At 54.6% G+C, this 129,657-nt stretch overlaps 4 protein-coding genes and 1 pseudogene across 11 annotated transcripts; 2 read left to right on the top strand and 3 right to left on the bottom strand.

Annotated features, from left to right (window-relative positions):
• Window positions 1–8,319: 8,319 nt before the first annotated feature.
• Window positions 8,320–12,699, bottom strand: TRMT61A (tRNA methyltransferase 61A). The gene is made up of 3 exons (XM_084239971.1): window positions 12,368–12,699; window positions 10,649–10,915; window positions 8,320–9,182 (listed from the first exon to the last, which is right to left on the bottom strand). Exons 1-3 carry the CDS (start codon window positions 12,696–12,698, stop codon window positions 8,923–8,925), a joined length of 858 nt encoding a protein of 285 aa, XP_084096097.1. The 5' UTR covers window position 12,699; the 3' UTR covers window positions 8,320–8,922.
• Window positions 12,700–18,025: 5,326 nt separating this feature from the next.
• On the top strand, window positions 18,026–20,697 carry CKB (creatine kinase B). Its single transcript, XM_084239873.1, has 8 exons — window positions 18,026–18,113; window positions 18,340–18,546; window positions 18,633–18,787; window positions 18,858–18,990; window positions 19,145–19,316; window positions 19,881–20,004; window positions 20,119–20,308; window positions 20,392–20,697. The coding sequence occupies exons 2-8, from the start codon at window positions 18,354–18,356 to the stop codon at window positions 20,568–20,570; spliced, it is 1,146 nt and encodes a 381-aa protein (XP_084095999.1). The 5' UTR covers window positions 18,026–18,113; window positions 18,340–18,353; the 3' UTR covers window positions 20,571–20,697.
• A 7,840-nt stretch (window positions 20,698–28,537) lies between these two features.
• Window positions 28,538–100,984, bottom strand: MARK3 (microtubule affinity regulating kinase 3; the record flags this gene model as incomplete). Of its 7 annotated transcripts, XM_084240556.1 has the most annotated exons (18): window positions 28,538–28,883; window positions 31,109–31,153; window positions 32,048–32,074; window positions 35,607–35,864; window positions 46,085–46,188; window positions 47,499–47,713; window positions 49,854–50,007; window positions 51,118–51,230; window positions 51,531–51,630; window positions 52,154–52,273; window positions 52,473–52,709; window positions 55,414–55,470; window positions 56,081–56,151; window positions 59,480–59,545; window positions 62,113–62,161; window positions 72,550–72,603; window positions 83,783–83,974; window positions 100,934–100,984. In XM_084240556.1, 18 exons carry the CDS (start codon window positions 100,982–100,984, stop codon window positions 28,538–28,540), a joined length of 2,259 nt encoding a protein of 752 aa, XP_084096682.1. The 7 variants fall into 7 exon arrangements, with proteins under 7 accessions (XP_084096682.1, XP_084096683.1, XP_084096685.1 ...); XM_084240557.1 differs by lacking the exon at window positions 32,048–32,074; XM_084240559.1 differs by lacking the exons at window positions 31,109–31,153; window positions 32,048–32,074.
• On the top strand, window positions 85,800–86,253 carry LOC311176114 (NADH dehydrogenase [ubiquinone] 1 alpha subcomplex subunit 13-like; annotated as a pseudogene). Its single transcript has one exon. The product of its transcript is annotated as an NADH dehydrogenase [ubiquinone] 1 alpha subcomplex subunit 13-like (transcript).
• A 22,535-nt stretch (window positions 100,985–123,519) lies between the features above and the next one.
• On the bottom strand, window positions 123,520–128,000 carry EIF5 (eukaryotic translation initiation factor 5; the record flags this gene model as incomplete). The annotated part of the gene is made up of 10 exons (XM_084241342.1): window positions 123,520–123,622; window positions 124,046–124,180; window positions 124,476–124,640; window positions 124,962–125,123; window positions 125,401–125,559; window positions 125,743–125,885; window positions 126,926–127,037; window positions 127,314–127,486; window positions 127,739–127,820; window positions 127,929–128,000. The coding sequence occupies 10 exons, from the start codon at window positions 127,998–128,000 to the stop codon at window positions 123,533–123,535; spliced, it is 1,293 nt and encodes a 430-aa protein (XP_084097468.1). The 3' UTR covers window positions 123,520–123,532.
• Window positions 128,001–129,657: the final 1,657 nt, after the last annotated feature.

The following is a 129,657-nucleotide window of genomic DNA, read 5'->3' as shown; positions in this document are numbered from 1 at the left end:
GTCCTGGGAGCGGAGCCCAGAGGAAGCCTGCGCGCTCTGGAGCGGTGCCATGGCAACACGGCACAAAGCACTGGCCTACTTACTCCGCCCCCACCCCGTGCCATCGGCTCTGGGAGGGTGTGGGGCCGGGACTCCTGGGGGCCTTGCACCCGGCCTTTGTGGGCACCGTGCCCTGGAAGCCTCCCTGCAGCCCCTCCCCCGGCACGGACACCTGGCCAGGCCATGGTCCTCATCCATGGCCTCACCCGAGCCTCTCCATCACTGGGGGTCCTTGGTGGGGGTGCAGGCCTGGCTAGCACCCAGCAGGGGCTTAAGTCCCCCCTGTTCCACTGACCTCTGGGCTCAATGGCTTCGAAAGGGCTTGGGAAATTTCCACCCCCGGAAATCTCGGGGACACTCTGTGCTGCCGGGTGACCGTGGGCCCGAGAGGTCTTGGTGACCCTGACCAAAGGCCTCAGACCAAGGACCCCAGGCTAGGACAGAGTCTGGCAGGGTGGGGGTGGCAGGAGCCCCGAGACCACGCCCCAAGCTGCTGGCCTCCCCCCCACACCCTGTATGGCCCAGGCCCACGGCCGGGGGGTGCCCTTGACACTCTCAGACACCAACTCTGTCCTCCACACTCAGCACAGCCAGGATCACCCCCAGACCCACAGCCGGTTGTCTCCCGTCTTAAGGACACCTTGGTTCCCGCAGCTCTGGGGACAGCACCAGCCCACTCGCCCACCTCCCGGACCCAGCCTCACCTGGCCCACTGCTGCCTCCTCCTGCGGGAAGCCCCCGGGCCTGGGGTCCTGGAACACTCGGGAGTGGGGACCGGTGCCCGGGGCCCTAAGCAAGCCACCAGCGGAGATCGGGGCACTTAGGGGGTGTCCAGAGGGCCTCTGGCTGACCTGGACTGGCGGGACGCAGACTGAGATGTCACACGCCCGGCCACCACGGGTTACCCCGACGCAACACACAGGGCTGGTGTCTGGTGCAGAGGCAGCCTGGGGAGGGAGGGCCGCGGGGGCCAGCACGGCTGTGAGGCGCCTTGTGCACCCCGGCCCCGGGGACAGGAAGGCCTCCCCCCACAGGGCTGGATGTCACCCAACACCACACGCGAAAGCCTAGTGTTTTCCTGACCTGACTCGGGAGGTGGCTGACCCAGGCCCGCTGTGTGGGCTCAGTTTCCCCAGACCAACCCTGCTCCCCTCTGGGCAGATGGGCAGTGTGTCCAGCAGGGCAGCTCTGGGGGCTGTGACCCCCCAACTCTGGAGATTGGGAGCCCACCACCAGCCTCAACCCCAGGCTTGCTGCTGCCCCAGGCCGGCCCCAGGCCCTTCTGTGCGTGGAGCAGGCGGGTCGGAGGACGGAGTGAGGCCTTGAGGGAGCAGCCCAGGGCCCAGAGTGGGCAATGTCCATGTCCTCGCCCGCCTCTGAGAATGCCTGTGCCCTCACAGCTTCAGCTGCCGTCCCCTCCCCCACTCCAGCCCCCCTTAATTTATGCCACGAGGGGCCCAACCTCTTGCTGGTCCCCCCCCCCCCCCCAGACGGCTTTGTCCCCAGGCAATTCCCAACGGTTGCCTTTGGGAAGAAAGGGCCCTTCTCCGGCCTTTGGTGAGGTCACCAGGAGGGGCGCAGAGCACAAAGGCCGCTGGGGGGGCCCCCTCCGCCCCGCTGGCAGCTGCTGCTTTGTCCGGCTCCCAGCCTAGAAGAGACCCCAGGGGCCGCTCAGCTCGGTGAGGCCTGGACTTCCTCCTGGGAATGCGGCGTGGGGGAGGGGAGGGGAGCCTTGCTCCCACAGCTCGGCACCCCCAGAGGCAGGCTCCACCCCCGGGGAGCAGGCGTGGGCTGGCGACCCTGGCGGATAGTCAGCTGACGGTCTGGGTCCCCAGGGTGCCGGGCAAGTGTTGGGGGTGTTGCCAGCAGCAAGGGAGCCCCCCCAGCCCCATGCCCCTGGCTCCTGTGAGCTGGGCGGGTGCTGAGTGAGGGGCTGGAACCCCGGGCACTGCCCAAGAATCCCCTACAGCCCAGTTGGGCATCCTTGGCACCCCACTCCTCAGCGGGGGGGAACGAGGCGCAGGAGGACGCATCCTTTGTCCAAAAGTCCGCTCTCAGGCCCGGCCCCAACTGCCCTGGGGGGCCGGTCCCCACCCTGCTCATGGCCCTGGCTGCTCCTGGAGCTGCACGAGCCCAGGCCCGGCCGGTGGGGGGGGCATTTGCCCGGCACAGGCGCCCGGGGTGGGGGGTAGGGGTCGGCGCGGGCATGGGGCTGAGGGGTGGGCTCGGGACGCCCGGGTGGCGGGCCCTGGAGCCGACAGCGACAGCGACAGCGACAGCGACAGTGGAGGCGGCAGATGAGCTGCCTGTTCCCGGCGAGAGGCTTACTCCGCGGAGGGGCTGAGGCTGAAGGTCACCTTGGAAATGCATCTGTCAACTTCCCAGGAAGCGCCTCGGCGCCCCGTGGGGAAGGCAGCCGCCTCTGGCCCGCTCCCCAGCCCGTCAGGCTGTGGGTGGGGCCCCAGGACACAGGGTGTGCCTGCCCCTGCCGCTGCTCCCCGTCCTCTGGCGGTTTCCTCCCATCCGCCCCCTGCTGACCCCGGTCATCCGCCGGCCTAGAGGCCCCCAGAGAGTGGGGGCTGATTTCCTTTTCGTCCCAAAGGGACAGGCCCGGGAGTGGGGGCAGCACTCGGGGGCCCCGCGCCTCCCCAGCAGCGCGACAGTGACCGGCGGTGGGCACTCGTCTCCGCGCCGCCCGCCTGCTCCCCCGCCTGCCCCCCCCCCCCCCCCCCCCCGCCACCCGCTTAGCAGTCTCCCCGCGGAGGGGGAAGTGGGCGCTGCAGCGCAGAAAACAAAGCAGAGGCCAGGCCGGACGTGGCTGCTGCCCGGGGAGAGCGGCCTCACCAGGCCGGGATGGGCTGGAGTTGGGGGGAGCTGAGCCCAGAGCTAGGGATAGAGTTGGGGTGTGGCTGAGGACCGGGGTGCCCCCAAACCTCTCAACTGTACTGAGAGTTTTGCACATGGCCCTAGAGGCCGGGCTGGCAAGCTCCCGAGGCAGGGCCGGGAGTGGGGGGCGGGAGGAGGCTGGGGGCCAGGCCCTGTGCCCAGCCCTGGGGGCGCCTGGCCAGCGAGGGCGGGCCGAGGTGGGGGGCAGCCAGGCCATCTGCATGCCGCGGGGCTGGGGCGACCTGGGCCCCAGTGCATCCTCCTGCTGAGAACCGTCTCCTCCTTCCTGCTGCCTGGCGCCTGGAATGTCCATTGTGCCTGTCACTTAGCAACCAGCCTCTGACACCCCCACTGTCCCCGCCCTGGGGCTCCCGCATTCCTCAGCCCTCTGAGCCTCTGGCTGCGTCCAGTGGCCGAGCCGCAGCCCACATGTGCCCGGCAGTGACCGGCTCCCGGCAGGGCGCACCCTGGTCCCCCGAGCGCGCCACACGCTGGCCCTGCCCTGTGGCTGCCCGCAGGCGCCCGCAGTCTCCCTCGGCCCCCCCACCCCGCTTAGTCACCTTTCGAGCGCGCCGGTCACAGGAGGCGCCGCCTGGGCGGGGCGGGGCGGGCCCCACTGCGGCCACCCGCTCACCTGCCACAGCCCGGAGCTGGAGGAGTCCCACCCGGGGGAGCCCGGTGGCCTGGGGAGGCGGTGGGTACGAGCAGCCAGGCCCCGCGAGGGCGTCCAGGCCGGCGTCTCCACGGGCCGAGGCGGCTCCCGGCTTTTTCCTTTTTTTTTTTAAACGAGCTTTTTCCGGGAACAGGCCGAAGAGCGGCAAGAGCAGAGACGCGCGGCCAAGCCTCTTCCCACCGCCCAGGCCGGCTCCCGGCCCCCCGCGCCCCCGCCCCGGCTCCAGGCTTCAGGCGCCCCGGTCGTCTTGTTTCTGTAAAATAAAACGTTTGTCTCCTTGGAACAAGGACCCGGCGCGGCGGCCCCACCCCCACCCGGGCCCCTGCAGGACCCAGAGGAGGAGCGGCCCCCAGCTGTGCGGCCTGCAGGCTCCCCACAAGTGCCTGAGCTGCTGGGGAGCCCACAGCCCGAGGCCGGCACCACGGTGTGTTTGTGGGATTTAAGCAAGAAGAGGAAAGAGCTGTTTGGAGAGAGACTGGGCTCCTCTGGCGGACCGTGCAGCCCCTCACCAGCTCCGACTCAGCGGGTCTGGAGTAGGCCTGGGACTTGCCTTTCCCTTGAGGTCCCCCGGGCTCTGGATGGCTTGTCACCCACTGCAGCTTCAAGAAACACCCCTGTCGCCTAAGCTCAGGGGTCCTCTGTCCCCTGGGACAACTGCCTCTTGGGGGTGCAGGGGTTAAAGAAGGGAAGCACAGCAGCAGAAATGCGGGGACATGCGGCTGGGTATTGGCGAGGATGGGTCTCCCCTCCACCTGGTGACAGCGTACCCAGGTCACAGCGTGGACGTGGGCCGCCCACCTCGATTCTCTCAAGATCACTCTGGGGGAAGGTGGGTGAGATATCAGGAAGAGATGGGTGGGAGGTGAGCTGGAGCGCCAGGCCCGCCTCCCAGCTCTGCCTCCGAGCTCCTAGAGACTGAGGCAAAGGGAACAAAGATGAGCCAAACAGTGCTCCTCAGACTTTAACATTCAGATCCCCTGGGGAATGCTTCCAAGGCACAGCTCCCCAGCAGGAGGTCTGGGTGGGGTGAGACTCCCCTCTCCTGGAGATGCAGGGGCTGGTGGCAGCAGGCCCTGTCAGGTGGTGGCAGAGCAGGCCCTGGGGGTCTTCCCTCCCAGGCTCCCTCCCAGGGAGCCCCTCCAGCCCAGGGTCCTGGCAGGAGATGGAGGGCCAATGCCCGGGCTGGGGGAAGGGCACAGGGAGCAGTGGGGCGGGGGCACTGGGGCGAATCCAGTTTCTCTGGTGACATTGCAACAGAGACAGGGAGTGGGAGGGCTGAACTTCGACTCAGGTGAAAGGTTCCCCAAGATTTCTTCCTTCCTCCAAGTGTGCATTAGTGGGGGACCCCAGGCCCACACGTGTCCCCAGACACGTGACTGGTCTCTGCACCCCTGGGGCGCCGGACCTGCAGCCCACCACCCCAGCTACTGAAGGTGAGCTGGGAGGGGCCAGGGCTCAGGGAGCCCCCAGGGCCCAGACTTAGGGTGCTCCCGCCAAGTGCTGGACCTGGCACACATGAAGTTTTTACTCCACCCCCAGAGGCACCTGGGTGCCCACTGTGTCTCCCACACCTGGCTCCAGGTTGGGGCGGCTGGGGGTTGGGGGAGCAGCGGCGTGGGCAGGAGGGATGGAGGCGGAGAGGTCAGGGTCAGCAGAGGGGAAGCGGGCGGAGGCCCCCCGAGGCCCCACACGCAGGAGGGGGGATGCCCCCGCGAGCAGGCTCCCCTCCCGACCCACCTCCACCTCCTCTGCTTCTTCTCAATCCGCGCCCGCCCCTCTCGGGAGGGACAGGTGTCGGGAAGAGCTGATTCCGGCTAAAGGCTGAGGCTGTGACCGGAGCGCTCGGCGCCTGTGACCCAGTTCTGAGCTATTCTGGGCCGGGTGGGAGCCGCTATTCCCTCCTGCCGCACCGCGGCTTCCGAGGCAGCCTGACTTTGAAACGCCCTCAGCCTGCGTGCGTGGGGAGGCAGCTGCGGGCCCAGGTGCTCGGTCCGGGGGTGGGGAGGGCTGGGGGGGACGGGCAGAGGCCCCCCCTTCCTGCAGCGCAGGCTCCTCCCCCACCCGGACATGACTGTGAACCCCGGTCCGCTTGTGCCCACAGGTCCCCTTGTGCCCACAGGCTGGGACCCACCAGCTGACAGTGCCCGGGGCCACACGCAGCCAGGGGTGCAGAAGCAGAAGCAGGGGCTCGGCCCCCACGGCGCCAGCCTGGCCAAGGGTGGCCGAGAGCAGCCACAGGCCCCAGGGAGGGACCCACTGCTGTCAGGAAGTTCTGGGTTTGGGGGTGCTTGTTATGCAGCCACACAGCAGCGAGAGCTGGCAGAGGCACCTGCCTAAAGCTGTGGGCCTGACCAGCCACCCCCCACGCCTGCCTGTGCCTGGCCAGGCGACATCCTTCAGCGTCATTACACAACTAACCGCACGCGCGGCGACCGTCCCATTGTCCTGACAAACTACTCAAGTGCCCCAGAAGATGCAAAAAACACTTCAAGTATTGCAAAGCGCCAAGAACATGTCTCAGGTGGACCCAGACCTGGCTCCAGAATTCTGGCCCTGGATCTTAAACAGGGAAGGGGGCCTTCCTGGAGGCGGTGGCAGCCCCTGCTCCTGATCACAATCGCAGAGATGATCCGTGAGCGCTGAGGTGCAGGTGTAGGGACGCTCACGGTCTCACACAGCTCCCAGCCCCTCGCGCTGGCAGGCTAGAGAGCAGCCCTGCAGGCGGGGCCGGCAGGGCCTGCTCTGGGCCGAGGGGCCGCCATGCGCACCTCTACCCTGGCTTCCACTGCGTTCTCAGGCTCGTGAGGAGTCCCGCGTGGGGCCCAGCTGACGGCCGCAGGGCTCTCTACTGCTCCTTCAATCTCCACAGTCCCTCCGGACACAGCACAACGCCACTGCCTCTGAGGAGCCCTCCATGATTCTTCCTCCCAATAGGACTTCCTCTTGCTTTGGCAAGTGGGGGGGGGGGGCAGGGTCTGATAGGTGGCGTGGCTCTGGCGGAGACAGGCAGCGGCCCGGATGCTGGACAGTCCTGTCCACCTGCTCATGGGCTAGTGGGGGGAGGACGGCGTTTCCCTGGGCACCTCCTACCACCCACCTGTGGGCCCTCAGGCCTGGAGGGTAGGCGGGCGCAGAAAGGAGTTGCAAGTCAGTGAGCGCTGAAGGGGCAGTGGGAGACCCAGACAGCGGGGCGAGGGGAAGGCCGCCACCTGCCCTGCCCTCCCGGGGCAGACGACCCTCCTCACCCCTCTGCGAGACAAGGTGCAGTCCCCAGGGGTCTGGTGTCTCCAGTTCCACTCACCACCCCCAAACCTTTCGGGGTGGGGTTCGCGTTGGCACAGGGCTGGGCCCTGCTCCCAGCTGGAGGACCTCCAGGTGGCGAGGCCCAAGTGGATAACACTGGGGTGTCTGGGAGACACGGCAGAGGGGCGCTGGCCTGGGGCCCCAGAAGCAGGTGTGGCTCCTCGCCCCAGGGTCCGCACAGGCTGCCGGGCACTGTAAGGGGGGGGGGGGGGCGGGGCACGTGCAAGAAATTTCCAAGGAAAAACTGAGGGCTGCGGTGAGTGTGGGGCCGGGCAGGGAGGGAACTTCCAGTGACTCCCTGTCCTGTGACCAGCCCCCGTGCTGGAGGCGGCAGCGGGCACTGACCTGCTAAGGGGCTCATGCACTGTGGGCCAGCAGGCCCAGCAGGAGAACTGGGTGTAGTTGCTCCCACTCTTCTGCCCACAGCACCACTGGGCTGGGGCCGGGATGGGTACCTCAGCCCTGCCTGGGACACGCAGGGGCAGAGGATGCTGAGCAGGGTGCTCCTGCCAGCAGGGGATGGGGCTGAGAGTGGACTTTTCGAGCAGGGCTTTGAAGGATGCACAGGAGTTTGCTGCTGGCTCCAGGCTGAGGCCAAGCTGGTGATCTGGAATGGATGGATGCCGGAGGCCTAGGGGAGCCCCAGGGGCTCACGAGCAGACCCAGGCCTCCTGCCCCTGATGACCCCGCCCCAGATGCCCCTCCGGGGCTGGGCCTTCCAGCTGCCCCTCCAGTTCATACCAACCCAAGCACAGGCCCAGTAAGTCACGCAAAACTGCAGTTCAAGGCCTGCAAACCCTGCAGAGCTGTGCCACGTGACAACCCCAGGCCTGTCCCTATGGCTAATCCTCCCTGAGGTGAGGACCTTGGCCAGAGGCCATGACAGGTTCTGGAAGGGGAGAGGCAAGAGACTCTGGGGACCCTGGGTAGACACAGGCCTCAGGGGACAGCAGAGGGAGGAGCATGGACAGGAGGGAGCCCTCAGTCCTGTGAGGGAGACTGGCTGGAGGCAGTCTGGAGGCCCCCTAACACACCAGGCACACCCGGCAGTGGTCGCGGGACGACGGGCTGGGGCCGTGGGAGCGTGCAGCAGCCCAGGAGCCCACCGCGAACGCTAGGCTGAGGGCCAGGCGGACACAGCAAGGGCTGGGCTCCGGGACAGGACACAGACTCTCTCCCCTCCCTCCTCGCCCTCCCCAGGGACAAACGGCCCTTTCTGTGGCCAGTGGGGGTGGCCACACACTCGCTCCTTTGTCCACTGTGTCCCGGCTGTTGTCCTGGTGTCCGGACCCCGCGGCGCCTGCGCTGGGACAGGAAGAGGCAGGAGCGGGGCCAGGAGGCTGTGTGTGGAGCTGTCAGCTCGGACACTGCGCAGCAGTGGGCCTCCAGGGCACGGGGACCAGTTAGTGCGTGGGGGCAACAGCATTTATTTCTGTCCAGATGGCGGGAGCTCAGCCTGGCACCCCGGGGACACCCCTCAAGAGGCGAAAGCAAAGGCAGTGTCCCTGGGGACCTCTAGGGCGCAAGCCACCCACAGGCCCAGGGTTCCCTGGAGGGGGATCCCGAGGCTGGAACGGGTCTGGCAGGGCCCCAAGAGCTCCCCTCAGTAAGGATGTGTGTGCTGCCCAGGGGCAGAAGGGGGGCAGGGGGCTGAAGCTGCGGTCCCTCCAGGAGGCGGGCGCGCGGGGACACCCCCATGTGGCATAGGCAGTGCCCCGGCTGTGTCTTTGCTCCGGGCTCCCGGGAGGGGGCAACCTGGACGCACCCCTGGCCAGGGTGAAGAGCCTGCGCGGTGGCGACGCCTCAGGCTGCAGTAGCAGCGCCGGGCACGGCGGTCACGGGTGGGCAGGCCTCGCTGCCCAGAGGGCCGGCCTGCAGAGGACGCGCTCCACGGCCTCTCCTTGTGCCCGGGAGGCCCCAGCCCAGCCCTCCTATCCGCAGCCGGCCCCCGGGCAGGCGTTGGCGGCGTCCAAGGCGCGTCCAGCGGCGGAGCCTCCAGGCCCAGTGCTCCGGCGGTGCGGCTAGTCCGGGGTCTTGGTGGCAAAGGTCAGGTAGCCGGTGTGGCCCACAGCCTCCTTCATGGGGGTGCCGCTGCGGAAGGGGCCGGCGTCGGGGCGGGGGCCGGCGCCCAGGTCGGGCGGGGGCAGGCTGACGGTGCGCACGTGGTAGAGCTGGGGCAGCACCTCCAGCGTGCTGAGCTCCGAGAAGCCGCGCGCCGCCAGCGCCTGGCACGTGCGCTGCACCTGCTCGATGCAGGGCGAGAAGGAGCAGAGGCGCCCACCTGAGGGTGGCAGGGGGGGCCCGGGGTCAGGGCAGCGTGGGCCAGGGCTGGGCCTCCCCCGGCCGGCCGCGCCCTCGGGCAGAGAGCGGGGGTCTGGGAGGAGCCAACTCCCCCCCACCTTTCTCAGGCCGGCCCGAGCCCACTCCCCGGGCCTCCCGGGCCCCACGCTTCTGCGCCCCGTGGCAGGAGGCAGCCGAGGGTCCGCAGCCAGGAGGGGCCAGGCAGAGCGGCCGGCAGCTGCCCGACTCCAGCTCAGAACAGCCCGAGCGCGCAACTCGGGGGCGGGAAGGGCCCACAGGCGGCGGGGGCGCTGCCGTCACAGGAAATTAGAGGCTGTCGCTGCTCCCGGGAACAGGGGCGCCCACTCTGAGGAGCGCGGAGCTGACGGGCGGGGGTGGGAGCGACAGTCCCTTCCGGGCCCTCCCAGAAGGGCGGGCAGCCTGGCCCCTGGGCCCTGGCTAGGAGGGGCAGGGAAGCAGGGTGGGGTGGCCAGGCCTGGGCCTCCCTGGACCTGGGAAGGAGACACCCCTGCCGCAGCCCAGAGGGTAATGCCGGCGGGCAGGGGCGCCGGTGGCCGCCGCGGCGGAGCGCAGGGTCTGTTGAACCGGGGGCCACCGGCTCACGCGCTGCCAGGCCAGAGCGAAAGCGGGCTGGCCAAAGAGTGGGGAGCCTGCGGACCCGGAGCAGCAGGCCAGGCCAGAGGCGCGGGGGAGGGGCGGGAGGCCAGGCTCTCCTGGGCCAGCCTCGAGGCACCAGGAGGGAGGTCACGAGGCTGCTCTGCCTCCGTGGGACTAGGGGCTGGGCCTGCTGGTGTCCCCCGATCAGGGAGGGCCCGCAAGTGTCCAGGGGCAAAGCAGGAGGGGCTAGAAGTGGGGGGAAGCCAGCCTCCCCTCCACCTGGTCACAGGCCAGCTGGGCAGAGACCAAGGCTCGAAGGAGCCCAAGCCAGAGAGCTGGGCAGGAGCCCTCTGGGCCCCCCGGTCGCTGCCCTGCTGCTGGAGCGGGCCGGCATCTGTCCCCGGGCAGCCCTTCCCCGGGCACCTTCCAGCGGGGGAGGGGGTGGGGGGGGTGGGGGGGTGCTGCTTGCACTGAGCCCGCTCCTTCTCCAGAAAAGGGAAAAACCCAGTGCCTCCCTGGCTGGGAGCCAACCTCCCGCCTCCACACCGCGTCTTCCCTAAAAGGGGCTGGTGGGGCTGCCACATTCTCCAGGGGCCTGAGCCATCTCCCCCTCTGGGGTGGGGGCGGGGAGCCGGCGGGGCGGGCCAAGGAGCAGGGGCTCTGGCCGCTCCAGGCCTGACTCCTCTCCCAGCTTTCCTGGCCCCCAAACCAGGCGCCCCCTCTGTGCCCCCCGCTCCTGCTCCCGCCGCCTGAGCCGCCCCTCCTCAGGCTGCCGGCCCTGGCCAGGCCATTGCCGGCAGCTGCCCTTCCTGCCCTCGCTGGGCTTCAGACCCCCCAAGCCCCACACACCTTCCACCTTGAGGGCGTCCCAGGCGTGGCCCACGGCCTCCCACGGCGACGGGATGTCCAGGAAGACGGCGTCCGCCACATGGGTCACACCAAAGCCACTGCGACACACGTCCTGGTTCCGCACGGTCACCCAGCGGCCCAGGCGGTGCTCCTGGAACTCCTCCCTGGCCCTCTCAGCCCGCTGCTGGTGGAACTCCACCGTGTGCAGGTGGCCGGTCGGTGCAATGGTACGGATGATGGCGTGGGACACAGAGCCGCTGCCCGTGCCTGTGGGGGCAGGACCGCTGTCAGGTGGGACCGCGCCCCAGAGGGACCCGCAGAGGGGACAGGAGCAAAGCCGGGCTGCACAGGCCACAGACCTGGGGAGCTGCCACCCTCCTTCCGCGTGCCAGGCCCAAGCTCCTGCACCCCGGCGTTGCACTCCCTGCACCCCAGGCTGCGCCCACCACATACCCACACAGGGCGCGGCCCTGCTCTTGCTGTGCTTCGCCTCCTGTGACCTGACACAGGGACCAACTTGCCACAACTCGCTCCTCCTGCGCCCCACGTCGTCTCTGGATCCTTTCAGCTGCGTGCAGCCCACCCCTCCTCGGTCCCCACCGGGCTGCCCTCCCGCAGGGCCCGGCCTGGAATGGACGTCGCCCCATCCAACCTACCACTAGGGCCAGGTTCGCCCCCCCACCCCCCCCCAGTCTTCCCGACCTCGTTCCCCGCTTCCGCTCCCTCTCTGGCACGAGCTTGGCCTCGGGACCTTTGTACAGCTCTCCCTTGGTAGAATGCTCTCCCGGGCTCCTTCTGATCATTTACAACTCAGTGTCCCCTCCTAGGAAAGGTCCCCTGGCTGTGCCCACTGGAGAAGGCACCTTTGAGTCCCCTTCACACCAGGCCCTGGTTCAGGTGCCTCCCAGCAACCAGAGGCCCTGGGCTAGTGACGCTGACCAGCTGTGCCCCACAAAGCAGGAACCAGGCCTGGTTTAGGGCTGACCCACGGCTCCGACAGGGGAATTTGGCATCAGTGGGGTTCAGGGTGTGCCCACTGGTCATGTTCCTTTCACTGGGCGGAGCAAGGCCCTAGGGGGCTGAGGCACAGGTTACAGGTGCAGGGGAACAGGAGGCTGGAGCTGGTTCCAAGGCCCACTACCAGCCCCATAGGGGCTGTGCTCTGCCCAGTCCCGCTGCTCTCTGACCTGCAGTCCCTGTAGTGGGCACATGAGTGTGCAAGGGCTGAGCTGGCTGGCCTCCAGCTCCATGACCCAAGCCCAGTCCCCAGCCTGAACGGCCAGGTGCTCACGGTCATCGACCGTGGCTGAGGACCCGGTGGGGCTGAGCACCTCACAGCCTCTGTCCAGGGCAGGGCTGAGCCTTGGCCTAGGACTCCCGCGGGTCACAGTCAGCAGCTGCTGGGGCAGGCAGCCTCCACCCTTTCTCTGCAACAGGGCTAGGAATTGGCGGTCAGCACCTTGGTCAGCGCCAGGCTGGGGGAGACCCTCAGTGGCTCACTACCTAGGGGTGGTGATGGTCCAGCACCATCACTCTTGCTGGGGGACAGCTTCCTAGCTTCTGCCCTGTTCCCTGTGGTCAGCCCCCCTCAAAAACTCTGCTAAATCAAGGAGAGTGGCGGAGTCTGTCTCCAGGAAGGGGCCGCAGGCTGTCCGGGCCTTGGGTCTGGCCTCCACCTTCATGCCAATTTCTCGGAACTCAGGGCGACAGAGGACTCACCAGACTCACAGACCACAGAGCCGGGCCGGAGCTCCAGCATCATGGTGAGCAGGGCAATGTCGGTGGAGTAGAGGATCTGGGTGCGGTGCGGCAGGTTCAGCGTCCAGAGCTCCGGCGTGGGGTGCAGAACATACACCCAGCCGCCCCGGCCACAGGTCACCTTGGAACCAAAGGGGCGGCCGATGAGGTCCACCGAGTGCCGCAGGACGCCGTGCCGCGTCTGGGTCTGCGCCCCGCGCTGCACGCGCACGGCCACCATTGCGCCGTGGCCCAGGGACAGGATGGCCGTGTCACCCTCTTTGATCAGCTCCTCGTAGCCCACGAAGCTCATGGTGCTGCGCTGGCGGGCGCCGGGACCTGGGAGGAAGTGCGGGGCAAGAACACGTAAGGCCAGGGAGGCGGGCAGGGCCCCTGGGTCCCGGTGGGCCCGACACGCAGCCGGCAGCGCTGCACCGGGCCCGCCCTTTGGAGCCCGCAGCCCACATCACCGACGCAGGGCCTGCGGCCTGGCGGGGGCGGCCGTCCGAGGAGGGCAGGCCCTGGCCCCTCACACCCTTCTCCGGCCGGACGCCCCGCTCCAGCTGCCTGAGGGGAGCAGGCGCGGTCGCGAGGCCGCCCCAGGCCGGGCCTCTCGCCCCGCGCGGGCTGACCGGGCGGGGGCGGCGGGCGTGGGGGCTGGGAGGCCTGAGCGCGCGGCCGGGGCGCCCTCCCCCCACGGAGCCTCACCGCGCCCCGCGCCCCCGGCTCGGCGCTCCCGCACGTGGCTGACGCGGCGCTCGCGCTTCCGGCTCGGGCGCCCGCCGATGACGTCACGGCCCGCGCCGCCCGCCGCCGCCCCCGCCCGCGAGCGCCCGCGGCCCCGCGACGGCCCTGCCTGGGCCCGGGCCGGGGGGCCGGGGGGCCGGGGGACCGGGGGGGGGGTGCCCGGGCCGGCCGGCCGCAGGCGCCGGGGGCGCGTCGGGAAGGCTCTGCGGGCGCGGCCTCGGCGGGGCCCCGCCTCCCCGCGTCCAGGGGTTCGGCCCCGGCCCCCCCCCCCCCGCGCCCGGCGCGGTGTGGGCGGGAGCGCGGCCGTGGGGTCCCGGCCCCCCCCGGAGCGCGGGGCAGCGCCCGCTGCCGCCCGCCGGCCCCGTGATCCCTGCGCCCGGGCCCACCGCCCCCGCCCGGCCCCGCAGCAGGCCGAGGCCGCCCCCAGGCCCGGGGTTGCTCAGGCTCGGCCGCCAGGCAGTGGCCAGGCCAGGCACGGCCCTCCCGGCCCTCCCGCCGCTCGACATCCCGCAGCCCGGCCGGCCGCCGGCAGGGACTCCCCGCCCGTGCTGCACCGGCCCGCGCAGCCCCTAAGTGCCCCTGTTATAGGACAGGAAGAGGGGTAGCCCAAGCCCCGCAAACCTGCCTATTCTACATGGGTTCTGCCATCCGCCGCATCAACACAAAACATAGGAGACTTTAATGGGAAGGAACTTTAATAAAACTAGGAAACAATACAGGAAAGGCAAAGAGTCTAGTTTCTAAGTGAAGCACCCAAAGTTACCCGTCCCCTCGTGGGTAAAAGTCCATCCAAATGGGATTGGCCCAGAGCAAGGCCCCAAAGCCTGCCACAAGTCTAAAGCATCTTCCAGTGGGGACCCACAGAAAAGGGTCACAAACAACCGGACAAGCCCGGAAGGAAAAGAGCAAAATCAACATCAAGATAAAAGCTGCCATTGTCACCTCCCCACGGGTCTCACCCACATCTGTGTCACCCAGTCCACGACCAAAAGACAAGCGCAGTTTCTTCACATGTCTCTAGGCTCCATGCGCCTCCTCCAGGTCTCCTGGCTCCATCCTGCTTCCTTCCTCAATCTCTTCTTTAGCTTCTCCTCTTCCTGCTCAGCTCCACCCTCCCTTGGGTGGGGCAGGGAACCTCCCCCTTTCCTGGGGACCACCCTGTTACACCCCGACCCCCTCTGCCCCCTCCCCCAGGCTCAGCGGGGTGTGGAGCGGTGTGGAGCAAGGCTGGCCCCGTCCAGGGCCTAAATTCGGACTTGGTGACTCCGCGGTGGTTTCCTGCGGTCCCGACTTCCCTCTTGCGCCGTCTGGGCCCGACTGGCTCCTCCAGTGTCCCCCCCCTTCAGGCAGCCTTCCCAGAGCTGCCCCTCTGCGCCCTCTGAGCTGGCCCCAGCCCTCAGCTGGAGCCTCACGCCCCCACCCGCCTCCCCCAGCCCCAGTGATTGCCCTGGCCCAAGGCAGAGTGTGATGGTGGAGCCCCCCTAACCAGAGCCATGGCAGTAAGGCCCCGCGGGCCGTGAGGGAGGGACCACTTTCCAGGCGGGGAAACAGACTCAGGTTAAGTCATTTGTCTAAGGTCATGCAGCCAGCGTGGCCAGAGTGGGGCTGGGATTTAAACCAGAGAACCTGGCTCCAGAGAACCCACGCGGGGTTAAGGTAAAGGGAACACGGCCTCCCTGGTGGCACAGGGGTTAAAGACAGCGCTATCATGCTATCTCCGGGCCTCCCTTTTGGCGCAAGGGGTTGGGCACCGCACTGTGAGGTAATCCACAGCCTCTGCAGCACGAGTTTGATCCGGGCCGGCCAGGGAGAGTCCCACATGGCGCAGCAGCCCTCTCCTGTCTCGCCCGCTGGTCCCCTCAGCAGTGTCTTCAGTCCGTCTGCCTGTTCTGTTCCCTGCTCTGTCTCGGGTGAATCCTCTCACTCCCTGCAGCCTGTACCCCAGCTCTTGTATGCCTAAATAAATAAATCTTAAAAAAAAAAATAAAGGGAACACGTAGGAAGGAGAAATGATCAGGTGACGAGGTCCCCTCCTGACCAGCCCAGCCACCTGCCCCACTGTGTTCAGCGAACCAAGGGCAGCCCCTGCCCCTCTTCTGACCCAATCAGCTTCCCCTTCGGGTCATGCAGAGCTCGGGACCAGGGCACCAGGAGGAGGCCATGCCTGCCCGCCCTGGTGGCACCCTTATGGGCTCTGAGGACAGGTCTGGTTCCCTGCCTAGAGCCTGGCCCTGACCCCCACCTGGCCCCCTCTGCCTGCTCAGCCTGGAGTCTGCCAGCGCTGCGCGGGGCCCACCTGGCTAAGCAGGCCCAGGTCTGTAATGAAAGGCCAGGATGGGACTGTAGGCGCCCCACCCTCCTCCAGGGCCAGGTGCTCCTGTGGGGCTGGGTGCTCCCCACCCTCCTTCGAGGCTGGTGGTTAATGTGTAGCCAGGTATGATTTCTGAGGAACTTGGACCACAGGCTGACTGGGTGATGTCACCGCCTTTCACCTGACGCCGCCAAACCGGCTCCTGTGGGCCTTGGGGAACATGGAGCACCCACGGAGAGGGCTGGTCTGCGGGGGGCGCTGTGCTTTTGAAGAGGCTGGCACCCTTCAGGCCCCTCCTGATTTCCCCTGCTCTGGGACCACCCAGCCCCCCCAACAGCACAGGCCTGCGCCCGTCACTGCTCTGACCACCTGGGGCTGTTTGAGGCCAGGCCGGGCTCCACCTGGGGGCTCCCAGGACAGGCCCGCAGTCATGTGAGCACAGGGCCCCGCGCTCCTGGGTTGTGGGGTTGCCCTGCCTCTCAACTGGCACTGGCACCTCTGTTGCCCACCTTCTGCTCTTCCCTCTGCTTTTGTGCAAGGGAGGGACAAAAGACCCATCTTGGGAGGCTGAGCCTTCCTGGCCAGACCCTGAGCAGGACAGCCCTGCTTCCTGATGCCCCCTCCGGTCGGGACCGGGCTGTGAAGGGACAGGGACACCTGTCCTTCCCTCCTTGCACCCCTGAGCTGGTCAGGCCCTGGGTGGCTAGAGGGCGGGGGAGGGGAGGCCGCGGGAGCAGCTCTGTAGGCTGAAGACAAAGAGGAAGCTCTGGGTGCAACCCCCACCCCGCCGGGTCTGAGAGCCCTGCGAGGCCAGCAGTTTCCAGAAACAGAAACTTGAGCCGGTGGGGGGAGGCGGGGAGGGCAGCTGCAGATACTTCTAAAATCCGGGGAAGGGGCTTTGGGGGCGGGGGTGCAGGAACGCTGGGCTTAAGGGACACCTGCTGTCTGGCAGCCCAGGCCACTTGCCTTTTCACATATTTGCCTCATACTTGGGCTCGTTTTATTGGTCTAAAAAACCCCAACAGGTCAAAGCACGCCCAGGCGGGCAAGGGAAGAGGCAGGAGCCCCTCTTCGGTGCCCGCGGGGTAGCCAGGCCAGCCCGCCCGCCCCCCCGCCCCCCCCCCCCCCCCCCCCCCCCCGTGCTCACAAGGCTGCTGTCTTTCTCTCCTCTGCTCTTGTTCCAGGGCCCTCTCCTAAGGGACGCCGGCCCGGGAGCGCCCACCTCCCCATCTCCTGGCCCCATCCCCCCCTTGGCAGCAGTGCTGGCTCCTCTCGCTGCGAGCTCCCCGCGCAGTCACGGGAGGGGTTGTGTTGCACGCGCACTTCCCGGTCCATGCATGAAAACACGCAGGGCGGACAGGCACGCAGGGCAGACAGGCACGAGGGGCCGGAGCGTTCACAGCTGCATACTATGCCGCCTGGGGCCGGCCTGCAGGGCCTCCCCGCTCCGCCCCAGCACAGGCTGGTGTTGGGGAGTTGGACAGCCAGGCGTGCCCTCAGGTCTTGGGCAGAGAGAGACCAACGGCCTGTGCTGCCTGAGGCTCCTGGAGGTGGGGCTGCGGGTCGCCGAGCATCCCCGAGCATCCCCGTTTTTAATAAACGCTGCGGGGCTGCTCTCCAGAGACGATGTAGCAACCCATGGTTGCCGGCAGCGTGTGAACGCCTGTCTCCCCACATTCCAGCCCACAGCCGGCGCTGGCCCGAGTCGGTCTTTCATGTTTTGCCAACCGGGGTGTGCTGGGGGTGGGGGATGAGACAGTTGCTGTCCTTTCGCTTGCGGAACCCCGTTTTTAGTGAGTTTCTTTTTTTTTTACTTTCACATATGCTTTTTGTTTGTTATGTTTCCTCCCATGGTTCCTGGGAGTCTCTGGGGCTTGCCTTTGGGGGCGGGGTGGGGAGACAAACCTGTCCCCCAAGAGAGGGTCAGGGCCGGCGCCCTGGGCTGTGCTCTCGCACCTACCAGGAGGGGCTGGACCCAGGGTCTCCCGCTCAGACAGACCAGAGCCCCGGGGGCTGGCCAAGGTCAGGTCAGGGCACCCCGTTGCCGGAGGGAGGGCGGCAGCCAGACTGCGCCTCGCGCTCGCTCTGCACCAAGATCGCCGGGAGATGCCTGCGGGCACCTTGAGGAAGGTCGGCGGCTGCGGGCCAGCGCCGACCCGGCGGGCTTGGGGGGGCAGAGTCTGCTGCGGAAGCGCTGGGGCCTCTCGCCAGGCCCCGGGCCGCGGCTACCGCGGGGGCTGGCGGGACAAGGGAAGGAAAGGATGGGGCGCAGGCGAGCCCCAGCGTCCTCAAGGCGGGGCGTCTCACGGGCCTCAGTTTCCCGCCGGAGGCTGAGTGTGTGTGTGCGCGTGTGCGCGCGCGCGCGCAAACCCCAGGGGGTCCAAGGGCCCGAGGGTCCAGCTTCGGTGTCCAGGTGGGCTGCTCGGGGTCCCGGCCGGGGCACAGCGGGGATGGGAGGCCCGGGGGGGCCTCGGGGGCTGCGGGCGGAGGACAAAGCGGCGGCACCGCCCCGCGGCGCGGGCCAATGGAATGAATGGGCTATAAATAGCGGCCAATGGGCGACCCGCGTGGCGTCCCTTAAGAGCCGCGGCCGAGCCGAGCGGCTGCTGTTCTCCTGCGCGGCTCCCGCACTTGCCCAGGACCGAGCGCCCCCGCCCCGCCGGACGCCCGGTGAGTGGGCCCGAGGGCCTGGGCGGGGGGCGCGCGGCGGCGGGGGGCGCGCGGGGCCGGACGCCCGGGGCGCGCGCCGGCGGGCGGGGGTCCCGGCCGGGCCGGCGCGTCCCGGCGCGCGCCGCGGGGCCCGCTGACCTTGGCCCGTCCCGGAGCCGCCCGGGCCGAGGACCCCGGGAGGTGGCGGCCCCGGCCCGGGCCGCCCGCTGACCCCGCGCCCCCGCAGCCGCGGCCGCCGCCATGCCCTTCTCCAGCAGCCACAACGCGGCGAAGCTGCGCTTCCCGGCCGAGGACGAGTTCCCCGACCTGCGCGGCCACAACAACCACATGGCCAAGGTGCTGACCCCCGAGCTGTACGCGGAGCTGCGCGCCCGGAGCACGCCGAGCGGCTTCACGCTGGACGACGTCATCCAGACCGGCGTGGACAACCCGGGTACGCGCGCCCGGCCCGCCCGCCCGCCCGCCCCGCCCGGCCCGCGCGCGCCCGGCCCGCGCTGACGTCACCCGCGCCCCCCGCAGGCCACCCCTACATCATGACCGTGGGCTGCGTGGCGGGCGACGAGGAGTCGTACGACGTGTTCAAGGAGCTCTTCGACCCCATCATCGAGGACCGGCACGGCGGCTACAAGCCGGGCGACGAGCACAAGACCGACCTGAACCCCGACAACCTGCAGGTGCGGGCGGGGCGCGGCGCGGGGCGGGCGGGGCGGGCGGGGGCTCCGGCGCTCACCCCTCGGCTCCCAGGGCGGCGACGACCTGGACCCCAGCTACGTGCTGAGCTCGCGGGTGCGCACGGGCCGCAGCATCCGCGGCTTCTGCCTCCCCCCGCACTGCAGCCGCGGGGAGCGCCGCGCCGTCGAGAAGCTCGCGGTGGAAGGTAGGGTCCGCGCCCCGCCGTCCCCCGGCCCCCCGGCCGCGGCGCCGGCCTCGCGCACGCGGGTCGGGTTCCCGGGGGGCCGCGCGGGCCCAGCCGGCGGCGGGGCGGGGGGCGGGGGGCCCGGGCGCGGCGCCCCCTGACGCGCCCTCCGCAGCCCTGTCCAGCCTGGACGGCGACCTGGCGGGCAGGTACTACGCGCTCAAGAGCATGACCGAGGCGGAGCAGCAGCAGCTCATCGACGACCACTTCCTCTTCGACAAGCCCGTGTCGCCGCTGCTCCTGGCCTCGGGCATGGCCCGCGACTGGCCCGACGCCCGCGGCATCTGGTGCGTGTCCCCGCGGGCCCCCCCCGCACCCCGCCCGCGCACCCCGCCCGCTGCGGGGAGAGGCGGGGGCAGGGCTGGCGCCGCCCGGGCCTCCGGGTGACCTTGACCGCCAGGTGCGGCCGGCGGCCCCTGCCTGTCGGGGTCCCGGGGTGGGGACAGGTCGCGCTGGCGCCCCGCGCGCACCCCTCTGGGGAGCTGGCGCTTGTTTTCCCTCCTTTCTCGCCTCCGCCCCCGCCCGAGGGACGCTGCCAGGTGCGGTGACGCAGGCGCTTCCTGGGGGGGCGGGGGTGCTCGCGGGCTCCTGCCCCAGGGGGGGCAGATGCGGCTGGAGCGCCCAGAGTCTGCGCTTCCCGGGGAGGGCCCGGCCCGCCCTGCTCGGCGCACGGGGCTGCCCGGCCGGGGGCGCGCGGGCCTGTCCCTTTGGACCTTCCTGCGGTTTCTGGGTCTCCTGCCAGCCCCCGAGGGCGCCCGGGGCCGGGGCGGGGTGGCTCTGGGCAGGGCCCCTGCACCTGCACCGGCTGTGCCTGCGCAGCGCAGGGGGGAGCCCTGACCTTGCGCCCCCAGGCACAATGACCTGAAGACCTTCCTGGTGTGGATCAACGAGGAGGACCACCTGCGCGTCATCTCCATGCAGAAGGGGGGCAACATGAAGGAGGTGTTCACCCGCTTCTGCAACGGCCTCACCCAGGTCAGGCGGGGCGCGGGCCGCCCGGGGGTCCCGGGCTCGCGACCCCAGGGCCCCTCCCAGGGCTCCAGCCCCCCTTCTCCCGCGGCCCGCCCCTCACGCCTTATCCGCCCCCAGATTGAAACGCTCTTCAAGTCCAAGAACTACGAGTTCATGTGGAGCCCCCACCTGGGCTACATCCTCACCTGCCCGTCCAACCTGGGCACCGGGCTGCGCGCGGGCGTGCACATCAAGCTGCCGCACCTGGGCCAGCACGAGAAGTTCCCCGAGGTGCTCAAGCGGCTGCGGCTGCAGAAGCGCGGCACAGGTGCGCGGCCCCGCGGCGCCCCGGCCCCCCGCCCCGCCCCCCGGCCCCCGCCCCGCCCCCCGCGCTGACCCCGCTCTCCGCAGGGGGCGTGGACACGGCGGCCGTGGGCGGGGTCTTCGACGTCTCCAACGCCGACCGCCTGGGCTTCTCGGAGGTGGAGCTGGTGCAGCTGGTGGTGGACGGCGTGAAGCTGCTCATCGAGATGGAGCAGCGGCTGGAGCAGGGCCAGGCCATCGACGACCTGGTGCCGGCCCAGAAGTGAGGCCGCCGCCCGCCCCGCCGCCCGCCCCCGCGCTCCTAACTTATTGCCGCGGGAGCCCGCCGCGCCCCCGGAGCGCGCCCTCGCCCTCGCCCTCGCCGCGCCCGCCGCCCTGTAGAGTTTATTTTTGTGATGGCGCCGATGTCGCCGATGCGGAAATAAAGCGGGGTTTCGGCCTGCCGGTGTGAGCGCCCCTCCGCGCGCCCCCTGCCCTTCGGGGTCGCGCCCCTCGGGCTGGGAGGCCCCGGGGTGGCCCGCGCGGCCCGGGGCGGGGGGCGGGCGGCGAGGGGCAGGCTGGCCGGGGCGCGGGGGGCGGGCGGCGAGGGGCAGGCTGGCCGGGGCGGGGGGCGGGCGGCGAGGGGCAGGCTGGCCGGGGCGCGGGCGCCCCCTGCGGAGCGAGGTGTGCGCGGACAGGCAGGTCCCCAGGCGCCCAGAGCCCCCCCTTTCCCGCTCGGCTGCCCCGCAGTCCCGCCCCCGGCCCCGCCCGCGCGGGCCCCGCCGGCTTCGGCTGCCGGCCTTTCTCCAGCCGCCACCACCCCACTACACCCCACTACACCCCACACTTCCCTGGGGGGTCCCCTGGAGGGCCAGGGCAGGGAGGGGTGCGGCGAGCCTGCGGGCGGGGCCTCCGCGCGCAGTCCTCTGCGCTGCCCCCTGCTGGCCGGGTCCTCCCGGGGTGGCCCCCGCAGGGCCGGTGTCCCACATCCCGGGCGTGCGGGCCCACCCGGTAAAGACTAGAGGGCGCGACCCCCAGACAAGCAAGTCGGGGTCCTGCCGCGGGGCAGGAGCTGGCAGAAGGCCGACCTGGCGCCGCCCCTTCAGGGGCACGTAGAGCAGGTGGGGAGCCCGGGGCGGGGGGGGAGGGGGGAGGCTTCCAGGGGTAAGGCGGTGCCCTGAGGCAGGGCCTGGTGAAGGGCCCAGCAAGGGCCCAGGCTCCTGGTGCAGGGCTGGTGGGGTGGGGTCTGCGCCCATCCTTTGAGTCCCGGGCTGGCACTCAAGCCCCCACCCTGACTGCCCCGTCTGGGGGCCGGCCAGGCCCGGGCTTACCCTTTGCTATAAAGGGCCGCCCTTCCCTCAGCTTTGGGGTCCACGCGCCGAAGGTGGGGCAGGGTGAGGCCTCGCCCAGCAGGCGCCCCCCAGTAGCCAGAGCCACCCAGGCTCCCTGTCTGCCAAGGGGGTCAGCCCTGTGGGCCCAGCAATGGGGATGAGGTGGGGGGCTCAGCCTGTCCCCCTGGTCCACATGCTGGCTCAGGCCCCTCACCACTGCTTGGGCAGGGTCTGAAGACAGTGGGGAAGGCCTAGGCCCCTGACCCAAGGCGCACAGGTACTTGGGGGCCTGGTCGGGCAGACACCCCCTCCCCGCAGAGGGAGAAGGGCCCTCCTGGAGGCTGTCAGCACACCCAGGAGGGTGCACAGCGGCCGGCGCCCCTGGGGAAGGGGTCATGCAAGTGCATTTCCCTGGCCGGCCAGTGGGAAGAAGCCCCTGCAGCAGGCAGCATTCGCTCCGGGACAAGGGAGGGTTTGCCATGCACCCCCTTCTGTGGACTCACCAGCCCCTCTCCCCTGGACTTGGGTCCTGTAAACGGGTCAATTTAATTTCCAATCCCATTCAAGCGTGGGCTGGCTAAGCACGCAGCCTCCAGCACCACCAGGTGGGGGTCCCCCAGCAGCCATGGACACGGCCCATGGAACCTGGCCACTGGCGGCAGGAAGCACCGCAGGGCCCAGGCTGTGGCATCACCGGCGTGGGGGGCGGCTCTGGCCGCAGGTGCCACCCGCCGAGCTGCAGCCCTGCCTCCAGCCTCCAGCAACGGCGGGGTGCCCCGTCCCCGCCCCCGTGACAATGAGGAATGACCTGGACGTGGTCAACTGTCCCCGTCCCCTTGGGAACCGCTGCCGCGGGAAAGAGACACTCGGGGACGAGGGGAGCGCTGGGCGGCGGGCCCCGGGCAGGGCTGCCTCCACACCGGACGCCTCCCCGGTGCAGCCCCAGAGGCCACCTGCGCGCGGGCACAGCGAGGCGACAGCCTTGAGGAGTCAGGTGCGAAGGCAGGTTCGGGAACAGCGCGAGCCAAGCCGGGGGTCTCTGCACGCTCCACCCTCAGGTCCTCTGCTGCGGGCTGACGTAAGTGGGCTGAGCTCTCCCGACAGCACCCAAAGGACGCCCCTGTCACCGTCATGGGAGGCCAGGCCGAGGGGAGAGGGCTGACCGGGCCCGATGCCAGGGTTCTGCTCCCTGCTCTTCGGCTTCCGGAACATTCTAGGCCTTCCCTGAGCGGGACCTGCTTCTCTGAGCAGGAGCAGAAAAGGCAGCCATGGCCTGAAAATTCCCTGATTCTGTGTTGCTACTTCCAGCCCCTGGGAGCCGACACTAAGCCTCCGACATCACCCGGGGCCGGCTGTGCTCCCCTGGACTCGGGGCATCTCCCACAGGTAACAGGAAACCATGCTGGGTGCCGGGCGGCAGCCCCCGACCCAGGTTTTCAGGGGTGAGGGGCGGAGGACAGGGGTCCTCACCAGCTGGCTGGCACATGCCCGGCGCCCCTGCCTGAAGGACAGAGATGCGAAGGTGCCCTGCTTTGTTCCAGAAGGCCACGCTTTGGCCCTCTTCTCAGAGTTGGGGGCTCAGCAGATTCTGAAGCTTCACTTAAATAACGAAGCTGGGTAGAGGCTCCTGCCAACCTCCCGAACTTCCGAGATCCCGGGCGCTGGGGCTGGTATGTGGAAGCCCCTCTCCTCCCGCTGGGCTGACCAGGCGGGCCGGGCCTGGCACAAGGCCACTGGCGTGAGGGCCACATCTGCAGGACAGCGGCGAGGACGCCCCAGGGAACCCTTTGACGTGAGGCCATGGGGCCCGCCCTAGCGGGGGACTCCCCAGCCGCCCAGGGTGCGCTGTTCTGCCGGGCGAGGTGCAGCCGGCGGCCCGAGGAGAGCCCGTGGGGAATTCAGCCAGGACAGAGGCCAATACGCGGAGACCAGGGCTGGCGGCTGTGGTGCCGCCAGCACCTGCAGGACCTCCAGTCTCAGGGTGTCGTGTGTTTCCACCCATGCCCAATCTCCAGGGGAGCCCTGACGCTGCGTCCTCTGGCCTCACCTTAGGCAGGGCTCAAGACCTTGCTTCCCCCCTTCTGTCCCTTTTGTCACATTCCCTGTCACACCCGTCACACAGCTGTTCCCCTGTGGCCATCTCCAGACGGAGGGTCAGGCCTGGGTGCTTCCACAGCTCAAAGTGGACGGCTCCCACTCGGGGTGCAGGTGCTCTGGATTAACACAAGCCAGGTACCCCAGAAACATGCACCACAGAAAAAAGCTCCCATTGAATCTTCACAAGCGTGGGGAGCTCTAGCTCTGTCCACTCCTGATCCAGCAAGCACCCTGCACATTAGAACAGCCCCTCAGTGCGCTGCGCCGTCCCAAACAGCTTCTGAGCCCCAGCTCAGAAGCACCCCAGCACCGGCCCAGACGGGCTGCGTGCTGCTCTCCCCTGCTGTCTGGGCTCCTTAAATGGATGAGGTGCTGGGAGATGCAAGCCCAGCAAGCCGGGCCTGCACATTCCCAGCTTGGGGAGGTCAGACCAGGTCGCTCTGGGAGGCGCCTCACCCACCAGCACAGGCTGCCCAGCCCCGAGGCTTGTCCAGAGTCGGGGGTGCAGACACAGCCCCGGGCCAGATGCAGGTCCCCGACCTGAGGTGCATCCAGAACAGGGCGGCACGCTCAGATCACCCTGCGCCGAAGGACTCCAGGTGCCCGGAGAGACACAGCTCCCCACTGCCTGCTGTGGAGAGCTCCATGCAAACAGGCCCACCCCACCCCACAGGCAGTGCCCTTCAGGGCAGCCAGCAGACCAGACTCCCCCACTTCCTCTTTGGTCCCCAGCAGCAGGGTCAGCAGCCTGCCAAGGTCACTCTCCAAGGAAGTGGTGACCGAGTCCTTCTGGAACAGAGGTGCATTGTGTGAGATACGCTTCGTTGAGCGCCAAGACAGCCAGTGGGGCGCCCCGCCCCAGGAGGACCGGCACCCTGCTTTGCATGTGCTGCTCCTTCAATGAGCACACCTGGCAAGCTCCAGGTGGACCTGGCCCCCACCCTGACCGGCCCACGGTCCCACAGACCCACAGACCACGCAGCACTGGCCGCCCCAGCTGCTCCAAGCCCCTTACATGCGCGCAGATGAACGAGCACGAGCACGACCACGATGAAGCCTTCAGGCCTCACCTTGAGACCAGAAAGGCTCTGGGGCAAGAAGCAAAGGAGGGGACATGCAGTCCATTTTCTAACACTGGTTAGAGCCCCTCAGAGCAGGAGACCCCATTCGGGTGGTGCAGCTGCTGATTTGCCTCAGGCGGTTACAGAGCCAGCCTGGGGAGACCCAGCTCCTGCGGCTTCTGCTCCGTCTGCTGGGAGTCAGAGACGGAGTCAGAGACGGTGAGGAGATGGGCTGGGCTCTGGCTAACACTTGTACCCCCTCGCCGGCAGGCGGACCCCCACTAGCTCAAAGGCTCTACAGAAGAGGAACCCAAGAGGCTCAACCCCAGGACCCGGGCTGCTGGGTTAAGAGCCTCCTCACCCACGCGCTTAGCTCTCTGTGCCATCTGGGTGGGAAGCCAAGACCTGCTCTGGGAGGAAGCCCACCCTGTGCGGCCCCACTTCCCGGCAGAACCCACCCTGCCGCCCCTCCTGTGCCCCAGAGCCACCCCAGCAGGCTGGCTTCCGCCCTCTGCCCCGTGACCACTGCTACCCATTGGTCCTTCTGACCCTGTGCACCCTTCCTGGACAGACCAGGACCCTGCTTGCCAGGGCCTGGCGGCCACGCCACAATGTAAACAGCCCACCCAAGACTGGCCCACCAGCCGCTGGCCCCTGCCCTCCCCCTCCCTGGGTGGCGGCCACTGTTGCTGGACAGCTGGACAACCGCAGTCGGGACCCTGCAGCGACACCCTTCATGCTTTTAAAGGTGGGATGCCCCCCATTTAAAAGGGGGCTATTGAGCTGTCTAAAGGGCCTAATGGCAAACTAACACCTCAAAACCACATCAAGGGGGCCTCCCTGGTGGCGCAGCGGTTGAGAGCTGGGCTGCGGAGCTGCCTGTGGCCTCTGCTGCACCCATTTGATCCCCGGCCGCTGGCGAGGGTCCCACATGGCGCGCAGACCTCTCCCGCCACGCCCGCTGCTCCCCTCAGCAGTGCCCTCCGTGTGTCTGCCTGTTCTGTTCCCCACTCTGGCGAATCCTCTCACCCTCCCGCGCTTCTGACTGTACCCGTACTTGTATAAATAAATCTTTAAAAAAAGAAAGAAAAAAAAAAACCCACATCAAGGGGCCTCCCTGGTGGCCCACAGGTCAGTCTCAGGTTATCACCGCCGTGGCCTGAGTGTGACCCCCGGGTAGGGAGCTGCCCCACACGGCACAGCAGACCTCTTCTGGCTCCCCGCTGCTCCCCACTGTGTTCTGGGGAATCTTCTCACCCCAGCTCTTTTGCGCAAATAAAATCTTCTTTAAAAAAAAAAAGTCAAAACACAACGAAAAGACTGAAAAAGTGAAGCTCTGAGCTCTCCGTTCTAGGCCCACACTTCTGAGGCCCTGGTCTGAGCCCACCGGGAGGGACAGCCTTTGGGGGCCTCGGGCGGGTCGCGCCCAACGGGAGCTGCGGGGAATCCAGGACGGTTCCCACAGCAGCAGGGACACACTCCCCACGCGCGGAGCCCGGGGAGGGAAGGCCAGCAAGGCCGGGAAGACAACACTCCTGCCCCTCCCCCCACCCCGAGAGCGTCCAGGGAGGGGCGAGGGCAAAGATGGCCCCACCCGTGTCCCTAGTGACTTCCCAGCACACCAGAGCAGTCCTTTTCAACATCCACGGTGGTTGGCACCGGCACGCCATACCTGACAGGGCGGTGGCCCACAGGGCTGGGGGTGGCCCCGGAGAAGGCTGCCATTTCATGCCCCGACCTCAAAGGTCGCTGTGCAGGGGGCCCCTCTGGGGAGCACCGCCCCAGTCACAGCTTCCAAAACTCAGCAGCAGAGGGGACGGACACTCATGTCCAGGAGGGGCACAGGAGGGTCTCCCAGAGGAGGGTCACCTCGAGCCTGGCTACCCCCAGGGCTGCAGCCACCCTGCTGGGCAGGCCTGGGAGCTGAGCAGCTGGAGAGCACAGGCGGGGGGACCACTCTGGAGAGCAGCTGGGGGCAGGGCGGGCTTCACCGTCCTGTAGTAAAGGGGCTCCAAGCCGTGGCAAGGAGGCGTGCCAGCGCTCAGCGAGGTCCGGGGCGCCGGCCCTACCCCTGCCTGGCCTCGGTCCCGGGCCTCCTGCCCTTCCGCCCAGCTTTCAAGAACCTCCTTGCAGAGGGCTCCTGGGGTACCTCCCAGTTTCCCACCTGGTGTCTAAAGGTCCCCCCCAAAGTTCACAGCAACCCAGGCAGCAAACAGCCGCCCTCCCGCGGCCAGAGCAAGGCCAGGCCAACTTCACGACTCTCCGGATGCAGCCCCGCCACGCCAGCAGCGTCGCCTTCCACTCTATCACCGCCGCCAAGCCGGCGCGCTGAGAACCCAGGCTGGCCAAGCTGTGGGAGCCCAGCCTGCCGACCCGCGCACGGCTCTGAGGCGCCGCACAGCTGGCCTGCATCCCATGTCCTCCTGGGGCCTGCAGGGAGGCCGCCCTCCCCGAGTCACTGCTCAAACTCCCGCCCCCGCCCCCCCAGCCCTTGGCCTGCGGGAGCTCTTACCTCGAGACGAGGACTTTCCAAGCACCTGCCCATGTCCACTACTGGAGCCCGCTTGCCACTGCCTGGCCTCTGGCACAGGCCAGCTTCCGGAGGCCGGGCCTGTGCTCACCACTGAGCCCCCAACACCCGGGACAGCGTCCTCCCTGGACGGACGTCACATGTGCAGCCGCGCAGGGGACGTCTGCCAGGACTTCTGTGCTGAGCAAGAACCCAGAAGCCCCGACAGCACACATGCGTGGCCGCCAGCCTGTGCCCGGGTGACAAACGGAGGAGCCCCCTCCCCCCACCCGCAGACAACCGTGGGTGTGGGAAGAAAGCTGCAGGTCCAATGCATGTCCTGAATCACAAGAAAACAAGAGGAAAATCACAGGCCCCGTGGAAAACAGGCCCTGACTGTCGAGCCCTGGTGCTTCTCCGCGCATGGCGGCGGGGGCTCCAGACCCACTGTCTCTCCTGCCCCTCAGGTCACCAGGAGGCCGTCTTCGCCCTTTGCTGCCTTTGGGGAAAAAGGTGCGGGTGATCACAGAACGAGGGGTCCGGCTGAGGACAGCCTGGCCCCAGGCCCGCGAGCAGTTTCTAGGAGCTTGGCGGAGGGAAGCACATCCTCTGGTCACTGCCTTTGCCTGGGTCTTAAATACAGCAGCAGGAGACGAGCAAGATTTTACTGAGAAAGAGTGAGTTTTTAATTAACTTGTGAATCTACTTAGAAAAACACACACAAGCAATGTTCACAACTGTAAATGTAAACCTTTTGCACTAAAAAAAAAAAAAAAAAACAAAAAAAAAAAACACGAAACAAACACAAAACCACAGGCATGAACTGTAAACCTGTATCATTACCAACTAGCTTCAGGTTAATTCTTAGTAGCAATTCAAAACTCTCCTCCTTGGCAACTTTGTTTAGCACCAATGACCCCCTCGGAGGGACTTGTGGCAACTCCAGCGGCCAGTGCCAGGAGCCGGGGGCATTGCTCACACGCAGCCCACTCGCACACCACGCACACGGAGGAGGGCGTGCCGCCGCACGCCCACGGTCAGGGCAATGGAGAGACGACAGCGGGGCACGGTCACACGCTTTAATGTAGTGCATTCGTGGAAAGAAGGCCAGCGCGCGCCCCCGGCGAGCTCCCGTCCTGTTTAATATCATGATTTAGAAGATGCAGACGCTATTGCCTAAGTATTACTCTATACACGTCCACCAGCGTTCAGGGAACACTTGAAACCGCTACGTGACTTACACCGGAAGTACTGGGCTACAGCTTGAGCTCATTGGCGATTTTGGAAGCGATATTTTTGAAAGCTATGGACGTCCCCGATATCCGCTTAAACCGGACCCCGTTCAGAGACAGTCTCGGCAGCTTGCACACCTCCATCTCCCACTGCACCAGGGTCTCGGCGCGCCCATCGCCATGCACGCAGAAGAGCAGGAAGCGCTCCCTCTGCTCGTAGTCGCAGTTGTTGGCGTCCAGCACCTTGCGGATTTCCCGCATCATGTCGCTGGGGTCCATGGAGCTCGTGGTTTTCATGCTCCAGGTGAAGCGCAGGGACCGGGGTTTCGCCTCTTTGTTGTCGTCCTTTTGCTCGGCGGAGACGCTGCGACTGAAAGGCACAGCGCGGGTCACCGTCAGTCCACAGGGAGCTGCCCCCCCACCCCCCAGCTCCTGCCCCTTACGAAGCAGCAGTGGCCTGCCCCGCGCCCCACCACGAGCCACCCCTGTGGGAGACCTACCGGGCTGAGGAATCCTCACCAGCCACCTATGCACTCGCTAAAGCTAACAAGACCGTGTGTGCCGCAGAATCGCTGAAGGCGAGACTGGAAGGCGGCGTGTTTTCCCGAGCCCGGTGCCCCGCTGCGGGCGGACTACAGGCTGGGCAGGCGTCCGCTCGGCTGCTGCTTCTGCGCGCACACCCTGATCCAAGCCGCCATAACCTCCAGTGCGATGTCACTCAGGTAACCACCAAGGAGTCCACAGACAGGGCCGAGAAACTCTCCCTGCAAATGGCCCCAGGTGCTGGGCACGCACGGACAGACAACGCACAAGCCATGCTCTGTCGCCGGCACCACCTCGGCGCCTTTCCTGTGCCCTATTCCTGTTATTTACACTTCCAGTCTCACAGTTACGTGCAAGAACTGCTGAGCCTCCCTGGCGGGGCAAGGGTCAGTCTCAGCGCCATCTCGCTATCGCAGCCTCTGCAGCACGAGTTCGGTCCTGGCCAGGGAGCTGCCCCACAGGCGCAGCAGACCTCTCCCGTCTCCCTCTGCTCCCCTCAGCAGTGGATCTCAATGGATCCACCTGTTCTGCTCCCCACTGTCTCTGGGGAGTCCTCTCACCCCCCTGCACCTCTGGCCTGCACCCCAGCTCTTTGTATAAGTAAATAAAAACAAATCTTTATAAGAAAAACTATTACGTGACATTGTCTTATCTGAAACAGAAACACAAACATCAAGGCATACCTGCTGCTAAGCACAGGAAAGGCCAGTTGGATGGCAAATGTGAGGCCTCGCTCAGTGCAAAGTGGGGTCCAACGCCCACCGGGTGGTGGAGAGTGGGGTGCAGCATGGTCCTCTCAGAACTCCAGGAACAGGTTCCTGGAGCTTACCGTTTTTTGACATTTAATCATTCTTGCCAAATATCGGTGTTTGTGTTCCTCCGCGTGTCTGGAGGCTCTAACGGAGATGCCAAACTTCCTCACACTCCCGCACCCTCAGAGCGTCAGCGCACGCACGGCAGAGGCGCCTGCTCCAGTGGCTGACCTATTAGCGCTGCGGCTGGATCGCAGGCTACTCCACACACAGCTCGCCCCGCGGCCATGCCCACAGGACATTCGATTCACATCCACCAAGACTGCCAGATGCTTCTAGGCACGGAGCTGCTGAAAACCAGCAGAGCGCTCAAACCAAGCTGGACTGGGAGGGCACAGCAGCACCACAGGAAAAGCATGGGGGGGCGTCCCCACAGAGGCCCATGAGAGTGGGGTCTGCGGATGGGGGTGACAGGACAGGGCAGGGGGATGAAGGAATGGCTTCCCGGAGGGCTGGCCTCTGATGGAGTGGGGGAGTTGAGAAGCGGGATTACTGGAAGCAAAGGAGCTATGTAGGCTGAGAATGTGCTCACACAGTTCAGCGCACGGATGGACTGGGCACCCGGGGCAGCCCCCGTGACAGCCATTGGCGTCTCTGTCACTTACCTGGCGTGCCTGTGCTCACACCAGGAGGCGGGCCCAATTGTTCCTTCCTGTGGCTAAGAGTCTGTTCAAGACTAGGTGGGAGGCCTGGGGGAGAGGCAGCGCTGCCTGGCCTCACCCCTATGCCCTACCTCAACCAGCTGTGTGGCGAGTGGAGAGGGAGAGGCAGGGGCAGCGGAAGCTACCCAAGGGCCCTCAGCAGGTCTTCACTGAGGAAGCCATTCGGTCGGAGCTGTGCTTTGGGAGAGAACAAGAGAGCCACACCTCATGCAGCCTGGCGGCAGCGACCAAACAAGACGTGAGGGGCTGAGCCACGGAGAGCCCCTGCGCTACCTGACAAGAGCCCTAAGCCCGCGCGGGTCCTAGACAACATTGAACGCCAACGCAGCTGACCACACATGCGCCTCTCTCCAGAGAAAACCCCCGCGGAACTTAAAGTAGCAACATTCCACTCAACGATCCCTCACCGCCGGGCCCAGCCCGGGCCGGGAGTCTGCCGGCGCCCGACCTCGCGCGGGTCCCCTGGCCGGGGCAGCTGCGGGCCCCCAAGCGCCTCCCGCCGGCGCCCGCCCCCGCCCCCAGCCCGCGCGGCCAACACCCCCCGCCCCCCACATCGTAAATAAAAGTCGTCCCCTCACCTGGAGCCCTCATATCTCCCGTTCCTCTCATATTCAGGTGGAAGCCTCCACGGACAGAAGGCGGGGCAGGGCGGGGGGAGAGAGAAAAGACGTCTTAGCGCGGAGCAAGCCAAGGCCCGTCTGGGGGGGCGGGGGCGGGGGCAGCGCGGCCCCCTCCTGCGCCCCGCGCCGGCCCCCACGCCCTGCGCGCCCCACTCCTGCGCGCGGCGGGCCGAGCGCGAGGAAAGGCATCCCGCCGGCTGACCCTCACACCCAGCGACAGCACGTCCTGCGCCAGGTGCCAGCTGCCAACAGGGCCGGTCAGTCAGGAAATGACCACGGAGAGGAAATGACCGGGGAGGGAGACCGGCCAGCGGGGGGGCCTGGCCCGAGCGCGCGTCCCGGAGCGCCCGGTCACAGCGCTCCCCGCAGCAAGAACGGCCCGGCCGGGCCCGGCCTCCCGGGCGCGGGCGGGGGCTCCGCTCTCCCGGCATCGCCGCCGCCTCCGTGTCCGAGGACGCGGCCTCGGGTCTGGAGTCCGCGGCAGCAGCAGAGCCGCGGCAGCAGCAGGTCCGCGGTGGCCCCGGCCCTGGCAGCGCCTGCGACCCATCCTCGGCGGAGGGGACACAGCGCCACTTACCTGGGCGCCGGCGGCCGGGCCGGGGCGCCGAGTCCCCCGCGCGGCAGGCCGAGGCTATTAGTAGGCACGGCCAGAGGAGAGCCCCGAGCATGCGCAGGCCTCGTGACAGGGCGCAGCCCCTTCAAAGCACCTGACAGGGTTAATCTTTTTCTTTTCCACAATTTCCTTTGAAAGAATTAAGTATTTAGTTCTCAGCAGAAAGTTTAGTTTTTAAGGGGAAAAAAACAAAAACGGGGCTACAAAGCCAAACCTGATGTTAATTGCAGGAGCCATTTGGGGGTGAGGATGGAAAAAAAAATGTGCATATATAATAGTCCTACCTTTTGATAAACCTGAATGACATGTTTCTAAAAGAAATTAAGCCAAAAAAAAAAAATTAACAAAAATGACTCGCACAAATCAAGTAGAAAATTAGTCAATTATAGAGGGCAAAAAACACTGCTCTTTTGTCCAAGGAACAATGAAAGTGATATAAAAATGAAAAAGTTATTACAGATAATTGGGTATTTGATCTTTTAAGTAGAAATTAGTATTTTAATTAGAAATATAAAGAATTGTAAAAAAGCAGAAAATATTGACTTAACTGAATTTAAAATAAAATTTAACATCTTGTATAAAGAAGTCACTTGCAATGTACTAGTAATAAAATACTACTTTTCAAATTTCCTGTAGAATACTTATGAACAAAAATGTCACCTTTTATAAACGTTAAACATTTCATTATACTTAGCCATTAAGAGAATCTTTCATTTCAGAAAGATGATTTAAAAATGAACAGGATGTGTTTCAGTTAATAATGTAATGTATGATATAATTTACATTTTAAGAAAAAAGTTATCAGGGTTAAAATGCAGTAGGCTTCTCAGAGTTTTAGATCTCACAATAAATGAAAATTAAATGCCAAGCTAACAGTGGGGGGTTTATTTTTGTGTTTTATGTAATGAATGGAAGCGTTCTACTGAAATGGAGGAGGTGCTCGGTCGGGCTGCAGGGAACAGAATCTGGGAGGACTGTCCAGCTGCGATGCAGTGGCCACATGGGTCACCACTCCTGGGCGCATGGGGACTGGGGCCAGCCGAGGCACTCGTGGGGTCTGCTGAGTGACTGGCTCCCTTGGGTTTTTTCTAATCTGGCACCACTTTGGCACTGCTTCAGATACGGGCCCATCCAGAACCTGCCAACCCCTTATCATCAGGTCAAAAGCAGAGCCACACACAACAGAGATCACACAAGTGGAAACCTTTTGAAAATAATTACATACTACACAGATCTCTGGCAGTATTAGTCCAAAGATTATTTTAGTTGAAAATTAATTAAAATGTCTTTAAAGTCTAGCTCCACCTCCCAGTGTCCACCCACGAAGAGCCAGGGTGGCCGGCCAACTACGGTACACTTGAATGTCCCCCGGAGCTCCGGGGCCTGGAGAGCAGGTCATTGCAGGGCTGAGGCCTTGTTGCCTTGCGCTCTGCCTGGAGCTGGTGGACAAACTGGAGGGGCGCAGAGCACCTGTACCTGTGGCTGGGCAGCTGTGCCTGTGATGGTCAGGCGGCTCGGAGCGCCCGAGAGTCAGGCCAGGCCTCAGGAGGGGAATGCCTCATCTCCCCTACCAGCAAAGGCCCCAAAAGGCACCTTCTCCAGAGCTAAGGGACATGTTGGTGAGGCAGCGAGGCACCCCTTCTCCCACCCATCTCAGCAAGGGCACCTGAGCCCTCCAGGCACTAGGTCTGTGACCCCAGCGACTGGTCAGGGGCGCACATGAAGCTAAGCTTGGGCAGAATAGTTGCTTTTCAGAAAATGGTTATGCTAAACATTCGTAGACTACAGAGCTCAGTTTGCAGATTTTATCCTTCTACAAATGTTTGGGGATAGAAATTACAAATAAGACGACCCTTCAAGACCTCCAATTTCAATTTCAATACATGAAAGGAAATAAACTTAACTTGAAAACTAGCGGGAAGGACTCCTGCCTATGAAGAGGCGGTTCCTGTGCTCCCTGCAATGCAGCGGCAGCCGGGTTCAGCGTGTTTTGCTGTAGTATCATTGCCAAGTTTCGCCTATAAAACTGGGATAGTGTCTACTCCATAGGGTAGAGATTAAATGAGTGTGGAGAGAATGTGTGTGTAAATCCACACGTTGCTATGATCTCGACACCCATCTCAGCAGAGAGTAGGTGCCTGATGAACGGCAGCTGAGCCAACAGTGTTAAATGACCAAGCAAAAATAACACAAAAGTAACAAATCATTCAAGGATTTAATGATGTGCAATTTTTTTTAATTAAAGAGCCTGGTACAGGATCACATGTGAGGAACCAGAGCTCACTGTCCTTAAACTACTAGCGCTGAGACAGCCTGGCTGTTCACATGTGCTTCTGTGTGGGGGCTCAGAGGGCAAACGCCTCTGCTGATCTGAAGCAGGGTCGTGAGAGCCACCAGGGCCAGGTGTATCTGGCTCCATTTCCTACCACTCAAATGCCAGAGGCAGGTCCCAGCCAGCTGAGCCTAGTTCTGGGTTGGAGGCCGGGAGGCCTGGCATGGGTCATGGGATGACCCTGCAAGGAAGGGAAAAATCCTTCTGACAGCCACCAGACATCCTTAGGCCTTCTCTCTCACTGGTCATGACTGGGGTGCCTCAAACCTAGCAAGGCACTTGAGACCATTCTGCTCTCGTGCCTGGTCTGGGATGGGGAACCCAGCACAGGGGCTAAGAGAATAAAAAGGTAGAGTGGAATTTTCTGACTCCTCTGGCCTCTGGTTGACGCCAATAGACAGTAGAAGACCTCCCGATCTGTGATTTGATGGTCTAACAACAAGCAGAGCAGATCGTCTGGTGAAAAGACAGTTTTCTGTGACTCTTCTGAGTGTTAGATGACTGCTCTCAAATAACACAATTACTGGGGGAAACTAAGGAGACGGAAGTGCTATTTCACTCACAGGTTAAAGAAGGAAATGGCAGGACAGAGCGGTTGGCTGATGGCCCAGGGAGTATAGAGAACCGAGGACACGACCACCACGCACCCCGAGATACAGGAGCCGTGGAGCAGGCGGGCTGCAGGACACCCACGGCAGGCTGGCCCACAGAGGCTTGGCTGCAGAGCAACCCCCTGGTGTCCTGGCACCATGGGGCTCTCTGGCGTCTCTGGGGTGGTCCTGGCTAAAGAGCTGTGTGCTACAATGCAAAGCAGTATCTTTTCTTTTTTCGCCTATAGCAGCCAAAGTTTCTAGGTTTTTGTACCCTCCTGAGTAGATTATAAAATATTTGAGGAGTCCTTTAGCATTTTCCCAAGGTCCAAAATGACATCTCACTGGACACATGAATGACTTTATACATGAGATAGTAACCCTCGCTGCAAAAAACCCAGGGATTTTATCGCCAAAACTACACACCTAAGAAAGTCACTTTTTCTTAGCATAATTTACTGAGTCCAAAACTGAGTTTCAAGATTTGGACTCTAAGAAAGGTAGTGCTCCTCAGAAAACGGAGAGGAATGAGGGAAAAGCAGTGCCTGTCTCCTGTGTCTAGGAATGGTGCCTCCAACACATGCTGTCTTCCCCAGCAACTGCCTGTGGAGCGCGCCCAGTGCTGCCCACGTTGGGACTGGGGGTTCCGCTGAGCTGCGGTGAACGTGCCGTGTGGGGAGATGTTGGCTCCACAGAGCAGGGTAACAGAACCACTGTTACCGGACTCCTGGCTCTGTGGAGACTCTGGACTCTCTAATTCCTATTCTTACAGGGTGAAGGCAGAAAGGCAGCTCTTTATATAAACCAGAAAAATAGGAGCTACGGACACAGCGAGTGGCGTCGCGCCGCAGTTTCACACGAAGGAGGGAAGGTCTCCTTTCGCCCGTATCAGCGCCAACCCCAGCGCCACCTGGCACTTACCTCCTTGTGAGTTTTGAAGTTAATTTACTAAAAAGGTTAGTGGAGCCTCGACTTCGCGCTTGGGACAGCGGCGTGGCCTCGTGGGACAGGCTGGGCGAGGCGGGTGGGCCGTTGTAAGTGGCGGTGCGCCGCTCCCGGGGCTGGCCGTGGAAGGTGCTGCGGCTGGCGGTGCCTCGAGGGAAGCGGATGCGGTCCGGGGTGGCGGCGCTGCTAATACTGTGCGTGGAAGCCACGGGGGTTCTCTGGTCAGGAGCAGTGCTGTGGAGCGGCAAAGAACAGGGTCTCGCAGCCTTGTTCACAAAAGCCTGATCTTGTGGCAAACACTGCACACAAAAATTTACGGCCACGATATACCTTTTATATACAGCAGGGAGAATCAGTTATAATAAATCCAGATCCAAGGGGTACTTTACAGGACTCAGGAGTGAAAGGAAAGTGGGGAAAGAATCCAAGGTGCGGCACGGGGTGGAAACCAAGGCTGGCGGAGCGGGGGGACCAGGACACACAGCGTTTCAAGGACACGACCAGTGCAGGGGATACCAGGACAAAGAGGGGCTCCCTTCAGCTTTTCCCTCTGCCCCCTCTCCAAGCGCGCACATGCGGAGGATCTGCCTGCACAGGGGAGGACACAGGCGATGCGGGCAAAACTGACGAAGAGGCAAGTCAGAAGGCGCCAGAGCACACACTGTGTTGTAAAATGCCACATGCCAAAGGCAACTGGGAGAGGACGGGGCTGGATTTCTTGCACCCACACAGTTTACAGACACGAAGACACACGAGTGGCCGAGGACACCACGTGACAGGACGGTGCTCGCCTAAGACCACACAGAGGAAGGATACTCTGGACAGCTGCAACCAAGCCTGGACCACGAGATCCACAGCACACAGGAGGCGGCAGTGGGCACACATGAGCGTCACAGGAATGTGTGTTTCTCTTACATAGCCTTGAAGTTATCTCCTTCACTGTCTAGTGGAGGTAACATCATCCTGGGGTGCCCAGAGGCTGACATGGACATCGACTTCTGATGTCTCAGCCGACAGGTGGAAGAGGCGGAACAAACTGAGGCAGGGCTAGCTGCGTAAGCGAACACTTCTGTCAGGCTGGGAGGGGTTTGGGTTCAGGCAGAGGCAGAAACAACAGTATGACGGGCCGGTGACTAAGAGAGCAACCTACCGTCCTCCCCAAACCATCTCAACTTCGTCAAGAGCAAAAACCTCAAACTTGTTTTGACGATTTTGAAGCAGCTGCTTTACCGCCCAATAGTAACTTTAGAAGTTTATTCCCTTAGAGAAAAACACCACCTTACATGTCTGAGTATTTGTTTATGTGGGAGGGATAATCCCTTCTGAGTCACATAAAATAAAACCTACCCTAGGAGAGCGACTGCCACCCAATCGGAGTGGCGATGTGGCCTACCTCAAGGGGTGCCCGACGCCCCCAGCACACACAGGCGTATCTTGCACGACTGGGGAGATAGCAATACAGTAACTAGTCATCTTAATGGTTTTAATAATGAGTTGTTCCAATATAGAAGAGTATCTTGTTACACAAGACACTCACTTTATTAAAGAATGGATGAGATTTCTAAGGGGCAGCAGAGTCCCCTTTGCAGACTGCAGATTCACCTGGGACGGGTGGGTGATTGACCTGAGACAGACTGCCCAAGAGAGTCTCTGCCCAAGCACACTATTTAAGTCATGCTCCGCTAAGGCGCCCTTGAGATTCCATAGGAGCAGACTCCTCCTTCAATACTGCAGGGCATTCCGAGTTCTGATGGAACTTTCCACATTTTTCTGCAGAAATGTTGTCAAAGTCGGAAACCAAGAAACCATCAGGTTCTTGCCCCCCCCCCCCCGGCCCCTGTCCAGAATGGCATGACAGCCTGGCCGTCTGCACTCTGTCCCCAGGGTCTCAGTGCAGCACCCCTCAGCACCTGCCCCCCAAACCCAAACACGCCCCCCCCCTCGTCTTCTGCCTTCATCTGCTCGCCTTTGACTACACACAGCTGTGCGGTTCCTAAGACAGAAACCTGACTGGCAGCTCATCTGCTTGTAACTTTTCAAAAGCAGAGTCTTCGGGATGAAGTTCAGACTCTGGACCTGCCAGTGGCATTACGGCCTTAGACCCACACCACCTCTCCCGGCTTCACTTCCCACTGCTCCCTTCCGGAAGCTGAGCTGCTGGCCGGCCTGACCACTGGCAATCAGCGCCCTGGTTAGTCAGCAAGTGAGAGGTCCTTTGCAGGAGCTCCTTCCTGTGCCCGGAAAGCTGGCGTGTTTCCATTTTCAAATTGAACCTGGAGGCCCTCCCCACCACCAAGGTCTCCCGGATGACCTTCGGTCTGCCCGCATTGTTTCCTGTGTGATCCACTCATGCCCCTGCACGCCACCGGCCATCACAGAGGCCCTCCCTGTGTGAGCACTTCGAAAGCAGCGCCTGAAAGCCCATCATGCGGCTCCCACAGCCAGCAGAACGCCTCAGCCAGGACAGGGCTCCAGCGCCGCTCTCCTGACGGCACACCACGGGAGCTCGGATCCTGGCGAAGGGAGGGAGACAGGTCGTTATGATGACCTGCTCAGGTGATCTGCTGTCCCTGCCTTTTTAAGAGTCCCGCCCTGGGCCTCCCCGGTGGCGCAGCGGTTGAGCGCTGGGTTGCAAGGCTGCCTGCGGCCTCTGTGGTGCCAGTTCGATCCCTGGCTGTTCCCCGGCCACCGGAGGAGGGTCCCGCATGGCGCGCGGACCTCTCCTGCCGCCCGCTGCTCCCCTCGGCAGTGTACTTCGGTCCTTCTGCCTGCTCTGCTCCCCACTCTGGCTCTGGTGAATTCTCTTACCCTCCCGCGCTTCTGACTGTACCCAGTGCATGTACAAACAAAACAAAACAAATAAATAAACATGCCTCTATATAAAAAAAATAAATAAATAAAGTGGTTCTGCCACATTTATTTATTAAAAAAAAAAAAAAAAAGAGTCCCGCCCTCTGACTTGGGAGAGTGTTTCCAAGTCAGCAAAAAATGACCCTCCTAAAACACTTTTCTAAAAAGCATTAAACTTTTTGACACACTCATCTTTTTTTTTTTTTTTTTTACAAAAATATTTTTATTTTTTTGTGTAGAAATGGAGTGAAGGCCCGAGGTCCGGGGCTGGAGGGGTAAGAGGATTCCCCAGAGAGAGAGTGGAGAGCAGAGCAGGGGGATCCACTGAAACCCACTGGTGAGTGGAGCAGTGGGAGATAGCAGGGGTCTCCTGTGCCCAGTGGGGCAGCTCCCTGGCTGGGGATCGCACTCAGGCTGTGGCGGTGACAGCCTGAGGCTTGACCCCCCTAGGTGACCAGGGAGGCCCTGATATACTAATCTTAAAGATAATTTAAATGGCTTGTTTCTTTAGAAATTTAATCACATCATATCATGAGTTCTACAAAGCATGCAACTTATTTATTTACACAAGCACTGGGTACAGTCAGAGCACAGGAGGGTGAGAGAATTCACTAGAGCCAGAGCGGGGAACAGAACAGGCAGACCGACCTAAATACACTGCTGAGGTGAGCAGCAGGCAAGACAGGGGAGGTCTGCTGCGCCATGTGGGTTGCTCCCTGGCTGGCCGGGAAGGGGAATGAACTTGTGCTGCAGAGACTGTGGAGTGCTTTACAGTGAGGTGCTTAACCCTGTGAGCCACCAGGGAGGCCCCTGAACATTTTGATAGGAAGTGTTCTGGTTGGTTCCTGACTTAAAAGTGTATTTAGGGCCTCCCTGGTGGCTCAAGGGGTTAAGATGCAACCAATGAAGCTATTCTCGGCCACTGCAGCACCAGTTTGATTCTGGCCAGTGAGCTACCCATATGGAGCAGTAGACCTCTCCTGACTCACCTGCTGCTCCCCTCGGCAGTGTTTGTCAATCCACCTGTTCTGCTCTCCACTCTGTCTCTGGTGAATCCTCTCACCTCCCACACCTCTGGCCTATACCCCAGTTCTTGTATGCATAAATAAATAAATCTTAAAAAAAAAAAAAAAGCATATTCAGCGATTGAGCAAAAGCAGCATAAAAAATATACTCCAATAGATGCCTTTGTTGGTGGTAATGAGGTCTTCCATGTTCAATCTGTGTACTGTGGTCCATGACGAGTAGATAAATGGACGGCACAGACGGAGCCACTTTACAACAATGTACCCGCGGTTATCAAACACCTGAGCCATCATTGGGAGACCCCACTGTTTCACAGTATAAAAACATCATGTCTGTTACAGGGGCCTCCCTGGTGGCGCAGGGGTTACTCAGCGCTATCACACTATGGCCAGGCCCTGCAGGGTGCAGCAGACCTCTCCTGTCTCCCCACTGCTCCTCTCAACACTGTATTTCAATAGATCTGCCTGTTCTGCTCCCCACTCTGTCTCACCACCAGCACCTCTGGCAACACCCCAGTTCTCGTATGCATAAATAAAATAAAATAAATCTTTCAAAAAACAAATTCTACATCTCGAGGGCCTCCCTAGTGGCGCAAGCAGTTGAGCGCAGCGCTGTGAAGCTGTCCACAGCCTCTGTAGTGCCAGTTTGATTCCCGCCGGCCTTGGAGCAACCCACATGGCGCACAGACCTCTCCTGTCTCGCCCGCTGCTCCCCTCAGCAGTGTATTTGGTCAGTCTACCTGTTCTGTTCCCCGCTCTGTCTCTGGTGAATCCTCTCACCCTCCCGCACATCTGGCCTGTACCCCAGCTCTTATATAAATAAAATAAACCTTAAAAAACAAAACAAAACAAAAAACAAATTCTACATCTTGAGGGTCCTCAAACTAATATTTTAACAGACTCCTTCAAATGTCAGAAAGCAGAGACAAGCAGGACAGAGCTTCCACATCATGTGGGCTGACTGGCAGGGGGTAGGCTGAGGCCAGGGGTAGTCTGTGTAAATGAGATATTCCCTCACACTCACGTCTGAACAGTTTACAAACAACAATGAAATCCAGTATTTGCTGAGTACTACATGACACTGTCTGTGCTAAGAGGTTTAAGACTCATTACAAGCCTATATGATTCCTACAGAAGCACACAGCTGAAGGTAGTATCACACCTTTTACGTCTGGTTTACAATAACTTCTGGTAGTGTTGGAATTGAGCCATTTTTGGAGACTGACATCAGAAAGAGAATTACATCAGGAGGACCACAGCAGAAAGCGGGCTGGATTTCATGTTTGTTAGGAAACCATTTTTCCTTAGAAAACTGTTCATCTGTCAGGCTAAAACAGCAATTTGCCAGAAGCTATGCCTTCCCCCGCTTTGCAACCAATGTTGAGCTTTATTTCTCATAGCAAAGCTGTAAAACAAAGGCTGCACTAGTAAGAATTAATAAATAAAAACTTTAAAAAGAGAGAACTATTAAAAATCTACCTTTTTCTTGAGAACACATCTGGTGAGGCTGTAAAGCACCATGCCTTGTTCAGAGCAGTTGGAGAAGAGTATGGGGTGTGGGGAGACTGGCTTAAATGTTCACACAGATCACATCAGCCATCACCATTTTCAAGTTGGAATTCTGTATAAACACTCACATATGTAAGCAAAAAGTCCAACATAGACAATGAAAATGAAAATCGGAATTCTTTTTTCAGAAGTCAGCACAAAAGATAAACACCTGGGATTACATCAAACTGACAAGCTTCTGCACAGCGAGAGACATTAGCCAAAAACAAAGACACCACACCGACTGGGAAAAAATCTTTGCCCTCCATACTACTGATAAGGGACTGATCACAAAGCTATACAAACTCACACGACTCAACAAAACAAAGTAAACAATCCGGTCAAAAAATGGGCAAAAGGGGCCTCCCTGGTGGCGCAAGGGGTTAAGACTCAACCTATGAAGCTATCTGCAGCCACTGCAACACGAGTTCAATCCCCCGGCCCACCAGGGAGCAACCCATATGGTGCAGCAGACCTCTTCTCTGACTCGTCCTCACCTGCTGCTCCTCTCAGAGGGAGGAGGGAGAAGCCCAGGATACTGGGGTGCACTGGGGAAGGACACTCTATGGAGACTACACTTGAGGGGGTGGGGGGAAGCAAATATTGTTTAAAAGTGAACAATGATGTAAAAAATTAAAAAAATATTAAAACAAAAAACTTCGTCCAATCTGCCTGCTCTGTTTCCCATTCTGTCTCTGGTGAATCCTCTCACCTCCCACACCTCTGGCCTGTACCCCAGCTCTTGTATGCATAAAAAAATAAAGAAAAGAAAAGAAATGGGCAGAAGCTGGGCCTCCTTGGTGGCGCAAGGGTGAAGATGCAACCTATAAAGCAATCCACAGCCACTGCAGCACGAGTTCAATTCCCCACCAGCCAGGAAGCTACCCATATGGTGCAGCAGATCTCTCCTGGCCCCCATTGCTCCCCTCAGCAGTATGTTTCAGTCAGTCTGCCTGTTCTATTCCCCACTCTGTCTCTGGTGGAATCCTTTCATCCCCCACACCTCTGAACTATACTCCAGCCCTTGTATGCATAAATAAATAAATCTTTAAAAAAAAAAAAAGAAGTGGGCAGAAGAACTCAAAAGACATTTCTCCAAAGAGGAAATGCAAATGGCCAACAGGCCTATGAAAAAATGTTCAACATCCCTTATAATGACGGAGATGCAAATCAAAACCACATTGAGATACCATCTTACACCAGTAAGAAAGGCACATATCAAAAAAACTAGCAACAACAAATGTTGGCGAGGATGTGGTGAAAAGGAGCTCTCCTGCATTGCTGGTGGGAGTGCAAACCGGTCCAACCACGATGGAAAGCTGTCTGGAGGTTCCTCAGTCTACTAAACATGGAGCTACCATATGAGCCGGCCATTCCACTCCTAGGGACCTATCCAAAGGACACAAAAACATTGATTCAAAAGAACACCTGCAATCAAAATCAAAATCAAAATCCAACTATGAACCAGAGACACTCTATGGGGGGTGGGGGGGTGGGGAAAGGAGGGATTGGGGTCAAAATAAGGGGGTTGCAATTGTAAGGGGGAATAGAAAAATAATAAAAAAAAAAAACCCGAAAAACAAAAAACAAAAGAACACCTGCACCCCTATGTTTATTGCAGCACTATTTACAATAGGTAAAACCTGGAACCAACCCAAATGCCCAAAAACAGATGACTGTATCAGGAAGATGTGGCATATATACACAAAGGAATATTATTTAGCAGCCAAAAAAGACAAACTCATCCATTCGCAGCAACATGGCTGGAACTAGAAGGAATGATGCTCAGTGAAATAAGCCAGAAGGAAAAAGAAAAATACCGGATGGTTTCACTTATAGCAGGAATACAGAGGAACCAAATAAGACATCAGTGTAAAAAAAATAATAACAGTACAAAACACAGCAAAGCAAAAATGGACAATTATAAATCAGAGACATCAGGCAGGGGAGGAGGCGGGAGAGGGAGCAGAGGGAGGAGGGAGAAGCCCAGGGGACTGGGGTGCACTGGGGAAGGACACTCTATGGAGACTACACTTGAGGGGGTGGGGGGAAGCAAATATTGTTTAAAAGTGAACAATGATGTAAAAAATTAAAAAAATATTAAAACAAAAAAAAAAGACAAACAACAACAACAACAGAAGTCAGCACAGATCCAGGCTCTTCTAGCTTCTTACTATTTCAGTCACGGAGTAAGACACATATATATGAGAGGAAGAAGCAACAATCTGCCTAGAAGTTACCTGTGCAGAGATAAGCCTTGGTGCATCTAAACACTCAAGCAACTATCTTACAGGTGAGAAATCTGTCACATTTAGTGCCTTCCCTGAAAGGAGAAAATATGACCCCTAGTTTGGCTCTCAAGCCTCCAATAATTTCCCACTGTTTCTCAATTCATTTGTAAGAGAGAAGCAAACCAGGTATCCAGGCTCGAGCTTTTGTGTCGGAAGCCATGGCCCTGCTGAAAGAACAAGATGCTTTCAGAAGCCAAGCCTCTAAACATGTAATGCTAACAGGAGCAACGAGGCCCAAGTCAGGGTAAGGAAGTCAGTCCCGAGGAGGAAGGCTCCTACAGGCAGCAAGGAACCCTTCAAAGGCTCTGGGCAGCAGGGGCTGTGGGGTGGGCTGGGGTGGCAGGTCTCTCTGACTAGCCCTTTAAAGAGTCTGGCCTGTGGAGAATCGTACATTCTAAAGTTCAAAAGGAATCTGATAGGAGAGTTCAACAAATTAGAAGAATTTGTAAATAGAAGATCCATAAAACATGTTTTTAGTTTCATAAACACAAATACTTATAAACACTAAGTCTTCTACTAATCTCTTCTATCAAATCACGTTGAGCTAGCAGAAACCCAACAGACGAGAATGTAACCGTGATTAAGTATACCAAGTATTATTTGTAAACAATCTGAGCCCAACTGCTATACACAAATTCTTAACACTTCTTTTTTTCTTTTTTAAAAGATTTATTTATTTTTATACAAGAGCTGGAGTACAGGCCACAGGCATGGGAGAGTGAGAGGATTCACCAGAGACAGAGTGGGGAGCAAAACAGGCAGATGACAGAAATACACTGCTGAGGGGAGCAGTGGGGGAGACAGGAGAGGTCTGTGACACCATGTGGGATTTTCTCGCCAGCTGGCCGGGATTGAACCCGCACTGCCGAGGCTGTGGACAGCTTCACAGCACGGCGCTCAACCCACTGCGCCACCAAGGGAGGCCCTTAACAGCTTTTAATCATAAGGAAAAAGACATAGGAGTCAGAAAAGAGAAGCCTGGAGTGTAAATATTTCTAAAAATTCACTCAATAATCAACATCATCCTACAAAACAAGTTTAAACTTTCGTATCAATTCCAACTTTAGTGATCTGTGGAAGAGGAAAATGAGAAATAACCTGGCTTTAAGGATGGAGGAATAAAAAAGTTTTGCTCTGGTTGTCATAGTGACCAGCGAGACCTAAGGGGACAGGAACCCTGGGACACGATTTCAGAAAGTGGCTGTCAGCAAAAAAGAAACTGTGAAGCTAGACCCAGGAACGTGGCACACGCCCAGAAGGGTCCCGTCAGGAAGCCTGGGAACCACGGCATGGGCCCACCCCACAGTGTCTACTCTGGGAGTTCCCATCGCTGGACTCTCTCCCCTCACTCTGAATTTAGTTCATGCATGACTCTTCCAAAAAGAAAGAAGGAAAAGCTATGCTAGCCTGGGAAATAGGTTCTATAGATGAGAATGTATTTTCAGGGGGCCTCCCTGATGGCGCAAGGGGTTGAACTCAGCACTATGAAGCAAGCTATCCAGCCTCTGCAGCACGAGTTCCATTGCTGGCCAGCCAGGCAGCTAACCACATGGTGAGGCAGACCTCTCCTACCTCCCCGCTGCTCCCCTCAGCAGTGCATTTTAGTCATTTTTTTTCTGTTCTGTGCCCAATTCTGTCTCTGGTGGATCATCTCATGCCCCCCCTGCCCCCGCATCTCTGGCCTGTACCCCAGCTCTTGTATGCACAAATAAATCTTTAAAAAAAAAAGGAGGGGGCCTCCCCGGTGGCACAGCGGTTGAGCGCTGGGTTGCGAAGCTGCCCGCAGCCTCTACAGCGCTGGTTTGATCCCCGGCTGCTCCCCGGCCACCGGAAGAGGGTCCCGCATGGCGTGCAGACCTCTTCTGCTGCCTGCTGCTCCCCTCAGCGGTGTACTTCGGTCCTTCTGCCTGCTCTGCTCCCTGCTCTGGCTCTGGTGAATTCTCTCACCCTCCCGCGCTTCTGACTGTACCCAGTGCTTGTATAAAAAAATCTTAAAAAAAAAAAAAGAATGTGTTTTCACTAGTCTACCAATGCAACTTTTTCCTTTTTTTCTCCCCTCCCAAAGTGACTCTACCTCTTGTGGTTTCTAAACCTACTTAATCCCACTTTTCTGATTCTACCTATTTCCCACATTCTAAGTCCAAGAAAGTTCCCCGCACTGTTGTGCTCTCCTTGACGACACGTTACTTTATTACTATTTCAAGTCCCGATTACCCCATGTACATCCTCTCTCCACCAGGTTAAAATCACTCAGAAACCTCCCCCCACCAGATTCTCCAGTGAGAACCTTTCAGAAGTGGAGCTTAAGTCACTCCTGGCCCCTCAGCCCCAGGCAGACTGCTGAGCCGCACCCCTGTCCTCCCCAGAGACCCAGGTCCTCCCTCAGGTCTCATCCGCCTTTTGGTCTTTGCTCGGGTCACTACCTTCACAAAGCAGCTTCCATTTCCCTCCCCACCATCCTAAGGTCAAGCTCAGCTGACGCCCTCCCCGAACAAACGTCCCTGGTTTGGCCCAACCCTTTCCATCACCACGCAGCTGAGTGGGAGGGGAAGCACTGCTCACCGTGAGGAACTTTCTCATGCTTGAATTCCAGCTCACTAAAAATTAGCATTCAGATGGAACTTACCGCAGAGACTACTTACCGCTGTTATTTGAACTGTTTATGAAAATTAAGTAAATAACCTGCTTCCATTTCTCTTGGGAAAAACAAATTTTCTTACCAGCAGGTAAAGCTTCCTACCTGTTCTCTTTGCCATTTTGAATCACTGAGTGCCTGTCAGCGGTGGTTCTTTCACTGCAAACGTAAGTGTTCCGTCGCGTCATTCCACCAGATGCACTGTTGGTCTATTAAAAAGCGGGATTTCTGTCAAACTATTAAGTATAGTATAATGAAAAAAATTTCATTTCAAAGATCCACAGTACTGAGCTCAGAAAAGGGGGCAGAGGCATCGATTTCTATCCTCTCTCCTGGCAGAAAGATGACAAATGGCCATGGCAGAGTCACCCTGGTACAGGGCCTCCCCGGTGACGCAGGTACAGGGCTTAAGCACAGCACTGTGAAGCTGTCTGCAGCCTCTGCAGCATTAGTTCAATCCCCAGCCGGCCAGGGAGCTACCACAGGGCACAGCAGACCGCTCCTGTCTCCCCGCTGCTCCCCTCAGCAGTGGGTTTCAGTGGATCTGCCTGTTCTGCTCCCCACTCTGTCTCTGCTGAATCCTCTCACCCCCACACCTCTGGCCTACACCCCAGTTCTTGTATGCATAAATAAATAAATCTTATTAAAAAAAAAAAACTGGATGGTACAATTCACAGAGTAGTAACTCGTGGGCCAGTAAAACAGTGAGGAGACTGAGATCCACAACTTTAAAAGTTAGTATTGTCAAAAAAAAAAAATTAAAAAGCAAGGATTGTAAATAAGTTAAATCTGCAAGGAAACTCGCAGACCGTGGGCAAGCAGAGCCCCCATGAGCGCCCCTCCCTGAGTGTGTCTCCGGGTGGCGGGGTCTGCCAGCTCTAGCTTTGCAGGAAGTATCTATTAATATTGTTCATTCTCTGCAAATTCTTTCTCCAATTACCTCGGAGTGTGGCAAGTCATGATTACTGTGCTCAGCCACAACACAGCCTGAAGCTGTACGGAGCTCAACTTAGCAGATGCTACCCACTTACTGGGCAGACCTGGTTGATGGAAAGGAGTAAGAGCTGGGCTCAGAATAATTTTAGGCAACTACCAACTTTTCTTCACCATAAAATCTGGCAAGTGCACAGAAAGTACCTGGCACACGCACCACACGCGCAGGCCCACAGGCAGCTGCACCCAGCTGGGCTGTGTACTGAGCCCGCTGTGCTGCCACCACTGGGCATCGTGTACTTCCTGTTGGACCTCGAGGCCTTTCCATCTCTGTGTCTGATGCGACCCAGAGCTCAGCAGGTGCTTGTGGAAACCTAGAAGCAGCCCTTGCCAAAGGACCTGATCATGCGGGCTGGGACCCCACAAGAAACCCCTTCAAGCAGGCAGGTCACCTCTCCTGAGATGGGGCTCGGTGGCCTAGTGGGGAGGGCACTCCTGGCTGGTGAGGCCCTAGGAGCAAAATGCCAAGACCCCTTCACCCCCCCTTGCCACCCCCCTCCCCGCCCTACCACCCAAACGCCCTTACGCCAGGGACAGCGGAGCTCTTCTTGCGCTCAGGAATGTCCGCCTTGTTGGGGTTGCCTGCGTTCCCGAGCAGGGGGCTGGCAGGGGCCGCACCCTTCGCCCCCGCAGCACTGCCGGGCTTCCGGGAGGGAGCGCCGTCTTCTCTGAGGTCGCCGTCTGCAGTGCTGGTCTGGCTCCGCTTCGGATACACCACTGCTGAAGGAAGAGCTGGTCCAGCTACAATAAAAGAGTTCACTTTCCAAAGTCTGAATATAACTTCACATTGTATTCTACGAAAATAAACGCATTTTATGAGATGACCTAGGACTGCGGTTCATCTAAAAGAAGTTACAGTAAAATCCTAGGATGCTTTCCACGTGTGCTGCCCTGAGCAATGCACTTCACCTTGACATCTCCCTTCTGCGTCTCTCAAGGTGACCTATGGTCAAGATGGTGCAGCTGTCCTCCGGAAGCCCTTTGGGGGATGCTGCTGTCCGGAGAACTAACCACTCCACGGCCAGTGCAGGCTCATGCAGCACCAACTGCTGCACCTGGCACATCTGAGAGACTTAGACCCTTGTCTGTACAGGAGACACCGGCGCCTTCCGGAGAGAACAGCACAGGCTTACGGCTGACTTCTTAAGTCTTAGCTTGGACTTAGCTACAGCGTGATCACCGACTGGGCCAGCAGGCACCTGAGCAGACAGGGAAAGGTAGCACCCCCGGGAAAACACGTTCCTCAGGCAAGGAGCAGACAGCATGTGGGAGGAGGCCCCTGACTGCACCCCCGCTCCCTGGGAGCAGTGCACCTGGGGCGCGCTGGTCAAACAATGGCCCGACAGTGAAAAGCTGCCTGGAGATGCGCAGCCGTGAGGGGCCAGCTGGGAACCAGCGCTCCGGGCACCATCCCGCGAGGCAAGGACGGCCCCAGGCTCGTTGCTCATTCTACAGCAGCGCAGACTTTGTATTTCAGGCCAGTTTAAAGGGAACAGCCATTTTGGGGGCAAAAATGTACACGGCAAACCCCTGAGGCGGGATGGGAAGAGGGCCTGCCTTTCCGCGGGAGAACGGCTAAGCGTCCCGCTCCGCTGTGCTGCGCAACACCCTCCAAGAGGCCTCGCCGGCGTCCATCTCCGCAGCGAGGCTGAGTAGCGGGGCTCTCGGGGCCACTGCTGCCCCCACGTACTGTTCCAGTTCTGCTCGGACCACTTACGGGTGAGGCGCGCTCGACCCACGCGAGCAGTCGCGTGACCACCCCACCCTTCCTCGGCTCCTCCCCCCCACCCTGCAGCTGGTCGAGAACGTGGTATGAAGGAGTCACACTTTCAGGGGACCCCACTCACGATTCCTTCAGGTCCAGCAAAATCTGCTTTTAGTTCTGAGGCGTGTTCCGCGGCCCATGGCCATGCAGCACAGCTTGTTTTTTATGGAGTCAAACCCCGGGCTCGTGGTGTTTGGGGTCTTAGTTAAGACAGACCACCTCTAGCCCAACTACAAAGTCAGTCATCTCATGTTTTAATATCTTTAGAACCTGGCCGAGATATCTGGTTCCTGAGCCCGAACACCAGAAATTAAAGGAAACATCTGCCATGTGGACATCAGTCGGCTCGGGCGAATAAACAGACACGCTGTAGTCTCTTGATGCCAACAGGGCGGGCTGTCTAAGGCAGAGCGATTGTCCAGCTTGGCAAGCACGCCCTCTAGGGCTCTACACGCCACAGAAGGGTCACTCTGATGGCAAGCCTTTGGGAGGGGCAGGCTATTGGGGAGGGGGACCCCAATAGCCAAGGTGCGGCCAACAACAACACAGGTCAGAACTTTACATCAATTGGGGGGGAGGGGTGCGTGCAGTACTGCACATTCCCCGGGGCTGCACTGCCCAGTGTGGTACCCACCAGCCACTCGTGGCTCTATGAATGTAACTTAATTAAAATTAGATAAAACTGCAAACCACGTCCTCCAGTGCACGACGGCACCCGAGCCTGGTGGCTCCTCCACCACACAGAGTCCAGCCTGGACGCTACTCACAGACCCCACACACTGGTGCCACGGCCCAAGACTCTAGCAGGCAGTGCTGCTCGAGAAAACAAATCCGATTTGGAGACAAGAACAGGTGTGAACGGGGCACCAGAACAGCAGCAGGGGCCCCAGTGGGTGAAGGGAAGGCTTTCTACCAGCTAGGCCTGCCCCTTACCCCACAAATGCCACAGACTGGACCAAGGAGGGCAGAGCCTGCAGGACAGCTGTGACAGCAATGTCAGGCTGCCATGCAGCTAGGGGCCAGCCCCAGGGTGCCCGAGCAAGACGGTGTCCCAAGGCAAGGGCCTCTGGGGAAGGGTAAATTCCAAGAGCTACACGGGTGCAGCCTCTGACTCACCATGGTCACTGTACCGCCTCTGCTTCTGGCTCGAAGAAACACTTCTCTGCACTTTGTGATGAGGAGACTGGCCAGTGCTGTTGTTGAGGTCACTGCTTGGCCTAACCTTAGCAAGTGAGAGATTGCTGCTAGAACTGGAATCACTAGCATCCAGCTAAGGGAAAATGAGAAAAACAGAGCAAACCACAAGACGAACCCAAATGGTTTATTAGGAAACTAAGCTTCTCACTACACACACACCTCTCTCAATGCTTCACTGAGAGAGCAGAATCTGTGCACAAAAATGATAAACTTGGGGGCCTCTGTAGGGGCGCAGGGGTTAAGTCTCAGGGCTATCAAGCACTGGCAACCACTGGGGCCTGAATGAGACCCCCGACCAGGGAGGTGACCCACATGGCGCAGCAGACCTCTCCTGACTCCCCGCTGCTCCCCTCAGCAGTGGGTTTCAGTGGATTCGCCTATTCTGCTCCCCACTCAGTCTCTAGGGAGTCCACTCACCACCCCCCACCTCTGGCCTACACCCCGGCTTCTGTATGTGTAAATAAACAAACCAACCTTTTAAGGAAAAAGATAAACTCAGGCCAAAGTATTTTTTTCTGACTTCTGGAAAAACTCACGAAAGGACAGGTACTTATGCTATTTTTAGGCCTTTCTTTCTCGAGCTGACGAACTTGTGAGCCTATAGGACATGATGTGAGTCTCAGGAATATTTACTCCCATCTGACGCGCTGTCACGTCTGAGCCATCACAGCCACGGGCGGCTAGTGAAAGTCTGCTCTGGACCAACACCCACCATGAAGGCAATTGCCTTAAGCAGTAGCTCATAATGGTCATGGAAGTCAGACATGCTGTTTGCAGGTACATTGAAAAAATAATACTGGGCGTCCCCGGAGGCGCAGCGGGTTGAGCGCAGCACTGTGAAGCTGTCCACAGCCTCTCTAGCATGGGTTCGATTCCCGGCTGGCCAGGGAGATACCCACATGGCGCAGCAGACTTCTCTTGACTCGCCCGCTGCTCCCCTCAGCAGTGTATTTCAGTCCGTCTGCCTGTTCTGTTCCCCACTCTGTCTCTGGTGAATCCTCTCACCCTCCCGCGCCTCTGGCCTTGTACCCCAGTGCTTGTATGAAAAAGTAAATCTTAAAAAAAAAAAAGAAAAAAATAATATAACTGAATATTGTAGATATTAATAAAGACTAGGAATGTGGTTTACATAAATTCTTTACATAAAGGATATTCTGGCGTTTTTCTCTCCAATTACTCTTACCTCTGATGATTTTCTCCCCAACAACAAGTACGTAGCTGTGATCTCATCATATTTCATTTTACTAAGAGATTCTTGAATTTCTTCTTGTGAATATCCCATTCCCACCATAATATCTAAAAGAAAAGCATAATATAATTTATGTATCTTTGCTCAGGTAAGAAACCACTGTGTTACAGGGTAAAACAATTTCCTTTATTTGACCCAAAAGATCACAGATTTTCTAACATGAACACCTGGTGTGACTGTCAGCTGCCGAGTACCATCACAGCAGGTAACCCGCAGGTCAGTCCTACACATCACAAAAAGCTGACTCACACAACCTACGAGCACAAGTCACACACACGCACGCACGTCCCCAGGAGTCAGAACAGACGCTCCCCACACCACATGGAGGCAGGCGGCAGAGTGATTACCTATTCTTTTCTGGTCTGAGATGTCTAGTTCTGGTTCAATGAACGGTTTAAGTTCATCTTCCTCATGCCCTGCGTTGATCCACCTGTCCTTCATGATTTGCTGAAAGGTAAGCTGTTATTAGCAGCATGAAATTAAACATTCTGATAATCGCAACAGCTGACAAATATATTTTCAACATTTCTTTGATTACAGCTCAGAGAGTAATTTTAAAAAGCGCCAGAACAGCAGTCAATATGGCACACAACCCATGCAAGTTCTAAGAACGCTTTAAAAACCCTCTAGGGCCTCCCCGGTGGCGCAGCAGTTGAGCGCTGGGTTGCGAAGCTGCCCGCAGCCTCTGCAGTGCCGGTTCAATCCCCGGCTGCTCCCCGGCCACTGGAGGAGGGTCCCACAAGGCGCGCAGACCTCTCCTGCCGCCTGCTGCTCCCCTCAGCAGTGTCCTTCGGTCCTTCTGCCTGCTCTGCTCCCCGCTCTGTCTCTGGTGAATTCTCTCACCCTCCCACGCTTCTGGCTGTACCCAGTGCTTGTATGTATGTATGTATGTATGTATGTATAAATAAATAAATAAATCTTTAAAAAAATAAAAACCCTCTAAAGTCACCACTCTCATTTAGGTGATTACCTCGAGTGTGCCTCGTTTTATTGGATTTAGCACCAGGAAACGTTTGAGAAGGTTTTCACAGTCTGTGGACATGTAGAAAGGGATCCTGTATTTCCCTCTTAACACTCTCTCTCTCAGTTCCTTTGGGCAGGTAGAGAGAAAGAAAAAAGTGAGTCAACTTTTAGGTTCAAGAACCCAAAAAGTCCCGCTGAAACCCCTCATGCTAAAATCCTAACCCTTCCAAAAAAAAAAAAAAAAAAAAAAAAAAACTTAACCCTTCCACCTTGTAAAATGCTTTGATCTTTCTGAAGAACATGGCACAAAGGCTTCTTATTTATACCTTTAAGTTCTGACCATCGAAGGGGAGAGAGCCGCTGACCAGGGTGTACAGAATGACCCCGAGGCTCCACACGTCCACTTCTGGCCCATCATACTTCTTGCCCTGGAAGAGCTCGGGGGCTGCATAGGGAGGACTGCCACAAAACGTGTCCAGTTTACTGCCAACAGTAAATTCATTGCTAAAACCAAAGTCAGCTATTTTAATGTTCATATCAGCATCTAACAATAGATTTTCAGCCTAGAGGGAAAACATCAAGACAAAAATGAAATATAACCAAAGTATAATTAGAACTGTGACAGAATCAGGCATTTTATAAGCTTTTATAATGATATGGTCAATTTATCCTAACGAATAAGAAATCATCCCTTCTTGAGACAAATCAGATAAACTGGAAGGTCTTTTATATTAACCAGTGCCAGACAAGGTTAATTCTAGCACTGACACAATCAAATGAAAAACCTTTTAACAGCTTTTTCAATTAAGAGTAACAAGGGCTGGGCCTTCCCGGAGGTGCAGGGGGGTGCGCACAGCGCTGTGAAGCTGTCTGCAGCCTCTGCAGTGCGGGTTTGATCCCAGCCGGCCAGGGAGCTACCCACATGGCACAGCAGACCTCTCTTGTCTCGCCCGCTGCTCCCCTCAGCAGTGTATTTCAGTTCGTCTGCCTGTTCCGTTCCCCGCTCTGTCTCTGGTGAATCCTCTCACCCCCTGCACCTCTGGCCTGTACCCCAGTACTTGCATAAATAAAATAAATCTTTAAAAAAAAAAAGAGTAACAAAAAACCTAAACCTAAACCAATCCCACCAGTGTGGGATATGGAACTGATCGCCCCTTGAGGAACGCGGGGAGGAGCCACACTGGGGAGTGTGACGCCACACTCACTCCTTGCAGGCCCACACAACTAAGTTTTATAGGTGAGATTTAAAGCTAACTTTGACGATGAAATGCTTGTTCTTTTTAAATAAACGGCTGGCTGCCTGGCTGGCTGCTTTAAGCAGCCTGCTCATTTCCTAGAGGCCAGTGCTAAACTGCTGCACAATGGCTCTCTCTGGGGAGGAATCTCATGCCTCTTCCAAGACACGGTCGCAGTCACCTCCGTGCATCCCCATGGGGCCGGCATGCAGCCGGCATCACCTAGTCTGTAGGCAGAGAATGAAGACCCCAACAGACAAGGTCTTGCCCTCAAGGGGCCCCCAGAGCAGGAGAGACAGCTTCCCTCTGCCGGGCGCTGTGACAGAGGAATGGGCCTGGGGTGGCCTCCCAGGGGTGAGACGGCCCCCGCTGGGAGGAGGCCCCAGCTGCAGTGGCAGTGGGGTGGTGCTGAGCTACTGTGAGCAGAGCCAACAGCCTGAAAACCCAGAAGATAAGAGAGAACACGTTTTGCTGAGGAACGTGAAAGCAAGGGGGCAGGAGTGCAAAGGCTGGGGAGTCCCATAGGCCCTGGGGAGAGCATCTAGGGTTTCGACCCAAGCGCGATGGGGCACCAGGGAGGGTGAGGGTGAGGAAACGACAGTCCTGTGTGCGCTGTTAAAAGGCCATCCCTGCTGCAATGTGGAGAACAGGCCTGCAGGGAGGGCAAAAGCCAGGCCAGAAGCTCAATCACCCACCCACCACCGAGTAAGAGGCGATGATGCCTGGGCCAGGGTGGCAGCGAGGGGGCTTGAGGAGGCAACCAGGCAGCTGAAGCCAAAGGACCTGGGGAGCAAGTGGATGAAGAGTGAGGAACGAGAGCAAATACTCGCGGTAAGGGGAGAGTCGGAGTTATGAACTCATGGAACATGGGATGCCTGAGGGAGACCTAGGTGAAGGCGTTGTGTTGTCCGGACAGTGGACCCCGGAGGAGAGCCCTGGCCACAGGAATGGATCTGGAGGTCAGCAGCACCCCGGTGGCCACTACAGCTACCCCAGTGGGCATGAGAGCAGCCAGGGGGCGGGCGCAAGCACGTTGCTGAGAACTGTGTGGGGAAGAAGGGAAGGAACACAGAGTTAAGAGAATCTAGGGACCAGAGGGGCAGGCAAAGATGAGACTGTGAGAAAATAGAAACCGCATTTCAAGAACGGTATTTCACAGGTGCGCCATGAGCGTGTGAGACATGCGTCTCAAAGAGCAAGCAGACCTCTGACTCTCGCACAGCTTCTTAGGGGGGAGTCAGGACCCTGACAGGACACGCGGGAGGGAAGCACCAGCCACAGCCACTTCTCAGCAACAAGTGCTGTGCCGGCGGGAAAGCAGACCACGGGGAGTATGTGTGCCACCACTAGGACAAGAATGAAAATGTCCTTTCATGTTTGGAGAAATATGGCTGTTAAGATGAAGAGAGAAAAAGGGTGTGTCGCGAAGAGCTGGTCTACAAACACTTGACATGTTTCTGTGAGAAAAGCTAGCAGACGGGATGCAGACAGAGGAGAACAGAGGCGGCCCCACGGCTCTTCGACAAGGGACGGTTCTGAGAGGCGAAGGGTGGGTGCAGGTGCAGCCAAGGTTGGGGCCTGCTGGAAACTGAGGGAGGACCTTCTGTCTGTTTCTATCTTCGTCATGAACCAGGAACCGTATCCTATGCCAAGCATGAGGCAGAGATGGAGGACCGAGGAGAAGGCCTCCAGCAGCCACTGCTGCTCACAGAGGCAGTGCCAACTAGGGAAACAGAACAGGGTGTCAGCAGCTCTGAGGGAGCACCAGTGTGAGGTCACTCCTAGAGGTCTCTGTCTGGTAGCGACTTTCCTCCAGGGTCAAAATACAGGCTGCCTGAACTGAAATGTGAAATGCTGTCAATCCCCCTTGTGTTATTTTAGTGAATGTGATTACTGTAACTTGATTAAAAAGACTCGATCATGCGATTTATTCTTTTTCTCATCGTTAACACAATCTACACCTCAGCCGTGTCGCGACCACCAAGAGAAGAGCGTGCGGGCAGGAGAGCGCGCTGGGATGGGCAGCACCCACCTTGAGGTCTCTGTGGACGATCCGCTTCTGATGGCAGTATTGAACCGCGGAGACTATCTGACAGGAGAGAGGCGAGGCTAGTGGTCATGAGCTCGTAATTAAGAGGAAGACACTCACTAGTGCTCATGCATGCAGGTGCTCAGAGAGCACTTGACTATGTGACCTCTAAAAATAATTTTCCTATGCTTTGAACTTTTCAATTTGGAGAAATCCAGGGATGAGGATAAGAATCAAGTCACTTTATGCTTAAAACTTCTCTAAGAAGGGGGTAAAATCAAAGAAAAAGGTAAAGTCATTAAGGGACAAATCATATTTGGCTTTTGCGTAAGACAAAACTAATATAACAAACATTGGATTGTGATGCTCCAGCTAAAAAGTGGCTTTAGTCAATACATCACAGGTGTTTTGAAAGACTAATTTTTTAAGGTTCAAAAACTCAAGTTAAGAATGAGACTAAGCCCCAGTTTCAAAGCTAGAAGAGAAGCGATAGCTGCCCGTAGCACAGAGCCTTGGGCATGAGAGGTGCTTAACAGGGACTCTGTTGAACTCAACGTTCAGCCCCTGCTCCAGCCAACGGAGAGCGTCTCTCTAGTGGCACTCACTGCTAGCTTCTGGGTTTAAGTGAGATAACGTCATTAAATTAATAAACAAAGGGTACATTATATACCTGTCTAAATTTAGCTCTTGCTTCTTTTTCCTTCATTCTTCCATGTGCAACCAAATAGTCAAACACTTCACCTAAAATTGAAAGAAAAAGAGTAATCAGAAGTCCTATGTCTAACATTAATTCTCCCATAAATTGGGGTTCACTTTTGGCAGTGTGTTAGTTTTTACTTGTAAACAGGCATACAGATAAGTAGAAATATGTGGAATTTGAACAAAGCTATCCTTAAGTTTAAACAACAGTCACTTAAGTTCATCAGTAGAATGTTGAAGCTAGAAAAAAGCCTTGAAGTTAAATTCTCATGTTTACATTACACAACTTTTATCTCAAGGCAATGTTTTCGATATGCTTTAATAAAAACTCAGCAATGAAAACAAAGTTAAAATGGACATTACTTGTGTCAAGTCATTCTTTCAATTCTTTACAGTAGGGTTATGACCCCGCCCCCCCCAAAAGCTAAATACATTCATATATTCAATAAACATGATCGCGCATCTCCAAAGCGCTGCAGGCTCTGGGCACCGCAGCAGCGGAAGACGCCAAGTCCCTCTTCACATGCCAGTAGCGGAGACAGACAGCAGACAATCACAGAGCAGGCCGGGTGGTGACAACTACTGAGGAGAGAAAACAGGGATCAGGAAATGTGTAAGGTGTGCAAACATTGTGCTCACCTCTAAGAGGGAGTGGACAATGGTGTAATCTGGGAGGAAGAGTCTAGGCAGAGGAAAGAGCAGGAGTCACATGGCTGGAGGAGTGTGGCGGGAGGACAAGCGGAAGTGGCTAGGAGGGGCAAGATCGTGAAGAGTCCTGTGGGCTTTGGCAAGGACGTGGGATTTCCTGTGAGAGGAGAGGCAGAGGAGAGACGCTGAGATGGCTGATGTCAAAGGTCTGCCCCAGCTCCCAGGAGGTGGGGGGCAGGGTCGGGAAGGACAGGGAGACCGCCAGGGAGTCGCGTAATAATCAAGGCAAACGTGAGGGTGGCTGGGGCTCAAGTGGGAGGGGGCGGGCGTGGAGAGAAGCAGGGGCGCAGAACATGGCGTGAAGGTGAGTGAGGCTGGCAGACAGCTGGCAGGTGGGTTACACAGTAAACTAAACTGAGGTAGAGAAAGGAGACACTTAAAAAATTAATTGGTACTGCCACATGCTTATCAATTTGGAATACAGAAATAGCATCTCTAATCAACAAGAGCTGTAATTTTATTGAAGATTATTAATTCAGAAAATTAAAATGTTCTTGTGAAAGAAACATGCCTACGTCATATAAATAAAGACTACTTCCATCAGCTCCGTGGTGACATCTGACTAAAGTATTTTGGTACTTTAAAAAAGCTTGGCTTCAGAATATAACTTAAAAATGTGGAGGGGAAAATCATTCCAAATTGCACATTTCTACCTCTGGTTTTGAAACTTTTAGCCTATACCTCTGAGTAAAATTCAGCAGTGGACGGGCATAAATACTCTCATACTGCGGCGTTGCAGGGCAACCTTCCCAGCGACATTACATACTGTTAATTTACTTTATAAAGAGTTAAGAAGTTAAATGTCAGGTCAGTAAAATGCCAGCATTTTCTAGACATCTGACCTTTCCATTCGCTGGACAGTATACAAGGTCAACACCAATGGTTAATAAAGATAAGCAACTGACAACCAAAGGCCTATGTGTATCACAGAAAACAATTCTGAAGTGAGCTAAACCCGGTAGTTGCTACAGGGTAACCCAGATAAAGTTTAAGTCTGTCAACATAATTTTACATTATTTTTATAAATTCAAATGCGGTCTCAACCTCTTAAAAGATTTCTGGAATCACAAAGTCACACTCACAACTCTTAAGTTATAAACCAAAATTCAACCCAGATTTCTTTTTCCTCATTAAAAATGTATTAGCCCAGATTGAAGCAGCTGAAGGGAAAAGCTGCAACAGCCATTTTCTCAGAGGCAAAGGGCCAAGCCCACCCGGCAGCTTGCGGCTGGATGGAGACCGGGCGGGATAGTGCAGGGAGTCCTGGTCCTGTCCCAGGTGCTGCCACTAAGCAGGGATGGAAGTGCTTACAGCACAACTTTCCAGAGTTTCGGTTTCACATGTGAAAACCGGAGCTGTCTGGACAGTTTCTGAGCCTGTCTCTAAAAGTCTGCACTTCCATCTAACAACCCCCCAACCCTCCCCACCCCGCTGAGATGCTGAGCCAAGCCCGGGACCCCACGGGAGACATCAGTGGCTGGTGATGTGCAGGTCGCACAGCCGACGGCTGAGCCCGTCTCAGTCTTTTCCAAAGTCCATCCTTTCTGCTAAACTGGATGCTTTTCAGCTCTGTCTTTGCCCCGTAGAGAGCAGCCGCTCTGCCCTGCACCTAGAGAGCAGGGGGACATGAGCAAGCCTGGCTGGCCGGCCAACCGGGACAGGCCACACGGTGTCAGAGTCTGGGCTCCAGGCCTGACAAGAGTGACCACAGTGAGACTTCCCAGCCTTAAAGGGGGGGCGGCGGGGTGCTTGAGGTTGGACGGGCAGCCCCTTGCTGCTGGGTCTTGGCATGGAGTTGCCGTGAAGGCCCACAGGAGCGCGCCCACGGACCCCAGGCAAGAGCACATGCGCCTCCCACACCGTGGAGGCTACGCAAGGACAAGGGGCCAGCGCCGCGCTGTGCCGAGCACAGTCAGACCCCACCCCCCTGCTCTTCCTACTATTCCTCAGCTATAAAAATCCCAACAAAATTCTTAAACCACACACAACAATGTAAATATTATTATAACATGCATCACACAGCTAATCAGAATCAGAAAAAGTTGGCGTCACAGGTACGCCTCCTACACGGCCTCCCTCCCCATGACAGGTCTGCATCTTTGACTTTCACCGAAGGCTAATGCACTGGAGCGAGGGTGTGATTCAGTTTTCTGTCTCCAGGTTTTACAGCCCGGGTCAAAATGCTAGTGAGGCAGTAACTACTCCAACAAAACTCCCAGCTACACTGCAGAGTTAACAGGGTATGTCCGCAATAGTTTGTAACTCCAGGAATTCAGGTCCAGCCTGTGTGCTGAGTTTAAGTGCCAGAGGCAGAGAACACACGATGACAAGAAACTCCACAGATGATGAAACTCATGCTGGGTCCAACACTGCGAGTCCAATCGACCTCGACTATGAAATGAGAATCTTTGTTGAAACAAACAAAACAGCCACATACATGCATTTCAGAACAACGCCTCCTTTTCTATAGTCTCGTAGGCAAATAATTAGTACTTAATCATTTCTGATTGTCAGGACACATTTAAGGACACATTTCTGATTTTCCTCCTCGTGTATTATAACTCTGACGTTAGATGAAACCTTAACCATCGCCCACATAGGGAGTGTGGCGCATGTGCTCCTAGAGGGGAAGAGAAAAAAACCAGATACATAAATTTCTTACCTCCGCTCGCATACTCCATGATTAGGTAGAGTGTTTTGTCAGTTTCAATTACTTCAAATAACTTCACTGGGAGAAGGGGAGGGAGGGAGAAAAAGAAACAACATCTGTATGCATGTACCATACACTTGTAACTGCAAAAGTAACTTTTTCCTGGTAGAGACTGTAACAGCTACTACAACAGAAAAAATTCTATGAAAGCATATTCCCTCTGGGTGCTCAAAGCTGTAACTTCAAGGCCCCTCAGCCTTCTCTGAAGTATATCTGTTCCCTCTGTCTCTGACCCGGGCCTACCAGCTAGCTGCCCCTCCCCGCAGCTCACCCTCTGCTCCTCAGCAATCACGGTCTTGACACCGGAACTGAAGGACACCAGGGCCTGCGCCTGCCAGTGTCAGCCCAGCCACCTGTCTCACGGGCTTGAACACTCGAGTCTTAGCCTGAGGCTTGCTCTCCAGGCGACACCCCAACTCTCAGAGCGAGGTTCTCCTGTGACTATGCTGAAGCTGGAGGTGGAAAGTAAAAGGGATGATACTCTGATTAAAAATAACTTTTTAAAAGAATTATTTTCAACGGGTCAGTTGGTGTGGACTTACTACAGCAGTTACAGACAGAAATATTTCAATTACGCCAACTTGGAAAACCCAAACAAACCCATGTGAAACAGAGACATTTTTAAATGAAAATGAAGTCAATTTCTAAAGCCATCAAATCATTATTTTGCGTATCTACTTTATTTTGGTAACATATATTTTAAATTAAATTTCCAAAAAGGGGAAGGAGAGGGAATGCTAGCCTCTTATATTGTGGACTTTTTTTTTTTTTTTGTATGCTTTAATATAGAGTATTAGGACAGAGTACCTATCATAGCAATTTACAAATGTTTGCTGAACTGCAAAATTACTATCACACCATTCCTTGGGTGTGTGTTAAGGCTGTCAAGAAAAATCATTTGAAGATTTTTAAGGTATATGTGCTGGTAAACCATTGACATAAAGTCTTTCTAAAATTTCAATGTAAACATTGGTTTTTCTGGAATAATTATTTTAATCCAATAGGAATTTAAAAGTTGAGAAATTTAAATCTTTTATGATAGATATGTTTTTTTTTTTTTTAAGATTTTTTTTTTTTATTTTAATAGAGGCATGTTTTTCTTTATTTGTTTGCTTGTTTGTTTTTGTTTTGTTTATACAAGCACTGGGTACAGTCAGAGGCGCGGGAGGGCGAGAGAATTCACCAGAGCCAGAGCGGGGAGCAGAGCAGGCAGAAGGACCGAAGGACACTGCTGAGGGGAGCAGCGGGCGGCAGGAGAGGTCTGCGCGCCGTGTGGGACCCTCCTCCGGTGGCCGGGGAGCAGCCAGGGATCGAACCGGCGCCGCAGAGGCCGCGGGCAGCTTCGCAACCCAGCGCTCTACCGCTGCGCCACCGGGGAGGCCCGATAGATATGTTATTTAGTAGTAACTAGAGAGAACTCTGATCAGGGCACAACTCAAGTATTTAAAAAACAAAAATATGTTTCAGTTAGCTATGTCTAGGCAGCTGTGAGAAAGTGGAGTGTGTGTGTGTGTATGAAAAGTTACACTTTAAAATCCAAATTTGACTAGCTAATCCCAAGGGTTGAAAAGGTGAAGAAAGGTTTTCTTTCCACTATTATATTCCTTATTAATTTTCTTTTCTCCAAATCTTTCACTGATTCTAAGATTTTTTTTCACTTTTTAACGAAGGTGGCGGACTGGGGAGGTACTTGGCAGCATTCGCTTTCCCAGTAGCATGCAAAGTATTGGTGTCTTCTAAAGGATGGCTAGGGTTAGATTTGATAAAATGAGGGGCAAAAGTTATTTCTCTCCTGTGGTTCCACTTCATCATTCTATCCTTTTGCTTCAATAATTCTGACACCAAGCATCACCCCTCCCACCTCCTAAAACTGACTTGGATGGTAAACAGATTCTATTGACTAGCTTAATAGCTCTTTCACTTATGAAATAATCATTCTGGGTTGTTAGTATTACTGTGTACAAAAAAGCACATACATTATTTAATAAATGCTCTATTACGGTATATGCGGGATCCAACGTCTTCAAAACAGGAATATTCATACAACAAGGTCCAGATTAAGGGACCTGTGTACAATTATGAGCAGGGCCAGACATGCCCCTGCATCTTGAACCGCCCCTCATGGCACCCAGCACCAGGGTGTGCACAGAGGTGCGCTGTGTAAGTTCCATTAGGTATCAAGTACCCCTTATCTTTTAAAATATTCAGTGTCAGGATTTTCTCAGGCACACAGTCACAACAAGCGTTACACTGTTGAAAATAACACTCCGATTATAATTCCCTTGTCTCTGTCTACTAATTAAATACAATTTCTAGCATATCAAAAAACTGAAAATTATAATTACACACATTCCTAATGCACTGACGTCTTAAACTTTAATGCATTTTTATCTTTTAACCTATCTTTAGTAATCCCAAAAGTTAACACAGTAATTTGTGCGTGAGGGTATATATATATATTTTAATTAAAAGTGTGCCCAGACTGGAGGGAAAAATCTCCTATCACTCCTGTGCTCAATTTTGCTTTATGACATACTTTGAAGAATATATTTAGACCCAAATGAATTTAAGAAAGTGGAAAGTACCTATGTTTGGATGGTTTAAAATCTTCATTATTCTTACTTCTCTGAAGAGCTAAAAAACAAACACAAAATCCCCCCAACAAGGTTATTAAACATTCTATTCCACTGCTGTAACGGAAATTTAAATGTTCCCTGAGATAGCCATCACTGGCAACGTAGTAGCTTACATCTAAGGCTAACATGGACGCCCGGAGTGACCGGGTAACAAGCGAACTTTGTAGCCTCATTACCAAATGCTTCAGGCTTATCTTATGAAAACAGCAAAGGTCCCAGAGAACGATCATGCCACAAAAGAAATTTTATTTTTCTGTCTTGAACACCTAAGATGAGATTTAGGCAAAAAAATCAATGATTATACTTAGTCTGATACAGTGTCTAACCAGTAGCTGTCATATCAAACTTTTATTTGGTCTCAATGAACTACTACTTCTAAGAAGATTCTGACCAAGACCACTCAGGGGAGAAGGCGGGTAGTTACCAGGGAGGCTGTGGGGGAAGGTCTCTCTGAAGCAAGCAAATGCGAGATCAAATGCTCACACATGGTGATGTGGTCATGCTAAGCAGCCAGCCTGGCCTCTCAGGACCAAAGAGGACAGGGAGGGGTCTGCCCTCACAGGTGCACCCAGGGGGCCAGGAGATAGGCCGCTGGGTCCAGACTGGCAGAGCAGTCCAGCCCAGCCACATCACACAATAAGGAGAAATAGTAAGTTACTGCGTATAAACACATGCTATGAATTCAGGGGCGCGTCATAGCACCCAGTCAGGTCACTGTAAGATCTGAGAAAAGGAGAGAATTTTAGAGGCCATCTTACCCAGCCCTCTTATAAATTAAAAAAACAAACAAAAAAACAACAACAAAAAAAAAAACACCAGAAAGGCGTCCAAGGACCTGCTCTCTGTCTGTACGGAATGAGGCTGGAACCAGGTGCCTCCACCGTCAGGATGCAGGGCCGCTCTGAGGTAAGGACGTGCCACGTGAGGGTGCTGCACCTCCCCCTGCAGTGACCTTTAGGGCTAATGGCTTTCGCCACGGTCCCTAGGTCCGGCTGGGCAAGGAACCAGCGAGGGGAGTACAGTAAAGTTCCCTGAAGACATAGATAAGACAGATACTTATCAAAAGATAACGACCACCAGGAACCACTACAAGAATACTACTACAAAAAACCTTATCTGTCTTTCTAGAACTACAAACTTTATTCCCTTATTGTCTTTCTAAACTTCCTTCTTTCTTCTATAAAGGTCATTGGTTGTTAATTAAAAAATCATAGGAAATCCTTAAACAAGGCTGACTCAACTAAAACATTACTAAACCCTGTGTAATAATAATAATTAAAATACAGTTTAGGTGAAAAAGTAGTAAAACAAAAAATGCAATTATATAGTTTAAAAACAAAACTAATGGTCTATCTACTTAGGAATGCGGCTGGGTCCAGATGTAAATCACTGCCCTGTCAATGATAAGCTAAACCCACAAGCAAGCGGATTTCGTTGATATTCACTGTTCCTATGCTTTTAGAAAACATATATATAATACTGGTCACAAACTCAAAAGAGAATTACACTCAGATTTACACTCTCTCTTGAAGTGTGTCTGTCTGTCATTTCTTTCGCCGACTCCCTAACCACCCTGCGCATTTCTCTCAACCCTGAGACGGCCTCATCGTCTACTGCCGTACTGGTCCTGTTATAGGACAGGGAGAGGGGCAGCCCAAACCCCGCAAACCTGTCTATTCTAAGTGGGTTCTGCCATCCGCCGCATCAACACAAAACATAGGAGACTTTAATGGGAAGGAACTTCTTCAGCTTCTCCTCTTCCTGCTCAGCTCCACCCTCCCTTGGGTGGGACAGGACACCTCCCCCTTTCCTGGGGACCACCCTGTTACAGTCCGCGGCATGAGGGCAGTTCAGGGACGAAGAGTAGTGGCACCACCAGGCAAGGAGCACCCGGATCTCAGTTCAGGCCAGAAACCTCGGCTAACATGGTGTCAGATGAGCGTGAGCAACTCTTCTCCCAAGCCTGGAAGCTGCCTGTGTTCAGGCCAACAAGCGTGTGGAGAAGAGCTGTGGCCAAGCTGGCCCTCAGCCTCGAGAACGGCTCCACCTGCCACATCACCCGCTGCACCAGAAAGCTGTCCAGGGCTAGAGCTAACAAGCTCTACACAGGCCTTCAAGGTGCCTCTGGACAGCCCCAGGCACAGCGACCAGGCGCGCAGCAGCCCAGTCATCACACCAGCCGGCACCGAGCTGCAGGTGACTGAGGTCCGCTGCAGGCCCAGGCACAAGCTCCTGTATGCCAGAAAGCCCCATCTCCTGGAGTGGGGCTTCACTCGGTTTAACGCACATGGGACATAGTGGCTGAAAAGTGGCCCATCCCAGTTATCTGTGGGGTCAAAAATGTGTCCCAAATCTCGGCCCCTGGACAGAGGGCACTCCAAAAAGCCTCAGAACCGCCCCCTTTTTAGCCATGCCCAAATAAAGCCCAATTTACACCCATTTATTACTCATTCATTCTGTAACCAGGTGGTCCCCAGGAAAGGGGGAGGTTCCCTGCCCCACCCAAGGGAGGGTGGAGCTGAGCAGGAAGAGGAGAAGCTGAAGAAGAGACTGAGGAAGGAAGCAGGATGGAGCCAGGAGACCTGGAGGAGGCGCATGGAGCCTAGAGACACGTGAAGAAACTGCGCTTGTCTTTTGGTCGTGGACGGGGTGACACAGATGTGGGTGAGACCCGTGGGGAGGTGACAATGGCAGCTTTTATCTTGATGTTGATTTTGCTCTTTTCCTTCCGGGCTTGTCCGGTTGTTTGTGACCCTTTTCTGTGGGTCCCCACTGGAAGATGCTTTAGACTTGTGGCAGGCTTTGGGGCCTTGTTCTGGGCCGATCCCATATGGATGGAGTTTTACCCACGAGGGGACGGGTAACTTTGGGTGCTTCATTTAGAAACTAGACTCTTTGCCTTACCTGTATTGTTTCCTAGTTTTATTAAAGTTCCTTCCCATTAAAGTCTCCTATGTTTTGTGTTGATGCGGCGGATGGCAGAACCCATGTAGAATAGGCAGGTTTGCGGGGTTTGGGCTGCCCCTCTCCCTGTCCTACAACAAAGAGACATAGTAGGAGGCCCGAACTTGGGCGCCTGAGACCTCCCGCCAACGCCTGTGGGGGGCCAGAGACACCTGGAAGTAGCGCCCGGGTTCTGGAGCACACGTGGGGCATCTTTTCATGAAGACAAAAGGATGACAGACCCGCTTCTCCTCACCCGCGAGGGGAAACTCTGTCCCTTTGGCTCACTCAGCCACACTGGCCACAGCAGCCCTGCTGAGGAAAAACGAAGACCCTCACTAACAAAACCGAGGGAGAGAGCTGGCAAAAGCCCCGAGTTCATGGAGAAGAAATTGTCAAAAAAAAAAAAAAAAGATGGCACAAATCCAACCAGCTCCATGCCCGCGCTCACAGGGTGTCTCTGGAGGACCAACAGGAAGGGAGCCGCAGGCTGCGGGGGGCAAGGGCCTGGCTGCAAGAAGGCAGGAAAGGGGGAGGACGAAGACTTTTCCTTCTGTACTTTTCTCTGTCCTCCGAACTTTGAATCATGTGACGGCATGACCTAGCTCCCCTCCCTTGATTTGAATCTGAAGAAAAGGGCTTTTCGCTATCAAGAATTTCCTGGCCTTAGTGCCCTCTTCGAGGAAGCTTCCCTGCCATGAGAGCCCGTGGAGGAAGGAGCAAATGAGCTGCTTAAGTGCCAAAGGAGAAAGAGGCAGCCTGGGTCAAGGGCGCCCCTGGCTCAGCGCAGCACGAGGGAAGCAGGCGCCAGGCACTGGTCCAAGCTGCTGTTGTCTGGGACTCGCATTAGCATGGCCCCAAGCACTCCCCCGCTCACACCTGGGGAGCCCCTGCTATACGCCGCAGCGGCTGTGTCTCACACACGGCTGTGTCTCACACACGGACAGCGAGGTACCCCTCCTGGGGCCTCGGGGAGGGGGGAGAGGCACTCCTGGAGCGGGAAGGGCAGCTTGAACTGGCCATGTCTGCAATGACCCTTCTCAGGCCAGAAGGCTGCACAGCAGCTGGGCTTCCAGGGAGCATCTTTCAAGTCAAGCTGACACAGGAACCAGGATGGAAAGGTAAGACTGAAGGTAGGTAAAAAGAGTCTTATCTGCCAGAGCTCCCCTAACGCTGACTGAAAAGCAGAACAGGGAAATTAGTACGCAGCCAGAACAAAGGTAAGTGGCGGACTGCTGAAGACCCTTTGTCCAGCAAGCACGCGGATGTGGGGGCACACGCAGTGTTGAGGATGTGCGCTACAGACTTCACCATAATTTCTCTGGTATGCGGAACTTATGCTACATCTTTGCCATTTTAACATCACGATGAGGCGCCGCCCTGGTGGCGCAAGGGGTTAAGACACAACCTATGAAGCAGTCCCAGCCTCTGCTCCCTGGCCAGGGAGCTACCCACATGGCGCGGCAGACCTCTCCTGTCTCCCCGCTGCTCCCCGCAGCAGTGGATTTCAGTCGATCTGTCTGTTCTGTTCCCCACTCTGTCTCTGGGGAATCCTCTCACCTCCCGCACCTCTGGCCTGTCCCCCAGTTCTTGTATGCATAAATAAATCTTTAAAAAAAAAATCACGATGAACACCCTGACACATACATCCTTGCATAGTTGTGCAAATGCACTGGCAGCGTGGAAATCAAATGGGAGGCGGGGGTGTCCCTGCAAAAGGCACACATACTTTTAAAACTTCAACAGCACCGTATTACTTTATAAATATCTCACACTTCTGTAAGAATGTAAGAGTCCTTATTTTGCTACATTCTTGTCAATTATCAGTATCAATTTTTGCAGATCTGGCTGGTGAAAAAAATGGTTATCTTTTAAGATTTTGAACATTTTTTACTTGGATATTAGCCATCTGCCCTATTATCATTTGGTTGCTTTCTACTTGTAGGATTTATCAGGTCATGGACTCACTTATTGAGGTGCAGGATCTTCTGCACTGCAAGTGCCGCGGACCAGCACAGCGATGGACGATGAGACCGTCTCAGGGTTGAGAGATTGCGCAGGGTGGTCAGGGATTCGATGAATAAATGACACACAGACACACTTCAAGAGAGTGAAAATCTGAGTGCGTCTTTATTAAGTTAGTGGTCAGTATATATATGTTTTTTCTAAAAGCATCAAAGAGATCAGTTTGCTCATAAATTTAGCTTAATTGACAGGGCAGTGATTTATGTCCGAAGTTACATCTATCCTCATTCCTAATTGGATAGGCTATAAATTCTTTTTACTATTCTATATAATTATTTTCTAACTATCATAATTAATTGTCATGGGTGAATTTATTTTATAATGCAGTTAATATCAAAAGGTACTAAAGTTAAGCACATAATAGAAAGATTATTAAACTAACAATTCTATTATAACACAGTGTTTAGTAATGTTTCATTTGTATTAGCCTAATTATTAAATTAGGTATGTTTTTTAATTAGCAATCAATGACCAGAAAAAGGAAAGTTTTTAGAGAGACAGTTGTAGCAGAATAAAGTTTATGGGCCTTGAGAAAGCGAGATAAGGTTCCAAGTGGTCAGCATTTCTTTTAATCATCTTTGTGGCAGCTTCTGGTGGTCATTATTTCTTGACAGGCATTCGGCTTCTCTGCATCTTAGGGAGTTTGCTGTTCTCCCCCTGCGCGCATGGTTCCTTGCCCACGCCGGACCTCAGGGACCATGGCAACAGCCATTAGCCCTGAGGGTCACTGCAGGGGGAGGTGCAGCAGCAAGGAAGCAGGACCCACATCCTCACATCCATCAAAGCCCCTGCCCCGTTGCTGACTCGCCCCAGGAATCATCCTTTCGTTTCTTCAGGCGCCACCTTTCATCTCTAAAATGTCCAAATAAACTGCTTCGTGGCTGTCCGTCTGAAACGCTGTCTCCTGGCCTCCTGTTTTGGATCTAGCATTCCTGAGCCCTGCCCTTCGCCCTCCTCACGAGAGCCTGTCACAACCCGGGCTGAGCGGGACCAGAAACGTGCGCAGGCGGAAGTGGAGCCCATCGCCCTCTGCCCTCCACCCTGGCCCTCGGCGCCAGCAGCTGCTGGGGATGGATGTTTTCAAGCCCCATCCCCACCCCACCCCTATTATTATCAACTGACTTTTAAAACATTTTTATTAGTAAAGGCGCTAAGAGTATGCGCCAGTAAAGAAACAGCTCATGGCAGATTCTTATTACGGGATGTTCTGTATAATCATGAAAACGAGCATGTTGTGAAAGTGAATAAATGCACCAAAATGGAACACGTTTGGGGCAAAAGAAGCAAAGAGGAGGATACACATGGCTCCATTTATATAATATTTAAGACCTTTACACCGTATGGATGTCAGGAGCCCATATGAGGTTAAAATGATAAAACTAAGAAGACAATAACAAAATTCTTGTCACTGGTCACACAGTAGTTGGGAAACAAGGGAGAGAGCATGCTGGGAGGGCTGAAGTGTGACTAATTTAAAGCTACTGTTAATAACACATTTCTAGAACCAAATGGGTGCTCATTTCCTATACATATGTATCAATGAGCATGTCGCATTCTTTTACTTGTAGAGTATTTGGTCAAAATTAAAACTGAATTTTAAATAATTAGATTTAGCTGGTTAGTAAAATTAAACCATTTTTAAAATTTAAAACAAGAGTAGCAGTAATATGGATCCTTATGAGCAACTATTTCTAAGACAAATTCTTCCCCACCTCCAAAGTGAACGAGGGTGGTGAAAGAAAATGTGAATTCAGGGTTCACTACTGGGCGTTTGCCCATGGAAGTGAATGCCAGTGTGTCCCTCGCTACCCTTCCCGCGCGGAAGGTGCTAGGTCTGCCATCCTCCAAGGGGACAGGATGGAAAAGGCTCCCTGGAGCACTGGAGCCTTGGGACCTAATGCCTCTGCAGTCCCTTTCTCTCTGGACTGAACAGCTACAAAGTAGTCATCAGTGTCAATGGTGCTCACATCAGGCACAGGCGCACAGAGCCGCGGGGCAGGACTGTTGTGAGGAGCAATGACTGCACCATGCACGGTCATCAAGGATCACTGGCGGAGGACACGCTGATGGACTCGGTCCAGCGGCCTGACCCGGCTGGGCCTCTGGTGCCCCACAGTTTAAGGGATGTGACGCGCAGGGAGCCTGAGACACCAGCTGGCACACTACGGGCGCTTACAACCCATTCTGTCTTGGTGACCGTTGTCAGGGGTCGCTCCCCAAGGTCCAATGTGTGCCATTTGCTCACTTTGAGCAAATGGGTTCATACTAACCTCTACATTTAATCCAGTTAAAATTTTTGGTTCTTTAGTGACTTTTCTCTAGATAATGAATCACTGGTACAGTTAAATTCCAATATCTTTAATTCACAATCTACTCTAAATAGCTATCTGTATTATTCCTGCCAAAGCAAAGTAAGTCTGGCAATAAGGAAAGTTCCACATAAAGCAGTAGCAACACTGAATCTATTTTCTTCCATATCTATTACCTCTCTTGAAATCTACCAATGAAGAAACGCACTATCTTTATTCCCAATATTTTAAATACATGCAATCAAGAAGGGTTTGCCTTAGAGTCGGTTACCATGCCCTGTATTAGTCTCCCAGATGCATCACACCAATCTGAACACAAAAACCTAATAGTAGATAATAGTGAGAACTACTATTGTCAATGGCCTGAACTGTTTGCCGCTTGTAAATATAAAAAAAGTGGTAGGCAGGAAAAGATAAACAGGAAAAGATAAAAAGATAAAAAGTGAGACAGGAAAAGATAAACAGAATTGTTCAGTGAAAAATGTGCTTGAGCTGACAGGGAAGAGGAAAGTGAAGTCTTGAAGCAGGGTGTGGAGGGTCCCCAGGGAGAGCGGCGGAGGGGGAGAGGAGTTCACCACAGGGCCATGGCTACAAGCCAGACACTGGAGACGGGGCCTCCACCCAGGCCACCTTTAGAAGGGAAGTGCAGAGCTCTGCGGAAAACCCCAGGAAGTCTAGGGAGCATTCTCAGCTGCCCTGGCCCCTTCTCCTCACCTGGATCATTAAACCAGAGCCCCTGGGGGGAGCACTTTGAAGGAGACATGTTTGTTTTAATTCCACAGATGCTTCTAAGGCACAGCAAAAGGTTGAAAATGACTGGTTTGAGGAGGCTGAAGTTCAAGTACCCCCCAAAATGCAGAACACATGAAAAGCAAGGCTGGTAGTCTTTGCCTTTAAATTATCCAGTTGCCCGACTTGCACCCCAACTAAGATTCCCTGGGATGCCAAAAAAGGGCACTACTGTTCAGAGCTCTAAGCAATAAAAGTGGCTCCAAAACAAACACCAAGTCAAAGAAAACGCATCTCGCATGGACTGACCAAGGACACCGTCAGTAGTGCCTCAATAAACATCCAGCAACCCATTCTGTCTTGCATAAACTTGAAATTAATGTTCATTCTTTTTTTTCCTTTAGTAACTTTGGTAAATTTTTAAAAACACACCCAGGCCTAAGAGGCCAGCACCTCAAAAATACACAAAATAAGAAAGGGCAGTTAAGACATCTGGTTTTGTTTTCTCCACAGCCCTGACATACATTTATTTACTGCTGCTCCCCACCAGGATGCCAATTCTGTGAAGGCAGTAACTTCACTTGGCTCAAGGCTTAGCCTCTGGCCTCAGTGGTTAGACTATCCCTGGCATCAGCAGGCGTTTGTTTAGTAAGTGTTTAAAGAGTGAAAAAAAAAACAAACAAACCTGCATAAACATGTGGTAGATGGGGAGGTGGGACACAAGGTCTATCACCTTCCTTAGGAACTTGAAATATTCCCAAGCTTGAAACTTCTTTATGGTTACTAAAAAGCAAAGCCTCAGATTAGTTTCTACCCAGGTTTCCCAAGTCCTGGATTAAGGAAACTTAACTAATGACAGTAAGTGGGCCTCATGGGTAGAGCCCACATCTGGGGTCAGGCCAAGATTTCCGTCTTTGCTCTATCGCTCATAGGCTGGAAAGTGTGGCTGGACGGACTTTCCAGAGTCCGCCTCACAGCGAGTCAGGACAGAAACAAGACTCACCTAACAAAACGAAGATGAAAAGACACCTGTCTGACCAGTGGGGGTGGGGGTGGGGTGGAGAGAGGGAGAACACAAGGGGCACATACACACAGCGACTTCCCATGTAACAGCACAACAGTGGACCCTGGGAAGTCACTTCATTAAACTGAGAACTGTGACAAACAGTAAATAGTGATCAAAATCAGAGTAAACAATAATAGCAATCAGTGCTGGCTTCGTCAGCACATATACTAAAAGAAAAATAGCAGCAATTAAAGGATATGACCAAAAATAATGAAAGTAAGAAAGAAGAAAAAATCAGAACTAACACAAGACAGTACCATGATAAAATTCTTCCTAGAAACTGCCAGGACACTTAAAAAGTTATATGCAAGGACACTTAAAAAGTGGAAGAGCTGCAATATCATTACAATCTACACTGAATCCTCAGTGGACACCTTTACACGAGTTTCAGTTTTGAATACCAAATCTCAGTAACCCCTAACTTACTAGCACCAAGTCCTTAGAGATACATGAAGATGAGTTCAATAAAGCAGATAGTTTTCATCTTCACAGGCGACTAGAACTCTTGGTTATCTTCAGCCCCCCTTGGCCTACAGAACCACTTGTTCAAATGCCAGTTTTAGTGCAAGATAAAGTCTCTCTCCTACCATACACTAGTGCATGCATGCACACACACAAAGCTCCAAAATGATGATGATGCAAATAGAAAACAAGCATTAGGAATGCACAGAGGACACTACAGTTATTCTACGCATGTAGTGCTTTGCAGGTTACAAAGCTCTTTTACTTGCATTATTTCATTAATAAGCATATCTATCCTGAGAAGATTAAAATCATCTCCATTTTAAAGATTTTTCTGAGGTCCAGAAAGCTAAGTGAGTTGCTCAAGGTCAAGCTAAGCGGCAAAGCCAGGACTTACAGTCACGATTTCCTATTCTAAGTTCAATGTTTCAGTATGCCCTCAATGACTACAGGCCAATTACAGAAATCAAATGAAGTCTGCTAAAAGGCTTTGCAAAACTAAAAAGAACTAGAAGGCCCTTCGTATAAAGATCACAAATGACTCACTCATGTGCCAGTGGAATACCTGTGCCCCACCACTCAGTCTCTCCCGCGGTCCGTCATCAGGACTGTCGAGAGGCCCAGGTGATTCTAACATGCACCATCCAAGAAGTACAGCCTTCAGTCTATGCTATTAAGAGCACTTAAAAATCACTCTCTTCAAACAAAGGGGAAAAATCCAACTACTTTTTGTACAATACTACATTTAAGTTGCATTCATTTGGGGGCTAGGAAGCGTTACTGTATAAAATATAATTTTAAAAAGATTAACAGCTGAGGTATTATAACACTGGATACTGAAACCAAGCTTACCTTTTGTAGACTTGTTGGATTCAACTGAGTTTTGTCAATTATTTTTATTGCGACCTAGGAAAAAGATTACAGGTATTAAGAATCTGGTAATTACAGATGAACTGGCAATAGTTTTGTAAATGCCCAGTCAGGTGGCATTGCTAAAAACAAAGTAAACAAACCTCATAAACTAAGTTTTCCAGTTACAATATTCTATAAACGTGTTCCAGTCTGACGGGTGTACTGGCTCAGAATGCCTCCCAAGCAGCTTGCACACAGTGGGAGCTTAACAACTGAGTAAATACATAAACAGGCTGGTTTTGAATCTTAAAATACTAAAAACATTTTATTGAAAGAAACAGAAAAGGCCTTTAGGTGGCTAAAGGAGGAAAAGGAACTGGTTTCAGACCAGTATGTAGGCAAACCACACGAAATATGCAGAAGCGACAGATGGTCACCTGGTGGCCTTTCTTCAAAAGAGGGGTGCTTGTAAGAACAAGCCACAAAGATACAGGAAGTGAGAAACTTGAGAGCTGCTAGTTAAATCCAGTTCTTATCTTAAAAAAAATAACAATAAAAATCATTTTTACTAAGACACAGGCATCATCTCCTGGTTAGTTCCTCATTTCGCAAATGGAAGTGATTTCTAGAACAAAGGCTATCCCTGGTGGGGGGGGGGAGGAGGGGAACAGGTGTGGAAAGGAAGAGAAGTGCAGAGAGGCTGTCCCTCGGCTGGGGGCATAAACTGGCTCAGCTTTGCACTAACTTCTCGAACAACCACTGGCCTTGCCCCTGAAGGTGAGGCTGTGTCCTCTGCACATGCAGATCTGCAAGGGCCCACAGCCACGTCTACGGTTCTCCAGCTCCATGGCCCCTTTATAACGTGTAAGGATTATCGGTGATTCCAAGTGTTGGTTTTAGCTCTCAATAGTTACATTTTGAATGAAACTGAAAAATTACAAAAATAAGAACTGAACAATTCACTTCAAATGGTGCTGGGAAAAATGGACAGCCACATATAAAAGGATGAAATTGGACTACTATTGGGCCTCCCCTGGTGGCGCAGCGGTTGAGCGCTGGGCTGCAAGGCTGCCCACAGCCTCTGCAGCCGGTTCGTTCCCTGGCCGCTGGCGAGGGTCCCACAAAAAAAAAAAAAAGAAAGAAAAGAAAAAGAAAAGAAATTGGACTGCCATTTATTTATTTATTTAAAGAGTTATTTATTTATTTACACAAGCACTGGGTACAGTCCGAAGCACGGGAAGGTAAGAGAATTCATCAGAGCCAGAGCGGAGAACAGAACAGGTGGACGGACGTAATACACTGCTGAGGGGAGCAGTGGGCAGCAGGAGAGGTCTGTGTGCCATGTGGGACCCTCCCGGTGGCCAGGAATCAAATCGGTGCTGCAGAGGTTGTGGGCAGCTTCACAGCCCAGTGCTCAACTGCTGCGCCACCGGGGAGGCCCCTGGACTACTATTTAACATCCTATACAAAAATTAGCTCAAAGTACCAAAGATCAAATTTAAGAGCTAAAGCTATCAAACTTCTAAGAGAAAACATAGGGCAAAAGCCCCACTGGACTTGATAATGATTTCTAGCATATGACTAAAGGCACACACAACAGAAGAAAAAAACAAAGTACACCTCACAAAAATGTTTAACATTTTGTGCATCAAGAGTCACTATCAGGAGGCCTCCCCAGTGGCGCAGCAGTTGAACACTGAGTTGCGAAGCTGCCCGCAGCCTCTGCAGCGCCGGTTTGATCCCCGGCCACCGGGCGAGGGTCCCACATGATGTGCAGATCTCTCCTGCCGCCCGCTGCTCCCCTCAGCAGTGTACTTCGTCAGTCTGCCTGCTCTGCTCTCCCCTCTGGCTCTGGTGAATTCTCTCACGCCCCTGTGCTTCTGACCGTACCCAGTGCTTGTGTAAATAAATAAATAAATCTTTTTATTAAAAAAAAAAAAAAAAGTCAATATCAGGCTTCCCCCGTGGCATAACGGTTGAGCACAGCACTGTGAAGCTGTCCGCAGCCTCTGCAGTGAGGGTTTGATTCCCGGCCCAGCCAGGAAGAAACCCACATGGCGCAGCAGACCTCCCTTATCTCACCCGCTGCTCCCCTCAGCATGTATTTCATCAGCCTGCCCGTTCTGCTCCCCGCTCTGTCTCTGGTGAATCCTCTCATCCTCCCGCGCATCTGGCCTGTACCCCAGGTCTTGTACAAAAATAATTAAATCTTAAAAAAAAAAAGAGAGAGACAGTATCAACAGACTATAGCGGCAATCCACAGAATGGGAGAAAATATTTGCAAATCATTTATCTGATAAGGGATTAATACGCAGGAGAGAGAGGGAGAGAACTAAAATTCAACAAAATAACAACCCAATTGAAAAACAGACAAGGCCTGGGCTAGACCCGTCTCCACAGAAGACACACAGATGACAGCCTGAGCAATGCCTTTCTCGGCTCTAGCTTACTGCACTGTAAGAACAGTGTGTGATCCATAAAACATATGAAACACTTGTTCGCTGCTGTTCAGACATTAGCAGTAAGGCTCCCGGTGGAAAGCAGCCATTAGCAGTGTTAGGTGTCTGGAAAGTCAAAAAGCAGGGAGGCTGTACTCCCAACCCCCAAGTTGTCCAAGGGTCAACTGTATTTTTATCACAATTAAAAAACGGAAATATCTGTAAGTCCATTACATGATAATATAAATAACATCTGAATCAAATTCTCCTACATCCTTCTGTATTCAACCTGTAGTGATATCGCACGTCACGTAGCCTCTGGAAAGTTCTTACATTCCGAGAGAAAATGGAAAAAGCCAAGAATGTCTTAAAATAGTATTACAAAAATAGTTTTGACTACAGACCCCCTAAAATGGTCTCAGAAAACCTCCCAAGGTCCCTAGGCCTATTCTGAGAACTGCTGTACTACTCACATTAAACCCAAAGCAACAAAATACCAGCTAAACACGATCTAAAGCCTTTACCCACCAAGTGCCTTAGTAACTTCCCATGAACCTGCTGGCCTCCAGAGCACGCACAGAAAGGGAACCGCTGCAGCCAAGGCAGCCCTGGACTGACCTGGATGGCAGCACCCACCGCACCCCTCTGGCCGGCGGGAGGAAAGACCCAGAGTCAGGAGCACGCAGTTAACGGGTGTATGTGCTTAAAGGAAGCAAGGTCAGAATTTCAACTCCTCTTTCGGAAATCCTAAGTCTTGATGGAAACGACAGTAAATACAGCAAGAGGAAGTGTGGACAGCTGGCGTGGGCACACAGGCCGTGGGGCATGGAAGCGTCCACTACACGCTGCCCGGATGGCCTGAGCGCTACCACAGCCAGGCGAGGTGCGTTCTGCTCCAGAAAGCAGTGTGTGCTTCAACCGCATTATCTCCAGGCTGAATGAACTGATTTCCTTTCATCTGCCCACTGGTAAGCACCCTCAGGGGGTGTCCTCGGACTTCCCAATGTGCACAGAACCCCGAGGTACACCACTGTGTTCTGGCCACTGTCCTGTTGCCGTGCCCCTGCTCACAGCCAACCCATCAAATATGCTGCCTTTCCAGTCCCTCTTCCCTCTGATTTCTGAGACCTGCTTTCCGTTCTCTGGACTCAACTCTTGGTTGCTCATTTCTTCAGATTCTTTTTTTTTTTTTTTTTAAATTTATTTATACAAGCACTGGGTACAGTCAGAAGAGCGGGAGGGTGAGAGGATTCACCAGAGCCAGAGCAGGGAACAGAACAGGCAGACTGATGAAGTATACTGCTGAGGGGAGCAGCGGGCATGGCAGGAGAGGTCTGAGCGCCATGCGGGACCCTCCCTGGTGGCCGGGGATCGAACCGGCGCTGCAGAGGCTGCGGGCAGCTTCACAGCCCAGCGCTCAACTGCTGCATCACCGGGGAGGCCCCGTATACTGTGTCTTGATTCATCAAGCTGTATAAACACTTACGGTTTGGACACTTTTTCTGTGTGTTATGTTTCAATAAGAAGTCTAATTTTTAAAGTCAATAGTGATTTTTTTTTAAAAGATTTACTTATTTATGCATACAAGAACTGGGGTACAGGCCAGAGGGGTGTGTGTGTGTGTGTGTGTGTGTGTGCGTGCGTGCGTGCGTGTGTGTGTGTGTGTGAGAGAGACGATTCACCAGAGACAGAGCTGGGAACAGAACAGGCAGATCTACTGAAATCCATTGCTGAGGGGAGCAGTGGGCGAGTCAGGAGAGGTCTGCTGCGCCATGTGGGTAGCTCCCTGGCCAGGGATCAAACTCAAGCTGCGGATAGCTGCATAGTGTTGAGACTTAAGCCCTGCGCCACCAGGCAGGCCCTCAACAGTGATTTTTAAAAATCATAATGAAAATCGTAATGAAAAGTCAACATATAGTTAAGTACTCAAACTGAAAAACAAGAATAAAATCATTATTAAAGACATAAAAGAATCCGTTTTAAAAAAAAAGATTTGTTTGTTTGTTTATTTATTTATTTATGCATACATACATACATACATACATGCACCAGGCACAGTCAGAAGCACGGGAGGGTGAGAGAATTCACCAGAGCCAGAGCGGGGAGCAGAGCAGGCAGAAGGACCGAAGTACACTGCTGAGGGGAGCAGCGGGCTAGGCAGGAGAGGTCTGCGCGCCATGTGGGACCCCCCCCCCTCCAGTGGCCGGGAAGCATCCGGGGATCAAACCGGCGCTGCGAGGCTGCGGGCAGCTTCGCAACCCAGCGCTCAACTGCTGCACCACCGGGGAGGCCCCAAAGAATCCGTTTTAAAACACTGTAAGCAGGGGCCTCCCCGGTGGCGCAGAGGTTGCGCCCTGGATTGCAGGGCTGCCCTTGGCCTCTGTGGCGTCGGTTCGATCCGGCTGCTCCCCGGCCACCGGAGGAGGGTCCCACATGGCGCGCAGACCTCTCCTGCCGCCCGCTGCTCCCCTCAGCGGTGTTCTTTCGTCCCTCTGCCTGCTCTGCTCCCCGCTCTGGTGAATTCTCTCACCCTCCCGCGCTTCTGACTGTACCCAGTGCTTGCATAAACAACAACAAAAAAACAAACAAACAAATAAATAAAAACATGCCTCTATAAAAAATAATTTAAAAAAATTCCTTTAAAACACTGTAAGCGGCCATCTTGGGAGATTAGGAAGTAGGAGTGGGGGGTGTTTAGCAGGGTGAGCAGCTTTCTAAGGAAGCAGGGAGGACTCCACAAGATCATCTCCCCAAGCTTAGAACTAACTGGTAGGTCGAGTACGGGAAGACAGGGACGCAAGAGGCCGACCTGGGGGGCGCCTACAGCTTCATCTAATGCTGTCATTGCAGACTCCTGGATATTTTACCGGCTCCTTTTGGCAGGGGACTCTATTTTTTTTTTTTTTTATAACAAGTCTTGATTTCTTAAACTGTAAAATGTGTAACTTGAATAACAAAATTTTTTTCACAACAGTGAGAGAAAGATGGCACACTTATCACAAGCGTTTCTCTTTTCTTCCACAGAATGGCCCAATAAAAGATAAAGGCAGAATGGCCAAGAGCAGCAAAGGGAAGGGGAGAGGTGCTATCACTAGACAGAACCTGAAATATTTTCTGTGAGATAAAAATCTAAGGCGCACAAAGCAGGGCAAAGAGAACGTTCGGGGAAGGGCAGGAACGGACCAGAGAGAGAACTCTACGAAGCCACCATGACATAGGTGGGGTGCTCCACCAGCAGGCCCCTCACGGGGACAGCTCTCAGTTTTCCTCTCAATGCGCGTCTCTTGAAAATACTGACTGAGAAGCAAGAGTCGCCAGACACAGGAGGACACCTGTGACCCTGCTGGGCCCTTCTCCCCAGGTTTGCTCCCAGGCGAGAGCCAGCAATAACTAAGCCTCCTCTCTCAGAAAGAGGGAGTGCATCTGCAGGCCCAGTGAGCTCATGTTCTGGCGCCAATTCCAGTGGGGCTGTGGATGCCGAGTCCTCCCCATACCAGCACGCAGTTCTCGGACACCAGGCAGACATGCAGGAGGGCAACAAGATCTGACGGTGTCCACCTGGAGACGCATCAGACCCACAAGGCAAGGGGCTCAGCCCTCAAGGCCGCCCTCCACGTTGGGCGCAGGCTGCCAGCCCGAGGCTTCTGCCCCACCCACGGCAGGCAGGAACCCCTCGACCCACTGCTCACATTCGGGCGCCTGCCCCCAAGCCCAACGAGTGACTGTGCTTCTGGCTGGCCACAAGCCAGAGTTCCCAGGATGCCTGTGTCAGTTCCATGCACCCAGAAGCGCCCCCACACTCAGGAGGCCCACTCAGCACCACCAGGTGATGGCAAAGAATATAGCCAACTCCAAAGGGAAGAGAGGCGCAGGGGCAGGTGCAGGAGATGGGGGGGACGGGGTTCCCATGCCCAGTCTCCCCAAATCTCCTGTGCGCACCAACTCTTCCAGTCTGAGGATTCCTTTTGGGCTTGTATGGAGGCATCTGCACAGAGGAGCGATTCATCAAATCAGCTGGCAGGGAACGCCAGGGTGGAAGTCAGGGCAGGTTCTAAGTTCCAGTCCTCTGCTCACGTTGGCGTCCCACCTCTGATGTTTCCCCAAAGTTTCCTTCATTACCATGACAGGAGAAACCTTTTTCTCTTATAGCACTTAGGAAATTCCCAGGAGAGCTGAGAGACAGAACTGTGATGAAGATCAAAATGTATCACCGGGTGACCCAAAATGTGTTCCTTTTCCCATAGGACCCGTCTGTACCCATGCTCTAGAGAGCTGCCGTGAACAGTGACTTAGTAAACAGTGAACCTGGGGGGATACAGGGTTGGTCAGGTTAGTGAGACTCTGATCCTCTTAGTCCACTAGCACATGACCTTGCTTTCGTGCGCGCGTCTGTCTCTGGGCACCTAACAGCACTGTCCAGCGCACGCTTACCTGACGGTGCTTCTATTGGGCACAGGACGCTCTGCACTTAGGAACCCGGGAGTGAGCCCATCGGCCCTACACCGGTGGTCACTTTAAACAGAGAGAAATCACCAAGACAAAAAAGGCACACAGTGGACTAAACAGAGCCCTACAGAGGGCACTGAACGCATCAAAGCTGGAACAGGCTGTGTGCCACCTTGGTGCTGGACCTCAGGGACATGCAGCAGTTGAGTGAAGCTTGCCTCTGCGCAAGCGTGCAGATGACCGCAAGTGCTGATTCTGGGATGAAGAGAAACCCCTGTAAGCACTATCTTACCATCTATAATCTCCATTCGCCTCTCTGTCTTGAACTAATACACTACGTGACCTGCACAGGCACTGCAGGTATCTGAAAGGTACGTCGAAACATCTGGGAAAATTAACAGTACCTTTAAAAAAAGTTTAAAAATGAGGTAATTATTCGAGACAAAAGTAAAAATTATCTATGAAAATAAATGATCGGGCCTCCCCGGTGGCGCAGCGGTTGAGCGCTGGGTTGCGAAGCTGCCTGCAGCCTCTGCAGCGCTGGTTCGATCCCCGGCTGCTCCCTGGCCACCAAAGGAGGGTCCCACATGGCGTGCAGACCTCTCCTGCCGCCCGCTGCTCCCCTCAGCAGTGTACTTCGGTCCTTCTGCCTGCTCTGCTCCCCGCTCTGGCTCTGGTGAATTCTCTCACCCTCCCGCGCTTCTGACTGTACCCAGTGCTTGTATAAACGAAACAAACGAACAAACAAATAAATAAATAAAAAACATGCCTCTATAAAAAAAAAAGAAAAAAAAAAAAGGAAAATAAATGATCACAGAAAGTAAATGAGCTAGCACTGAACAAAAATAACCATAAAAAGCCAAAGTCCACCTGGACGGCTCACGTCGTGGAGAGGCAGGCGAAGGAAAGCAGGGGTGGAAGTGAGTCACACAAGAAAGCTCCACCGTTGTACACTTCCTAGGGAGGAGGTCAGTGATGTCTAAAATCACAAGATTGAAAAGAACCAAAAACTACCAGAAGAGAAAAATGGGAGCCATTACTTAAAATGGTAATGAAGGAAAAGATATTTCTAGTTTTAGTTAGAAGAAACTCCCAGTACCATTTGGCTTTTTTTTTTAAGATTTATTTATTTGTTTACATAAGCACTGGGTACAGTCAGAAGCACGGGAGGGTGAGAGAATTCACCAGAGCCAGAGCGGGGAGCAGAGCAGGCAGAAGGACTGAAGGACACTGCTGAGGGGAGCAGCGGGCGGCAGGAGAGGTCTGTGCGCCATGTGGGGCCCTCGCCGGTGGCCGGGGATTGAACCAGCGCTGCAGAGGCTGGGGGCAGCTTCTCAGCCCAGCGGTCAACTGCTGGGCCACCAGGGGAGGCCCGCCATTTGGCTTCTTAAAACTATGTGCAGGTCTCCCTGTTGGCCGAGGGGTTAGTCTTGGCACTGTCACAGCCAGGGTCTGAGTTCAATCCCCACCTCAAAGGGCACAGCACACTTTTCCTGTCTCCCTGCTGCTCCCCTCAGCAGTGTGTTTCAGTAGATCAGCCCGTTCTGCTCCTCAATCTGTCTGGTGAATCCTATAGCGCCCCCCCCCGCCCCAGTTCTAGACAAAAACAAAATCTTTTTTTTTTTTTTTTTTTTTTTGTATAGAGGCATGCTTTATTTATTTGTTTGCTGGTCTGTTTGTTTGTTTTGTTTATACATGCACTGGGTACAGTCAGAAGCGCGGGAGGGTGAGAGAATTCACCAGAGCCAGAGCGGGAGCAGAGCAGGCAGAAGGACCGAAGTACACTGCTGAGGGGAGCAGCGGGCGGCAGGAGAGGTCTGCGCGCCATGGGGGACCCTCCTCCGGTGGCCGGGGAGCAGCCGGGGATCGAACCGGCGCCGCAGAGGCCGCGGGCAGCTTCGCAACCCAGCGCTCAACCGCTGCGCCACCGGGGAGGCCCAAAAACAAAATCTTAAAAAAAAAAAAAACTTCAGCAATATGCCCAAACCTATTTCAGAAGGTTACATAGATGCCACTTCCTTGAAAGTCTCAAAAGAAACAAAACTAGGAAATAAAGGACAGACAGGTGGGATGCGGGAGGCTATCCATGGGCGGAGGCGAAACAAAGGGAGCGCACAAGGAGTGTCTAAGAATACCAGGGTTGTTCTGCATCGTGATGATGAGAGCGATGGTACCGTGATCTAGAAATGCATTCAAATTCATCAAGTTGTACACCAAAAGGAAAAATATGTAGCTTTAGGGCCTCCCCCGTGGCGCAGCAGTTGAGCGCTGGGCTGTGAAGCTGCCCGCAGTCTCTGCAGCACCAGTTCGATTCCCGGCTGCTGGGCGAGGGTCCTACATGGCGTGCAGACCTCTCCTGCCGCCCGCTGCTCCCCTCAGCAGTGTCCTTCGTCAGTCTGCCTGTTCTGTTCCCCGCTCTAGCTCTGGTGAATTCTCTCACCCTCCCAGTGCCTCTGACTGTACCCAGTGTTTGTATAATTTTCTTTAAAAAGTAGCTTTAAAATTCATATAAACTTGCCCAGTTTTGACGTCCAAAGTAAGCCTGCCTGCAAAAGGAGCTCCCACACCAATGTCATAGCCTTCCCACACACTCACGGCTGCTGGTGGGGAGGGAGAGAGAGAGGGAGGCGGGAGGGAGGACGGAAGGAGAGGGAGAGAGGGAGAGGGAGGGAGAGCTAGCGAGAGAGAGCAAGCCTGCAGGCCACACTGCTGCCAACAGGGGCTTCTTGCTGGCAGAGCAACTGACCCTGGTCCTGATCCAGCAGCCCAGGGTGGGGGGCGCAGGCACCACCCGCCATCTGCAGCACCGCCTTGGCACACTCATGAGGAAGCTCCGGAACAGGGAAAGCATTTTGCGAATGAAAGTTTCATAGATCTGCCAAGTGCAGTTTTAAAAAGCTTCGTCGTAAAATATCACGACACTCATTCAACAAATATTCTCTGAATATTTAATCCGTGCCAAGTGCTGTGTTAAGCACCAACAACCACCCCGCAGACTCCATAGGCAATTCCAGGATCGAGAGAGATGTGCTCTCTGAGGGAGGGCGAGGATTAACCTGGAGGATTAACCCGGTCCCCGATGGCCTCCAGGTGAAGAGACCCCACATGAGGGGAGACGCGTTCCAGGCGGCGCGAGCAGAAGGTGCCAAGGCCTGAGCGGAAGAATGAGGCCAGGCAGCGGGGCAGGCCACAGGCGGGTGGAGACACAGCGGTTTAAATGGCTGCATTTCGGGTAAATACAGAATGTGGTGGAGCAAAGAAAGTATCCGTAAAACTCGGAAAGCATGGCCATCCTCACAGCACCCCATCAGGGTACGCGATGAGAAAAGCATCTGGGCAATGAAGAAACTTTTTGAGGCTAAATCAAAAAAATAAGACAACACTACTGCTGCGCAAGGGTCATGAGCCTGTATGTGATGGTCAAGACAATCCGTCCTGGGTGGCAGACACTGGCTGCTGAAAAAGCAGTGACATTACCCGGTTTTTTTTTGTTTTTGTTTTAATAATTTTTTTTTTTTAAGAGGCATGTTTTTTTGGTTTTTTATTTATTTATTTGTTTGTTTGTTTGTCTGTCTGTTTGTTTTGTCCACACATGCACTGGGTACAGTCAGAAGCGCGGGAGGGTGAGAGAATTCACCAGAGCCAGAGCGGGGAGCAGAGCAGGCAGAAGGACCGAAGGACACTGCTGAGGGGAGCAGCGGGCGGCAGGAGAGGTCTGCGCGCCATGTGGGACCCTCCTCCGGTGGCCGGGGAGCAGCCGGGGATTGACCCGGCGCCGCAGAGGCCGCGGGCAGCTTCACAACCCAGCGCTCTACCGCTGCGCCACCGGGGAGGCCCAACATTACCCGTTTTTTAAAGCAGAAGAGGGCAGCGGTTGAGCGCTGGGCTCCGAAGCTGCCGCAGCCTCTGCAGCGCCGGTTCCATCCCGGGCCGCCAGCGAGGGTCCCACATGGTGCGCAGACCTCTCCTGCTGTGCCTGCTGCTCCCCTCAGCGGTGTACTTCGTCAGTCTGCCTGTTCTGTTCCCTGTTCTGACTCTGGTGAATCCTCTCACCCTCCCGCGCTTCTGACTGTACCCAGTGCATGTATGAACAAATAAATAAATCTTTAAAAATAAATAAATAGAGAGATAGATAAATAAATAAATAAATAAATAAAAGCAAAGGAGTATTCATTTGGTAATATCTACACCTACAGTAATGAGAAAGCAAAAAACTCCCAGAAAATGTTTCTTGTTCTTTAAAAAAAAAAAAAAGTGAGCTTAGAATTCAGTCCAAAGAAATAAATGCCCCCCCCGCCACCCCCCAGAATAAACAACGTCAGAAGAGAAAGGCAGCGCACTTGACTTACCTCTCTGCCTGTCAGGATGTGTCTTGCCAGTTTCACCTTCGCAAAGTTCCCCTTGCCGATTGTTTTCAGCAGTCTGTAGTTCCCAATGTGAGGCTGTTCATCTGCGCAGGAAGCTATAGAATTTCTACCCCGAGCTCCAGAGCGCCCAGTGCGGGAGGTCACTTCTTGCCGCCCATCGCCGTGTGACGTGTGCTACAACACATAGAAAACAAGGAAGTGAGAGGACACATAGTACTCGCCAAATTTCACCAGCCTCTCCCTGAAGAAACAAAACATTACAGCTTTCTTTTTTCTTTTTTTTTTTGGTGGGACCCTTGCCGGCGGCCGGGGATCGAACCAGCGCTGCAGAGGCTGCGGGCAGCTTCACAACCCAGTGCTCAACCGCTGCGCCACCAGGGGAGGCCCACAGCTTTCATTTTAATCCTAACGCACCCCTCACACTTCACAGTTTCTCCACATCCTGTGAATCTGAGGAGAATGAGACGCTGAGAAGAAAAATGCCAAGCGTTGACGTTCAAATGGGTGTTCAGACAGGTATTTTCTACGCGTGGCTACCACATTAAATAGGGGCAACAGGACCCCTGCAGTCATGAAAACCTTTGCTCTCCAGCACGCCTCACCCTCACCACACCCCGCAGAACAGGCAGGACAGTGACTGTCATGAGTCACCAGATGAGGGGACTTCCGTGATGTGTTCACGGCCACATTGCTACTGAGTGCAAAATCCAAGAGAAGCTGGATCCACAATTTCTCTCTACACTGCGCTGCCAACAATTACTCAAAACAAGGTGTTCAATAAACAGCAGGCTCTGGTCCTTGACCAACTGCAGCTGACTAGATGAACAAAGTGCCCCACGGGCCCTGTCCCTGTGCGGTCAGCACAGCACGTGCGCCTCTGCCCACGGAGGGAACCAGAGGCCTGCTCTGCTTGCACCGCTCTGTGTACATGACAGGTCGTGGACAAGCTCCCGGCGCCCGCCGCAGCCTCCTCCCCAGAGCTCACGCGACTCCCCTCCAGAGGTCTTGGCGCTCACAAAACTCACTCTGGCCCCTCACTCTTCTTGGCCTTCTCTTGCTGGCCTCTCTCTATCACAGGTCACAGGAAGGCTGATTCCAGCTGGGAAACCTGAGAAGCTACTTTGCCACACGCCCATGCAAAGGACAGGAAACAAGTATTTTAAAGAAAGGCTTACTTGTGCCAGCCACCCCCAAGCCTCAAAAGGTGGCCTCTTCCGAATTTCTGCCTTCACTCACCCACTGTTCTGACTCTCCCACACTAACGACTCCCCCTCGTGAGCCAGGTTCTGGGGCAGGACATCTTTTGTTTTGTTCAAATACCTGCAGTTTCTTTTTATTGCGAATGTCCATGGGCATTAAACAGACTTTTATGAACTAGTTACAAACCTAAGCAACACTGTCTTAAATTAGAACATTAAGAAAACTGCCTATAAATGAGGACTTGATCAAAGACTGAAACAACAGAGTCATGAAGCAGAGGCTGTGGCGCAGAGAACGAGGCCGTGCAGAACGCAAGTGTGCAGAGCTGCGAGGCGTCATTCAAAGGCATATGGGAAACAAACAAAAAATCAAAATAAAACAAAGGCGTATGGGGCTGTCTGTCGGTCACCTCCAAAAGGACAGGGCTATTAAGGAAGAGAGAGGCACCTGCAGTCATGGCGGCAGGAGAGCTGCTGCTCCCACTGTGCAAAGGGAAAAGGTTTGTTAAAGAACTATTTCTGTGGGGCCTCCCTGGTGGTGCAAAGGGTAAAGCACCGCACTATGAGGCAATCCGCAGCCTCTGTAGCATGAGTTCGATCCCCAGCCAGGGACCCGTCCACATGGTACAGACCGCTCCCGTTTCGCCCGCTGCTCCCCTCAGCAGTGTACTTCGGTCGATCTGCATGTTTTGTTTCCCACTCTGTCTCTGGGGAATCCTCTCACCCCCAACCCCCGCATCTTTGGCCTGTACCCCAGCTCTTGTATGCATAAATAAATAAATCTTTTTAAAAAGGGGGGGATGCAAGGTCCTACAAACACGGCGGTGCCAAAGGTGAAGCAGGACATGCCCCCACCCAGGGTCTACGGCCCCATCGACTACAAGCAGAAGCTTCCCCTTCGGGGGCTAGTGGGCTACACAGCATGTTTGCTGTGGGCAGCAGGACCTTGCTCGTCGGGTACTGGAGCATGGTGAAGTGGAACCGGGAACGCAGGCGCCTGCAGATTGAGGACTTTGGGGCCCAAATTGCGCTGATGCCACTGTTCCAGGCAGAGAAGGATCGGAGGGCCCAGCAGATGCCGCGGAGAACCTGGAGGAGGAGGCCGTCGTCATAAAGGATGTGCCTGACTGGAAGGTGGGCGAGTCCACGTTCCACACAACGTGGTGGGTCGCTCCCATAATGGGTGAGCCATACAGGATGCGCCCCAACGATGAGACTGTCAACGCCACCTACGGCTTCATGTGGTACACGTAGCGCCTGCACCCACTGGATGACGGCACCCCCACCCCTCCCTCCCAGGACAGAATAAAGGCTCTGGAGACCACCAAGAAAAAGAACTGTTTTTGTTACATGCTTATTCCAAGCTAAAGGTTCATGAAAACAGGGATGGTGGCTTAGCTTACTGTTGCTCAGATCCCAGAACAGTAGTTGGTATGTATCAGGTATTTCATTGATAGAATGACTAAAATGAACGATACTAAAATTATAGTGGTCAGGTGGTGAAATTATGGAGAATAATTTTTAATTTCCTCTATTCATTCATTCAAATATTTACCTAGGGGTTACACAGATTGTATTCACACGCATACATTGTGCATTGGAAACACAGCAGTGTACAAAACAAAGCCCCTGTCCCCATGGGGTGTGTGTCAAGTGACTTTACTATTTACTCCATGAAAATGTAGTCTTTAGAATTATACTACTGGGCCTCCCCGGGTGTCGCAGCAGTTGAGTGCTGGGCTGCGAAGCTGCCTGCAACATCTGCAGCGCAGGTTCCATCCCCGGCCGCCGGGCGAGGGTCCCACATGGCGCACAGACCTCTCCTGCCGCCCGCTGCTCCCCTCAGCAGTGTACTTCGTCAGTCTGCCTGCTCTGCGCCCCCCTCTGGCTCTGGTGAATCCTCTCACCCTCCCGCGCTTCAGACTGTACCCAGTGCTTGCATAAATAAATAAATAAATCTTTTTAAAAAATAGAATTATACTACTGGTCAGAATTTTAGATAAAAAGGCTTATGTAAGGTAAATATACATTTTCTAATTTACATGTTTTCTAAATTCAGCTTTTCATAAATGAATTTTTCCAGTGCCAGGCAGAGTTACAGAGACAATACTTTTCCTTCTACCACAAGTAAAGAAATACCGGAGCAACCCTACAATTCATACACATACAGAGCTCATCCCTCTGCTCTCTTCCCAATCTACTCACAACAAAACACCAACTCCTCGGCGACAGAGTGTTCTGCCGGCTTTGTTCTGTGTCACCCGGTCCCAGAACCTGGAGCGACGCCGCAACAGAGCTGGGCAGTATCTTCTTGCTGGATGAACGATAACACAGCTAAGGCCCTCTCTGGTCTAACCCACGCCTCTTCTCCTCATACAGGCCCAGCACTCTCCAAGCATGACCAACCCTCTCAGAGTGGTGTCCTTGCCTCCCCAGCATCTGTCACTATCTTGATGAAGCTTTCCAGGACTCTCCCTGCATCCCATCAGAATTTCTGAGGTAGTGTGCAACTAGGTTTCTATTTGCTCCTTTGTTCTAAACCATACTATTCCCCACCATAATGGCTCTTGCTTCTGAGTTCCTGGGAGAGAACGCTAACTTCACAGAGACTCAGTCTCCTCCCGGAGGTCAGGCACAGTCCTTGCCTAATCTGGCAGGTGAGATTCAAGCGCAAGTGACAGGTCATGCCTACGCTGAAGCCTGGAACAGCAGGCCTTCACACGGCCACCTTCCTTCCTCTTGAACCCTGAGTGCTGTCCTAAGACAGAGGATACAAGACCCCCGCCTGGCCAGGGAGCTCAGCCCTGATGGAGCCAATGAGTCCTCATGCTGACTTCATGAACAAGGGTTTTACTGGCCAAACCTAGACCGAGGCGATGCTGGTTAACCCCTGCAGCTAACCCAGCCTGACCGAACATGCACTCATGCAAGCATAACACAAAGCAGAAAGAACCCTGTATTTCCCTATTAGATTATAAACTCACATAACGGTCTAAAACACCTGATATTTGTCAAATTCCAGGAGAGTTAAACCTAGTGTATTTAATGCTTTCTTATAATGAAATGTAATGAACTTAACACCAAAATAAGTCTCTCAAAATAGAAGCAAGTTAAATTGCTTTTGCTTCTACTGGCCCTTTATTTTACCCATGCATCCATCAGCAACTCTAAAGAAAAAATTTATTCTGTGTCATAGCACTCAATCCTGATACTAAATATTTTAACCATTTTGATTTCTTGTACTGTCAGCCAATAAAGCCATGCATATAATTTTTCCTTCCTAAGGAGCCAACAATCAATCTATGGACAAAGAAACAGTCATGCTTAGGTAGCCACTTGGTGACAATCTGTGGTGGCCCAAACACAGAACAGTTTCTCGAAGCTGTTGGATTTAACTCTTGAAAACTAAAGGAGCCCTGACCCTCCCCTCCATGGAACTGAGCTGACACCATCTCGTCCGCCCTGAGGCGAAGTGTGTGCACCACTGCTGACAACACAGACTCAAGGCAAACTGGAAGCTATTAAATTCATTAAAGTTCATTTTCAAATTTTTAAAAAAGATTTATTTTTATACACGAGCTGGGGTACAGGCCAGAGGCACAGGAAGGTGAGAGCATTCACCAGAAACAGAGCGGGGAGCAGAACAGGCAGGCTAACTAAATACACTGCTGAGGGGAGCAGCGGGAGAAGCAGGAGGCGTCTGCCATGCCATGTGGGTATCTCACCGGTTAGCTGGGAATGGAACCCACGCTGCAGAGGCTGCAGACAGCTTCACAGAGCTGCGCTCAACCCATGGCACCACTGGGGAGGCCCTCATTTTCAAACCTCTCTTTAACTCTGAGGATGGACCCTAAACGAGGCTTAGCAGCACCCGAGGACATGAGCCTGAGTGCTGGCAGGAGCCCACAGGGCTTGCCATCCGCACAAGCTCTGACCCACACCCTCTTCAGAAGTTTTCAAATGAACGCACTCTGCTGCTGGAATAGCTGGTTATTCCTGGTCGAGGTCACTCATGGGAAACTTTCAGTGAAAGGCCAAGAAATACTGGGAGTGGAGCAAGCCCCGCGGTGCAACTTTCTCAGCGTCCTTTCCTCCCGTCACGACTGAGAGAAACCAAATGTGTACAGGGAAGGCGGCACAGCCAGGCACACGTTTGTTTTCCCAAACTTCCCTGCAGCCAGGGAGGCGCGACTCAGTTCTGGCCAGTGCTCTTTAGTCAAAAGCTACTGGAGGTGGGGTGGGGGGTTTCTCATAAAGGGGAACAGATACACTACATGCAGCCCCTTTCTCCTGCCATCATTGCAACCATAATAGCTGGAGGCATGTTGAGTTGTCCTGTAGCCAGATCGCAAACAGAAAAGATTTAAAAAGAAAAAATTAAGACCCACCATCTCCAACATACTGAACTACTGGAACCAAAGCTAGAAGCTGCCAGATTTCTTTTTTCTTTTTCTTTTTTTAAGATTTATTTATTCAGGGCCTCCCCGGTGGCGCAGCGGTTGAGCGCTGGGTTGCGAAACTGCGCGCGGCCTCTGCGGCGCCGGTTCAATCCCCGGCTGCTCCCCGGCCAACGGAGGAGGGTCCCACATGGCGCGCAGACCTCTCCTGCCGCCCGCTGCTCCCCTCAGCAGTGTACTTCGGTCCTTCTGCCTGCTCTGCTCCCCGCTCTGGCTCTGGTGAATTCTCTCACCCTCCCTCCCGCACTTCTGACTGTACCCAGTGCATGTATAAACAAAACAAGCAAACAAACCAGCAAACAAATAAATAAAGCATGCCTCTATTAAAAAAAAAAAAAATAAATAAAAAATAAAAAATAAAAAATAAAAAATAAAAAAAAAAATAAAAAATAAAAAAAAAAAAATAAAAAATAAAAAAAAAAAAAAAAAAGATTTATTTATTCAGGGCCTCCCCGGTGGCGCAGCGGTTGAGTGCTGGGTTGCGAAGCTGCCCGCGGCCTCTGCGGCGCCGGTTCGATCCCCGGCTGCTCCCCGGCCCCCGGAAGAGGGTCCCACATGGCGTGCAGACCTCTCCTGCCGCCCGCTGCTCCCCTCAGCAGTGTACTTGGGTCCTTCTGCCTGCTCTGCTCCCCGCTCTGGCTCTGGTGAATTCTCTCACCCTCCCGCGCTTCTGACTGTACCCAGTGCATGTATAAACAAACAAACAAACAAACCAGCAAACAAATAAATAAAAGCATGCCTCTATTAAAAAAAAAAAAAAGATTTATTTATTCATTTATACAAGAACTAGGGTACAGGCCAGATGCACAGGAGGGCGAGAGGATTCACCAGAACCAGAGCGGGGAACAGAACAGGCAGACTGACGAAGCACACTGTTGAGGGGAGCAGCGGGAGACTCATGAGAGGTCTGCGTGCCATGTGGGACCCTCGCCGGCCAGCGGGGATGGAACCGGTGCTGCAGAGGCTGCGGGCAGCTTCGCCGCCCAGCGCTCAACCGCTGCGCCACCAGGGGAGGCCCTACCAGATATCTTTTGTGAGAAAAAACAACTCTTATCTGTTCAATCTATGGTGCTCCATTTGGTCACTTTCAGCCAAAGCTCTGTCACAGGGGCCACAGCAACGTTAGTCTAAGAGGCAGTAAGAAAAACAAATGGGCACTGCCGCTTCACTGTGTCACACCTATTATTAGTCCTTCTGTATGTTTTAAAAATCACAGAATATAGGGCCTCCCTGGTGGTGCAAGGGTTAAAGACAGCACTAGCAAGCTATTGCCAGCCTCTGCAGCACAAATCTGATTTCCCGGCTGGGTTGGCCACGGAGCTATCCATATGGCGCAGCCGACCCCTCCTGTCTCCCCGCAGCAGTGTCTTTCAGTCTATCTGCCTGTTCTGCTCCCTACTGTCTCTAGTGAACCCTCTTGTATGCATAAATAAATCTTTTTTTAAAAATCACAGAAAATATGCAGCACTCCGTCTGCCCACCTGCAACTATGCAGGTGCCTCTTTTTACCAACTCTCTCCCTCTGCAGGGCAGCAGCTTTCTGGATGCCCATGACCTGTATCACGCCGGGACTTCTCTTCACTGACCTCCCTCAACAGGGCAGCTCTCCTCAAGGCCGCCCACCTGCAACCACGCCAGCCTCTCTCAGCAAACCTGTCCCTTTTGGGGCAGCTCTTCCTGCCCGCTGGTGTCTATGCAAGTGTCTTACTCTTCTGTCCCTTTCCCTAATAAACCTGCTCTTTAAATACATATATATATTAAAAAAAAACACAAAACATAAATCATTGTATAATCAGATGATACAACTTTTCATACCTTCCAACACACATACACCAGAATTTTTCTTAATTTTCAACATAATAAATGGTTCAGGTCTGCCCTTCTATATATTCAGTAAAGCACCAACTTGAAATTTAAGAAGCCTACTTAAGAAGTCAGGTTTAAAAGTTTAAAACAATTTGACTCTTCCTGAAGTTTCTCTGTAACACACAGACCTGCTCACACATCCTCTCTAACCCTTAAAATAACAAGCCACCTCCCTTTAACAAGCGGGTAACACGTGGGCAGGTTTTTCAAATGCAAAATATTGAGAGCCAAAATGTGATAATAAAGGTGCTGTCCTGTACGTCAGAGAGTTCACAAAGTTAAATTTCATTTTGAAAACAGGTGGACATTTCATAGACTGCAGAAAAAAATATTTGGTAAGACGGAACACCCTCTGATTTTAAAAAGTCTTAGCAAACTAGGAACTGAACTTAATTTGATAAGTCATAGACTAAAAAACCTTTAACAAATGTTATACTAAACCGAGAAACTTTAGAATCTTTTTAAGATCAAAAACAAGACAAAGATGGGCCTCTCCTGGTGGCACAGTGGTTGAGCGCTGGGCTGCGAAGCTGCCCGCAGCCTCTGCAGCGCCGGTCCTATCCCTGGCGAGGGTCCCACATGGCACGCAGACCTCTCCTGCCGCCCACTGCTCCCCTCAGCAGTGTATTTCGTCGGCCTGCCTGTTCTGCTCCCCACTCTGGCTCTGGTGAATCCTCTCACCCTCCCGCGCTTCTGACTGTACTCAGTGCTTGTATAAATAAATAAATAAATCTTAAAAAAAAATAAAAGACAAAGATACCTATATCATTACCAATATTTAACGTAATACTGGGGGTCATAGCTAGTACTTTAAGAAGTTATGAGTATCAGAAGGAAAGAGATAAAACTCACTATTTGCTGGTGATACGATTTACCTGCAAACATCAGCATCAGAAGTACCACTGGAGCCCAGGAGAGCTTGGCAAGGTAATAATTTATCACAAAATTTTAAAGATAACCATTTATGGGCCTCTCTGGTGGTGCAAGGGTTAAGACGCAACCTGTGAACCAGTCCGCAGCCTCTGCAGCACCAGTTCAATCCCCAGCCGGCAAGGGAGCAACTCACACGGCACAAGGGGGAAGGAGGCGAGACCTCACATCACATGCAGGCAGTCCCACTGGTTTACACACTCACTCCACGTGCCACTAATGTGGGGGGCAGGGCGGGGGGAAGGGGGGAGATGGCTTTAGCTGCCTGACACGAGTGCTAGCAAATTTTTTTGAATATTTATTTATATATACAAGAGTTGGGGTACAGGCCAGAGGTGCGGGGGGTGAGAGGACTCTCCAGAGACAGAGTGGGGAGCTGAATAGGCAGATCCACTGAAACGCACTGCTGAGGGGAGCAGCAGGGAGCAGGAGGAGTCTGCTGCGCCCTGTGAGCAGCTCCCTGGCCGGGGGTGGTGCAGTGGCTGGCGACAGCTTGATAGTGTGAGACGGAACCCCTACGCCACCAGGGAGGCCCAGCAATTTCCTATCTTTAAGCTCTCGAATGGGGGGGTCCCTTTCAACTCTCTGTCTCCTTCCATCCCTAACCCTTAACTTAATTTTTACAACAAAGGCCTTGACGGTCAGTTCCTTGTGGGCAAAAACTGTCTCATCTCTGTATCCTCGGCACCCAGGACTTGGCGACCAGCAAGTGTGAAACTGTCAGGCAAACCAACAGCTGCACAGAACTGTCTGGCTAGAGCGTTACGTCCACACAGGTGAGCCGTCAGAAGTAAGAAAACAAGCGGGGTAGGTCAAGGACACTGAACACAAACCTGCGTCTGCAGTCACCTAGTTTTTTAGACTAACACTACGCTGAGAGGGGTCGGTGCTCACAACGCCCCATCACACAGCGTGGCCGGGTCAGCGCTGCACAGGTGCTCCTCTCTCTCCTCGCAAGCACCCCTGCACAGATGATGTTATCCCCTCCTGGCCATCAACTAAGTGGATGACGGACAAGAGAGAAATCTGTCCAGGATTAAGTTATTTGAAGGCCGGTTCCAAATGCAAGTCTGTAACATTAAATCCCAATTGCTCTTTAATGCTGTGTCACTTCTACCTTGTTCCACATGACTCTACCTCAGAAATGTCTCCCTCAACCACAGCCTTAGGCTCCTGTCTTTATTTCTCACTTCCAAGCCCTTGTACTCTTTCCATCAAGCCTCCCTTTAAGAAAGCAGTCTGAGGGGCCTCCCTGGTGGCGCAGGGGTTAAGCCTCTAGTTATCACACTATCGCCAGCCACTGTGGCCTGAGTTCAATCCCCGGCCAGGGAGCTGACCCACAGGGCGCAGCAGACCTCTCCCGTCTCTCTGCTGCTCCCCTCAGCAGTGGGTTTCAGTGGATCCGCCTGTTCTGCTCCTCACTCTGTCTCTGGGGAGTCCTCTCACCCCCCGCACCTCTGGTCTGTACCCCAGTTCTTATATGCATAAACAAATAAATCTTAAAAAAAAAAAAAAAGCAGTCTGAGGTTTTAAAGAAGTGATGTCACTGGAATAAACGAGGAGAGCTGAGAAGCCCAGTACCAGAGACCATTAACTTTACTGAGGACCAGCACTGACGCATGCACCGCTGTGTCGGGCACCGCTTTAAGTGCTTCATCCATAGCCCCTCACTTGGTCACTGAGTCAACCGAAACTTACTGGTCACCAGTAGCAGAGGACCAGCACGTTCCAGTCAGCTGGTCTAATATTAGTGAACAAAATAAGTATTTTTGTTCCCACGGTACTTTCAAAACACACCAGTAGAAATCAACAAGACGCAAAAAGCGTATCAATTCTATAGTAACGTTAGGAGGTAATAAATGCAATGGAAGATCGGATCCAGAGAGACTGGCAGGGTCACAGGTGGTCAGAGCCAGCCTCACTCAGGTGACATTTAAAAAGAGGAGGAGGTGAGCGTTAGTCATGGGGGTGTCTGGAAGAAGAGTTCCCAGTGTCGACACTGCGGCCTAACAGCAAGAGGACAGACACCCGGGAATGAGCCGAGTGCAGGAGGAGAGGCAGAACAGAAGGACAGACGCAAGGGAAGCCAGAACAGGGCAGGTTTCCTCCTCACAGCAGTCCCGTGCGGTTTTACAGAGGAAGCTCGATCCTATTTCACAGACGAGGCACACAGGGCCCAAAGAAGCCAAACAACTTGTCCAAGGTCATGCAAAACGCTAAGTTCAATGATAACCCCCAAAGGTTACTATTACAGGGGTTTCAGACCATAACCCCAAAGTCTTTGACACAGCTTACTTATAAGGAAGGTGCATGCCTCTCGTGCCTGTGACAGGGTGCCCGGGACTGCTCTAACCAAGAGAAAAATGGCAGAACGACTGAGAGACTTCTGAGCGAGGTCATCAAGGCAGGGAGCTTCTGTCTTGTTTGCTGAAATATGAAGCCACCTCGGAAGAAGTCCAATCACACTGAGGCCTCCAGGCCTGTGTAGCCTGTGCTGCAGCTAGAGCCAAGAGTCCCAGCAGAGCCCAGGCTCCTAACCATACCTGCCAAGGCGCCAGATAAGTGGAGTGAATTAGCAATCAGGATGTGGATCTCCTGACCCAGGTGTTCAACCTCCCCAATCTTCGAGAGCCCCCCCAGATTGAGGTCTCAGACATAGTGGAGCAGAGATAAGTCATCCCTATCAAATCCTTACAATCTATGAATAGCATAAAATGATGGCTATTTTATACCACCAAGTTGTGGGGCTCCATGTCTCGCAGGGATAACTGTACAGTAAGCAGAAAGTAAATGTTAAGGACCTGAACTCAACTAGTACAAAATGGAAAAAGAAATTCAACACATGACCACGCCATGGGGGAAGTGCCTCACCACTAAGTGTCTTAAGTGTGTGTTACGATACAGATGCCGGCCTCCTCTAAGACGAGGCAACATAAGCTCCTTTAGTTCAATTCACTAGTAAAGTTAACAGCTACTCCTGGGCCTACATCGGGCAGGGCTAGGAAGATAAGGCGAGGCAGAAAGCGCATGGAAATAGAATGTGATCAACAACAAAAGGTGCTAGCCTCTGTTGACATGATTCTTCTGGATAAAGAGCTATAAAAAGGGTGAGTTAGGCATGAGTTTAGGTCTGTTCCTCTCCAGGATTCGCATTCTAGAATCTGCTATCCAGGCCTCCCTGGTGGCGCAGGTGGTTGAGCGCAGCACCGTGAAGCTGTCCGCAGCCTGTGCGGCGCTGGTTCAATCCCGGCCTGCTGGGGGAGATATGGCGCAGCAGACCTCTCCTGTCTCCCTGCTGCTCCCCTCAGCAGTGTATTTCAGTCTGTCTGCCTGTTCTGTTCCCCACTGTCTCTGGTGAGTCCTCTCACCCTCCCACGCATCTGGCCTGTACCTCGGTTCTTGTATAAATAAATAAATCTTAAAAAAAAAAAAGAATCTGCTATCGTAGTCAATGAAGTCACAAAGGCACTTACTGCATAAAGAATGAGGTTATATAAAATTCTGGAATAAAAACCTTGCATTCAATTTATTCAAATTTCCTACTGAATCTATCAATACAGATGTTCATGTAAAATGCCCATAATACAAACACCACAACTGCTGCTTTTGAGCCTCCACAAAGCAACGACACTGCGTTCAAGCTTCAACTCTGAACACCAAGATCCCATGTCACCCACAGATGCAATGCCTTACCCAGTCTCCATACAGTTATGTGACACTTTAGGTAGGGGAGTTCAGAGCGCACTCTAGGCTGAAGGAAAGCGTTGGACCTCCCTGCCGCCTCCCTGCCCTGCCCCCCCCCCCCAAAAAAAAGCCCCTTTCTTCCAGGGCCCACTTCTGCCCTCTCAATCATTCTGTACAGGCAGGTGCACACGGGTCTGCGTAAACCCCTTATTACTGCTTCCAGACTAACCCAAGCACATTCTTTACATACTTGTCTCAGATGACATTAAAGCTGGGAGATTCCCAGGAAAGAGACTTGTTTTCTCCTTCAGATTTAATCTGAAAGTTTAAAATGGACAAGAGACAGGTGAATTTCTGCTCTCATCCTCCCAACGGTGATCATTAGGGGACACTCGCTGTTACTTCCAACTTGGAAACAATCCCAGGGGTAAAACCTGGCTGTATCTTAGAATTCAGAGCAATCCTCTCCGAAGTAACAGGTATTATCAGTTTATATTAAACTGTGTGTAAGTCACAAGTAGTTAAAGTATAAATAATCGTGTGCTACATAATAAGGGCAATATTATCTACTGACTGCAAATTTCCACTTTCGCCTAATTTACATACAGAAAAACAATCCCCAAATTGAAAACTATAAGATCTTTTCCCTAACACTTTGACCCAGCTAAAAATAATTCTTCAGCGATGAATTTTCTTGAAAAGGCCCACAAACCTTCATTCAAGCTGTGCCTTAAAAAAGCAAAGTAGAGGTCCTCCCCCGTGGCACAGCAGTTGAGCGCTGGGTTGCGAAGCTGCCCGTAGCCTCTGCAGCGCCAGCTCGATCCCCGGCTGCTCCCCAGTCACCAGAGGAGGGTCCCGCATGGCGCGCAGACCTCTCCTGCTGCCCACTGCTCCCCTCAGCAGTGTACTTCGGTCCTTCTGCCTCCTCTGCTCCCCGCTCTGGCTCTGGTGAATTCTCTCACCCTCCAGCGCTTCTGACTGTACCCAGTGCTTGTATAAATAAATAAAGAAATCTTTAAAAAAAAAAGCAAAGTAGGGGGCCTCCCCAGTGGTGCAGCGGTTGACCGCTGGGTTGCAAAGCTGCCCGCAGCCTCTGCAGCACCAGTTCGATCCCCAGCTGCTCCCCGGCCACCGGAGGAGGGTCCCACATGGCGCACAGACCTCTCCTGCCGCCCGCTGCTCCCCTCAGCAGTGTACTTCGGTCCTTCTGCCTGCTCTGCTCTCTGCTCTGGCTCTGGTGAATTCTCTCACCCTCCCGCGCTTCTGACTGTGCCCAGCGCTTGTATAAAATAAAAATAAATAAATAAATCTTTAAAAAAAAAAAAAAAAGCCAAGTAGGGCCTCCCTGGTGGCGCAAGGGGTTAAGCACCACACTATGAAGCAATCTGCAGCCTCTGCAGCACGAGTTCGATCCCCAGCCGGCCAGGTAAGAAACCCACATGGCGAGGCAGACCTCTCCTGTCTCCCCGCTGCTCCCCTCAGCAGTGTATTTCAGTGTTCTGCCTGTTCTGCTCCCCACTCTGTCTCTGGTGAATCCTCTCACCACCCCCCATCTCTGGCCTATACCCCAGCTCTTGTATGCATAAATAAATAAATCTTAAAAAAAATTAAATGAAATCATATATTTTAAATGGGCTATTACAGTTAAGTACTTAGTACTACTGTCTGATATGGAGTAATGCTTAGCAATGTAACTATCTTTATTATGCATAACCACGCTTTCTTATAAAGAATCAGTTTTTAAAAGGCACAGAATCTCAGCATTATTTTCTGCTGGAAATCTCTCTACAGTTCCAGTACAATGTGAAGGAATACAATTTGGGTGGAAAGCCTCTCCTGAACACAAAGACACCCATTCTTGAAGTGTGGCCCCTGGGGGCAACGTTCCCTAGGAGCTTGTTACATGCCAACTACAGGGCCCCCAACCAAGGCTCAAAGCCTAGGGGCGTGACCCAGCAATCTGCACGTCCATAAGGGCTCCAGTTGATTCTACTGTTTGCTCCAGATGGGGAGTTTAGAAACCAGTTTCACAGAGCTCAGGGATGTTTGTTCTGCAGGGATGGGGAAGCCCTGAGGTTGGAGTAAAATGGCTTCTGAGTTTACCCTCTAAAGCACCATGTGAAGTGTCAGACACACACCGGGTCATATCTGAATAGGTTAATAACAATCTCATAAAACAGATGACGAGGGCCTCCCTGGTAGCACAAGGGGTTGAGATGCAACCCATGAAGCTGCCCCCAGCCACTGCAGCACGAGTTCGATCCCCGGCCAGGGGGATACCCACATGGCGCAGCAGACCTTTCCTAACTCACCACTGCTCCCCTCAGCAGTGTATTTCAGTCAGTCTGCCTGTTCTGTTCCCCACTGTCTCTGGTAACTTCTCTCATCCCCCACATTTCTGTCCTGTACTCCCAGCTCTTGTATGCGTAAATAAATAAATCTTTAAAAAAAAAAAAATTAAGTGCACGGCGAACACACACCAGGAAAATATTAAATAACTGGCAAAGCTCTGGGTCCTCCAGTACACTGACAAGTAACCCAAGCTTACAAAGTATGATACACATACACTTTGGAATTAAGTGAAACATTCATTTCCATGGCTTTTATGGTATACAAAAAGAATTTATTCACACCTTTATATAAACTGTAGAACATAAATTGCAGACTTTTTGTAATCTTTAAAAAACATTTTATTTCACGTTAACCAGCTACATGGACCCAAGCTGTATTTTCATTTGAACAAAGACTTATAAAAGTAGACAAATGAGGAAATTTGAACACTGGATAGCTGATAAGAAGAAATTTTGATTTTTACTTTTTTTTTTTTTAAAAAAAGCAGCTTTGGGGGGCCTCCCTGGTGGTGCAGGGGGTTAAGACGCAACCTATGAAGCTATCTGCAGCCACTGCAGCATGAGTTTGATCCCTGGTCAGGGAGCTACCCCCATGGCATTGCAGACCTCTTCTGACTCGCCAGCTGCTCTCCTCAGCAGTGGATTTCAGTGGATCTGCCTGTTCTGTTCCCCACTCTGTCTCTGGTGAATCCGCTCACCCTCCACACCTTTGTCCTGTACCCCAGCTCTTATATGCATAAATAAATCTTTTTAAAAAGGTGGGGGGCCTCCCTGGTGGTGCAGGGGGTTAAGACACAACCTATGAAGCTATCTGCAGCCACTGCAGCATGAGTTTGATGCCTGGCCAGGGAGCTACCCACATGGTGCAGCAGACCTCTCCTGTCTCCCTGCTGCTCCCCTCAGCAGTGCATTTTGTCAGTCTGCCTGTTCTGTTCCCCACTGTCTCTGGTGAATCTGCTCACCCCCCACACCTCTGGCCTGTACCCCAGTTCTTTTATGCATAAATAACTAAATCTTTAAAAAATAAAAAAGTGGAGGGACCAGGTTGGACCCGTCACTTCTCTGAGCCTCAGCATCCTCATCAGGTCAGACTGTCTGACCACACCTTCTGAGTTACAAAATTATTTGATTACTATCTTTCATGTACCATTCAGCTAAAGGGGTATTTGTATTTGGAAATCACAAATAAAAACAGAGTAGTTTATCAGGATGAATACAGCCTTTCTGCAAATTATCTGCGTTTTATTATTCTTCACCTATAAATGACAAGCACGTATGATTACTTATAATTTAAATAAGACTTCTACAGTGAGCCAAATGGAAAATCTCAAAAATAGACAAAGATATTAACAGCCATAATAGCTAAAATGCCTATTAACTGGGTGAATGGATTTTTAAAAACTGGTACATCCAAACTACTCAGCGATCAGAAGGATTCAACTGAGACAGACAAATACATCTGTTAACCTCAAAAGAGTTATGCTAACTGAAAGTGATTCCCGTTTATAACATTCTAGAAAATGTAAAACTAGAGATAACACAGGACTGGGGGCGGGTTAACTGTGAGGGCCTGGGGGCTTTTCTGAGTAAAGGAAAGGTTTTTGCCTCCCGGCGTGATGGTGGTCTCTGGTGGTCTCTTAAGAAGGGTCACCAGAAGCGCTGCCCACTCGGGCTGCACCGTCACCCCCACCGGGCCGCGCGGCAGGCACCCCGGGACACACACAACTGCGCGGGACACCAGGACAGGAACTGCTGAAATGGGTGCAGGGCCTCGCCACGAGCTGGTCTTGTCACTTCACTCACATCCTGCGAGAACGAAGGCGCGCTCCGCGGGCAGCGCGGTTTAAAGACTAAAACTGCCGAGTTCCAAGAACACAGACTGTGCAGCAACTCCCAGTGACTTCGCCGGCGAACAAGGAGAAGACCCGGGGGGGCCCTCATGCTCCAGGCCTGCTCGGGCTCCCCGGGATGCGGCCTGGGAGGCGCCGGCTGCAGCCACCAGAGCAGGACCGGGGCCCAGGTCGGGCTCCTCGGGACCCTGGGGACCCCGTGTCCTGTGCGTACAGCCTCGGGCGGGCGGGCGCAGACCCGGTCTCCGGAGCGGGACTCGCCCGGTGGCCCGGCCGGCGGCGGCCCCGGAGGGTTTAGACCAAGCGGCGCTCGACGGCTCGGGCCGCGCGGCGGTGCCCGCCGAGGGCGCAGGACGGCCCGCAGCAAGCGCTCCCGAGCGCGGCCCTCTCGCCAGCAACCGGCTCCGGCGCTCCCGGCCACGGGCGGCGAGGCCCCCGGGCCGCCACCCGCCCACGGCGGGGACTCCGGCCGGGCGGCGCCGGGCACCCACAGCGCCAAGGCCCCCGGCGCGCCCCGCGAGCGGTCACTCCTCCCGCACGCCGCCGGCCCGCGCGCAGCTCCCGGGCGCAGGGGCGCAGGGCCGGGCCCCTCCCGCAGCCAGCGGGCGCGCGGCGCGGCGAGCCGGCCCGGCGGGGAGCCGGCGGGCGGGCGCCTCGCACTCGGCCGGCCCGGCCCTCCCGGGCGCCGTCGGGCCGCGCGGCTCCTCCACCGGTCGGCGCGGCCCGGAGCCCCCCACGGAGCCCGGGCCCCCGCGCCCGCCGCCCCCGCGCCCCGGCCGCCCGCCCGGCCACTCACGTTCTCGGCGTCGCGCTCGTTGACCGTGGGCAGCGGCGTCCGCGTGGACATCTTACTCCACTCGCGGCGGCGCGACGCGGGGGAAACAGCGGCCGGCGGCCTCGAGCGCCCGGCGGCCTCCGCGGCCGTCTAGATGCCGGGCCGGGCCCGGGCCGTGCCCCGGCGGGCCCCGGGGCTCATGCTCCCCCGGCCGCCGAGCGGCCCCGCGGGCTCCCCGCGCTCAGGGCGCCCCGCGGGCCTCGCCTCCGCTCGCGCGGCGGCTCTCAGCGGCCGGGCCTCCACGCAGCGCCGCCGGCGGCCCCTGAGGAGGCGGAGGACGAGACAGGCCGCCGCGGGCGGCGGGCGCCGACCATGGGGGGGGCGGCGGAGCCGGCGCCCGGTTGCGCTTCTCCCTCCCGCTCGCTGCCCGCCTCAGCCTCGGCCCCGGGCCGCCGCCGCCGCCGCTCCCGGCACCTCGGAGCTCACAGACCCAAGATGGCCGCCCCTCGGCTTCCTCTGCTGCCTGCCGAGGCCGGAAGTGACGGCAGCGCCGCCTCCGAGCTCGGCCAATCAGCGCGGCGCGAGCCCGCCGGCCGGGCCGCTGTTGCTAGGGGCGACTGGGCGGGGCCCGGGCCGGGGGCGGGCCCGGGGCGGAGCAGGGGCGGCCCGGCCGGTGGGCGGCGGTTCCCCGCGTCCGCGGGGCGCGCCACCCCGAAGCCGCCGGCGGGGCGCCCTGGGCGGCGGCCTGGCCCCTCCGCCGGGCCGGAGTCTGCCGCGTGGGTCGGGCCGACGAGCCCTCCGTCGCCCTTCCGGCCCCGCCGGCCGCGGGCACTTCCTGCCGGGAGAGCTCGGGGCCCGGCGGGAGCTGGACCGGGCCGCCGGCCGAGCGCTCTGCGGGAGGAGGGGCGCGATGAAGACGTGGCGGCCAAGCCCAGAGGACCCCAGGAGCAGCCTCTAGATGTCCCAGCGGCCGGCGTCGGGCCTGCGCCCCGGGCGTGGCCGCGGGAGGGCTGCCCGCCGGCCGGGCCCTGCCGGCGCGAGCTCCGTGGGGCGCAGAGCCCGGCCCTTTGGGGCGGGGTTCCCAGCACGGCCTGGGGAAGCATGAGCTGTTCCTGAGCGCCTGCCTGGTGGGCACATCTGTACCCCATTGCATTTGTTACCTCATTTAAGCCTCAGGGTAACCCTGAAAGATGGACAGACACACCTTGTGATGCCAACCAAGCCTGGACAGGTTAGCGTGACTTCACCCAGGTGCCCACGTCGGCCGCCAGAGCTGGGATCTGAACCCAAGTCCCAAAACCTCCACCGCCCCTAAGACCTGTAGTGGGTCATGGCTTGACGTCCCTTTTCTATTTTTTTTTTTTTCCCTCTTTCGGCCGCAGGTAGGTGAACTGGCTTGCTACGTCTAGGACATTCCCTGCTTCTTCAGGCACATAGGTGTGGAAGCACCAGAATCACTCCCGGAGAGGACAGATGCTCCCACCATGAAAACACAGGGGACAGCGAGGCAGCGAGGCTTCCACCCGCTCTCTCAGGAGAGCACACCAGGGCGCTCCTTGCTTAAAACAGGATCCTCTTCCCCTCCTAGGCCACACCCAGGGGGTTGAATTCTCATTCACTGAATGTGTGCTTCATAGAATTCAGGGAATATGGGTGAGGGGTGGGTCAGGGAGACTTCCTGGGAGAAAGATACGGATGCTGACTGTACCAGCACGCGCAGAAAGATACGGATGCTGACTGTACCAGCACGCGCAGTGTTAGCAGGGTGAGGCTCAGCATTCAGAGCAGAGCAGCCTGCCAGGGCACAGAGTGAGGGCCACATGGGGTTTGGGTCAAGAGAGCGCGAGGTGAGGGGTGAGGCTAGGGGGGAAGCATGGCGCTCTGTCCACATCTTCGTGATGGGAGTGGCAACTAGGTTAGCTGGGAAAATACAGGAAGACCCAAGGGTTTTGACCTTCGGCAGGAGCTGAGAGGAAGCATTTACAGGATTCACAACATTCCATATTAGCTGCACATGAGGTTCTGCCCAGACGCTTTTCGCATGGAAGCCACACACAGAATAATGTCTGGGAATGGATGCCGAAAGGCTGGAAATGAAGCTGACCCTCCTTAACTCAAGATGCTTCCAGTTTTCAGAAAGGCTAGAATGAAAGAAACGCTTTGAACTTTATGTCAAATGACCATAGATGACACTCCGCAGAGCCGGAACAGGGTGGAACGTACGTGTTGTTACGTGCCCGAAGAGGAGGGGGCGGGGGAGCAGGCCAGGTGAAGGAGGATGAGAGCAGAATGGGGGTGAGGGGGAGAAAAAGTAGAGGCCTGTCCCAGCTGAGGGCCCTCCGTGGCCCTGGAACCAGCACACAGCAGATTTGTAGCCAGAGGAGGCGGGGCACGGCCCGGGCTGGTCTTTGCTGCCTCTGTCTGTCTTCCCGGTCCTCATTTCCCGGCTTCGTGTGACAGTGGGTGTTTCCTCAGGCTCCTTACGTGGAGGGAACTAAGGATGCCAAGCTGTGTGCTCTCAGGCAGATGGACTTCCTGGTCCAGGAGCCCACCCAGCTGTCAGCAGTGGATGTCCAGTCCTGTCCCTACTGCTGGGGGACAGCGGGGGCCGCAGACAGGAGGCAACTTGGCCACAGAGGCTCAACCACTTAGCTCAGAGCCAGAGTGGGCCCAGTGTTCCCATGCCCCGGCCCGTCTTGCCCCTAGCACATGGGGCGCTTTGCTGCAGCCAGCCCGGCACCGGCCGGAAGACTCTGGGGCCCTGGTGGCAGGGGAGTCCGGCACTGGCTCTCTGACTTCTGCGAGAGAAACAGCGCCCACTTGCTGGGGCTATGCCAGCTGGGCCTCTGTCCCTTGCGTCCCAGTGCTTCCCAGCCAGCTGCCTCACGCCTTCGTGCCAACTAGTCAGCTCTCTGGCCCCCTGGCCTGTGAGCTGCCGCATGGGGAAGGCCTGCTTCAGCCTGACTGCCGCGCCATAGCACACCCAGCACATCCACCTGCCACGTGGTTGGCAGCTGCTGGGACTTGGGAGCCACTGTGTGTGTGCTGGGGGCGGGGGGTTGGGGGGCATGGGATAGAGCCGAGCCCTGAAAGAAAGTCACAGAGACTGAGTGCAGTCCATGTGGGGACCACGCTTGGGATCAGCATGCCTGGAGGCAGGGAGAAAGGAGGGGCTGGGCCCGGTGTGTCCCCAGGTAAGCCGCAGGAGCCTGGAGATTCTGAGAAATGTGAGACCGGGACCAGGGTCCCCACTCGTGGAGCTGCTGTTCCTTCAATCCGCTACCTGATAACCTTCGCCCCACGGCCTCTTCGGCCTCTCAGAGGCCAGCAGGAAGCTTAGGACCTTGTTCCTGGCATTGTCCTGCCCAGGTGACGGCCCGGCCTCCCCGACTCCTCCCATCCTCACACAGCCCCTCAGCGGACTTCCCTGCAGAGCCCCCCCAGACTTGCCCCAGCAGCCGGGCTCTGTTGCCCAAGGTCCGAGCACAGGCGCTGAGCCCCGGCCGTGTACCTGCCTCTGCACCTGAGCTGAATCTTTAAGCTCCCACAGGACTGCTGGGGCATCACTGGCTGTCCACGGGTGAGGACTAGGCTGGCTCACCCAGCTCAGTCCCCATGCAGCTGTCACACAGCAGAGCCAGGTTCAAGGCTCAGCACAGATGTGGGTGATGCTGCCCTTTTCCTCATGGTAACTGCTCCTGAGATGCGTCTGAGCCTTCTGCCTCCCTCAACTCATGCATCTGAAAAAGTCAGCTTTTTCAAAAAGGGATTTAGGGCCTCCCTGGTGGCGCAGCGGTTGAGCGCTAGGTTGCGAAGCTGCCCACAGCCTCTGCAGCATGGTTTCGATCCCCGGCTGCTCCCCGGCCACCAGAGGAGGGTCCCACATGGCGCACAGACCTCTCCTGCCGCCCGCTGCTCCTCTCAGCAGTGTACTTCGGTCCTTCTGCCTGCTCTGCTCCCTGCTCTGGCTCTGGTGAATTCTCTCACCGTCCCGCGCTTCTGACTGTACCCAGTGCTTGTATAAATAAATAAATAAATAAATGTTTAAAAAAAAAAAGGATTTATATTTATTTATGCATACAAGAGCTGGGGTGCAGGCCAGAGGTGCAGGGGTGAGAGGATTCATCAAAGACAGAGTGGGGAGCAGAGTAGGTGGATTTACTGAAATCCACTGCTGAGGGGAGCAGCGGGGAGACAGGAGAGGTCTGCTATGCCCTGTCGGTCAGCGCCCTAGCCGGGATTCAAACTCGTGCTGCAGTGGCTGCCGATAGCCTCATAGTGCTGAGACTTAACCCCTGCACCACTAGGGAAGCCCCTGAAAAAGTCAGCTTTGGCCCAAGACGTGCAGTCACCTTTTAGTCCGTGCCCATGAGGCCCTGCAATGTTGGGGTGGCCTGCGGAGTGAGGAGGTAGAAGGGGCAGCTGTCCCAGCACTCAGTGGCCCCGGGCTGAGGTTGTCCAGCCCTCAGCCCTGCCAGGTGTGGATCTGGCAGGATGGCACACAAGTCTTGCCGGAGCAAAGCCCAGGCCTGCCGTGGCTCTCTCGACCCGCCCTGCCTGCTGGGAACCATGCTGAGAACAGCGTCCTCAGGGCTGTGTGGGGAAGTGGCGGCTCTGGACCTTGAGCCCCGGCTGTGACCCTGAGTGCTGGGTGACATTGGGCAGATCAGTCCATGTCTTTGGGGCCATGTCTTCATCAGAGAGGAATGATAGTGCCTCCCGCTCGAGGTTGTTCTGGGGCCACGGAGAGAACACCCAGCAGAGCTCCCTTCTGCAGCAGAGGCCTCCCCGCCAGCCACACTGCACATCCTCCCCTGGGGTGAGCATGGAGCCTGGAGTCGACACAGGGGCCCCTTTAGGCCACACGTGTCGGGCCCTAGAGAGTCTCGCCTCGCCCAGGCCCCTTCCCTCCCTGGATAGGCAGCAGAAGCCCTTGGGGAGAGCTCCTGAGATGCAAGACGAGGTGCCGGCGTCCACGGCGCTGCTGATGCTGTCAGGGACGGGACGGGACGGGAGCCCAGAGGGCTAAAGGCTGGCTCCCGCTCGTGGGCAGAAGGAGCGCCCTCGCCCTCACGCCCACTCGCTACAAAGACAGGGGCACGGAGGAAAGGGGGGGAGAAGCAGGTGGGTAAAGCCTGCCCTGGCTGCTGGCCCTCAGCGTCCCCCTCGAGGGCTGGTCCTGACCGCAAGCCCCTTGCCTGCGTGGGGAGAAGCCGCCTCTTCTGGGGATGAACATTCCCTCCCGTGCTCAGCTGCTGCCTCAGCCACTGACCCCAGACCCCCATAAAAAGCCACATGAGCCTTTAAAGGTGCCCCCCTCTGCTGCCCGCCTCTCTCCTTTGCCCTGTCCTTCCCCGTTTCTAGGGCGCCCACTTTGCCCAAAGTGTGTTTGTAGCACTGGGGACAAAGCGGGGAACAGAGGCGTTCTCGAGCATCGCCCATACACGCGCAGGATCCACAACCACTACCACTCAGGGCGTGGCAGCGGCCATCACCATCAGGGGTGCATGACGGCGACCAGACTGTTTAAATCCACGGTTTGTGGTGTCCTTGGTAACAAGTGTGCTCGCCGGGCCCAGGCGCAGTGCGCGGTCAGCGGCAGCCCCCCACCCTGGCCGGTGCTTGCCAAAACCCCAATAGAATGGAGAAAACACAGACCTGGCTCTGGGACAAGACATGACTGGCAAAGCACCGCATCCTCCCGCTCAGGACGCCTGCACGCACGCGTGAGTCAGCGCCCGGAAACATGGACGGTCCAGAACCGACGCTTCGCAGTGGCTAATAAGCAGAAGGATGAAGGTTTAAATCCACCTGTTGCTGCAGATGTTAGCCCAGGCCACTGTGGTGCCGGGCACCAGCCGCAGACTGCGGGCCCAGGAGCCTGCAAAACCAAGCACCAATGGCGAGCAGTGGTCCCCGGCGGGCGTGGGGACAGATGACAAAGGAAAGGTTTTGAGCCGCACACAAACACCAACACCACCACGGGACCGGGGACACCAAAAACCGGTTCTTTGGTAAAAACAAATTCAATGGACATCTTGGAAGACCGCCTGGGACTCGCAAGTAAAGTCCAGGTCGGCGGCCCCCAGGATGCGGCGGCCGTGCCCATGTTTACCCCAGGAACCTGGGGGCCGGCCGTGCGCCTGGCATCCGAGCTGCTGCTTGTTGAAGGAAAGCGCTGGAACAGCCTGAGGCCACTTCTGTATGCACAAAGGGCCTGGCACCCCAAGGGCATGTGTGGAGAGACCCCCCAGGACAGCTCCGCACAGCAGCGAGAGCAGGACGTGGCCTTGAAAAGCTGCCCACGGACTCAGGAAGCAGGAGGCGTGGATGCAGATCTCAGAAATGAGAGCACGAGAGCCAAGCAGTCTGTCCCGCGAGAGCCCAAGCATCGGGACAAACCATCGGGGGAAATGCAAGTGGGTAATTAACCCCGAAATCAGGGTGCTGGCTGCGTCACCTCAGAGGGTAGAGAAGGTAGGGATGAGGGGTCGGGGTGTCTGGCTGTCACTATTCCTGAGGGATACTCGAGATGACATTTGTATTCAGTTTTTCAAAATAACTCATTGAGGAAAATTCATGTGATATAAAATCGGCCATTTCAAAGCATTTCAAAGTCAGGACTGAGTGCCCAGGAGGTGCTGTCCGGCTGCCTCTACCCGGTTCCAGGGCCTCCTGTCACCCACGAAGCTCCCCTGTGCCTGAGGCGGCGTCCCACCACCCTCCCACCCCCGGCCCCAAGCGTGGCCAGTAGTGACGCTGCTGTCGCGAAGGGCTGGCCTATCCTGGACATCTCATGCGAGGGGGTTCAGGCACCGGAGCTGTGTCTTGCCTCTTCTACACAGAACCACGTTCCAAGGCCCTCCACAGTGCAGTGTTGCGCTTCGTTCCTTTTCGTGGCTTAACGGCACCCCACTGTGGCTTAATGGCACCCCACTGCCTGGACACCCTCATTGTGTTTCCTCGTCCACACCCTGGAGGACAGCACTTGCACCCTCTGGCTATCGGGAGCAGCCCCGCAGCCTCACGGGCCTATACGTGCAGCGAGGCCGTCCTTAGCGCGTTGGGGTATATATCTCAGAGCAGAATTGTAGGTCAAGTCCATGTTTATTAAAAAATAAGAGAGGGCCTTCCCGGTAGCGCTGCGGTTGAGCGCTGGGTTGCGAAGCTGCCCGCAGCCTCTGCAGCGCCGGTTCGATCCCCGGCTGCTCCCCGGCCACTGGAGGAGGGTCCCGCATGGCGCGCAGACCTCTCCTGCCGCCCGCTGCTCCCCTCAGCAGTGTCCTTCGGTCCTTCTGCCTGCTCTGCTCCCCGCTCTGGCTCTGGTGAATTCTCTCACCCTCCCGCGCTTCTGACTGTACCCAGTGCTTGTATAAATAAATAAATAAATCTTAAATTAGAGAGCCACGGGGCCTCCCTGGTGGCGCAGGCGGTTGAGCGCCACACTGTGAAGCTGTCCACAGCCTCTGAAGCATGGGTTACATCCCATCCCAGCCAGCAAACAAGATACCCACATGGCGCGGCAGACCTCTCCTGCCGCCCCCGCTGCTCCCCTCAGCAATGTATTTTGGTCCATCTGCCTGTTCTGTTCCCTGCTCTGTCTCTGATGAGTCCTCTCACCCTCCCACACATCTGGCTTGTACCCCAGTTCTTGTATAAATAAATAAATATTAAAAAAAAAAAAAAGAAAGCCAGCCCCGCCAGGATGGCAAGCCAGAGAGAGGCCCTACTCCGCTGGGTGGGGAAGGTCGCACCTCCTGCGGGGCCTGAGGGCGTCTGCTCCTTGCAGCCACCTCCTTACCTGGTCCTATCTGGAGAGCTTCGCCAGGTGAGGTACCAGACAGTAGGATTGACCTCCCAGGGGCCATCCTCTGGTATAGCACACCCCGGTTTCTTGGGACTGACCATGCAGCCAGAGTTACCAGTTTGAAGTGACAAGATGACCAAGAAAGTGTGGCCAGAATATGCAGGTAGTTTACATAGGCGAGTTTTGTGTTTTGTTTTTTTAAAGATTTATTTGTTTATCGGGCCTCCCTGGTGGCACAAGGAGTTAAGCACCGCACTATGAAGCCATCTGCAGCCTCTGCAGCACGAGTTCGATCCCCAGCCAGCCAGGGAGCAACCCACATGGCACAGAAGACCTCTCCTTTCCTTTTTTTTTTTTTTTGAGACCTCTCCTTTCTTGCCCACTGCTCCCCTCAGCAGTGTATTTCAGTAGGTCTGCCTGTTCTGCTCCCCACTCTGTTCTCTGGTGAATCCTCTCGCCTCCCACATCTCTAGCCTGTACCCCAGCTCTTGTATGCATAAATAAAATCTTTTAAAAAAAAGATTTGTTTATCCATGAAAGAACTGGGGTGTAGGTCAGAGGTATGGGGGGTGAGAGGACTCAGCAGAGACAGAATGGGGGGCAGGACAGGTGGATCTACTGAAATCCACTGCTGAGGGGGCAGCAAAGAGACAGGCGAGGTCTGTTGTGCCCTGTGGGTCAACTCCCTGGCCGGGGGTCGGACTCAGGCTGTAGTGGCTGCCGATAGCTTGATAATACTGAGACTTCAACACTTGCACCATGAGGGAGGCCCCGATTTATGTGTTTTTTTTTTTTTTAATAGAGGCATGCTTTATTTATTTGTTTGCTGGTTTGTTTGTTTTGTTTATACCAGCACTGGGTACAGTCAGAAGCGCGGGAGGGTGAGAGAATTCACCAGAGCCAGAGCGGGGAGCAGAACAGGCAGAAGGACCGAAGTACACTGCTGAGGGGAGCAGCGGGCGGCAGGAGAGGTCTGCGCGCCATGTGGGACCCTCCTCCGGTGGCCGGGGAGCAGCCGGGGATCGAACCGGCGCCGCAGAGGCCGCGGGCAGCTTCGCAACCCAGCGCTCAACCGCTGCACCACAGGGGAGGCCCGATTTATGTGTTTTTTAAAGAAAGGAGGCTGATTCTTCCTATGCCAGTAGTGGATTTCATTTTATCTTAAAAGTAGTGACTAGGGTGTATGTAACAGCAATTGACAGTGTCCTGTCCCTCCTCGTGACTTCCACACAGGAAGTAGCCAGGGAGCGGCCACCTTGCCTGGCACCTGACCTTGTCGGAGACCCTGCCCACCCTCCCCTGCCCCAAGCGTGTTTGGAGCACTGGGGACAAAGCAGGGAACAGAGGTGTTCTCGAGCCGATCGCCGCAGCTCTGATGGAGCATCATGCTCCCAGCACACGTCAGCTGGGAAAGCAGCTGTCGTGGCTGCACTTGGAAAATATTTGCTACCGTATACCAAAAAGATTTGACCCATTCCAGGTCAAAGACAAGGCAGAAGCAGAAAGTGAAATCCTCCAAGGCTGATCCTTTCATCTTGATAAATCCCTGACCTCATAGGGGCGGCTCAGGAGCCGGGCGGGCCAGGCAGAACGGGGCTTGCTCAGCGGTTGCAATAAGATTCTGCTCCCTGCAGAGCTGCCCGGGCTGGCCTGAGTCAGTCCTGGGTCCCACCTCCACGCCCTCCCCCGGGGGCTGCCAGCTCAAAGCCTTCTTTCACGAGGAGGGCAGGAGAGCGATGACTCGGGGCGTGTGACGTGTCCAAGTGGGATGAGTAACTGATGAGCCTGAATGTTAATAAGCAGAACAGGCCTCCGACACCGCGAAGCCCCGGAGAGATTCTGTGAGCGCAGACTCCCAACGGTACACCGAAGGCGAGCAAGCAAACATGAGAACAGCGACAAATCCCCAAAACTTTCTAAAACACCCTAAAGTCAGAAACCTATACATGCGTATACTCAGATCATTTATAGGTCAAGAAAATGGAGAAAAGAATGAGAATTGAACAATGATGATTTTATTTTTTAGAGATTTATTTATGCACACAAGAACTGGGGTACAGGCCAGAGGTGCAGTGGTGAGAGGACCCCCCAGAGACAGAGTGGGGAGCAGAACAGGCAGATCCACTGAGACCCACTGCTGAGGGGAGCAGTGGAGAGACAGGAGAGGTCTGCTGCACCATGTGGGTAGCTCCCTGACGAGGACCGAACTCAGGCCTCAGTGGCTGCCCATAGCTTCATAGCTCTGAGACTATTCCCTGCGCCACCAGGGAGGCCCAAAAACAATGATGATTTTACACATGAAAACTTGTGGGATATAAGAAAGCATTATTGGGCTTCCCTGGTGGCCCAGGGGTTAGTCTCAGGAGGTCACCACCATGGCCTGAGTGCGATCCCCGGCCTGGGAGCAGCCCCACAGCGAGCAGACCTCTCCTGTCTCCTCGCTGCTCCCCTCAGCAGTGTATTTCGGTCCTTCTGCCTGTTCTGCTCCCCACTCTGGTGAGTTCTGTCACCCCCCCACTCCTCTGGCCTGCACCCCTGTCCTTGTATGCAAAAATCTTTAAAAAAATAAAAGGGCCCTCCCTGGTGGCACAAGGGTTAAGACACGACCTATGAAGCTGTCCACAGCCTCTGCAGCATGAGTTCGATCCCTGGCCAGGGAGCAACCCACATGGTGCAGCAGACCTCTCCTGTCTCCCTGCTGCTCCCCTCAGCAGTGGATCTCAGTGGATTCACCTGTTCTGCTCCCCACTCTGATACTGTGAACCTTCTCACCCCCCACACCTCTGGCCTGTACCCCAGCTCTTGTAGGCATAAATAAATACATCTTTGGGAAATAAATCTTTAAAAAAATAGGAGACTCTGGAAGCCTTGAGAGCAAGACGCACTCAGAGAGGGGAGGGACCCGGGCACAGAGCAGGGCTCCAGAACCGCAGGGGCACGTCCTGCTGTCCAGGTGCTGGGCGTGTACTGGCTGTGGCCACCCCAGGACACTGGCTGGGGCCACAGGTGGGCGGGGACGTGGCGACACTGGCCCTGGGGTACGCACTGCTGGTGGGAACATCAGGCGGGACAGCAGCTGTGCCTCACAGTCCTCCAGAGGGGGACGTGCGCTATGCCGGCACCACTCCACCCCAGGAACGTGCCAGAGTGGAGACGTGTCCCAGCAAGATCTCGTCTGTGGATGACAGAGCAGTTTTATTCATAATTGTACAAAATTGGGAAAGAATCCAAATATCCATCAGCTGGTGAGCAGGTCCCGGAGACGGCGTGCACACGTGTGGGGTTACTTTGTGTTGTCAGCCCTAGTCCCGCTCAGGAATTTCTTACATGTTCTAGGTACTAATCTTTCCTGCCTGTTTGTTTTCCTTCCTTCCTCCCTTCCTCCCTTCCTTCCTGTTTTTTGGTTAAAGATTTGTTTATTTATTTATACCAGCACTGGGCACAGTCAGAAGCACGGGAGGGTGAGAGAATTCACCAGAGCCAGAGCGGGGAGCAGAGCAGGCAGAAGGACCGAAGGACACTGCTGAGGGGAGCAGCGGGCGGCAGGAGAGGTCTGCGCGCCATGTGGGACCCTCCTCCGGTGGCCGGGGATCGAACCAGTGCAGCAGAAGCTGCAGGCAGCTTCGCAACCCAGCGCTCAACCGCTGCGCCACCAGGGAGGTCCACCTGTTTATTTCTTTTTAAATTAAAAAAAAAAAGAAATGGAGGGGCCTCCCTGGTGGAGCAAGGGGTTAAGACGCAACCTGTGGGGCTGTCTGTAGCCTATGCAGCACGAGTTCAGTCCCTGGCCAGGGAGCTGCCCACAGGGCGCAGCAGACCCCTCCTGTCACCCCGCTGCTCCCCTCAGCAGTGGGTTTCAGTGGATCCGCCTGTTCTGATCCCCACTCTGTCTCTGGGGAGTCCTCTCACTCCCCCCTGATACCGCTGGCCTGGACCCAGTTCTTGTATGCATAAACAAATCTTTAAAACAAAAAATAAAAAATAAAAAATAATTTTTCCTATGGCGGTCACGTTGGTTTACAACACTGGATGTGATTGGGAGGATATTTTCACACCCCCTCAGGTGTATCCGCCATGCACTCCTGCCACCAAGCAGCCACAGCCCTCACCCTGCCCTGTGCTCCCACCTCCTGGCCTCCCTCTAGGGACCTCAGTTCTGCTGTCAGATTTCTAGGTCTTTAGTTTAGTTTCGCCTGTTCTTTGGTTTTGCTTTTTTATATCTCACATGAGTGAAACCTCCTGTAGGTCTTTCTCCTTGTTTATGTTCCAGCATAAAGCCTTCTCCAGGGTGTCTGTCTACTCCTGTTATTTTTTTCTTCAAAGATTTTATTTATTTATGCATACAAGAACTGGGGTACAGGCCAGAGGTGTGGGGAATGAGAGGATTCAGAGACAGAGTGGGGAGCAGAACAGGCAGATTGACTGAAATACACTGCTGAGGGGAGCAGCGGGCGAGACAGGAGAGATCTGCGGCGCCATGTGGGTTGTTCCCTGGCCGGGGATCGAACTCGTGCTACAGAGGCTGCGGACAGCGTCATAGAGCTGTGCTTAACCCCCTGCGCCATCAGGGAGGCCCCAGGGCCACTATTAGTGTAGAGTAACTTTTCCCATCCTTCCTTTCACCTTCAATTTCCGTTTGGGTCTCAAGTGAGTCTCTTATACACAGATCACACTGGACCCTCTGTTTTTCTATCCACTTGGTCAAACTCTTTTGACTGGGAATTTACTCTTTTACATTTAAAATAACTACTGGTGATTAAAGGCTGACTTTTGACATTGTGCTCTTTTCTAATATTATAGTTTTGTCCCTGACTATACTGGGACAAAGTGCATTACTGTCACTTTTTGCATTTCATTCATTTTCCACACTTAGATGTTCTCATTTCCTTTTGTAGATATTCTATAGCTGTTTTCTGCGTGGTTACATGGGGATTGTGCTTAACACCCTAAAGTGATGACACTCATTAGAATTCCTACCAGAGTAATTTCATTAACAGACAAAAACTGCACCTTTACTGCTCAGTTGTCACAAAATTGCTTTTTTTTTTTAAATCAAGTGGTCAGGAGTGAAAGTTTTCATTTCAGATCAGTCCTGAAAGATGACTGCTGTCCTTTCACAAAGCCGCACCTGCACCTAGTGTGTGCCTGGACATCAACAAGTGATTCTTTTCAATGCATTAGTCTCTTAAATTATGTGGAAAATAAAACGTGGAGCTGAAAACCAGCTACAATACTTTTAGATTAGTAATTATTTTTAATGCATTATTCTCTCAAATTATGTTGAAAACCGATAAACCTTTGATGCAACAGCACTAGCTTCAACAATCTCCCACGGATCTGCCACCACCAGGACCTTTGTTTCTTCATGCCGGGCCACGGCCCCGTGCCCTTTCCTTTCACCTGCAGACCCTGGAGTGGCTCTTGCAGGGCGGGTCTAGTGGCAGCAAATCTCACCTTTTACCAGAGGGTGCCCCAGTCCCTCCCTCACCCTGAAAGGACAGTTGTGATAATAGAATTTTTTTAAATTTGGAGTAACAGTGCATTGTAAGTTTAAGTGTTTGTTGTTAAGGAACGACATATATATAGTTCTAAGATTTTATTCTTGTATAGAACTTGGGTATAGGCAGAGGTGCAGGGGTGAGAGGACTCCCCAGAGTAGGGAGCAGAACAGGTGGATCCACTGAAATTCACTGCTTAAGGGAGCAGCGGGGAGACAGGAGAGGTCTGCTGTGGGGCAGCTCCCTGGCTGGGGGTTGAACTCAGGCCCCAGCAGTGACAGCCTGAGACTGACCCCTGGGCCACCCGGGAGGCCCTAATGTTATTCTTGGCTGACTTTCCTTTCAGCGCTTTGAATGTGTCAACCCACTGCCTCTTGGCCTTTGAGGTTTCTGATGAGACCCTTGAGTATTTTCTTAGTAAGATACCTGCATGTGACAAATTGCTTCTTTCCTGCTGCCTTCAAGATTCTCTTTGCGGGGCCTCCCCTGTGGTGCAAGGGGTTAAGACGCAGCAGCACCGTGAAGCTATTCACAACTACTGCAGCACAAGTTTGACCCCCGGCCAGGGGGCTACCCACATGGTGCAGCAGACCTCTCCTGTCTCCCTGCTGTTCTCCTCAGCAGTGGATTTCAGTGGATCCGCCTGTTCTGCTCCCCAATCTGTCTCTGGTGAATCCTCTCATCCCGCACCTCTGGCCTGTACCCCAGTTCTTGTATGAACAAATAAATCTTAAAAAAAAAAATCTCGTTGCTTGTAAGCTGTCTCAGTGTGGCTCCTTCTGAGCTTACTTTATTGGAGTTTGTTGAGGCTCATGTCTATCCTTTACTTTGAAAGCTTTCAGCCAATATTTTTTCAAGTATTTTTCTGAAAACGAGAAAATATTCTCTCATTCAGCCTGAAGAGGGGCACGCAATGGCGCTCGTTGTCTGGATGGCTTGGACCCCAAGCACAAAGGAGCACGTGGCACTGATGGCTGGAACTGGAGGCCTTGTGCCCTTTCGCCCACAATTTGGTGCTCATTTCTACAGCATCTCAGTTCCTTCCAGTTACTGTCCCATGGCCAGCTGGAAGATGACCAAGACTACCACTCTTTGCTCGTAACTGAAACTAACCAAGAATGAACAGCATAAAAAAAAAAAAAAAAATCTTTGGGCCTCCCTGGTGGCACAGCGGTTGAGCGCTGGGTTGTGAAGCTGCCCGCAGCCTCTGCAGCGCCGGTTCGATCCCTGGCACACGGGTGAGGGTCCCACATGGCACGCAGACCTCTCCCGCCGCCCGCCGCTCCCCTCAGCAGTGTACTTCGGTCCTTCTGCCTGCTCTGCTCCCCGCTCTGGCTCTGGTGAATTCTCTCACCCTCCCGCGCTTCTGACTGTACCCAGTGCTTATATAAATAAAATAAATAATTCTTTAAAAAAAAAATCTTTAAAAAACAAAAAACAAAAACAAAAAAGAATGAACAGCAATTCCCCACCCAAGTCCTCTGGAAGTTGTAAGCTGTCAGCTGGCTCGGGCTCTAGGGCTGTCGCATCAGATTCAGCAAAAGCAGTTGTTGCCTAGGTGCTGCCTTCTGAGATCGGCCTAGAACCATCTGCATTTTATTTCTTTTTTAAAAAGATTTATTTATTCATTCATTCATTCATACAAGAACCAGAGTACAGGCCAGATGCGCGGGAGGGTGAGAGGATTCACCAGAGCCAGAGCGGGGCGCAGAGCAGGCAGAAGGACCAAAGTACACTGCTGAGGGGAGCAGCGGGCGAGACAGGAGAGGTCTGCGCGCCATGTGGGATTCCTCGCCAGCCGGCCGGGATTGAACGCGTGCTGCAGAGGCTGCGGACAGCTTCACAGTGCGGTGCTCAACCGCCTGCACCACCAGGGCAGGCCCCTGTCTGCATTTTAAAGACAGACTTTACTGACGTTTTAGTTCAGTTTTGGGAGGGATTTGGGTTTGCTCAGGTTCAACCCACAATTTTTTTTTAATTAATTTTTTAAAGATTAATTTTTTTATTTATACAAGCACTGGGTACAGGCAGAAGTGTGGGAGAGTGAGAAGATTCACCAGAGCCAGAGCAGGGAACAGAACAGGCAGACTGACGAAGTACACTGCTGAGGGGAGCAGCGGGCAAGACAGGAGAGGTCTGAGCTCCATGTGGGACCCTTGCCGGCGGCTGGGGATTGAACTGGCTCTGCAGAGGCTGCGGGCAGCTTCGCAGCCCAGCGCTCCAACCTCTGCCCCACCAGGGGAGGCCCTCAACCCACAATTCTTAACCAGAAGTTGCAACTATGTTTTGTTTCTTCAAGTTGTGTTTTAATAGGTCTTGGGCATCCCTGATTGTTTCATTGTTACAGAAACTAACAAAGAAAACCAACCCAGCATTCATTTCCACACACTTAAAACCAGAAAAATTTTATATATAATGTAACTGATGAGCACCCAGGAGTGGGGGATGCCTCTGGGAAGCTCTCCTCACCGTCCGTCCTTACTGCCGGTCATGCTCTTCTGCGACCTTGTATTTGGAGGGACTTACTCGTGGGATTAAGCCGGGGCCAGCCTGGGGCCCTGGAGGAGGCTGGCCCCTCAGGGAGCCACAGGGGTCACTCCTAGGTCTGCTTGCCTTCCAGGGCCCTAGTTACTGCGGGCACAGGTGCCACCCTGGCTCGTTGGTGGCAACGGTGCAGCCTGTGCCTGGGCGCTCCCCTTAAGGGCTGCAGAGTCTCTGCTGTTTCCTCCTCCAGGTTCTCTCTTCCAGTTCAAGTTCCCTATTTGCTTGTGACATTTCCTTGTGCTTTTGGTGAGTGGAGCAATGCATTAAAAATGCTATTTCTGCAGAGTGAGTTGTCTTTTACCGGCTGGGGCCTTCAGAGCAATTGCACTCACTCAGGCCCGAAATGGGTCTCCGGCACCTGGTGTTCACACAAGCGAACTAGGACGGGCGCCGTGGCCCTTGGGGAACTTTGCTGCCCTGGCCGGGGTGTGGTGTGAGCCTCTCTAAACCATGTACAGTGCTGCGAGCTAGCAACTGCAATAAAAATAAAACCCAATTTTACTTTTACAGGGAAACCTCGCCTGTCCACATCTGGTTTTCGTTCCTGTCCTCCACACCCCCAGGCCTCGGGTGGGCCCCATCTATACACTCATTTATTAAGCGGTTGTTCCGTGATCTTTAATGTATTTATTCTTCAAATGTAAAGAATGTTATTTTTTTTAAAAGATTTTTTATTTATTTATTTATCTATTTATCTATTTATTTATTTATTTATTTATTTAAGCACTGGGTACAGTCAGAAGCTTGGGAGGGTGAGAGAATTCACCAGAGCCAGAGCGGGGAGCAGAGCAGGCAGAAGGACCGAAGGACACTGCTGAGGGGAGCAGCGGGTGGCAGGAGAGGTCTGCGCGCCATGTGGGACCCTCCTCCGGTGGCCGGGGAGCAGCCGGGGATCGAACCGCGCTGCAGAGGCCGCGGCAGCTTAGCAACCCAGCGCTCAACCGCTGCGCCACCGGGGAGGCCCAAGAATGTTATTTTTTTAGAATCCAACTTTATCTGCCTTCAAATGCTGTTACACTCCTGAAACGTTTTTTAGTTTTCCTTTTCACCTTCGCTTCCTTTCCCAAGTGTGACCACACTTCCGGCCATTTCCCCCAGTTTAGAAGTTCTGACCTTCAGCGCCCCTGATCACGGCCCCACGCCAGTTGCTCAGTTAGAATCTGTCTTGATTTGGTTGAGCTGAACTGGGTGGGGTGCACTGGGATGAGGGTCCGATCCAGGGGCTCCGGGTGTGGGTGGGTGTCCAGAGTCTACACGGGACTGGGGCTGGCCAGTCTTTTCCTTTCACACAAGAGGCGGCATCTGTTGGGCAGGGCCACTTGGGCGCCCTGCGGCCCAGAGGACGTTCTGACTCTCCCACTGTCCCCTCAGGAGACCACCTCCGACCGCCTTTCAGCGCCCACAGCTCCCATCAGGCAAGTTCCAGCGGCTTCCTGAAAGCAAAGCGCACTGCCCCATCAGCCCTTGAGACCCCGAGTCAGGGCCCATCCTGCCCCCCTGCAGTAACCGGAAGCTCACAGGCAGCCCCGTGCTGTTGCCCGGGCTGGGACGAGGCAGCTGCTGGACAATGCCCGAAAGGCGAACTACAGAACAGGTTCCAGTGAAAGGAATGTGTTGTGGGGTCTCCAAGTGCAGGGTTTTCCGTCACCCCAATCACAAGCCCTTAGGAAGCATTCCTGTCACCTCTTGAATCCCGACACCCGCCCGCCCTCGGGCAGTTGATTGGGGGCCCCAGGGTTCACTGCCCCTGAAAATGAACCAACCCACCCAAAGGCACGCAGAGGACCATGGGGCTGCCAGGCCTAACCGAGGAATCCGCGCTGGGGGAGTGAGAACTGCGCACCTAGCAGGACAGAAGCTGGGTGGCTACAGGGAATTATGAGAAAGCCACATCCTGAGGCTAAAGCTTGAGGGCAGTTCCAGAGGGCCAGGAGGCTTAGGGGTAGCATGAGGTGTAGACACTCAGCAAGCTGCCCCAGAGGAAGTCGCCTTGTTCAGGCACTGTGTCCACAGGCTGCACCTGCGTGTCCCCCGGCCTGCGCAAGGCCTGGACAGGGAGGGTCCCAATTCCCCCATGTGAATCCTCAAAACCCCACCCTTCCCTCAAGTTCACGTTTTAAGGGTTACTGGGCATTTTGTCATCAAAAGAACACAACTGACACTCCAGCTCGAGGCACACCGCACTTTCTCCTGCAGCGCGAGGCCCAAACCAGACTATGGGCCTGGACACCACTCGGCCGGAATCTCCCAAGACCCCCCGCTGGGGCCCACCCTCTACACCAAGCCCCAAGCACATTGTGCTCAAGTCTCTCTGCACCTGCGTACCCAGTTCTGCCTGCCCCAGACCTGCCAATCTGGAGTACAAGGCCCTCGGCAGGTATGCCCAGCTTGGGGATCCCAGCCTCCCCAGGGTGAACCGCGCTGTCATCTGACCAGTGATCCCCAAGGCACCTGACAACCTTCCCCCACTCTTGGCTTCTAACAGCACCGTCCCTCGTGCCCCCCCCTTCCCCGAGGCTTTAAGAGTAATCCCATCCTTGCAGCCTGTAGGCTTCCCACCTCAGGCCTCTATGCAGGAGCCCTGCTGCCTCCCCCCAGCCTCGTACCCCCAACATCAAGGCATCCACTACAGAAGTCTCCACTCCTGGGTATGCTCCCTCCTCCTCCTGAGAAGTTGCCCTTGGTAACATGAGTCTTCAAAGTCCCCCAATGTTCTCTCCTCTGCAATTCCCACTCCTGTCTACTTTGGTCTGGGGCACCTTTGGGTGTGGTCAAATTCAAGTGAGGCAAACTGGCCCAAGGCCTAAGGCAGACCATGGGGAGGCAGGGACTGACACTGCCCTCTCTGGGACCCTGTAGATTATCACCTCACAAGGCTACAGTCCCCTGCCAGCTGCTAGTCAATCCCCATTTTTAACCACCCCAAGGACCTTCCTCACTCAGCTCAAGTTGATCAGAGAGTAGAGGACCTCAAGTCTGAACCTAAGGCAGCCCCGGGCACCCAGTCCGCATGTGGCTGTGGGACTTTGGGTCTCTTTTCTGGGCTTATTGCCTCCCTGTCAAGTCCATATACTATTCAAAGTGCAACTGCAGGGCCTACCCGGTGGCACAGCAGTTGAGCACTGGGCCGCGAAGCTGCCCATAGCCTCTAGCGCTGGCTTGATCCCCAGCTGGCTGGCGAGGGTCCCACATGGCACACAGACCTCTCCTGCCACGCCCACTGCTCTCCTCAGCAGTGTTTCGTCAGTCTGCCCGTTCTGCTCCCAGCTCTGGCTCTGGTGAATCCTCTCACCCGCCTGCGCTTCTGACTGTACCTAATGCTTGTGTAAATAAATAAAATCTTTAAAAAAAAAAAAAAACCCAAAAACCAAAACAAAGTGCTACTGCTAGCCGTTAGGTAGTACCAAGCGGGGCTGAGGCCTACCTAGTCACCCACCTGGTGTGGTCTGAGCACACCTGATGGCACACCAGGGGTTGGCCGGAGCCAAGCCCCCCCCACCCTTTTTGTGGGACCCTCTCCGGCAGCCGGGGAACGAACCGGCGCTGTAGAGGCTGTGGGCAGCCTTGCAGCACAGTCCTCAACCGCTGCACCACCAGGGGAGGCACCCCCAACCCTTTTTTCAGGTGTCCAGAGCCACTCAGAGGTGGCTTTTTTACCCCTTCTTCCAGACAGCATTTCCCTGGCCATTTCCCCCTGGCCCAGTCAGGAACGACCTCACTTTACTGGCCACTAGGCTGTCGCACACAGGAGCTATCCCTGCTGCGGGCACAGCTGGCGAGTTTTACAGGGAGGCCCAAGTGACTATGCCCCTTCAAGGGAGCCAGAGCAAGCCAACAAAGCAGGCCCCGCGGTAACTAACAGATCAGCACTATGTGCGGCTCTAGGTTCCGTGGAGTCTCTGTACCTCAAGTTCCCAGCATCTTAGCTGGAGGTGGACAGAAGGCCCAAGTGCGCCTCTTCTCATGAACAAGGGCACAAAGGGTCACCCTAAAGGCCATGCTCGAGGCACACACCTATGCTAAGTCATCTCCCACGTTTCTCCATTCCTGGTGCATCGTCCTTAGGAATCGAGGGCTGTATGGCCGCTGTATGGGCTACTGAGGACAGATGTTACATGTGGACATGTGCCACAGGGGCACATAGGACACAGCTCCCCACACAGAGCACACTGAAGGGGCGCAACAGTGGCCCTGGGACATCAGCACCTACATCTCAGAATAGACTTGCCTCTTAGAACAGCCGCCATATCCAAGGCATCTCTGGGTTAAGGGCTTGTGTCAGTACTCAGTTCACTGCAGCAGCAGACAGCGGCCCCTTGAATCCCAACACCTCACCAGGTGAGTTACACTGGGTCCCTCTCAAACCTGCAGGACCCAAACACTGTCAGCTCATCAACTTCAGAGAAGACTTGTTTGGTAATCCCCCCACCGCCCTGTGCCCCCAGACGCTTGTCTGCAGTCACACAGGGCTGTGCTCCTGATGGCGACCTCCCCACCAGCACCCACCAGGGCTGCAGGAGGCCAGACAGACCTGCTCAGGATATGATCAAATGAGTCCCTGAAGGGGGAAGTCAATGACCCAAGGTAATCGGTATTGCCTGTCTGAGCTCAAGGGCCCAACGACAGGAACCTACAGCAATAACTAACTGGGACAGATTTCAATGCTCCAATCTTATTAAAATGGAGACCTGGGCTAAGTTTATTAAATCAGAGACGAAATAGAATTTTAACATTGTTTTAATCAAGTTAACGTAACTGTTTAAAACAAGAAATTTTAAGACAGTCGAATAGAGCAAGGCGAAGGGTTTCTCTATTAGGACAGCCTCTGGATAAAATTCATACGTGGATCTGAATTTCATTGCAAGTTTGGCACCAGACAAAACACTGGTTTTAAGCCAAAATTTTCTCTTTAGTGTTTAGAAGCCCTGAACAGGTTTTTTCCTTCAGATTAAAAAGAAAAAGGCCGTATAACTGAACCTGATTAGCTTGACACTGGGTTATACAGAATGCAACTTAGCTTGGGTCACCAGTACGTCCTGTAGAATTTCTATTACTGAAAGCAAATTGGCCCTTGACAAAGAACTTGAAACCTAGGCAAGATGTGAATTTTTCTAAAACCCTTTCTCTTTGGTGAGACAAAGCACATAACTATATGGCTCCCACTTCACTCTCATCAAAATTTATCAAAAGGCAGCTTGAAGGCCAATCTGTATCTCTCCAGTAAAAATGCTCAACTTTAATTCCTCAAAGTATCAAGCTAACAAGGTTTATTATATCAAATATTTGCTAATTTCAATGTGAAAAAATTTTTACATACACATGTTAAGGTCTCATTGTAGTCTATGAGCTAGGTCACTAAGAGTCAGAGGGGAACCATGTAAGCCAGCTGCACACAAAACTAACATGGGGTCTGGATTCCCACCACACCTTTTGTGGTAAGAACAAAGGCAAGAGCCTTTGCCTTGAAGATGCGGTCTCAGACATCGCCAGAACCTGTGGTAATGGAGCTGAGACCAGCTGACTGCTGAGACCCCCAAGTGAAGTTATTCCCAATCTAAAGCCCCACCCAGATGGGCTAAGTCACTGGTCACCTGCACTCCATGGCCTCTACCAGACTTCTTGGTGACTGGGTATATTTAATGTGAAATAAAAACACCCCAAGTGTCACATCAAAATATAAGCTCCAACTCTGAAGTGTGATTTTAGCTTTTTAAATAAGACACTGAAAATCAACAACAAAAAACCAAGTTATAGACATGAACACTTATCTTGGCCAGGTGGCAACCCAAACCTAAAATGCATTAAGCTGTGTCCAAGTGTAAAATGATGAAAGAACCCCAAGGAAATATACAATGTCTAAACATTATGAAATTATATTTTAAACCTAAGAGCTGAAAAATGTTTTTGCTAGAGATTAAGTGCACCTTTTCCTGCATCCAAATAAAATCATAGAGCTTACTATTTAATCACACCCCAAAGTCTGAGTTTCTCTCAATACAAAGCAACAGCTACATACACATAGAATATCTACTTATTAATGCAGTACTTCCCCTGGCTCATCCAACGTGCGATGCACATGAGTTCAAAGACTACAATTTGGGGCAAGTGTACACAAACTGGGAAAAAAAAAATTCAAGTTTCAAAACCTGCTCTTAAAATTACTTATAGGACACTCAGGTCATTTTTACCTCTTATTAAGATAAAGATGTTGCACTGTCAATTGATCATCAGTCCACATTGGCATGGGGAGGACGTACGTCAACCAAATGCCAATTCAAGGGACCAGAGTTGAGACTTAAAAGTACTATACTTAATGGCTGAATAAGGTATTAACAAATAGGTTTATGCTTACATTCTGCCGAAAATCTAACAGGCTCCGAGAATCCTATCAGGTTAAAGAATGGTGCAACATTTTTATTAGGAGCCAATTATTTCAGCTTAAGTCATTCAGAGCCAAAAATCTGAAGAATGACCAAAATCAAATCTTTATTTTATAACTGTATAAATGTGATCCAAATATGTCCACCACTAATTTTTCAAAAACAAACATGCTATAAATAAGCAAACTACATCTGCTCACTGGTATGTGTATGGACTCCCTAGATGTCTCATTGGGCTTAATTACAGACCACTCACAGCAATACAATTTTAGTAGAAAGTGTAGCATGATGTTAAGCCATTTCAGCTTTTGCACATACATGTTGCACTTCTGGCTGATGATGCAGAACAATTCGCAGCATTACACTGTTAAGCTGGGCTGCACCCACCCCTTTAAATGGCATCAATATCAATGTCATCGTCCTTGTTGTCAGACTTCACAGCTTCAACTTTCGGTACACTGGCAGTCTTCGAATATACCACCTGATAAACAAATGTTTTTATTGATTGGAAACCTTTATCCTAATAAATCTACTTATAAGAACATTAACAGTTAATTGTTGGCAAAGAAAAAATGGTCTAAATGCAGCCATAACCTGTATGTGAATTTCTGGTATGCGAAATCTAAAAATTAAATACCCTTATCTGTAATTTTTAGACCACCAGCATAGCCCTATACTTGACCTGCACCAAACCCCTACTTTGCTAAGTAAGACATTTGAAAATAATGTCTGGGGGGTGAAAGATCTTCCTTACCACAGTCCCCCATAAACGATTATTTTTCAAATCACTAAGGCTGCACTTTATTACATCTAGAAATTTTAAGTTTGGAATTACCCCCAACTACTACTTTATAATTCTCAAACACCCACTACTACAAGTTTCAACACTTTCTCCAATTTTTACCTCAATATTCTCATCTTCATCATCATCTTCGCCACCAGAAGATTCTTCCTCTGCCTCCTTCAACCATTTTATAAATGGTTCTGCTTTGACACGAATCTCTTTGGCAAGTTCTTTTGAAACATATTTCTTAGAGGCCTAAAAAAATGTTCAGTACAGCTTTCTTAGTTTGAGGATCTAGAAAATAATTTGAGATATTTATGTAATTGCCCATAGTGAGTCTTTCAGAGGACCGGGTCACTTTTCTGATTCTTGAATCCTTAACAGGATACATGTACTTAGCAAATAACTTTGAAGGTAAGTAGTTTCTCTGCTAGGAAACGGCCACGGTAGAAATCACCTACATGTAGTTACACTAGCCAAGCACAGAAACTGCATTTAACAGAGATAAGTTACTAGAACGACCAGAAACGGTTATGTATTTATTCCCCACCTTTTCCGACCAGCTGATGATGACCTCTTCTTCCAAAAGGTCTGCATCATACATCTCCTTCAAGATATGGGGAATCTTGGAGATGAGCTGAGCTTGATGCATTGCTACCACACACTCCAAACCATGAAGGAGGTACCGCTGAGCTTTTTTGTTGTTGTGACAAAACTGCAAATAGATTATCTTGATTAACAAGTTTTTTCAGCTGTCCTGAATTGACAATTCTAACAAATATATTCACTGTCCTAAGAATATTCCGTAAGACTAAGGCCCTGTAACAGCTCAAAAACCAATCAATACGTGAAGATGTACTATTTTACACATAAGAGACTACGTGCAACATTTATTTTCGTGCATTTTTTAAGACACTGACATGCTTCTAAGTAGATCAATTATCTCCATATCCAAGATAATAGGAACACAGGATTGAGAGGTTAAAATCTTCCCAAGGTCAGAACTGTAATCTCATTACAAATCTAATTTGCTTACTCGTAGGAAATGGCGCCTGTATTTCTTAATTTGTTCTCTAATCTTCTCATTAAAAAGAACTTCAGTCAAAACAAGAGGGCCCATGGCTTTTACATCCAGTCTTTCTGCCTCAGCAACAATTTCCTTATCAGATGAATCAATAATGCCTTCTTCTTTCTTTTTCTGTAAAGAAAAATATACTCCAGTAAAATTTTGCTCTAGATATACCCGCGAGTCCCTGTTTTTGTGGCCTTGTTTGCTACCTAATTTATGACAAATCTAGGGCCTTTAAAGGAATCACAGCAGCCTTCATGTTACCCTCATTATGCTCCAAAAACCCCTGAATGAGCACGTCAAAGTAGGCTTGCCAACCCTTCACCTTGAAGGGACAGATATTTAATAAAAGCCCAAGGCTGGGCTGTTACAAAAACGTTCATTGTTACAGAAATAAATGTTTTACCTTAACAAAATCAAACAGGATATTGACTCGTTCCTCAACAGTCCTTTCCAGATCATCACTGAGAGTCAGAACTTTCGCATGGTCGCTGATTTCATCCATTCTGCGCCTTTGAGCTTCCTCGGTTGTGTCCTCCCCCCAGTCGTCATCCTCCTCTTCTTCCTGTTCACAATCAACAGGCTTGAGCAGACTTACAAATGCAAAAAGTTATTTTGTATCTTATCAAGTTAATGACACCAACTTCTTTTTCTACGAAAATAAGGTTCCTTCTTTCTGCCCATCCCAACCAAATACATTTACTTTGCATCACTCTAGGCACCCCCCCCCAAACAAGCCTGCACTCACCACAGCGTGCGGAGGAGGGCTGATTTCATTGGGCGGCGGTGGAGGTGGAGTCTCACTGCTGGACACGGAGCCGTTTTCCTTGTCTTTACCCTTCCTATTTTTCTTTTCCTTTTCTTTCTTTCCTGTACCACTGTCACTATTCTCTGTAGAGAAGAAAATTGAGTGCCATGGATTGTCACTTCAATACCATGGTAAACCCTGACCTCTCCAGAAAACCACTACTACCGCACCACCTGTAATTCCAAAAGAATTCACCAACTCAATGTATACACTGACTGTGCTTAAGTTAAGAAACTCAGGCTAAGAAGGAAACGCCTCACGACATCAGTGGTATCCACTAAGATTAAGAGGGGATCCCTTAGAAACAAATCACTCACACTCCTCCTCCTCTCATTGCTTAGGAACTTAAACCCAGACATATCTCAACTTCAGCTCACTTAGAACGCTGTTGAAGTCTAGATAACGGCTCGTCTCATGGAGGGGAGAACACCGGAATAGGTTAGACTTTCATGCTATAGCAAGCTCAAATTGTGTCAGACAGCTTTGATCATCTGGCACAGAGTGTTGCTTGCAGTACTCTCAAGTTCCCTAGGCTTAAGGTGCCACCCCCTTGCCCTTACAAAATAGATGCCTTGCTACCATCCTGTCACAATTCTGCTTTATAACACCGATTTCATCAACCATCCTAAAAGAAGGCGTATTAAAAATAAATTGATAATATGGTAGTTTTCCAGCCAGATTTTCACTTTTAACAGTATATCATATAGGGCCTCCCCGGTGGCGCAGCGGTTGAGCGCTGGGTTGCGAAGCTGCTCGCAGCCTCTGCAGCGCTGGTTTAATCCCCAGCTGCTCCCTGGCCACCAGAGGAGGGTCCCACATGGCCCGCAGACCTCTCCTGCCGCCCGCTGCTCCCCTCAGCAGTGTACTTCGGTCCTTCTGCCTGCTCTGCTCCCTGCTCTGGTGAATTCTCTCACCCTCCCGTGCTTCTGACTATACCCAGTGCTTGTATAAATAAATAAATCTTTAAAAAAACAAAAACAAAACCAACAACACAAAAAACAGTATATCATACGATGGTACATCTTTCAAAGCCATCTTAAGTACTAAGAGTTTAGAGATCATAAATTCAGTTTAACTACAACAAAAACTTCCATTTTGTTTCCAACAGGTCATCATGACTTACCAGGTGGGTTTTTGAGAATGAATGTGCAGAGTTTATGATGTGTATCAAGCATGCCTCGATAGCCACAGGCTTTACAAGAATTACCTATTGTTTGCTTCTTTGGATTGACATGCTGCCAGAGAGAGTAAAAACAAGTATGTCATCCATAACAGATGAGGAAAATTCTGAGAGGAACAGTGTGTGAAAATATCCAACAGCACCAACTTTACCTTAAAAACCACCCCCTCCCATGACACCTACTGTAATAAATTTAATAATTTGAGATTGCTGTTATTTACTTCTAATCAAGTTCTAACTCAGGAAGATGATCTGATGACGGTCACAGGACTAATCAGAAAAGCTGCACTATTTTTTCCCTTCTATTGACAAACAGCCCACTGACACTCACCAGATCTGTTTCAGGATTCTCACACTCAGGACAGAGAACAAATTTTTTAATGAATCCATCCAACATGTCTTGCAGCTTATTCGCCTCATGAGATCCATTGACAATGTACCGGTCATTCTTAACATCAAACTGGGTCTGTGCTCCCAGCTCACAACCAAAATATTTGGTGGGATCTATTGGGGAAAAATGTCAATTGATTGTAGTTACAGTGTATTCATCTGCGTATACGTAACCAGCACTTCTCAGGTTTCCTAAGTTACTAGGTCAAAGCAAGTATGTGCTGCCAGGGTAGTTTCTGTGTAATGGCAATATGTCAGTTGATTTTAAGTTCAAAGTTCCACTTAACCCTTAAGCTGATTATGATTAGCACACACTTCAGACAAGATTAGCACATCAAAGATTCAGAAGCAAGAAGAACTACTTACACGTTGGAGGCCGATTAAGCGCCTTTGCAACGTCAACCATGTTGACTATAACTGTCTTGATTCCATTTCCTTTGCCCTCAACCTGAAAAAAAACAAACTGTTTCATTGTGCCCTCTACTCCAGGAGACGCACTCTGAGGGATCTAGGGTCACCACTTACAACCTGAGACTCAAATGAAAACGAACCTTACCTTGGCAATCAGACGGGGCATCTTGTAGCGATAGAACTGGTCTGACACGCTGCGGTTGACGTTGACAGACATTTTGGCTTATTAGTGGCCTTATCAATAAGATGAAGAGATCTTTGATTGCAACTTTTTGGTATCTTCTGTCTGGAGAAGAAGGGATGACATAAACGACTGCAAGAGTTCTCGGTCTCTGACATGAAAAAGTTTTCGCCACTGAGGCTGTAAGCTTCTTGCGTGTATGCTATGTTTCCCCAATACAGGTACCAATGGCTGCGCAACAGCTCTGAAAGAGAGGAGAGGGACACACAAACCCCCACGTTTAACGAGACTCCCGCAGGGGAAACAGCTCCCCAACCGGCCCGAGAGTGACCCTGGGTTACAAAGCACCCGAGTCCAGGGAACCCAGGCCCCCCCGCGCCCCGAGATGCGGCTCTGGCAGCGACGACACAAACTGTCCGCAGCGGGCCCGCGGGCGGCCGGAACCCGACCAGCGCCGAGAGGGAACGAGACCCCGCCCCCGGGTCACCACCCGCCCTCCTCGCCGCCTCTCCCCGCCCGCCGTCGCCTTCCGGGGCGGCCGGGCGCCCCCTCGCCGCGGGCCGGCCGGGCGGCACACCTGAAACGCCGCCGCGTCGGGCCGCCCGAGGGGCGCCGCGCCCCCGCCCTCCGCCGCGCCCACGGTTGACTTAACCTTCGCTCCCGCCCCGCGGCGACGCGTTCGGGGCCGCGAAAGGCCGCCCCGGCGCCCCCGCGCGCAGGGGCCGCGCCAGGCCGGCCGGGTCCTCCCGGGGCGGGCGGCCCGCGGCCCCGCCGCCGCCCCGCCATGTGCGCGGGCCCGCGGCCGCCCCCGCCGGCGCGGCGGTGACTCATGAATGCCGCAGGGCTGACTCAGCCGCGGCGGCCGCGCGCTCCGGGGCCGCGGGGGCCGGCGCCGGCGGAGGGTCCCGCCCGGCCCGGCGCCCGAACTGCGCCACACGCGCGGCGGGTCACGCGGCGCGCCGCCATCTTGTGCGGCCGCCATCTCCGCGCCGCCCGCCGCCCGCGCACTCACCGTTTTCGTCAAATAAAGACATAAACCCAACGCGGCTCGCCCGGGACTGGGATGAAGTGAGGCGCGCGAACCCGAGTCCGAGGAGGCCGGCGGAGGAGCGCAGCGAGCAGCGGCCGGGCAGGCGCCGCCGAGCAGCGGGGAGGGGCTGTCCCAGCGACGTCCGGCGTCCACACCCTTCAGCGCCCGGGGCCTGGCGACCTGGCGGGCGCGAGAGAGGCGCCGTGAGCCGCGGCGTCGGGGCGCCTCCCCCCAGCCGGCGGCCCGCGGGGGGGGCGGGGGGCCGGGCGGGGGGCGCGGGGCCGCCGCCCGTCCACCACACTCACCTCTGGAATGTTCTCGCTCTGACTGAACAACGCCGCCGCCGCGCTCAAGCTACCCTCGGCCCCAGCGCCCGCCCCCCGCGCCAGGCCGCGCCGTCCATTGGCCGGCGGCGTGCCCGAGCGCGCGCGTCATGGGCTGACTCGGCGCGTCAATCGCGCTCGGCCCCGCCCCTTACGCTTCCTGCGGCGACGCCGGCCGCCGGGGCTCGCCTTCCGCCCCTCCCCCGCCTTTCCCAGCGGCCCGCGCGGCCTCGCGAGAGCGGGAGGGTCGGCGCGAGCGTCCGGGCCGAGGTCGCCGTTGGCTCCGCCCCGCCCCCGCCCCGTCGCCCGGGGTCTCCCCGCAGGCCTCGCGCGTCTCCGC

This window comes from Talpa europaea (assembly GCF_964194135.1).
Source record: "Talpa europaea genome assembly, chromosome: 8".
NCBI classification, from domain to species: Eukaryota; Metazoa; Chordata; class Mammalia; order Eulipotyphla; family Talpidae; genus Talpa; species Talpa europaea.
This window is presented reverse-complemented; position numbering and strand designations above follow the sequence as displayed.

What these genes read in the sequence shown, in the direction of transcription:
- TRMT61A (XM_084239971.1), bottom strand. Translation starts at nt 12,698, where the DNA reads ATGAGCTTCGTGGGCTACGAGGAGCTGATCAAAGAGGGTGACACGGCC. An exon ending in CTCTGTGGTCTGTGAGTCTG is followed by an intron (nt 10,916 to 12,367) that starts GTGAGTCCTCTG and finishes CTGCCCCCACAG; the next exon opens with GCACGGGCAGCGGCTCTGTG. An exon ending in GGACGCCCTCAAGGTGGAAG is followed by an intron (nt 9,183 to 10,648) that starts GTGTGTGGGGCT and finishes TGCCACCCTCAG; the next exon opens with GTGGGCGCCTCTGCTCCTTC.
- CKB (XM_084239873.1), top strand. Translation starts at nt 18,354, where the DNA reads ATGCCCTTCTCCAGCAGCCACAACGCGGCGAAGCTGCGCTTCCCGGCC. An exon ending in CGAGAAGCTCGCGGTGGAAG is followed by an intron (nt 18,991 to 19,144) that starts GTAGGGTCCGCG and finishes CGCCCTCCGCAG; the next exon opens with CCCTGTCCAGCCTGGACGGC. An exon ending in GCTGCAGAAGCGCGGCACAG is followed by an intron (nt 20,309 to 20,391) that starts GTGCGCGGCCCC and finishes CGCTCTCCGCAG; the next exon opens with GGGGCGTGGACACGGCGGCC.